At 38.9% G+C, this 129,461-nt stretch overlaps 1 protein-coding gene across 1 annotated transcript; it reads right to left on the bottom strand.

The window, feature by feature from the left end:
- Window positions 1-7,913: 7,913 nt before the first annotated feature.
- On the bottom strand, window positions 7,914-103,987 carry ABCB11 (ATP binding cassette subfamily B member 11). The gene is made up of 27 exons (XM_064287025.1): window positions 103,870-103,987; window positions 102,308-102,329; window positions 98,723-98,774; window positions 97,312-97,550; window positions 84,726-84,813; window positions 83,276-83,409; window positions 81,324-81,495; window positions 77,173-77,297; window positions 74,215-74,389; window positions 64,590-64,703; window positions 62,113-62,223; window positions 58,842-58,967; window positions 56,797-57,000; window positions 54,405-54,575; window positions 53,049-53,250; window positions 51,329-51,398; window positions 46,601-46,703; window positions 36,284-36,448; window positions 28,727-28,831; window positions 28,479-28,640; window positions 25,980-26,183; window positions 24,260-24,501; window positions 21,241-21,397; window positions 18,706-18,903; window positions 14,163-14,369; window positions 12,079-12,225; window positions 7,914-10,839 (listed from the first exon to the last, which is right to left on the bottom strand). The coding sequence occupies exons 1-27, from the start codon at window positions 103,943-103,945 to the stop codon at window positions 10,639-10,641; spliced, it is 3,972 nt and encodes a 1,323-aa protein (XP_064143095.1). The 5' UTR covers window positions 103,946-103,987; the 3' UTR covers window positions 7,914-10,638.
- Between the last annotated feature and the right edge of the window lie 25,474 nt (window positions 103,988-129,461).

The raw sequence follows: 129,461 nt of genomic DNA, 5'->3' as shown, positions 1-129,461 counted from the left end.
GGATTTTGGCCTCATTGACTCTCCTAGGCACCCTGGGAATTGCAAACATCTTTCCAGATGAATATCTGGGCTTCAATGTTGCCAAGAAACTGAAGCAACATTTCTCATTTTTCCCTCTCCCCATACCTTTAATGGTTTGAGATGGTGATTCCACACCAAAGGCAATGCCTTGTTAAATTTTTTTCTAAAGAACAGTCTTCATTTTGTTTTTCTTTGAAGAAAGTTAATAGTGGGAAAAATCTATAAGAAGCAATAGTTCAAGAAATTTCTCCCAATTAAGAGCAACTCATGAGAAAATTATAAAAATTAGAAGGGCTTCGTTTTCAGCTCTGCAAAGGACAAATGTAGTTTATGTCAAATTCTTAGCTGGTTTGGTGTTGAGTCTTAATTACTATCTTTGCCCTGCTTTGATGGAGATCACAATAATGACTTGGAAGAAATCACATCTCATTTCTTTTGGCAGCACAGAACTGATTCTCTAAAGGAAGGAGAAAATTCAAAGATTGAGGTTATAAAGGCAAGCCTAAAACCAATTAATTATCTTGTTTTGAAATTTCAAATTTCTTAGGATCTTTTCTTCTAACATTTTGCAGAAGGCATGGCTATGTGATTTCTGAAGAGAAATCTCAATTGAAGTATAAGACTCCAGTTCAAAAACCGTAATCTCCCTCCTCCAGCCCCCAACAAAGAACACCATGTTCTGAAGGAGCACAGAGACCACACCAGGGACTGCCAAGAGGAGCATTAGCTCTGGCAGCTCACTGGCCCATCCACAGTGTTGGCCCCAGAGAGAGATGCAAACACATCCCTAGGATGATCATGGTATGCTGCAGGAGGAGTAAGCCATCTGTGTGCCTGGAAAACAAGCCCAGCAACTAATTCAGGTGAAGAGCTTTCCCCCCCAATGCCCGCAATGACAGGAACCTCTAGCTCCCTTTGACCCTTGTGCATCAGTTGCACCAATCACACCAGCTTCTATTCAGAGAATTAACTTCTTGGACTCAGACTTTGTTTTATGAACAGTATTAGTCAAAATGTCATTCTTGTTCAGACATCTTGCCAGTATTGGAAGGTGTTTTTTATGGTAGGCATTGCATTTGCCCATCACTGCTTTTCATGGACACTTCCTTGGCCTCAAGCTCAGTAATTCTGCATTAGAAGCATCTGATTCTCAAAATCTGTTTCTACGTTATCACTCCAAATTTTTCCTTCTTACCATTTTTTAAAATGAAAGAAATTGTAGAGCCCATGCTATCTTTCTATGTGAAAATTACATTGGCTTAACATAAGAGAAATAAAATAAATGTTGCTATCTGAGTTTTTGAGATTTTATGGTGTGTCTTATTCTTCCAGCATTGGAATATTGATGCGCTGACCCTCTCGCCAATCAAGAGGCTGTGGACAGGTCTGCACATGGGTCCCAGAGAATGTCAGAATGCAAGGAGGCAGATGCCAAGATAGACATACAAATGACTTTGTGGAGTTTAGAGCAAGCACCTTGGGTGGGAGTCATCAGACCTATGTATCTAATCTGGCTCTGCATCTAGGCACTGTGACTCTTGGAGGCCACTTAATATTGGTGGCCTCAATTTACTAATTTTCCAGTGAGAGGTTTAGAATGGACTTAAAATAAAAGATCTATTACAGCTCCGAGATTGTGCAACTCTGAGGCTCTACTTCAATCAAATTTAATATGTTCTCCTTCCCCCACCCCTCAATTTCCTTCTTTCATTTGCTCTTTGTAGAGTTCTCTCTTTAGAGAACACTTCTAGGAATATTGTTTCTTTATTCCTTGTGAGGAGCAAGAAAGGTGTTAAGGAAGTCCCTGGTAAATATATGTAGGGCTTATGTACTTCCATAGAAGTTAATTTTAATTTTACTTGCCCACAATGAACAAGGCTGTAAACATTTCTAAAGAGTACTCCATTTTGAAAGTTGATGCTTTAATAAATAATTTTCTATTTATGTAATACATTTCTGTCTTTAAAACATTCTATTCCAATCAGAATCTGAGTTTTAAACCTATGAAAACAGATGCATGGGGAAGTAAAAACATTTAACTGATGTTATGGGGTAAATTATTATCATGAGAGTATTCATAGACTTCCTGCTTACCTATCTTACAAAAAAGATCCTATAATTAAGTTACAAGCTCCATTTCCCCCTCCTCAACATCGTTAAGAGGAAATTCTTGCTGAAAGAGAGACAAATCAAATATATAAAGAATAAAAGGCTGAGTGAAAGGGAGAAGGGAAGTTTGCTTTGTGGGAGGTAGGAATGAAGGTACTTAAGCAACTGTACTACGTAAGGAAAGTGACCAGAAGGACATACATTTTGGTACGTTTATTGTGGGCTCATTATGGAGCTCTTGAGGATGTAGACACACAACTTTTTAATCCTTTATGGCTGTTGAAATGTGCTTCTTGAACGCAGGAAAACTCAAACACCAAATCCTGTGACACCAAGATTTTCTAGGACTATCATGATAAATGAAAATTAGAGATCCAGTTCCAAATAGCATCTAATATCTTCTCAGGCCCCTGTTTTTCTTCCACCTCCCTCTCCACCTTGCAAACATTTATTAAGTACCTAAAAAAAAAAAAAAAAATTTTTTTTTTTTATAGGTGCTAGAGATGCAAAGATGAGTTCAAAATAGGCCCTTCCAAGCAGTAGATTCCTGTTGCTTCCAGGCTCACCTTCTGCAGCTGTGGGTGGGCTTAGAAGGATTGGACTGAGACTATATCCAGCTACTAATTAATTGGTGACGTTATTCCTCATCTTTTTGAGCCCATCCGCTTACAAATCCATCCTCTTCTTGAACCACTTTCTTTTCAACTCTGGCTCTATCCTGCCAATGGAATCCAGATCTCTTCCCATGTAATACCAGTTTGATCTTATGAGAGGATAAGGGGATGAGAAAGCAGAATCACAAAGCATCAAGTGCCTAAGTAAAAGTCTCCACCATTGAAAGCCTAATGAAGCAGGGTACATGTAACGCTCCTAGAAAACCACTAGAATGAACTGCAAGGACTTCTTCCATCCAATCATATCTCATTCTCATCATATAAGTATTTTTTAAAAAACTGTGCTTAATTCCTTTTTTCAATGAATGTTGTTTAAAATACCTCAGATATAAAGCTCGTATTTGAAAGTCATTTAAACACATATCAGCACATCAACATTACATTATTTTCTTTATACTTATGTTTCAGTATTTTTATTAATAAAAGGCAAAGTAACTGTGTCTATTGTGTTAAGCCATAATCAACAACAACTACAAAAACTTACTATAGTGGCTTAAACAAGTGAAAAGTGTATTTTTCTAGTGTAACAAGATGGCTTTAGGTAGGCAGCCCAGCCTGGAGCAGCTGCTCAAGGATATGCAGGAATCAGACTCAATATCTTTTCTCCTTCCGCCATCTGTGGTGTGTGGCTCTTGTCCAAACGATCACAGCACAGCTGCTGTGCATCCAGGCAAGAGAACAGGGAAAGTGAAGCAGGCTTTCTTCTGCCCAGGCTCTATTCAGGTAGTGAGTTTCCATAGAAAGTTGTGCCTATATTTCATTGGCCAGAATAGTGTCACATGGTCTCCCTTAGCTGCAAGGGAGTTTTAATTTTATTAAAACATTACTCATCTCTTACTTTCATTCTATACTTTACATAAGAAAAATCTGTACTCTCAGCCAATAAGATAGTAATAAGATTTTCTTTCTTTCCTATAACATTTCATAATAATTGTGGACACTTGCCTTTGTCACTTTGGGTGAACATTTCCCTTTCTATCTCTAGCTATTTTGGTGTTCTCACATTTATCTTTGTGTCTGAGAGTAGTAGCTGTACCTGAATTACAGGATGAAGGAAACTGCCAATGCTTCAGCTGGCTATGTATTCGCCTTCCTTTTCATAATGCACATTTTGTCTTAGCTCTCATTTATTGGGTTGAGTAGTTGCATCCAAAAAGCTATATGCCAATCACTTGTACCCTGATTACTCATTATGAGCCTTAGGATACTGTACAGCTCACTAATGAGCACATTATAATGCTGTCCAGTGCTAATTAGATGATAATAATGTGCAGTGCTTTCTTTACAGTCTAGCCATTTAAGTTAATTGGACATTTAATTGAACACAGTGTGAAAGAAATTGAAATTGCATTTAGAGGTTGGTTTAAGTTGCTTTCACCTCTCATCTCTTACATGCAGGTGAGATTATTCACTTGATAAGGAAATTTAGAAAAAATACAAATAGACATAATGCTTATTTTATGTAAATTTATCTCAAAATGTGTTTGGAAACAGCAACCAAATTTACAACTTTTTTTTTAAGTCCGGTAATGTCCTTACCTGACCTAATTGCAGAGATTCCGCACACATAAAAGATGCTTCTTAATGAATCAAATCCTTTGTTGGAAATATGAGGTAGGATCATAAATCAACCTGATGAGAATGTTTTGATAATTTCTTATAATGGGAAATTTATGTTTAATTTATGAATAAATATGTGGAAAACTGTACCTGTATGTTTTCCTATGTATTTTCCTTTTTCAGGACACACTGTTGAAATATTCCAAGATCTACTTTTCCATTGGTGTATGCTTGCCAAAATTTACATGCATGAGTGCAGCACTACATTTAAAGTGTCTTTTCACTGAAATAATTTCTAAGAGCACTGTACTTTGAGTAACTATATGAAAAAGACTTTTTAGGCAAAAGCATCCAGAGGACAACTTTTCTACTTTTTTTCTCAAATAGTAGCATTTCTGGTTTATGGGCATCTGCTTTCAGGCAATTTTGAGATGCACCAAATGACTGAGGGTCTCTTCCCAAAATAAGTTGGAAAATGTGTTGCTTTAATTATTAATAAAAATTGTTATAGAAAAAAGTAATGATTTTTATAAATTAATTGGAACAAAACTTGTTTTGGGAAAAGGTCATCAGTGAGCATAGATAACCTGGCAGTTTTTTCAAGTTATATTTTGTTACACTAAACAATCTGAGGTCCTTTGATGGTGTAAACGGTTTACACTCGACTGCTAACCTAACAGTTGGCAATTCAAAGCCACTCAGTGGTATCATGGAAGAAAACACTTGGCATTAAGATTGTGGTCAAGCAAACCCTATGGAGCAGTTCTACTCTGTAACACATGAGGTCACCCTGAGTTGGGGGCCCACTCGATGGCAAGTAACAACAACAAACAATCCTAGTTCTTTCTTTTTTAATTGTAAGCTCAAAAAAATGTCAATTAATTAAAATGAATGACATAAAGAATTTTAACCACTTCTGATCAGGGTCAATATAATGTTATTTGTGATTTCTGATGTCAAAATAACTTGTTTGATTCTAATAAGGTTTCTCTTTAGTGCAAACTGACACCATGATCTTTAACCAAAGAGGTTCTGCAAAGTTTCTGGTATAATATAAGGACACATTCCAAGGAAGAAGCTCAGCTCATGTCTTTTATAAGCCTTGAATCGTGGAGGGACAACTGAGGCTCAGACCAGGAAATCCATGAACCTGTCTCCTCGCACCATTCAAACACATGAGGTAGTTGCCCTAGTGGCAAAATTGTTAAGCAATCAGCTGCTAACGAAAGGTCGGAGGTTTGAGCCCACCAGTGGCTCCAGCTCCAGGGTAGAAAAGGCCTGGCAATCTGCTTTAGTAAAGATTACAGCCTAGGAAATGCCAAGGGGCAGTTCTACTCTGTCATATAGGGTTGTTATGAGTCAGAATCAACTTGACAGTACACTACAACAACAATCATCCTGTAGACCCCTTTCACCTCATTCTTGAGTTAGATCACTTGCTTCCTAGGTCTCATATCTTCTTTCTTGGTTTATGCCTCCTGAGCATGGAAAGTAAACATTTTGAGACTTTGCATAATTGAGAATTCCTTCAGGCTTTTCTCCTTCTTGAGAATAGTTTGCTGGGTATAGAATTCCAGGGTCGAAATATTTCCCTCAGAATTTGGAATGCAAATTTTTATTGTCTTCTGACTTTTAGTGTTACTATTGTTCAGAGGTCCTAGGACATTTAGATTCTTTATCATTACATATAACATGTCTCTACCTTCCCCCCGGGAAATTTTTAGCATCTTGGTCTTTTTCTCAGTTTTCTACTATTGCCTAATAATGTCCTCAGATAGGGTCTTTATTTGCTTATTTTATTGGGCATTGGTGAAAACTTTAAGCATGTGAACTCATGTCCTTCAACTCTAGGAAAATTTTTTTGACTATTTCTTCAATAATTTCTTCCCCTCAATTTCTCTGAATTCTCTTTGTGGAACTGCTATTTTTCAATTATTGTACCTCCTGGATTATTCTTTTAATGTTTTTCTTTTTCTTTTTTCTATTTTTCTTCACTATCTTTCTGTTAAACTCTCAGGAAAACTGCCTTAACTTTACCTTCTAGTCCTTCTCACTTTTTTTTCTTCTGTAAATTTCTGTTAACTGGGGTTATAGGGAGAGTTTGATCGGAGCATGAGAACATTCCAAGAACTTTAGGAAATGACAGACAGACTTAAGTGTCAGATAGGACAGTTGGAGAAAGTCCTTTGGCCATCTGAGAAATATTGATAATGTAAGCTGCAGAGAACAAAAGTTTGTTATTGATATAAATACAGGATAAAAATGGAGGCCTTGAGGCCCTCTGGTGTAAAAAAAAATCTTGCAAGTTTATTTATTATTTTTTTTCAAAGTCGTAACCCTCTCCCTTGTAACTGAGCCTCAAAAAGAAATTGTTTTCCCAAATCATTTCAAGCCCTCTGCAGTCAATCTATTCCTTATCACCAATAACTTTCAAGTATCCTATTCAAAGAATAACTCTTACTCATTCCTTTTTAATACTCCACACATTCCACTCCAGGAAATCAGCAACTTCCTGACACAGAGCCCATATTCTCCCTAGTTGAAATGATAACTCTGATGGTTAGGTTATGCGTCAACTTGGCGAGGCCATGATTCTCTGTGGTTTGGCAGATATTATGTAACCATCCTCCATTTTGTGATCTGATGTGAGCAGCCAATCAGTTGAAGGGGGAGTTTCCTTGGGGTGTGGGCTGCATCCAATATAAATGGATATTTTGGCAAAGATCACCCTCTCTCTATCCTGCATTCAACCCATCATCCTTTGACCTCCAGTTCTTGGAACCTGAACCAGCAGCCTGCTGCCTGACCTGCAGATTTGGGGATTCAGCAGCTCCCACAACCCTGTGAGCCAGCAACCTTCTCCCATACCTGCCAATTTTGGGTTCATCAGCCTCTGCAATCACTTGAGTCAGGAGAAGCCCCCAGCCTGATACCTGACCAGGGACAGATTACCCAATAAGCAAGGCATGCAAGGGCTTACTTATTAATCTGTTGTGCACAATTTCACCTGATATGTAGTGAGACCCATGTGAAATTGTGCACTACACATTAGTGAATGAACACAAGTAAGCCTGTGCAATCCACCCCTACACCTAACCCCTGGATTTGGGACTTGGCCAGCCTCCACAACTGTGTGAGCCATTTCTTTGAAATAAATCTCTCACCATATATTTATATATGTGCTTCGCTGGTTTTGCCCATCTAGAGAACCCAGCCTAAGACAAGGACTTAAACAAGTGAATGTTAGTCTCCTGTCTTCAAGTGTAGAGATGCTTTTATTTATCACAAAGCTTAATTATTTCTAGAAGATATCTTTATTGTGCAATTAGTTGTCACTGCCATTTTTCATCACTCAACTAGAATGCATTTCTCCTGTCCTCTTCCTCCCCCACCCCCCACTTGGCAACCATCAACAGTTCTGACCTAACTAGTTAATATGCTTATCCATCTTTACAGTTGTTTTTTCAGGAAACACTGGACCAGAGACATAAATAATACACTTCAATATACAATAAAAAAAAAAATTTTTTTTTTTTTATTTAGCTCAGGCTTAATTTGTAGGCAGAATTTCCTTTGACGGCCATGGGAAGAAAACATATACTGCATACATAGAGTGAGTTTGGGAAGGAGATGGAATAGGAAGAAGACATTTTGATGGCAGGAAAACTTGGTAGAAACTGTGCAATCATTTTATTGAATTTTTCATTACTGCTATTGAGAGCTGTTTTTTGCCTTGTTTTGTTTTATGTTTCTTTTTATGGACTCTTGTTTTTATTTCAATAGATGGCAATATCCTCTCTTATCTATTCGAGCAAATTCATTACCAATTTTTTAATGTTTTCCTGATCCTTGCATTTTCTGTTACCTCTAATCTCCTTTTTCTTGAGTGTTTTATTATTGCTGTTTCTGTTTTTTGTGTTAAAAATCTGTCCTCAGTGTCTGGTGATCCTTGACAATCTGTTCCTATGGAAGAGAGAGGCACTGAAAAGCCAGCAGATTGTGTAGTATGAGTTGTGTACCGGGGGGGTTTCACTGTAGGGTAATCTAGGTGGGCACTTTCTTTGGAGGATTCCCAGCATCAGGGTCACAGGTCTGTTCTCTTGGATTGACCAGTTTCCCCAAAGAACAATCTTTCAATCTCCTACCAGAGAAGGGAGTGGAGGCTGGGAATTTTCCTGTTCATATACAGCTTTACACTCAATCCCCCTGTCCCCAGTATGTTATCCGCCCCTTCCAGTGTGACTCGTGTACCTGTGGGCAAGCCTTTCTGTGAGGGAGCATCCAGTCTTCTGCTGGGATTGGGCAAGGGCAGCCATCTTGTTCCAAGAAAGGGGGTCTACACTTCTCTTTCTATATAGGTTTTCAGCTCCATCTGCACCCCTCCCTTCCAGAAGATCACAGTTTCTCTACATTCTGAGCCTTTCAGGGGGTCTGTGGTACAAATTGCATTGCTTATAGGCCTCCCCCTACTACCAGATTACATTTTTGTTTTTCTAGATCTATTATCAATTGTCCATTTGTTTTCTGGCTCCCAACATTTTGTTGCCATCATCTCTCTCATTTTATTATTCTTGTGGATTTATGCCTTCTTTAATATTTTTAGTAGTCCTTGAGTGACACAAAGAGTTAAGCCCTCAGATATTAACAGAAAGGTTGGCAGTTCAAAACCACACAGACTCACTTTGGAATAAAGTTCTGGTAATCTGCTTCCAAAAGGTCAAAACCATTGAAAACCCTATAAGAGCACAATTCTACTTTGAAACACATAGGTTCGCCCTGAGTTGGAATTGACTCTATGGCAACTGGTTTGATTTTTTCTTTTAATATTTCTAATGTTATTTATTGATGTCTTGGGGGAGCTGAGATAAATATGAGAGTTTTCCTACCATATTTAAACCACTTTTTGGTATAACACTTTTGCAAAGCTACAGCAAGATAAAATCTATTATTTTCATTTCATGAGTAGGATTAGATAGAAACAAAAAAAGGACCGGGCAAATTCAAGTCCATTAAATGGAGACTTGACCATTTACACACTGTGCCCCGAATCTACGGTGTAAACCAATTCCTCAAATGGTTATGGTTGTTATTAGGTGCCATCGCTTCAGTTCCAACTCATAGTGACCCCATGTGACAGAGTAGAACCCACAGGGTTTTCTAGGCTTTACTCTTTGCAGGAGTAGATCTCCAGGTTTTTCTCTTGTAGAGCAGCTGGATGGGTTCAAACTGCCAACCTTTCAATTAACAGCCAAACACTTAACTGTTGCACCACCAGGGCTCCTTCCCCTAATGATCCCCCATTGCCATCAAGAGGATTCCGACACATAGTGACCCTATAGGACAGGGTAGAACTGCCCCCTAGGGTTTCCAAGGCTGTAATCTTTACAGAAGTAGATTGCCACATCTTCCTCCCAAGGAGCAGCTGGTGGGCTCAAACCACTGACCTTTCGGTTAGCAGTTGAGCACATAACCACTGTGCCACCAGGTCCACTAATGGTAAACCCCTGCTAATACTTGCTCTTTTTTGTGTCCCTCGGCCTGAGATCATCTACGTGCCAACATTCTACCTTTCCCTAACCTTATCCCTAGAGATGAATGAATCTGCTTTCACATGCCAAGAAAACTCCAGTCAAGAAATACCATTAGTCTTTGGTCCTTTTTTTCACATACAGCTTTGGCCCAACTCAACAAACATTGATTACGTGCCTATTATATTCTGGCCTCTATGTACGCTAAGTATTCAAAAATGCAAAAGAAAGACCTCTCCCCATGAGGAGTTCAAAGCGTCATTTACTCCACGGCTCTCACAAATACCAATGTAGTAATTGGGGCTGGCTCCTGCAAGACAGGAGTCCCTGGATGGTGCAAACAGTTAATGCACTCAGCTGCTAAGGGAAAGCTTGGAGGTACTTCCAAAACATCAGCCACAGAAAACCCTAAGAAGCACAGCTCTACTCCGACATACACGGGGTCATCAAGAGTCAGAGTCAACTTGACAGCAACTGGTTTCGTGCATAGAGAAAGCACTGGGTAATGGTTGAACAACAGCTTTACACTGGATTTTCACTTGCGCTGACCTTATTTTCTTTCATTTTCTATATATGGACTTCTGAAGCTAAATCAGTATTGCAGGTCATTAAAAATTAGCCTGAATCCCAGTATATGACAATGGCTGTGAAAGTAAAATATCAGCATTTCTCCTTAAAGGAAAAACAAAAACCCACAGGAGTTCTGTAGTTGGCACATCATCTGTCCATGACCTTCTTGAGTCAGGTCAACTGATGGCGGCTCCTGTGGTGACTAGATTGTAGTAGGCTCCATTCTGGGCCATCAGTTCTTCATGGGTCCCCTTTTCAATCACTACCCCCTGCGACATGACAGCAATGATATCCGAGTTCTGGATGGTGGACAAGCGATGGGCAATGACAATGCAGGTCCGACCCTCTCTGGCTTTGTCCAGGGCAACTTGCACGGTCTGCAAAGAGAAGATAGACAGGTGTTGCAAAAGTGCATGGTTATCTCCCAGCCTTCCATCACGAGAGCTCAGTTTAATACCATTTGAGTCACAGTGCTAAAAAAAAACCATTGCCATCTAATGGATCCTGCCTCATGGCAACCGCACGTGTTACAGAGTAGAACTGTTCCATAAAGTTTTCTTGGCTGTAACCTTCACAGAAGCAGATTGTCAGGCCTTTCTTCCACGGTGCTGCTGGGTGAGCTCAAACCACCAAGTTAAGTTAGTAGCCAAGTACAGACTGTTTGCACTACCCAAGGACCTTCACAGTGCTGTACACCAAGGTAAACCCAAAGGCTATATACAAGAGAGAGGATTAAGCAAGCATTTGCTGAATACAATGGCATCAATGATTTAAACTGTAGTCCACAGGCTGAGAAATTTCAGTGAAGCAAGAATAAACAAAACTGCGGGGTAGGTCACTATGTAATTTGACTATACTTCATGGTCTAGTTTGCTAAAATGAAATCAAGGAGGCAGTGTAGAGCAGCAGTTAAGTGGTCATTCCTGGTCTGTTCTTCACTGAGGACATTTTGGTTCTCTATAAGATGGACTACTGATTTTTAAGCTGTTAATTATCAAATGATAAATTTCATAATTGTGTTTTGCTCAATTACATCTCTTTTCATGTGTGCTAAACATTAGATATTGCCTCTTTGTTATGTTCTCTGCTGCCCACCTGCTCTGCCACATAACTTTAGAACTATAAAATAGGGTGTGCCTAATAGATATCCCTGGTGGTATAGTAGTTCAGTGCTATGGCTGCTAAACAAAAGGTCGGCAGTTCAGATCCACCGGACACTCCTTGGAAACTCTATGGGGCAGTTCTACCCTGTCCTATATGGTCACTATGAGTCAGAATCAACTCTATGGCAATGGTTGTTTTTTTTGTTTTTTTTTAAACAGATAACCTAAAAATTATTTTACTTCAATTAAGAAAGCTAATTATTTTCCCTTGGAAGAGAGTCACCTAGCCCAAAGAACCTGAAAAGTAATTCTTGAAGTTTAAGAATTTTTTATTTGAAGCAATCATATTTTAAATCACCTTTTCTAGATTATTGTCTTTTGGTTCCACAAAGTATGACCAATTTCTACTGCTAGTGAATCAGAAAATTGAAAACAGAGCCATTTTTATAAGCACAAATCTTACACCCAAAGACTCATTTTATAATGATCTAAGACTTTAGAAAATCTACATACCTTTTCACTTTCTGTGTCCAAGGCAGAAGTGGCTTCATCTAGTAGCAAGATTTTAGGATCTCGTAGGATGGCCCGAGCAATAGCAATGCGTTGTTTCTCTCCTCGAGAAAGTTGAGATCCCTGAGCTCCAACATTAGTTTCATATTTCTGGAAAAAGTATGGTAAGTTTGAGAACCAGAGATAGCCATTTCTCCTGTGCCACATGGAGGCCACATCAATGAATCCTCTGTGAATTTAAACTATTTGTTGATTGAGAATAGTACATGAGTTCTTCTATAAAAGATGTCAAATCCACTTAGGAATATGAGAAAAACAGGCAGTTTGTGAACTTTGGCATTGGGAAACAATAGGACTATATTTCCCCTTCTCTCCATTTCTCTTAAGTTTGTATTTTCCATTTCTTTCTCCCTGTGACCAGTAAAGATTCCATATATGAGATTTTTCCTGATTTAAGAATTAACCAAGTCAGTGACTTTTACCTGGAAGATCTTTCCAAGATGGTGATAATCCCAGGTAAGGAAGAACCCTTTAAGGGATTTTCTAGATCATTCACTTTTGGGGAAGGCTTTATCCTAGAACACAAGCCTGGGGTTGAAGCTCTACTCTGTGGCTTACCAGTTCCGCAATCATGAACAAATTATTTCAATTTCTTCAAACTCATCTGAAAAATGCAGGTATTAATACCTAGTTCACAAATTTCTTATGAAGTTTAGATGAAATTATAAAAGAAAGTCTGTAGCTAGATGCTTGGCGTGGCTACTTAAAAAATAGTTAACGTTCATGGAGTATTCACTATGCACTGAGAATTATGCTAACTATTCTAGATGGGTTATCATTTAGTATTCACAAAAACCATAGTCTTTCTATTTTACAGATGATAAAACTTGGGCAGAGAGAGATAAGACAATTCTCAAGGACAAAAAAAACCCAAGTAATAAACAGTGAAGGTGAAATATAAATCCAGGTTTGTCTAGCTTCTGCACCCTTGTCCTTGACCATTGTCCTGCCCTGCCCTCTACAGAAGATGTTTCCTTCTCCCGCCTTCCTTACCTCCTGACAAATTCTCAATAAGCCACATGAGATTCATGACAACATACTTTGTCCTTATGGAAAAAAAGTGCTTAGTGAAGGGTGTTATGGGCAAGTCTACATGAGAAAGAGGAAATAAGCCAACTCTAAGCCAATGTCTAGCACAAAATGAGTTGGCGCTCGAGGAAGACTTGTGGAGTAATGAACCTCTCATGGGACACACAAGCTTTGTTTTCAGCTCAGGATGCAGCAAAAGGTAATTTTCATGAGTTTGAGGATTAGGTTACCCAGACTGGAACCAAGCCAAGAAGTTAAGATTTATGAGCCTTTGAGGGGTGGGGGCACAAATACCACAAAGTCCACCACAAACACGACATTTATAAACTAATCACTTGAAAGAGAAATAATTTCACAATGGTATTCAAGACAAAGGAGTGAAGAAAGTAAAAGGTGATACTCGACTCCTAAAATTTAGTTTCCATGTCTTAATTTTCCTTTTGATCAACCACCAAGACAGACCCTTGTTGGATGGAAAAACGTACAGTTGATGTGGCTATAAATTTGGACTTGGCTATGGAAAAGTAAATATGTCAAGATGCTGCCAAGTAGAGCAAAAATGATGATGACAATATCAATAGCAGCAGTTTTCATTGTGCGGCTATTATCTGTATTGTTTCATTTTAATTGTTTTGTTTTGTTTTTTCCGGATGAGATAGACTAAATCTCAGAAAGGATAACATATTGTCCCAAAGTTACACAGCTAGTAAGTGGCAGAGCTGAGATTCAAACCCCAGGCTTTTTCTACTATTCTAAGTCGAATTTCAGTGTAGTACTGTTTTACATGCAACAAATTCTGTAGCATCCATTGCATTAGAGAGTGCATACCTTCCAAAACTACAGAATGAGTTGACAAAGGACATTTATTTTGCATAAATGGATAAGACTAATCCCGGGACACTGCCCTTGACCTCTTGAGCCACAATCATGATGCTTTAGGTCATTCTACCTCTGCCCTTCCCCATCTGCACAGGGAATGACTCTGCCTTGGCACTCACCTCTGGGAGGGACATGACAAAGGCATGCAGCTGAGCCTGCTTTGCGGCTTCTATGACTCTTTCCATGGGAATTTCTTTGGTGTTGTCCCCATATCTGATATTGTCTGCTATGCTACAGGCAAACAGCACCGGTTCCTGGGAAACAATTCCAATGTTCGAGCGGAGGAACTGGATATTTACCTTTTTGGTGTCATGGCCATCTATCATCTGCCAGGATGAGAACAAAGGGCATTATGTCTTAGAATTCTAGCAGTGAAGAAAGTTCATATTCCAGAGTTAAGTGCTATGCAAGACGTTTGTTTTGCTTAAGCCGCAATAATCCCAGGGCTCTGGGAAGTACACGATGTAGCCTTTGCCTTTTGGAGGTGGAGTCTGTCAGGAGTAGTGTCAAATATAACACTGGCCAGGCTATGGTTTTATTCATATTTTCCCAAACCCTAGCTCTATGGGTAGTGCAAATGAAAAAGGCACTCAGGACAATACGTAATTTTTTAAAAAGTCCCCTCATACTTTGATGCAATGCACTCCCCCCACATATGCAGACTTGCTTCATTTTAAAACCCTGTGGGGATAACAGTGTATCGTGGACCAAGGCATGGAAGCGGGAAGCACTTTATCCTCTGGGTGGAGAGCAGCGGCTTCTGACCTCCAGCCTCACTTCTCTGATTGATTACTAAACTTTTCTATGGCTCTGTTTTTTCATGTGTTAAAAAAAAAAAAGAGTGGTAATAAGAGCAGCCACCCAACAGGGTGTTGTAAGGATTAGAGACTCTGGCGTCCTTGGGTGGTACAAAAGTTTAAGCGCTCGGCTGCTAACTGAAAGGTTGGAGGTTCAAGCTCACCCAGAGGTGCCTCAGAAGAAAAGCCAGATGACCTACTTCTGAAAAATCAGCCGTTGAAAACCCTATGGAGCACAGTTCTACTCTGACACACACGGAGTCACCATGAATTGGAGTTGACTCTGAAGCAACTGGTTTAGTAAAGCTCAGGGCACAGTGATTAATGCCCAATAGACACTCAGTAAACTTAAGGGTTTCTACTATCTTGTTATAATAACAGCAATATACTGCGGTTGAGTGGGGGTTTAGAAAGTTAGACCCACTAGGTGGCAGCTGGGGTCACAACCGCTCATAGCCCCATGTGGTCCATCTAGTGTTAGACAAGATCAGCTACACAGGCGAACGTTCCCGCTTCCTAGAGGACACGGGGAGAGAAAGTAGTGGTTCTCAGTGGTGCCAACAGATCCAAATTGTCTGTGGAGATTGAAAGAAAGAAAGAAGTCCAGGTGTGATTCTGATTTAATAAATATCTGAATTTAGTAAACATCAGATTTAATAAATATATGATGTCTGTGGTCAGGATTGAGAACCATTCGTCTAAGTGCTTTGTTCCAGATTCTATTTTTCTTAAGTTGGAGTCTCCTAGTATGTTTGCCTTGCTACTTTTCTTTTTCATATTATCATTTCTAACAAAACTGATATCTGATCCCTCATACTTGCTTTTAAAGGTACAGAGATAAAAGTGTCTTTTTTCCTGATGACTAAAATAGTTACCATATTATGATGTTTGTATAAAAATACAGCCATTTTCATTTTTATGGATTAAGGGATACTTGTAAAATTGATTAGTTAACAGGTTTCACCTGCATTTGAAAAATTTAACCACACATCCCCCAAAGGCAGCAAGAAAAAAAGTGTAAGAGTATGGGTTTTGGTTTTATCTTGTTTTTTTGTTACAATGTATATTTGCTATTGCTTGTTTGAAATTTCTCCTAACCTCTGAAACAGTAAGTTTAACAAAAACTGCAGCAAGACCCATCACACTGGCAGAGACAAGCACTGTCTTCTGGCATGGAATATAGCTAGCTCAAAGAAAACTGCCAAAACTTCCATTCCTAGCTTCTTGTCTTAGCTAGCCAGGGAAAATTCTGTCCTCTGTGTATATGTCTAATGCCACAACTTACCATTGTCTATTTTCATGTGGTTGTTAAGGGTTGCATTTGCTTACATAACACCCTCTTACACACATTTATAAGATAGTTGCTAAGAACTAATGCTATGAAAAGGAGTTATCTATGCAAAGTTGTGGGACGATATAAGGATCAACTTAATTTTATTAACATTATTCTTGGGACAACTGAGATAATAAAACCAAGTAAGAAAGGAATACATTTATTCACTCACTTAGTCGATCAACAAACATATATCGAATTACCTTCCACAACCATACCGTGCTAGGCACAGTCTGTGTGTCTACTATATAAAGAAAACATAATCTTTGTTTCCAAGAAACTCATGGTTTTACTTAGGCAATTAAATACAGGGGCTCAAATATCTACCACTTAAGCTGGTTCACTTAAGAGTCCTAGACTACACTATGTCTAACGTACTACTATAAAGTAGTTAACTCTAAAGACAGTTAATTTCAGAAAAATATTATGTTAAATGGGTTGAACATATTACATTTTAGATAATTCCCGGGCAATGGAAAAAGCAAACACTATTAGGAAAAATATACCTTATTACATTATTCAGAAGCCCTATCCTCATTGCAACAAAGCTTATACTACTCAGTGAAATCAGAAAGGCCACTTTCAAAATACTAAGCCCAAACCCACTGCCGTCAAGCTGATTTCAACTCATAGTGATCCCATAGGGTTTCCAATGCTGTAAATGGCTACAGAAGCAGACTGCCACAACTTTTTTCCCGTGGAGCTGCTGGTGGTTTTGAACCACTGACCTTTCGGTTAGCAGTCAACCACTTTAACCACAGTCAATCAAATGTGGAGCAAAATAAAAAACATTTTCAGACTTAAGCCTCTGAACTCTTTTGAGAAAACTACTTGAGGATGTAGAAACCCTGGTGGCGCAGTGGTAAACAGCTATGCCTGCTAACCAAAAAGTCCGCAGTTCTAATCCACCAGGCACTCCTTGGAAACCCTATGGGACAGTTCTACTCTATCCTATAGGGTCGTTATGAGTCAAAATCAACTCGGCAGCAATGGGTAACAGTCACAGATAACTTGAGGATGTGCTCCTAGAAAATAAGAATGAAAGCTAAAATGAGGGTGAAAACAAAGAAAGAGGAACCCACAAGGCATAGGAATTATGAAATAATGGATCTAATCCAAGTAAACACTGAAGGAAATTCACAGGATAATAAGTGTTCATCAGGCTCAGATTAGTCCAAATGGTGACAGAGATAAGGGAAAAAAGCAGATCCCTCAGAATAGTTGACAAGATAGAGATGTTGGAAGAATGCAAACATTTTACAAAGGCAGAGAATGCCAGAAAAGACAAATTCTATCAGAAAAACAGTAAGGAAAAAAATGTAATGATAATTTAGCTCACTACTTGACTCTGAGATGAACAATGTTCACATAGTCATAATAAATAAGCTGTTAATTGATTTTCAACATTTAGAACCAACCTAGAGTCAATGCATGAAAGACAAGTAATGTTATAAAAATAATGTAAGGGTTATTTTTTGTGATAGTATGAAAGTGTAGTTGTTAGAACTTGAGGGGTAAAAGGAGGGAGGAACAGGTGAAAATAAAGTTAGGATTGTAATATTCTTATCCTGGAAAGTTGGAATTTAAGAGATATTATCTATGATTGATGGAAAGAAAGAGTACATTTGTATTAGTTAAATTTACAAATAGAGGAAATAAAAATATTGATATAAGTATATGAGGTGGGTAAAGGTATGGGGGAGTGACGAAGGTAAGTTAGAATTTCATCACTTGGAAACAAGTCAATAAAGAGTCTAAATTTATTAAATCATGAAACAGCAGCATAAGCATATTATTTAGAGACATGGAGGCAATCACTGGGAGCTCTAAAAACAGAATTGCTTAAAAATAGTTGCCTTTCAGCAGAGAAATTGAGGGAGAAGGTAGATGGATGGAGCAGGTGGGTTGCATTTCATTACAAAACTTTGTTTACCGTTTGACTTTATCATCCTCTGCATATATTACTTTGAAAGAAAAGAAAAGGAAAACAGTAAAAAATAAGCAAGAAAAAAATCCACCAGTTTTTCAAATATCCCTGCCAAAGCTTTATGGCACACGACTATAAGTTTGAGTTCCTTATTTATTTAGACAAGCTTCTTGAATCAAGATTGTCTCAGATTTTCATGCCAAGTCCCCTTTCTTGCTCATTTATCATTGTGTTCCTTATCACCCCCCCCCCCTTTTCCATTCCTGGTCATTAGTTTCCTGATTAGTCTGCACTTTCTGCTCCATTTACGGGTAAGTGAATGCTTCTGTTAGATACACTCATTTCCAGCTTCACGGTGTGCCGGGTTGTCTTTGCCTAACTGCGGTCAGCTGGCCATCTGGAACTGGGAAGAATTTGATGTTAGAAACTGTGAGGCAGGATCAGGTCAACCGGCAAATCACTGGGATGGGAAAACATCTGAGGGGTAAGTGTCCAAGGCAAGCACTTCAGAGTGAGTCTGGAAAGGCACAATCTTGAAGACGACTTTCGGCAGTTGGAGATACTCAACAGAAAGCAAAATTCACAAAAATATTTGTATTGCTTACCACCTTCCCGTTGTCAGGATCATAGAAACGTTCCAACAGTTGAATACTTGTGCTTTTACCACATCCACTGCTCCCAACAAACGCCAGTGTCTGGCCTGGACTAACAGACACTGACAGACCGTTCAGAACTTGTACATCAGGCCGAGAAGGATACGTAAATGTGCAGTCAACAAAGTCAATCTTCCCCTGGAAGTTGTCCTGTGGAGAGAGGACTGAAATTATATATGCTCCGACTGGGGACTAGAATATGGACAATGCACCTAAATCTGGATTTTAAACTGATTAAGATAAACTTCAACACTTACGTGCTACAAATTGAATTGTATTCCCTCAAAATACACATTGACATCCTGGCCCCTGTACCTGTAGATGTGATTCTGCTTAAAAATAGTTTTTTTTTTTCTTATATTAATGAGGTCAGTAGAGTGGGCCCTAATTTTAATCACTTCTGAGTTACAAAAACAAAAGGAGCCCTGGTGGTACAGTGGTTAAAGCGTTTGGCTGCTAACCGAAAGGTTGGCAATTCAAATCTACCAGCTGCTCCATGGGAGAAAGATGTGGCAGTCTGCTTCTATATAGATTACAGTCTTGCAACCCTATGGGGCAGCTCTAACCTGTCCTGTTGCCTTGCTATGAGTTGGAATCCACCCGAAGGCAGTGGGCTTTGGAAATTATAAAAAGAGCGGAATAGACACAGAGGCTCACAGCGGGTAAGACGGTGTATGAAGACGGGCATATGAGGCAGATGCATCTACACGCTCAGGAACTTCAAGGATTGTCAGCTACTATAAGCTGAAGTAGACAAGGGACCTCCCCATGTCCTGAATTTAGAATTCTAGCCCCCTGAACTGTGAGAAAATTAATTTCTGTTCTTTAAAACTACCCACTTGTGGTATTTTTTGTTACGGCAGCACTGGGTAACTAAGACACCATGCTACCAAAGTACACTGTGTAGAGACAGCAATTTAATGAAATGGCATTCGATTCCCTATTCTAGCAGGTGTAAAGGGAAAAAGCAGTGAAATCAAAGAAATCAGATCTCTTATTCCCATTCTAATCTAAGGGAATTTCTTTGTCAGCCTGAATGGAGAGGAATACCTTGAGGGCATTATCACATCACAGAAACCAGCAACTGCCCCAACCCCTACAGTCTGATGCCCAAAGTACTTAAAATAAAGACACTGCACTTGAAATGACTTGGAGACAAAGTTACTTGAACTCCGTACTGCAAAGGTAAATACCTCTCAACTGCATGTGGGTATGCTTAAAAATAGTCTGAATTATAAACTCTAGAAATGGACAGACACTGAGTAGACCACGAAGAGACTTTACTTTTTTTAAGCTGAAGGACACACAGGTCATTTGGCTAAGACAAGAGCATGGAGAATAGCTCGACCTTTGGACTCAGGGTCCCTGAGCTGAGAAGCTCCTGGAATAGGGAAGATTGATGACAAGGACCTTTTTCCACAGCCAACAGAGAGAGAAAGCCTTCCCCCAGAGCTAGCACCCTGAATTTGGACTTCTAGCCTTCTAGACTGTGAGAGAATAAATTTCTCTTTGTTAAAGTCATTCACCTGAGGTATTTCTGTTATAATAGTACTAGATAACGAAGATAGGGAGTAAATACTGTCGTTGTTAGGTGCCATTGAGTCAGTTCGGAAACCCTGGTGGAGTAGTGGTTAAGTGCTATGGCTGCTAACCAAAGGGTCCGCAGTTCGAATCCGCCAGGCACTCCTTAGAAACTCTATGGGGCAGTTCTACTCTGTCCTGTAGAGTTGCTATGAGTCGGAATTGACTTGACAGCACTGGGTTTGGTTTTTTTGGTTTTATTAGGGTTCAGATTTTTTGTGTGTGTACACTTGAACATACTGTGATTTTAAAAAATGGTCAGGAAAGATGAAACAATACCTCTGAAGATTATCAACCAGAAGAAAAGATATTTCCTTGAGACCAGATTTATTTTGTGGGAGACCTCACTGAACCTAGATAAGCATGAACCAAATTGATATCATTAGACAGGAAAAACTGGTGTTTCTACATTCTATACAAGAACATCAATAGAAATGGTGGTTGGGTACGTCCAAAAGATATCTGGCTTCATTCACTGTGGAACTGTGTGTTTTGTATTATACAGAATTTAGCATTCATTGGCTATCACTGCCTTATTCAAATGCCAGCTTTATGAATAATTAAAACCCAGTGCTGTCGAGTCGATTCCGACTCATAGTGACCCTATAGGACAGAGTAGAACTGTCCCATAGAGTTTCCAAGGAGCGCCTGGTGGATTCAAACTGCCGATCCTTTGGTTGGCAGCCATAGCACTTAACCAGTACACCACTTCAATCCTTTACTGTCTGTCCATTCCAAGTGCAGATAAATGAACCTATATACTGCAGAAATTTCAAAGCTAAGTGTAATTGTATCACCAGTCCCAATGACTGTCCTGTTCTCTCTCTCTCTCTCACACATACACACACACACACACACACACACAAACCCCCTCATCCCTTCCCACTGCCTCCACCATATACTTACCCATTTTTCACCTGCATCACTGTATACACTGATTGGGGGTTTCCGGTCCAGCAGTTGAAAAAAACGTGCAGCTGATATTTTAGCTTTGGCATAGCTTGGTGTATAAGAGGAGGCTCTTCCGAGAGCCATCCCACTCAGGACAACTGCACTGATCACCCTGCAAATGGATGGACACCCAAATAGAGAGGGGTGAGGTGTGGTTGGTTTGATGGCCTAAGAGGCAGGAGTTTGAAGTCCTAGCCCTGGTTCTGCTAGGAGAGAAGTAAATTTGGCAGGTTGTTTCTGTTCTCTGAGCCTTATCTGGGAAAGTGGGGGTTGGAAAGATTAGTGGTTTTCAAATGGTATTCTATGCAAGAAGGGTGAGGGAAGGACTGGACAAGGGGGGCTTAGACCTCCAAACCCTACTTCAGCCACAATAGCCTCTTTTTAAGAAAATTAAAACACACACATACACACAAACAAGATGTCTGAAAACAAACGAGGGGCTTGAAAAATCACTAGATTGGGTGGTTTACTTACAATTCTAGCATTCTCTCAATCTATGATAAACGTGTAAAAGATAATAACTCGTGATGTAAGCATCAGTTCTGTGGCAAACATGGCATATACCTTATGCTTCAGATTGCATAAAAAAGACATGCTTATCTGTTCCTTTCTACTTGACCCAGCTTCCAGCTGTATTCAATATGCATTGAGTGAATGAACAAATGAATGACTGAATACATGAATGATAAACAAGATGCTAGATAGTGCTGCTGCTGTATAGACTGTGATATGAGGAGAGCCCCCTGGAGTCGTCCACCTACACAACGGTTCGTTCATAGAGTGCCTGCCTCTCATGGGGAGGGGAGGTCTTTGTGTGTCTTACTGCTCAGATTCTTAGCAGGAATTGTTTTAGGTCAGGGGTTGCAAATTCAAATCTCTCTGGGAGCCTGGTCAGGAGACTGAAGGATTGAAAACACTTGGAATAAAACAGGAAATGGTAGAGGAAGATCTTCCAGTTTATAAAAAAGAAACCAGAAATTGGGAGTTTTCTGCAAAGTCTCCCAATTTTTACGTGTTGGCAAATAATTTCTAAAATACCTTACACAAACTAAATAAAACCAAGTCAACAGTTTGTGATTTCTGATTTGAACTAATAGCTTTAAATATGCGAAGATTCAGAAAAGAGACTTTCCTGGTCAGGGTAGGTACAGTGGGATGGGAGAGAAGTATAGGTGAAAGACAGCACGTAAGAAGGCAAAATTCATAGTTTGGGAACAAAAACTGGAAGAAGAGATTCTTATTGGAACTGCTTTTCCTAACACCCTCAAGGCTTCTCAGACTGTCCTCTTCCCCCCACCCACACACTTGCATTCCCAGCTCTGGCACCCTTATTCTATTACCTCTGGAAATGTGAGAACCTGGATTCTAAGCTAATCTTGTAGAACAGGTTCTGGCTGTAGGAAAGGAACATAATTCCCTTGTACTGGCCTTTACTGCTCTACCTATGAGAACTCAACTGGAAATACGTCCTCTTGGCAAGAGAGGAGTAGAGTTCAAATAGGGTAATTCTATGAACCACCTGGAGTCCCTGGGTGATGCAAATAGTTAACGCACTTGACTGTTAACCAAAAGGTTGGAGGTTTGAGTCTTCCCAGAGGGGCCTCAAAAGAAAGACCTGCAATCTACTTCCAAAAAATCAGCCCTTGGAAACCCCTGGAGCACAGTTCTATTCTGACACACATAGGGTCACCACGAGTCAAAACAGGTTCAACAGCAACTGGTTGTTTTATGAGTCATCTAATTCAAAGCTTCAGCCCTCAGTATGGATTACACCTCAATATGAGGAAAATAAAATCCTCACAACTGGACAAATAAGCAGCATCTCGATAAATGGAGTGAAGTTGTCAAGGATTTCATTTTACATGGATCCACAATCAATGCCCATGGAAGCGGCAGTCAAGAAATCAAATGATGTATTGCATTGCGCAAATCTGCCGCAAAAGTCCTCTTTAAAGTGTTAAAAAGCAAAGATGTCACTTTGAGGACTAAGGTTTGCCTGACCCAAGCCACAGTGTTTTCAATTACCTTAGATGCATGTGAAAGCTGGACAATGAATAAGGAAGACCAAAGAAGAATTGATGCCTTTGAATTATGGTATTGGCAAAGAATATTGAATTTACTGTGGACTGTCAAAAGAAGTACAGCCAGAATGCTCCTTAGAACTGAGCTGAGGATGGTGAGACTTCGTCTCACGTACTTTGGACATGTTATCAGCAGGGATAAGTCCCTGGAGAGGGACATCATGCTTGGTAAAGTAGAGGATCAGCAAAAAGACAAAGACCCTCAGTGTGATGAATTGACACAATGACTGCAACAATGGGCTCAAACATAGCAACGATTGTGAAGATGGTCCAGGGCTGGGCAATGTTTTGTTCTGTTGTACATAGGGTAGTTATGAGTCAGAACCAACTTGACAGCACCTAACAACAACAACAACAACACTGTATATGCACTCCTTTGAAAATGACTTTTTCACTGCTGTCATCAGGAGGGGAAGAACATTTCTCTGTTCTTTAAGTCTAGGCTTTGGTCATAAGGCTTTCATTGGCCAATGGCTCAATAGGAAATGTGAAGCATGCAGAGACATGAAAAGTGCTTATACATCAGGGCTTTCCTTTGGAACCCTGAGACCATAATTGGAAGAAACCACATTCATTTGCTAGAGAGACCCCATTAAGACAGAAGTCCAGGCTTCTCAGCCATTTCTGCATCCCAGTTGAGGTCCAAACTATCCGCCTCAGCTCTGACTAAGTTGCCCAGACCAGAAGAACTACCCCATCAACCCACAGAATCATAAGAAATAATAAGCCCCAGTTGTTTTAGGACACCCAGATTGGAATAGTTTGTTAAGCAGCAAAATCTAACTGGTAGAACCCAATGATCAAGAAGATGGTGCAGAATGGAGAAACTAACAGTGACAACAACTCCTCCTTAGAGTGTTAATCTTTTATGACTTTGGCCACATAGTCCTCACCTGAACACATAGCTGAAGTGCAGTCCTTCATAATAGATTAAGTAACCTCCATATCGGTAGGAAGCAGAATTAGCAATAAATGCTATGCACTGGGAAAAGGCAAAGCAGAATCCATATATATTTGCCTTTCGAATGGCCGTCTTGAATGGCTTCTCCAGCGCAGCCTCATATGCTTCAATAAACCGCCTCTCATTTCCAATACCAGCAATAGTGCGGATGTTACTGAGGGCTTCGTTTGTAATCTAAAGAATGAAAAAGACTTTTAGGAATAAGAGGACAGAAATAACTCCTTTTATGATATTTCAACTGCTACATGGGTTGGAACAGGTACAAGTGGTAGAATATTGTACAAATCAGAGATGGGGGCACCAAGTGGAGACAAAAACAAGTAGCTAGAAATCAACCCAATTGTACCATGAGATTTTTTGTCAGTTAACCTCAAGTTCTATTTAATTCTAACATGTCTTTGTTTTCTCTACTTGTGGTGGAAGAGAGAAGGGGGGAAGAAAAGGCCCCAGTCCCTGGGTAGTATAAACAGTTAAGGCATTCGGCTGCTAACCAAAAAGGTGGAGGTTCAAGTCTACTCAGAGGTACCTCAGAAGACAGACTTGGCAATCCACTTCTAAAAAATTAGCCATTGAAAACCCTGGGACACTCATGGCGTAGCCATGAGTCAGAGTCATCCTGACGGCAACTAGAACCGAACGGTTATACTCGAAAGCTTTTTAGTTTCTTTGTTGATCCATTTGAAATGTCTAAAACGACATCTAATTTGTAAGATGACTTCTGAGAGAAAAGATGGTTTAACATCAGATTCTATGTTCTTAAAAAAACTTAATCTCAAAATATTATACAAGATAACTTAAAATTACATATAAAATTTATCTTTTAATCTATACTGTGAATTTGAGTTTCTTCGAATCCACACTCTATGGTAAATAAGCATTGTTTCTGAATTAGGGTCCTTCCCTAAAAAAGGACACAAAAGTGGGCATATCCAATCCTTTTGGTTTCTGCCAACTTTTGCAGAAATTAAGTATTCACGTTCCCTTTCCTGAAAGTGACAAGACCTGGACTGTAGTGAATTTGTTGGAAGACTGAGTGTGTGTATACGTGTGTGTGCGCACATGATTTCTTAAACATGATAAATTCTATGTCTCCACCCCCTCATTTACCCCAATAACCAGATATTAGTTAGAGCACACTTTAAAAATGCATAGCTGAAACCTAGCTGTATTCGAGATCCAACTGTAGCTCATGAGTCTATTTGGGAAAGATGTTTGTCACAAGCCTAGCAAACACTGAAGTCTAAAAATCAAGCGTGTGCCGTTAAAAAGCGAATAGCTAAGCTACTCTCTGTGAATGAACTGGACAGCATGATTCAGCTAAAATGTTAAGCTAGAAAAACCTAACAGACTGAAAACTGAACTATCCATTCGTGCAAATGAGAATATGCCAAAAAGGGAAGTGGCGGGGGGAAAGTTTTGAGAAAAAAAAAGTACATCTAATCCTCTGTATTTACTCCACTCCTTGCACGAGAGCTGGACTGTTCCAGCCTTTGGGCCTTGGCACAAACAAGAAGTGTTAGTTGGAGGTTTCTAATCAGTAGACGTTTGTAGGCTAACAGCTTCTTCGAGTCTCTTTGCTCTACCCAGTTTCAACAGTCTGTCTGACAGCCACTCAGCCTTGTTCAGTCTGGAAATTTGGTCTGTAAGATTACCTGTCCAGCAGTCTCTAGAGCTTGCTTGTCTTGTGTGGCGAATCCCATCAATATTTTGGTCTGTATAGCTCCTGATAAAGCCAAGAAGGGGAAGAAGCACGTAATGACCAAGCTTAGCTTCCAGCTGAATAAGAAGGCAATGATCATGGCCACAGTGATGTTAGTGAAGGAATTGACAATCATCCCAATCTGAGGGCCAGCAGCCTGCAAACCAAAAGTAAGCAGCTAATCTCACACACTCAGGTTCTGTTACCAATGAGTGCCTTTGCAGAGGTGCCTCAGCTCACGAGTACCATTATTGCAAAAAGTCTATTTTATGCCAAAAAGATTAGTTCTTTTAAATGATAAACTCCAACTAAACTGGAATAATTTAAAGTCTCTATTAATAAAAATTGATTTAACTCCCAACTTTCAGGAGCTCATCTAATGACTAATCTCACTTAATAGGTGTCAGAGCTAGGCTAGCGCATGTGAGATTAATGCAGCCCTAAGCATGGGCTATGAGTCCCTGGGTGCTGTAAGCAATTAAGCACTCAGTTACTAACCAAAAGGTATGCAGTTCAAATCCACCCAGAGGTGCCTTGGAAGAAAGGCCTGGTGAATTATTTCCAAAATATCAAAGCCACTGAAAACTCTATGGTACACAGTTCCACCCTGAAACACATGGGGTTGCCACAAATCGGAATTAACTTGACAACTATTTTTTCGTTTAAGCGTGGCCTGCGTGCGTGTCCAATGCCTATACATTTGGCTTACTTGAAAATGACCAGGCATCGAGTTTATGGCAATATTACTTATTATTAGGTGAAGATTAATGCTTGTATCAACTTCAAAAATTATAATTATAGCTACAAAGTATCATTCGATCATCATTGAAGTTAATATATTCATTGGAACAAAGTCACATGCTGACTTAGTATATAGCTGTTTATTTAGTCAATGTAGATGGATAAAATGGACTCAGTCCTAATACTGGTGGAGATCAGGCCTCTGTGGTAACTATTATCTAAACTAATCAAAAGCACTCAATGGTTGCCAAGCCTTGATTTTAGTTGCTGTTAGGCAGATGTGACCAGTGGTTGGTGCAATGTACGTAGAAAACATGGAGACAACTACTTCTTGTTAATATTTGCAGGGACCTCAACATTATTTAAGGCAAACAACATAAAACAACAAAAGATAAGCTCTTAGGTTCATAAATTTTGTGGGTATTTTTATGTAAATTAGTAGAAATTTTAGCCATTAGGTGTTGAATAGTAGTGCTATGCAAGAATAATCTGCATCTTTATACTGTATTCAAGGCTTGAATGGAATACAAACTGTGAGCTCCAAAGATTCCCATTGGTTGGCACTAACTCCCTTGGAGAGAGGAGTGAAAGGCTAAATGAAGAATTTCTTGTTGTCAAGGACTATCAGGAACTACAGGCTATTTGAAAAGCAGCTATGCAGTTTTTCTTTGGGATATTATTACTTTCCAAATATCGACCTCACTAATAGTTAAAAAAAAAAAAATAGGAGAATGCAAATTAAAACAACGAGATGCCATTTTCCACTCAACAACTCAACAAAAACTAACATGAATGAATACCTCCTATATTTATGGGAATGAGAAGTAATTGACACTCAACAAGAAAGACCATGTAAGGAACTGTCTACCAGCCAAAGAATGTGAAAGAACAATCGAGGCTACTGACAAGGAGGGACCCTCCCCTAAAGCAGATGCTTTGATTTCGACTTTTAGCCTCCCAAACTGTGAGACAATACATTTCTGTTCTTTAAAGCCACCCATGTATGGTATCTGTCATTATAGCAGCACAAGGAAACTAAGACACATAGATTTGGAAGGCAAATTTGACTTTTGTCCAAATACCTGGTTTTGTAAAAGTTGTAGCCTCATCTTATACATATGTGTAAGTCCCTTGAACAAGGCTGCAGTTTCTGGGTTTAGAAGGCACATCTTTTTCTCTCTTAGTCAGAAAGACAGCTCTCTGAAGGCTTTGGGATTCTAAATAACAACCATTTGTTTTTTCCCCTCGGTTTCTTCACTTGGCTCTTAGCAGAGGCCGCTCAGAACAGCTTCTGTTTTTCTAAGACTAACTATCCTGGGCACCAGCATGAGTGAGGAAGGCTTTCTCCCATGGGCCCTTTGCTTACACCCTCTGGGGAAACTTTTGAGCCTGGTTGAATCTGAGCCTGTGGGCCTCTAAATGATCTAAGAAATGAGTCTCAGGAAAGTTCTTCTCAGTTGCTAGGCTCAAATGAAATCCAATACCCTGACAGATTTTGAAGCATGCCGTAACACTGATTCTAGGCACTGCCTAAGAGACTGTGCTTCAGCTGCTGTTTGTCAGCATTGGAAATGGTAGAAAGTGTGGCTCTGGGGTATTGCAATCCCACTAGTTCCTATTCCGTAGGAAACACAGAGGTGATTATCAGAATGTTCAAGGGAAAGAATTTCTACTCCAGTTGATATACCCAGGCTCCTCCCCCATTGCTTACCCCTTGAACTTGGGAAGCATCTGTGGCAAGCCTTGTCGTCAGTGCTCCAGGGCTATTTCTGAGGTCATCAAACCAGCCAATGTCTTGCCCTAACATTGCCTTGAAACCAAATTTACGTAGCCTTTTTGTGAGGAGTTCACCAGATTTTGCAAACATATATCCCTAAAACGTAAAGAAGGACTCTTTAGTTATATTTTAACAGGAAAAGGGGGGAAATAGCTAAATTACTTAAAAATAAAATTCCTTACCTGCAGAAATTGCGTGAAAAAGGATACAATGCCCACTGCTACAAAGAGTAGGCACACACCATTGATCTGTGCCCTTTGCTTCTCTTTATCAGGAATTGAAAAAGTCTTTGAGAGATAAGTAAGACAGAAAATTCATTATTACAAACGCTAGCAAAATAAATAAGTTCAAATATGTTTAAAAGAAATGTCTCTTATGCAACCAGGTTAAAAATAACTTCACTTTAAATATAGTAGTAATTAATCCAAAGTTAGCTATGAACGATATGAGAAGATGATGATGACATAGCTGGCCCCTGTGGGTCCAAAAGCCTGGAGAATAAAAACTAATGGAGACAGAATTTGATTGTTGTCTGATTTAGGCAATTGTATTGATTTTTTTTTTTTTTGACACAGAATAAAAAGGTCAAGAAATTCCTTAAATTCTCTATGTAATGAGTCAGAGAAGGAAGGGAGGAAAGAGGGAAGAAAGGGAGGGAGGGAGAGAGGCAGAAAAATATCTGAGAATCTGATAGTGTTAATTGGGACAATACCTCTAAGTTTTACTACGGCCTCTGTATTTCTCAGCTAATAGGTGCAAGAGAGATGATTTTCACACTCAGGTACCTTGCCCGTTATTAGTTTTATAGATTTTACATATGACAAAAAATATCACCATTTCAAAAGCAACTAGCTATCAAGGCATAGACTGGAATTGGTTTAGGAGAGAACACAGTCACCATCCACCTTAGACTGATGTTGTTGCCTCTAAATTACCATCAGCTGAGAACACTTCCCCTAAAATGATGGAAATTGTGAGTGGAGTTTTTAGTCTATAATAAGCAGTAAATTGTACTCGGAAGTATATTCTGAACTCACAGACATCCGAGCAACTGAGTGAGGGTCAAGATATTGCAATATTAAGAAAGTAGAAAGAACCACCACATATTCCAATGACAGTGCCCTTCAATGAAATGGATTTTAGGTACAACAAAACCTTTCTAATTCAGGCTGAGTGAGAGTTCAGGAAAAGTATGTGTTACAGAAAGGAGCCCTGGTGGTTAAGCGCTCAGCTGTTAACCGAAAGGTTAGCAGTTTGAGCCTACCAGCCATTCCTTGGGAGAAGGATGTGGCCGTGTGCTTCCATGAAGATTTACAGCCTTGGAAACCCTGTGGGATGGTTCTACTCTGTCCTATAGAGTATGTTACAGAGCTGTACAATAAATCCTTATTTACTGCTCTGAATGAATTTTAGTAAATGGAGCAGTTGCTCAAAGGAAGCTCATTTATTCAATACATCTTATTGAGTGCCTGCTACTTGCTAAATACCTCTCCTGAAAACAATTCATACTAGTCCATTAACAAATCCTTTTTTGTAAAGCAAAAGCTGCCTGTTCAAATGATCACAATTCCATGGAAAACTTGGCAACAGACACTGGCGAAGGTTGCACACGTGATTAATATAACTGATGTCACTGAATTATACACGTAAAATATGTTGAAATGGCAAATGTTGTATAGTATATATTTTTACAACAATAAAAAAAAATTATCACGATTCCAAATTGAGGAAAGGGGCTCTGGATTAGTGAGATTTACCTGTTTCTAGGACAATGAGTTTCTAGGAGCTGGTATAGTGGTTAAGGGCTACAGCTGCTAACCAAAAGGTTGGCAGTTCGAATCCACCAGGCACTCCTTGGAAACCCTACGGGGCAGTTCTTCTCTGTCCTATAGGGTCACTATGAGTCAGAATTGACTTGACGGCAGTAGGTTTTTGGTTTTTATAGCTTCTAGGAGCACTAGTAGTACAGTGGTTAAGAACTATAGCTGCTAACCAAAAGGTCGGTAACTCAAATCCACCAGCTGCTCCTTAGAAATCCTATCGGTCAGTTCCACTCTGTCCTGCCAAATAAAAAAACCAAACCCGTTGCCACCAAGTCAATTTCAACTCATAGCGACCCTACTGGACAGAGTATAACTGTCTCATAGAGTTCCAAGGGGGACCTGGTAGATTCCATCTGCTGAGCCTTTGGTTAGCAGCTGAACTTTTCTCTGTCCTACAGGATCACTACAAGTTGGAATTGACTTGACAGCAATGGGTTTGGTTTTGGGTTTTGGTTTCATGGCTCCTAACACAGGTGAAAGTGGGTTCAAAAGACATCACAGTAATTCTCCCTGACATAGTATAATGCACAAGTTTACTTCCCAGAGCTTACAAACTCAGGGATTTAAAAATATATTTCATTTTGATTTTTAAAACCACTACACAAATGCCTTTAAACCTCAAACCCTTATGCTATGATTCCCATTCCTAAGCAAGGTCACTTTTATAAACATGGATTATTAGAACTATAGATTAGCCAATTTACTCTTACTTTACAAATAAGGAACTAAAGCCAAACCAGCAAGTCATTTGCCCAAGTTTATTTAGCTAGTTAGTGGTAATTATTGAAAAAAGTAATTCCTATTTTTTAGATTCCAGTGCAGTGGTTTTCTTCTGGGCATGCCCCCTTGACTCTTGTTATTACCCACCTTCTCAAAGTTAAAAAATATTTGGCTAATGTTAAAGCCTACACAACCGTCCAGTTCAAGATTGGACATGTATCCAAAAAAATTTTTTTTCACAGAATTCCACTTCACAGCTCTTTGTATATTCTGGTTGTCAAAATGCAACCCAAAGAATTCCATGAGAACTGGAATCTCACATCATCTCCCACATGGAAGTCAAGAATTCTACCATTGAGCCACCGCTGTCCCCTAAACAAGCGTACTGTTACAAAAATGGCAAAAATAAATGCTCAGACTACAGCTAGGTTGCTTTGTTCCTAGATTAGCTGTAGTCTGAGCATATATCTTTGCCATTTTTATAAGAATAAGTTTTTAGGGGACAATGTGTTTCAGTGGTAGAATTCTTGCCTTTTAGGAAGGAAACCCAGGTTCGATTGCCAGCCAAAGTACTTCAATTGCCCAGCCACCACCCATCTGAGCAACTGAGATGTCATTGGAGGGTTGCGTGCTGCTATGATGCTGAACAGGTTTCAGTGGAGCTTCCAGACTAAGACAGGCTTGAAAGAAAGGCCTGGCAATCTACTTCTGAAAATCAGCCAATGAAAACCCAATGGAACATGACGATCTGATCTGCAACTGATCATGGACCTGGCACAGGACCAGGCAGGGTATCGTTCCATTATGCATGGGGCCACCACGAATTGGGGGTCAACTAGATGGCAGCTAACAAGTTTAAGGATCATACCAATGTTTATAAACTCTTGGTATGTACCAGATACCAAATGAGTTGCTTAACCAATTTTATCTTAAATTAGGATTTCCTTAAATTAGGGTTCTAAAAACAACTCAGTGAGATCAATTTTATTACCCCATGTTACAGATGAGGAAATTAAGTCTCATCAAGGGTAAGTCACTTGCCTGATTGCTCGTAGCCAGTACGGAACAGAGATCTACTTTAAATCCAGAGCTGGCTGACTTTTAAGCTGGTGCTTTTTCTCAGCACGCTACATCCAAATTGTTGTGCTTGGAATATTTGACTCATTTTCCATACAAAATAGATTTAGGGAAAGTGAGTCAGATAAATTATGCCTCACGTGTATATTCAGACTTGGCTACATTAGCGACCAGGCTCCTGATAGCGTCCAATCATTTACTGAGTCCATGTTCCACACTGTGGTCTCAATAAAACAAACATGAACATTATGCCCTTTAGGTGTGTCAGAATGATAACAGTGCAATTAAAAACAGGCTACTTTGTGAATGATGATTACTCTACCAGATGAAAACATCATGAATCTACTGATGAATATGTGATAATTATGCTAAGAGACAAACAGAAACAATCTTCTTTATCAAAGAGGAAAAACTGCAAGTTTGTTTAGTATCATTCTCTTTGCAAATACAGCCTTGTGGGAACTTTAGTGATGAGCAGACTTTGAATTTTACTAACTGGTTTACTGCCACTCTTGTCCTGCAGCCCTGAGCATTGCTCAGAATAAGCCAAAAAAAAAAAAAAAAATTTTTTTTTTTTTAGAACTTCTGGTTGTCATCAAAAGAATCACAGAGAATATTCTCACCTCCTATAACCGAGGAGGTGCTGTAGGAGGGTTACAGGCTGAATCATCTCATCCTTTCTGCAGGCTTTCTGACTTGACCATTTCATAGACCTCTAGAGCTGGAAGGTATCTTAGGGGTCATCTTTGCCAATCATTTCATAGTTGTGGAAACTGAGGCCCAGAGAAGTGACATGACTTGACCTCAGGGCACACAAAGAATGGATCTCCTGACAGGGAATCCAAGACTCTTTCCACAGCAGCTCACATACAGGGTTTGGGTGAAGTTGGGTGATTATATTCTTTGCTCTGATTTTATAAAGTTGACATCCTGGATTTTTTTTTTTTTTTTAAAGTAAACATTCAAGACTCCCACGTAGAAGACAATCAACAAATAGTCTTAGGTCTTTACAGATTCAGCCTTATCGCCTATACCTTCTATATCAACCTCAACAACCAATGAGATGTATTTCCAGAGCATCTTTCCCCTAGAATGTCAGTTTGATAAGAGCAGGGAGGGGCCTTGATTTTCTTGTTGCTCACTCTCTCCCCAAATCAGCAACAGTGCCTGGCAAACACTAAGCAATCAATAAATATCTGCTGATGACGAGTGAATTTTTCTGTTTGATGTCTGTCTCTCTCATGGGCTGGGAACTGCATTAAGACAGGAAAAACCACTGGCATGGCATTCCAGAGTCCCTAGCATGGTGGCTGCCACATAGGAGACAATCAACAAGTATCTGTTGAGTGAATAAAAGAACACTTCTATTTTACTTAGATCTTGCTAGGACATTAATGAGGAGCCCTGGAGACACAGTGGTTAAGAGCTATGGCTGCTAACCAAAAGGTCAGCAGTTCGAATCCACCAGCCACTCCTTGGAAACAGTATGAGGCAGTTCTACTCTGTCCTATAGGGTAGCTATGAGTCAGAACTGACTCGATGCCAATGAGTAGGACATTAATGAACATAAAATAATTATTTAAAAGATGCTTAGCACAAAGGGTTTGTGGCACCACATAACCAGAAATTCAATTAACCAGAGTTGAAGGTCCCTGTGTTTCCAATAAGGAGCCCTGGTGATGCAGCAATTAAAGCACTCAGCTGCTAACTGAAAGGTCAGCAGTTTGAACCCATTAGCTATTCCACTGGAGAAAGAGGTGGCAGCCTCCTTCTGTAAACATTTACAGCCTTGGAACCCTATCAGGCACTTCTATTCTGTCCTATAGGTTGCTAAGAGTTGGAATAGATTCGATAGGACTGTGTTTCCAACTTCTATACCTCCTGAGCTAAGCATGGAAACCCTGCTGTCATAGCGGTTAAGAGCTACAGCTGCTAACCAAAGGTCGGCAGTTCAAATCCACCAGGCACTCCTTGGAAACCCTATGGGGCAGTTCTACCCTGTCCTATAGGGTTGCTGTGAGTCAGAATCGACTTAACAGCAAAAATGGGTTTGGTTTTTGGTTTTTAAAGCATGATTTCCTTACTTACCACAGGAGCGTAGTGTGAAATTAAAGCTCTGGCTGAGGCCCTCCCTACCTAATTGACTTGACTTAGTTTGAATTATCCAGCTCTTCCTGTACAACTCATGCATATGGAGATATTTTTCTGATCATGACCTCTACCAGAAAGACAGCAGGAGAGAGAGAAGTACAGGAAAAAACGCAAAACTAAGACTTAATCATTTACTAAGCTCTGACGATGTGGTGTGCTGGCAACTATTTTCAATTTGGCTTCAGGCGGTTTGTGATTGGCTACTAACTTAAAAAGTTGGTGGTTTGAACCTGCCCAGCAGCTCCATTGAAGAAAGGCCTGATGAATTGCTTCTGTAAAGATTACAGCCAAGAAAACCACATGGAGCAGTTCTACTCCATCACAGAGGAGGTCACCATGAGTCAGTATAGCCAGCAACAGGTTTGGTTTTTTTGGTTGGACAAATTAAATAAAGTTCTCTAGGTTCTAGGTTTCCTTCCTCGTTGACCTCAAAAGCTGTGCATGTGTGAATTTCAACTAAGAAAGCATGATAGCATTTTTATAACTAATATTGCTATTATAAAATTATGTTAGAACTTATGGAAACCCTGGTGCCATAGTGGTTAAGTGCTACGACTGCTAACCAAGAGGTCAGCAGTTTGAATCCCCCAGGCGCTCCTTGGAAACTCTATGGGGCAGTTCTACTCTGTCCTGTAGGGTCACTATGAGTAGGAATCGACTTGACAGCAGTGGGTTTAGTTTTGGTTTTTATTAGAACTTATAAAAAAAAAAAATTTTTTTTTTTTTTATAATAGGGTCAGATTGCCTGGATTTGAATCCCAGCTTCACCACTTGCTAGCTGTGTGATCTGGAGCAAATCTCTTAAGTTCTCAGGGTTTTGGTTCACTCCTTTGTATAATGAAAATAATAAGAATATCTAGCTCAGATAATTATTAGGAAATTTAAATGATCTATTATGGCAACAACAACACCATTATATGTAAAGTGCTTATATAAAACCAAACCAAACCCGTTGCTCTCAAATCGATCCCAACTCACAGCGACCCTATAGGACAGAGTAGAACTGCCCCACAGGGTTTCCAAGGAGCAGCTGGTGGATTTGAACTGCAGACCTTTTGGTTAGCAGCTGTAGCTTGCGTAGCTCTTAACCACTGCACCACCAGGGCTCCAAAGTGCTTATATAGTGAGTGCCTAATAACTGTTTGCTGTTATTATTATTATTACTGTTATTATCACATAGCAGTAAAATCAGACAAAGACTATCAAAAATTTTGTTGTTGTTGGGTGCCGTCGAATCGATTTCCAACTCATAGCTACCCCATAGACAGAATAGAGCTGCCTCATAGGGTTTTCTAGGCTGTAGCCTTCATGGGAGCAGATGGTTAAGTCTTTCTCCTGAAGAGCCACTGGGTGGGTTCAAACTGCCAATCTTTTGGTTAACAGCCACGCACTTAACCACTGCACCACCAGAGCTCCTATCAAAACTTCTAGGAAGTGTGTAATTGAAATAAGCTTACTCTTTATCATGCCTTATTTTACTTCTCTCTTCCTTTTCCCTCTTTTCCACCACCTCCTCATTTCAATCTTGCGAGCAGGGAGAGAGAGGGGAATTATACATCACATACTGATACCTGCTAGTAGAAGGCAAACTTTGTACTTTAGCTGCTCAGCAAGTTCAAAAGGGTCCTAAAATCATGTGTTACTCAACACAACTACTTTGCATTCTGATCTGGTTTGCAAATAGGTGAATTGCCCCTTCTGGCACTTAGTCTGCAATCACAGTATCATTTTCTTACAGGCAATGACAACTCTGTGAGTGTCCTGCCAGCCCAAATGAGAGTGCTCAGCTTTGCCTTCTTAACCATCTGTGTGACAGAGGCTGAAGGAACTTTTAATCCTTTAGAAATGAGAAAGACAGAACTAACAAAAAAGAGCTAACATTAAAACAAAAATTCGCCCTATCACAAATGGCAACATCCACTGATAGAAAAACAAAACGAATAAGGACAATAAAGAGAACTTGCTTACCCCAAGAATTTCGCTGAATAAAAAGGCATAGAAGGGTGTGACTGTCCCATTGACAGCTGCACCCACAGACCCTACCAGCATGTAGGGCCACTCTGGAGCATTGAATTTCAGAATCCTCCTGACTGGAGCAGGTTCAACTTCCTCTTCCACAAGAATGTCTGCACCCTTGAGGGGAAAGAGGGTTATATTAATCATCCAAGTGTGTACACAAATATTTCACACATACTCTTGTTAGACAGCAGACCCTCTGGCATTCACAGACTTAAGAGCCATGATTTGATTGCTCATGAGTGACATTGAAGATCTATGAGATGCAGTGATTTCTTATTTACAAAGATTGGTTTTGAATTGGATGTGGACTGAGCCAAAAGGACAACTTATCAGAAGGTGAGTTTGTAGTTCTCATTGAGCAATGACATGTGTATTAACTTTCAAGGAGTAATGAACATGATAGATCTTTGGGAAAAATAATCCCCCATTAAAAATAAATAAATAGAACTAAGGCCACTACTGAAGTTCACCCTATAAAACAAAAAATAACAGGTGTGGAGAACATCCTTCTTAGTTCAGTCAAGTATATGAGACCAAACGGGCAACACCTGCCCAAAAGCAAAGACGAGAAGGCAGGAAAGGACAGGAAAAACTGGACGAATGGATGTGGAGAACCCAGGGTGGAAAGGGGGAAAGTGCTGACACATTGCGGGGCTTGCAACCAATGTCACTAAACAATCTGTGTATAAATTTTTGAATGAGAAAATAATTTGCTCTATAAACTTTCACCTAAAGCACAATTTTAAAAAATTGATACAAATGGATAAATACCGAAAGCCCACCATCATCGCCTGTAAAATTTTCAAGTATCCTTCATAAATGTCAAGGCTCTATAATCTAGTAACTGGCTAAAGATCTAAGGCAGGCCCAGAATATCTGAAACAAGGCAAAATTCTTTAAAAATTTATAATGTGGTCTCAACAGTTATCATTTACACATTTTCAGTAAGACTTTCCTTAATTAGTGCCCAGAAGGAAATGATCATTCACTTGAATTTCTAAATTCACATTTTCTTGACAAGGACTAAAAATCAGTCAATATTTTCCTATTCTGACCTCTTTGTCATTAAAGTGTCAGAAGCTAGCAAATTTTTAACCTCTTAAAGGCAAATATTATATACTGAAGAAAAAAAATTTTTTAAAAATCCACCATTTTTTACCATCATTTTTCTCCTTGCTATAGATACTAATTGGTGTTTGGTCTTCAGATCCATTTACTCAATAATTTGTTAAATTTATTACCCATTTTGTTTGAGAAAGGATTTTAAGCAGCTTATATAGATTTGTATTGAAAGTTTTTTTGCTTGTTCTATTAAAATATACTAAAAATATCTATAGCAAATTAACTATAAAACTATTAGTGCTCTCAGAAATGATTTCCTAGAAACACACTACCTACCTAAACTAACACAAACAGAGGTAGAACAACTAAATAGACCCATAACAAAAGAAAAGATTGAAAAGGTAATCAAAAACCTGCCAACAAAAAAAAAGCCCTGGTCTGGACGGCTTCACTGCAGAGTTCTACCAAACCTTCAGAGGAGAGTTAACACCACCACTACTAAATGTATCTCAGACCATAGAAAAGGACTGAATACTCCCAGACTCATTCTATGAAGCCAGCATATCCCTGATACCAAAACCAGGTAAAGACACCACAAAAAAAGAAAATTACAGACCTATATCCCTCATGAACTTAGATGCAAAAATCTTCAACAAAATTCTAGCCAATAGAATTTAACAACATATCAAAAAAATAATTCACCATGACCAAGTGGGATTCATACCAGGTACGCAGGGATGGTTCAACATTAAAAAAACAATTAACGTAATCCATCACATAAATAAAACAAAAGACGAGAATCACATGAATTTATCAATTGATACAGAAAAGGCATTTGACAAAGTTCAACACCTATTCATAATAAAAACTCTCAGCAAAATAGGAATAGAAGGGAAATTCCTCAACATAATAAAAGGCATTTATACAAAGCCAACAGCCAACATCATCCTAAACAGAGAAAGCCTGAAAGCATTCCCTTTGAGAACGGGAACCAGACAAGGATGCCCTTTATCACCCCTCTTATTCAACATTGTGCTGGAGGTCCTAGCCAGAGCAATTAGGCTAGATAAGAAATAAAGGGCATCCAGATTGACAAGGAAGAAGTAAAATTATCTCTATTTGCAGATGACATGAGAGTATACACAGAAAACCCTAAGGGATCCTCAAGAAAACTACTGAAACTAATAGAAAAGTTCAGCAGAGTATCGGGATACAAGATAAACATAGAAAAATCAGCTGGATTCCTCTACACCAACAAAAAGAACATTGAAAAGGGAATCACCAAATCAATACCATTTACAGTAGCTCCCAAGAAGATAAAATACTTAGGAATAAACCTTACCAGAGATGTAAAAGACTTATACAAAGAAAACTACAATACACTTCTGCAAGAAAACAAAAGAGACTTACGTAAGTGGAAAAACATACCTTGCTCATGGATAGGAAGACTTAACATTACAAAAATTTCTATTCTACCGAAAGTGATCTATACATTTAATGCAATTCCGATCCAAATTCCAACAACATACTTTAATGAGATGGAGAGACAAATCACCAACTTCATATGGAAGGGAAAGAGGCCCCAGAAAATTAAAGCATCACTGAAAAAGAAGAACAAAGTGGGTGGCCTTACTCTACCTGATTTTAGAATATATTGTACTGCCACAGTAGTCAAAACAGCCTGGTACTGGTACAACAACAGATACACAGACCAATGGAACAGAATTGAGAATCCAGACATAAATCCATCCACATATGAGCAGTTGATATTTGACAAAAGCCCCAAAACAGTTAAACAGGGGAAAGACAGCCTTTTTAACAAATGGTGCTGGCATAACTGGATATCCATCTACAAAAAAATGAAACAAGATCCATACCTCACTCCATGCACAAACACGAGCTCAAAATGGATCAAAGACCTAAATATAAAATCTAAAATGATAAAGATCATGGAAGAAAAAATAGGGACAACGTTAGGAGCCCTAATACATGGCATAAATAGTACACAAAACATTACTAATAATGCAGAAGAAAAAATAGATAACTGGGAGCTTCTAAAAATCAAACACCTATGCTCATCCAAAGACTTCACCAAGACAGCAAAAAGATTACCTACAGGCTGGGAAAAAGTTTAGCTATGACATTTCCGATCAGCGCCTGATCTCTAAAATCTACATGATACTGCAAAAACTCAACTACAAAAAGACAAATAACCCAATTAAAAAATGGGCAAAAGATATGAACAGACACTTCACTAAAGGAGACATTCAGGTAGCTAACAGATACATGAGGAAATGCTCAGGATCATTAGCCATTAGAGAAATGCAAATCAAAACTACAATGAGACTCCATCTCACTCCAACAAGGCTGGCATTAATCCAAAAAACACAAAACAGTAAATGTTAGAGAGGCTGTGGAGAGCTTGGAACACGTATACGCTGTTGGTGGGAATGTAAAATGGTACAACCACTTTGGAAATCGATTTGGAGCTTCCTTAAAAAGCTAGGAATAGAACTACCATACGATTCAGCAATCCTACTCCTTGGAATATATCCTAGAGAAATAAGAGCCTTTTCATGAATAGCTATATGCACACCCATGTTCATCGAAGCACTGTTTACAATAGCAAAAAGATGGAAGCAACCAAGGTGCCCATCAACGGATGAATGGATAAATAAATTATGATATATTCACACAATGGAATACTATGCATCGATAAAGAACAGTGATGAATCTGTGAAACATTTCATAACACGGAGGAATCTGGAAGGCATTATGGTGAGTGAAATTAGTCAGTTGCAAAAGGACAAATATTGTATAAGACCACTATTATAAGAGCCCAAGAAATAGTTTAAACAGAGAAGAAAATATTCTTTGATGGTTACGAGAGTGGGGAGAGAGGGAGGGTGGGAGAGGGGTATTCACTAATTAGATAGCAGATAAAAACTACTTTAGGTGACGGAAAAGACAACACACAATACAGGTGAGTTCAGCACAACTGGACTAAACAAAAAGCAAAGAAGTTTCCTGAATAAACTGAATGCTTCGAAGGCCAGTGTAGCAGGGGTGGGGGTTTGGGGAGCATGGTTTCGGGGGACATCTAAGTCAATTGGCATAATAAAATCTATTAAGAAAACATTCTGCAACCCACCTTGGAGAGAGGCATCTGGGGTCTTAAATGCTAGCAAGCAGCCATCTAAGATGCATCAATTGTTCTCAACCTACCTGGATCAAAGGAGAATGAAGAACACCAAGGACAAAAGGTAATTATGAGCCCAAGAGACAGAAAGGGCCACATAAACCAGAGACTACATCAGCCTGAGACCAGAAGAGCTAGGTGGTGCCCAGCTACAACCTATGACTGCCCTGACAGGGAACACAACAGAGAACCCCTGAGGGAGCAGGGGAGCAGTGGGATGCAGACTCCAAATTCTCGTGAAAAGACCAGACTTAATGGCCTGACTGAGACTAGAAGGACCCCAGCGGTCATGGCCCCCAGACCTTCTGTTGGCCCAGGACAGGAACCATTCCCGAAGCCAACTCTTCAGACAGGGAATGGACTGGACAATGGGTTGGAGAGGAATGCTGGTGAGGAGTGAGCTTCTTGGATCAGGTAGACACTTGAGACTATGTTGGCATCTCCTGCCTGGAGGGGAGATGAAAGGGTAAAGGGGCTTAGAAGCTGATGAAATGGACACAAAAAGAGAGAGTGGAGGGAAGGTGCTGGCTCTCTCATCAGGGGGAGAACAATTGGGAGTATGCAGCAAGGTGTACATAAGTTTTTGAGTGAGAGACTGACTTGATTTGTAAACTTTCACTTAAAGCACAATAAAAATGAAAAAAACAAAAACTATTGGTGCTCTTTTTCATAATTTGCCCTTTAGGCAGCTGAGGCAACAGCAAGGAACATCAAATACTTTCCTTTGCTTACAAAGTTAAAGATCACATTACCGATTCAATTTAAATAAAAGCCTGGTGTCAAGTCCATTTTATCACAGTTGCAAGCCGAGTAGAATGGAGGAAGGCTGCTCAGACTGGTAATGCTTCATTATTGCCTCCATCTGAAGTTCTCTCTTGGCCTGCCCTCCACATTTGCACTTTGTCATTACTACTCACTCATGCAGCCAATCTTTCTGTTCAATTATTTCATCTTCGACAGGTTACTAACTCTAAACAATCAATGCTAGAGAGGAAGAAGTATGCCTAGGAAGACATAACTGGAACAGGCATAGAAAGAATGAGCTTCTAGTATGGGTCCCACACTGCTATCAATGGAACGTATAACAGAGCACTTTAGCTCTCTGGGCCTTAGTTACCTCATCCTCAAAATGAGGGAACTGAACTAGGTTGTTTTGGGGAGACATTTCTGCATGAGTCACTCACATTTCTGCATGTCTTGTGAGCAGAGGCGTTGACTGCCTTTGTTCTATTTTTTCAAGGATGTTTTTATAGCCAACAGTCTTAGAAGAAAGAGATAGTGTCTTCCTCTTAAGAAAAGGGCAGATGTGCTTACCGCCTATTATAAAAGATTCAGGGTCCTCAAACTCAGGATTCCTCTTGTGTAACACACCCCACTTCATTTGCTGGTATCATTTGACCCTCTTTGCATCACCTTGTAAGAATGGGAGGCTGGGTTAGGGCACTAGTGCAAATCTTATATTCTGACTACTGTTATTGCTGTGAGTGATAAAAGTCTTTTGTCTCTGACCCAGGGCTCTCGTGTATTCTGCCAACATCCATAAAATTGTGCCAAACTAACTTGTTAGCTTTCAAGTAGCACAAAATATCAGATCCTTCACAATTCTAGACAGTTGTTGATGTCCAGACCAGGCTGATCATCAGACTTATGAGGGATAATTAAAAATACATATTTTGGGTCTCATCACCAGAAATTATAATTTAGTAGGTATCAGCGTGGATCAGTTTTTTAAAAAACACTCCTTAAGTAATACTGGCAGACAAAGCCCAGTTTCTGAGACCCTTAGATCATGTCCAAGATATTTTCCAGCGCTAAATGTCCAATATGCTATAACTGTATGTTTTAAAAATGCCAACTGTGCTGTACCACTTAGGGGTACACTGAGAAAATTGTAAACCTGCGTTAGCACTCACTGAATTCTGCCTGCTACCTAGTGATATTAAACACCAGTTGCTGACAAGTCAATTCCAACTCAGCATGCTCATGTGTGTCAGAGTAAACAATTTTCTAGGGACTCTCTAGTCTCCTCATTTACTGGAAACACTGCCCCAGGTTGGTCCACCCACAGCCTGACATGATGAAAATTTCCCTGTTATTCTGACCTGATGGTATCCCTAACCCTAAACAATAACATTTAAGACATTTGAAAGCAATATGAAGTAGTTTTTGTCCAGCAATTCTCATTCCAAGATAAACTAATAAACAAAATCAATTAATCCGAATAGCTTTCTTTTGTCCGCCTACACTAAAAGTTTGACTTTAAAGGAAACTGTTCTCTAACCCCCCGAAAAAATATTCAGCAGTCAAACCTGAATGGTACAAACACCAGAAAATCTGTGCCTGAATACTTGAGATTATTTTTATAGCAACATATAAAAAAAATTTGGCATAATGGCACTTATGAAAATACTTCACGGGGGAGGGCATGGCTGGCAAACAAACGTAGTAGGCAGGTGTACATTATTTGCCTAAAAGTATGATACATCAATATGTAACTGCCACACCACTGAGAATCATGGCCCAGCCAAGCTGACACATAACCTTAACCACCATCACAGCCAGCATTACTCTCACCTTGCACCTCGGCGTTTGTTATTGCCAGAGGTATGTTGTTAATGTGCAAAATAGTTGGATAATAGATTTTTACTATTGTCATAAATGCAAAATGTTCGATAACAGGATAGTAAGTGAGGAGTAGGTGTGTACTGGCAGCATCTCCAGAGCAGGGAGAGGGACAGCAGCTCTCGTTTGTCTTTATATCTCTAACACAATACTAGCCACATAAGAGGTGTGCAGACAGCGTTGAGTGGATGAAGCAATGGATGAAGCTTTTATGCCCATGGTGCATACACACAAAAACATGCATTTGGAAAATACTGATTGTTCATCTACTATAATGGTTCTGTTTTGCCCAGTTTCTTTCCTTAGGCCTCCTTGTGTAGGTTAGATGAAAATTTAACTTCCTGCTTCAATGCTATGTCCTGCTTTCTACACTTTGTCGCACTGGCTCTGTGCCCCTGTTCATAGTGGTCTCCTGCCTTGATAATACCTTTTAAGATTTCTTTATTAGAAAGAGTAAATATGACAAAGGAGCAGAGAGTCTCCAATAAGCAAACGGCTGATAGTCATTTTCACAAATCCTATCTCTGAATCAGCGTCTAAACCCGAGATGATAAATTGGCTGTGATGAAATTACAAATTTCTAATATTTGACCCTGACTTAATCTGGTATGCATTCTGCCCTGTTTTCCAGTTTCAATGAAAGAGATGCTTAGATATCAGAGACTGGGAGAGCCTCTAGCCCACAGGCTTCCCCTTACCCTGAACTTAATTTTGCCAGCGCCAATTTTGACCCCGTTTATGGGAACCAAGAGCATGGTTTAGGGAGCAAGGAGGAATGGGCTACAGTCTTAGCTCTGTCACCAGATAACTATGAGACCTGGGGGGAGTCACCTCAGAGTTTGGAAACACGGGCTACTTGTGAAACCTTCTCTTCTCAATTTTCAGAAGCAATACTAAAAGAGACCACAAGGTGGCGATAACTGCTTTATGTACGCACACATTTTTACTTTGCAGCATAAGACAGTGCATTTCCCAATTTGCAGAAGGTAAGGTCAGGGCTTCCACAAAATGAGAAAAAGGAAGGATTTGTCGATGCTTGGGCTTGCAGAATTTATTAGGTATTAAGATAATATACCAAACTGAGCAGCATTTATTCGTACGATGTTACTTGGAATTAGAAATACCGTAAGTCAAATTTTATTAACCTTGATTCCATTATTTCTTTTTTAAAAATAATTATTTAAATCTAAAGGACTACATTATAATTATTGTACAAATTAGGAATATTAAGATAAGCATAAGATCTTTTCCTCTTGGGGTTTTAGCAAAATCACATTGGCTTCCCGGTCATTTTTTTTTTCCCCCTTTCTTCCTTTCCATTTTCTAGAGAGAATACATAGCGACAGAGTTTTTAAAATTACAGTGGTTTACATTTAATTGAGTTTAATTATTCCATTTTTAATTTGTAATGCTGATGAGTAGAATATTATGTGAAATAGTTTATCTCTCTAAAACTATTTCCTGTATTTGATTTGGGTTTCCTTTTATTTAAATAGGAGCCCTGGTGGTACAGTAGTTAAGCATTTGACTGCTAACCAAAAAAGTTGGCAGTTTGAGTCCACCAGCTGCTCCTTGGAAACTCTATGGGGCAGTTCTACTCTGTCCTCTAGGGTCGCTATGAGTTGAAATCAACTCTACAGCAACAAACAGCAACAGGTTTATTTAAATAAGGAACTCCAGTAGTACAGTGGTCAAAGCAATCAACTGCTACAGAAAGGTCAGTGGTCCAAAACTGCTAGTTCCTCCATGGGAGGAGAATGTTGCAGCCTGCTTCTATAGAGATTTATAGCCTTGGAAACCCTATGTGGTCACTATGAGTCAGAATCTACTCGACGGCAGTGGATTTGTTTGGTTTTGGTTTATTTAAATGGCTCCCTTCTGAGATTTTTTCCTGCATCATAAGAGCTCTTTGCCCATGCTACATTGCCAGAGAATCTGATTGCCCTCTGTGACTCTGCTAGGCCATCTACCAGCATCAATAACAATAAAAAGGTCAGGTCCTTCCTTCCTCCCTCCCTCCCTTCCTTCCTTCCTTCCTCCCCCCTCTTGCTTCCTTCCTTCCTTCCCTCCTTCCTGTCTCCCTCCCTCCCTTCCTCCTTTTCTTCCCACTATTGTCAAATGTCTACCCAGAAACTGAAAAAAAAAAATACAATTGATACTGTTGTGCTTGAAATTTCAATGTAGTGTTTTGTTCTTTCTCTCCTGAAGCTCTGTATAAAATACATCTTGTAGTTATTAGTGGCAGCACCATGGACATAAATGGAACACCTATTTCTAAAAGAGGAATTGAGTCTTCAATGGCAAGATGCAATAACAAACCATGCTTGCTAAATTTGCTTCCTCTCACTGTGATTCATCCCACTGTTCTAAAGTGTTCTATTAAATTTATTTAAACCAACACTATTAGATATTGAGACCTCTACTTAAAAAAAAAGAGAGCCATAATAATCCTTCGTCATAGTCATAAGTTCATATATAGTCCCATATTTTATTCTAAACTTGCCCATTGTGGACCAATGTGTAAACAAATGCCCAAAAAATCTAATTACCCACTGCTGTCAAGTCATTTCCAACTCAAAGCAACCCTATAGGACAGAATAGAAGTGCCCGATAGAGTTTCCAAGGAGCACCTGGCGGATTCCAACTGCTGACCTCTTGGTTAGCAGCCGTAGCACTTACCACTATGCCACCAGGGTTGCCAAAAAAATCTAATTAGGCTCTGTTAATTCAAAATTTGTGAAAACTTGTATAAGGGTTAGCTTTATCAAAGTATCTTTGGTGAATAAACACTTTTGCCAAAGTTATTATAACTTAACATAAGATTTTAAAATTTGAGAAAAAAATGGGTTTTCAGGTATTCTTAAAAATATATAAAAGGATACCACATATAAGCAAATAATCTGCTAAGTACAAATAATTTCACTGTGTTTATTAGAATGATTCCCCAAAGAACTATTAATTTATTCTTAAAAAAAAAAAATGCTTTGCATTCAAGCTGATTCCAACTCATAGTGACCCTGTAAGACAGAGTAGAACTGCCCCATAGAGTTTCCAAGGACCACCTAGTGGATTCGAACTGCCAGCCTTTTGGTTAGCAGCCATAGCTCTTAACCAATACACCACCAAGGTTTCCAATTTTCCCTTATTAGCCCAATTTTAGTCACCAGGTATTTTTAAAAGTAATAATTAATCTGTGTTTCTTTTAAAACGTTTTGTAAAGTTTAGAGTTTTCATCAGGTCCAAATTGGTGCCCCCATTTAGTCTGACTTGGTGAAACAATATTAGATATATGCCTAGAAAACTCATATTTTCCAGTTTAAAGGGCATACAATAGTCCCCAGAAGAGACAGCTTCCATGCCCCCACAAGCATTTGGTGCCTGACCTTTCTGTCTTCTTCATAAGTAGACTTATGATCTAGAACAGTTAATGGAGGTTCATGTACCAGCTGAGAAAGCTGAGACTTGGAGCGTTGCCGGATGGAAGCTCTGCAAATAAACAGAAAGATAAAAGAGTCTACATACTGTGGGCTGGTTGGAACAGAACTCAGTTGGTTTCCAAATTTACATCACATGTGTCAAATAAACAGAAACATTTGGTAGGTCACACGGCAACCAGTTGAGGGAGCTTCCTGGTTAAGCTTGACAGAGCTATTCTTAGGGCAGAGCTAATCGGATTGCTGGGTGACGGGGGAGGGGAGGGGTCAAGCTATTGTAATTGCGTGACCCTGGTTCAGGGTTGAGGGGGGAGGAAGAGAAGAGGAGGAAAGTCTACCAGGGAAAAAAAAAAAAGAACCAGCCATGACTCAAATACATTCCAAACCCAGATAGTTCTGCTAGTTTACATGGCAAAGGTCCATCACCTTTAGTATACACCTCGCTTTTGGTCGTAGGTTGTAGTTTTGATTCTCTCTTTTAAGGCTATGCCTGATGTTACTTCAGTGTGGGATCACCTGGATACAAATGAGCTGGTAGGAAGGAATAGGGCCCCTAATGACATTTGCTCCAGACTATGTACCACCTGCTAGGGATGCACTTGGTTAACACATATCTTATTGAGATATAATATAGATTAATGTGTGCATTTATTCATTCAACAGAGGCTTATTGGACACCTAAAACATGCAAACCAATGCCAGGTGCTATGTGTGTGTGTGCTAGTGGTGGTGGTGGGGTGAGCTACAAAGACTGGTCAATCATAGACTTTACCTCAAAAAAAAAAAAAGACCCCATTGTTGTCAAGTCGATTCCAACTCATAGGAACCCTATAAGACTATAGGGTAGAACTATCCCATAGAGTTTCTAAGGCTGTAGTCTTTATGGAAGCAGACTGCCACATCTTTCTCCCACAGAGCAGCTGATGGGTTCAAACAGCCCATCTTTTGGGTTAGCAGCTGAGTGTTTAATGACTGCACCACCAGGGCTCCTTACTTCTCCCTCAAAGAACTTAAAATCTTTTAAATGAACAATGTTTATGCCTAACCCTGCTCTAAGAAATAACATGGTAAGTGCTATAAGGCAGGTGTCAATAAATACCATGGAAGTTTAAAAGAAAAAGAAGAAAGTATACAGCAGCTGTTATCATGAAAGGCTTCATGAAAGAGGTTGATAAGTTAGGATTTGGGTATTTGTAGACTAGAAGGAAGGTGTTTCTGAATGAGAGAATGGTGTAAACAGAAGCATGGAGCCAGGAAAGAGCAGGGTAAGTACATGGCAAGTACAGAAAATGATTGGTATTTTTTTGTTTGTTTTTTGTTTTTCCCCTAAGATTTCTGGGAAGGAGTCTCCCATTCTCCTCTAGGTTAAACCTGAAAGAATGGAGCTCTAGGAGCTGCTGGCAGTTATGTTAAGACACCGAAGAAAGGTGATTCCTGAAAAATGAAGCCAGCACTGAAAACATAGAGCTGAGAAAGGAAGAGAAATGGTATCTATCTTGGACATACCATGGAGCCACAGCTTTACCTGAAGCCAAAGCATCTTTGAACCATTTAGTTATGGGAGCTGCTTCTTTCCTTTTAAGGGTTAAACCAGGTTAGGTTAAGTTTTCAGTCATTTGCGAATAGTCTTAAATAACAGAATCCACGATGAAGGGATCAAAACTGTGTTTTAGAAACCTTAATCTGGAGTAACGTGACGTAGAGAGAGAGATGTTAAAGATGCTAGAGGAGACCTGGATCAACTGTTTGAGTGCAGTCTACATGGAACTCTTCATGTGTATCTATCACTTGTATCCAGGTAAAATTAGACTAAAAGAAATGTCAGGGTGGTACCTGCCTATTATATGGTCATTTAGCCTTCTTGAGAAGACAGTGCATGCCAGCTTAATTACACTAATTTGTTGCTATCTTCTGTTAATGGCACTGCCGCCCTCTTAGTCATCCAGGTTCAACACTATACATTTATCTCCGGTCTTCCCTCTTCCTTGCTCTTGCACATTCAAGTTCTTGTCAAGTTTCATTATGACCAGGCATGAACCACTCCTCACCCTCACTCCCTGGCACCAAACTGGCCTCTTGGCTCTCCAGTTCCCTCCCACCTGAACTGAAACTCCACAGCAATAGAGTCATTTCTTTGGGTTAGGTAACTAAGGTCAGGATGTCTTCTCCAGAATTTGTGAAGATGGGCATTGCCATCTGGGGACAGGGTGAGACTTAAAGTCAGAGGTCATGGGCCTAGAAAGCAAGCCCAGGACAATGGAAGCCAAGGTAGGCGTTTGTGGCAAAGGAGAAAGTGTCAGGATATAGTCAATTACTCCCAGTTTTGAGCATGGGAAGACCTACATCCTTGGCTCCTCTGATTTCTTTAATCTTCTATTTCTTAAGTCTCTCTCCCCCATTCTCAAAACTGTTCTACTCATCTAATATAGGCTGTCACAATAAGCCCATGGACAGTAAACATGCCAGGGAGGTGCTCTTTCTGATGGCTAGTTCCCCCTCTAACCAGTTAACCACTTCCTGACAAGTCAATTCTGACTCAGGGTGACCCCATGTATCACAGAGTAGAACTGTGCTCCATAGAATTTTCATGACTATGACCTTTCAGAAGCTGATTGCCAGGCCTTTTTTCTAAGGCATCTCTGGGTAGGTCTGAACATCCAACTTTTTTGTTAGTAGCTTAGTGCTTAACTATTTTCACCACCCAGGGACTTCTTGTTTCCCCTGTAGTCCACCACCAATATTAGAGCAAGAATTCCATGACACCCTTTACAGAAACTTGCAATATCTGCCACTCCCCTGCTCAGAAGCTACAAACTCTTCTCACTGCAAATAAAAATAGCTAATTTAAAGGTTCAATGTGCTCTTTCTTTTAACATTATTATTTAGGAAATGAGTTGCTGTTACCCATTAAACTGTTCTTGAACTTAAAATATATTACTAAGAAGGGACCTAGCCATGAAGCCCAAGAAATAAAATATAAATGAGCATTTCATTTATTCATCTTTTGCCACCAAAATCTGTCACCATACACAGTGAAAGATTTTTAACAGAGCTTCTTGCTCAGATTTATAAATCTTTCTCTGCTTGAGGTTAATAGATCCTTTTTTGTGTGTACATTATATTTCTGAATCTTTTATTCTAGTAACCTAAAGGTAGGATTTATGAGTATTTATAGCCAAATAGGAAATATTTATATTAAAAATGATTATCTGGTTCCATTAATAAACTTTAAGTAAGCTGCTTCAAACAGGTAGAATTTTGTTCATCTGAAAAGCTAAGAAAATATTTATTTTTTGTTGACATGACCACAAGATACACCTCCACTTTTCAACCTTTAGCCTAGTGATCGAAAGAGATTCCTAGTGATTCTCTGTGTTTAAGAAGTTAGTTAGTATCTTTAGGTTGTTATTCTAATGACTCTTATGATTTTAATTTTTTTATTCCAACCGGAAAAGCATAATTATATGTAACGTCAATTATCTATAAAAAAAAAAAAAAAACTGCCTAATAATTTTGGCATAATATGTTTTTTTACAGCTTTCACTTTTGAGAGTAAATTGAAGTACTACTTGATTATTTACCAAATACAACAAGAGTAGCATTTCTTGAAATTTTTCTGAATAGACTTGTTTTCAGGAGGAAAAATAGAAGCCCTGAGCACAAACTCTGTGGAATATTTAAAAAAAAAAAAAAAATTTTTTTTTTAAATCCTGTGTTTGAACTACTTGGAGTTGTTACATGAATATTTTATTTTAAGCCTCTTGAACCACTTTTCAGTAAATAATTAACCATCTTGAACAAGCAACTAGTATAACTAAACCTTTGTTCAGAGTACAGCCTTGAATTAAATGTCCTAGAAAGGGTAAGGCAATAGGAGAGAGATAGGCTATCATGTCAGTACCTACTAATAGACTCCTAACTTAAGGAAAAAAAAAAGAAAACTTGAAAAAGATTTTCATGAATATAGACAAATGCTCCCAGGCAGAATTCTTAACACACAGTCTTTTAGCATGAGAGGAGCCCTGGTTAGCCTTCAGCTGCTAGCCAATATTAAAACTTCTAAACCAGGATGCTTAACGCTAAAATTTTTAGTCTTGTTAATAAAGAACATACTCCAAAAATATGTCTTGAAAGTGAATACCCATATATTGATGCAGAGAAAAATAAATAGCTTATGTTCAGGAAAATGCCCTTTAAAAGATATAAAATACATTTTTTTAATTTCATCTAGTTAAAGGATGACCGGACTTCAGATGGATGACTCTGTGAGCAGAAGTGTTTTTAATTCAGTTGTAGCTCAGTAAGTTAAAGAGTGGAGGTAAAGGCATGAGTTTGACCTTCATATAAGACCACAATTAGTTTTGGGAGAAGAAACTAAACACAGATTCTTTTTTAAATCCCCTTTCTAACATCAATAAACAGCATTTTGACTATTTAGAATCTTTCCACCATGACCCCCACACACAAAGAGGAGAAGCCAATGTTAAACAAACAAAGCCATGAATTACAGAAGACATGTCAATATAGAACTCATTTTCATGTTCATATTAAGTGAAACTTGGAAATATGTTTAGGGTTCCCTTGCTGTACCCTGGGATATTGCCCGAGGATCACAGCAGAAGGGAGCTCCGAAGAATATTTGAAAGCTTTAAATTCTGCCTCATAACTTGAACTTACCTTAAACTATCACGGTAACTCCCTCTGCTAAAGGTCTCTCTTCTCTCAAGTAAGGCATCTTCAGTTGCACCTTTTCCTATTCAATACAACATGAGTGATTCTTTAGTGTATACGACAAGTAGAACCATTCCTAAATAGAATTATTTACTGTTTGTCTAGAATATAATTACTGTGCCCAGCACTAAAACTTTTATTACTTTTATTGCAATAAATATAACTTAGCAATTGTCCAGCACATTCTGACAGGAAATTTCAGAATACTCAGCAAGACCGAGCCATTTGAACCATACGATGGTCTATATGTGTTACCTCCACAGAATCTGATACCCTATAGCATGAATCATACAAAACTTAAGGGAAACCCACAAGAAGTGACAAAAAGTAATAGATTTACCAAATGTTTTAAGCCCATTCAGAATAGGAGTCATATATGTTAAATACATGTAAGAGTTAGCCTCAAAGGAATTTACAAATTCAAACATGAAATGGTAAACAAAGTGTGGAGTAGTTGATTAATTTAGGTTTGGTAAACACCAAATGTGGTCACTAGGTGGCACAAACAGTTTGCTCTTGACTACCGACTGAAAGATTGGAAGTTCGAATCCACCCAGTGGCACCATGGAAGAAAGGCCTGGCAATCTATTTCTGTAAGGTTACAGCCATTGACTATCCTATGGAGTGCAGTTCTTCTCTGAAACACAGGGGCTGCCATGAGTCAGAACTGAATTGATGGCAACAGGTTTTTTTTTTAAGCACTAAATCTGAGAATTCACCTTGAAGAAGAGAAGGTACACTAAGACCTGAAGTATCTACATTAATAAAAATAATACTTTGTAGTTATTCATTAATTCACTCAACCTGTGGGCAGGACACTCTCAGAAGTCCCTCCTGTTAACAAAGCATTAAGAAAAGGGTGTAGGATTGAAAAAGACCTGGGTTTTAGCTCTATGAATTGATCAAGTAACTTGACCTCCCCGCCTTAGTTAGTTCCTTTATCATCTATACCAAAAATAAAAACAGTTGCCGAGGACTCAATTCCAACTCATAGCAACCTTACATGACAGAGTAGAACTGCACCAGAGTTTCCAAGGAACACCTGGTGGATTACAACTGCCAACCTTTTGGTTAGCAGCCGTAGCACTTAACCACATGCTACCAGGGTTTTCTTATCATAAGTACAGGAAAATAACAAGACCTTCCAGGGCTCTTGGGAGGACAAAATAAGACAATATACATCTACCCCTCACTCAGATAATGTCTCATTATCTGACATTTCACATTTATGACAATAGTAAAAAATCTACTATCTGACTATCTTGCGCGTTAACAATGTACATCTGGCAATACGTGAAGGCCAAGGTGCAAGGCGAGAGTAATGCTGGCTATGAAGTAAAGGTTATGTGTCAATTTCACTGGGTCATGATTCTCAGTGGTTTGGCCATTATGTAATGATATCATTTGGCAGTTGTGCCATGATATAATTTGGCAGTTATGTAATGATATAGTCATCCTCCAGTTTGTGATCTGATGTGGTCATCCTCCATTTTGCATAACATCAATTTTTGCATAATGACTTGGTCTATGGAACCTACCCATGTCGATAGGTGAGGAGTGGGTGTACATTAAAGTGCATAGAAAGCCATAAAGCACCGTATATGTTATACAATATATATGTTTGCTATTTTTAAGGTGCAAGTATACGTAAAGAAAAGGCACTTGCCCTGCATGACCCTTTCATGAAGGACTTGATTTCCTTGACTTTGCAAAGTCATTAGAGTGAAGTAAACTCCTTTCTTTTCCAGCAGTTCTTTGTGGGTGCCTCTTTCCACTGCCATGCCATGTTCAAACCCAACAATGACATCTGCAGCTCTGACCGTGGATAGGCGATGGGCAACTGAGATAATGGTATGTCCATGCTGAATCTGTAAGAATGCACAATGGATCACTAAATGAGATTGTAAGACAGAGCTTACAGTCTCCTTTGGATTATCTCAGATCCAAATATGTCAGAGCTTTGGTCCCTGGGAAAATCTTTAAATAGACCGTCAGACATTAGGAAAGGTTAGCACACTTTCTCATGGCCATAAATGCCATCACACATTGTTCTGGTTACTGCTATTAACTGACAGCTAAAATAAATAAATAAATAATTTTTTAAATCACATATTATAAGATAGGATGAACAAAATTTTGAATTTTCATGTGTAGTTTCTAGAAGCAAATCATAATTGTCTTCTGTTCAGCTGTGAGGCAAATTATAATCTGTCAGTGTTTTCTAAACAGCCACCCTGAATACATTGACCCATGTAGTATTCAGCTACAGTTGATTCTTGTTATTTGAGATAATGTTCCATAAAGTCTCCATGAACTCTGAATTAGAGAACCCTGAACCATTGCCTTAGGAGAAAAAGAGTGTTAGGTTCCTGAAAGCCTCTGGTCACAACATTTTCTTCAACTGATCAATACATAACCTTGTTTTAGGTGTTTTTCTCTTTAAAGACAACTTATTTAATATATAATGTTGATTCATTAACACTGAACTTACAGGCAACACCGCTACAACTCATGCTTGAACAAAGCTGTCTAACACATGTATCTTTTCGTAAGGCACATCACAGCGTTTTGTGCTTAGGAACACTAGACAATACTTAAGTACTACACTTGAGGGCCATTTTTAACAGCAAAGTCATCAACAAAAAGCAAAAAAAAAAAAAAAATTGCAAAAAAGTGGCACTAAATAGACTGCAAAAAAGACACTTGAAAGCAGAGTGTTGGCTTGTTCAAACTCAGTTGGGAATGTGTGCATCAAGCAACCCAAATTTTTAACCACTCTGCCGATGTCTGCGAATGATAGCAGAAGTGCCACAAGTATTGATTTGGGAGTTATAAATAAATTTTAGAAAGTAACTGAATTCACAAATATGGAATCTGCAAATAATGAGGATCGACTGTGTGTGGTTTCTTCTCTCTCTGTTTATTTCTCTCTCTCTTCCTCTTTCTCAATGAGAAAGAGGACGCACAGCAGCACAGGCTTTTCCGTGTGGGCATGTAAAATGAACTCAGACTGTCAACAAACCTTGCTCAGTGCTTCTTGTACCATGGCTTCACTCTCATTGTCCAATGCTGAGGTGGCCATGTCCAAAAGTAGGATCTTGGGGTTGCGGATAAGGGCTCTAGCAATGGCTATCCTTTGTTTCTGGCCACCACTCATCTGGCTTCCGCCTTCTCCAACAAGAGTGTCAAATTTCTAGGAAGAAAGTAACACCAGTGACTAAAGGAGAAGCATTCGGATGTCTCCTGACAGTGATCCAGTAGGGGATCCTTTCTAGCTTCCTCCTCAGGCATGAATTTCCACAGCTCCAACTTTCTCTGAAAGAAAGCTCCCTTCCTGAAACAGGTTCCTGTTCAATCAATATTTGTATGAGAGATAAAAAAAAAAAAAAATTGATTTTTGCTTCCATTCCCAAGTTCACAGGGCTGCATAAATATTCCTCTTTGGTTCAACCTCAAATAAAACTTTTCAGTCAAAGTAAAATCGGTTAGGGTCCTGAAAATTTATCTTAGAGTATTAACACAGGTGTCAAATCCCTGTCTGTTATCTCTTGATGAACACCACAGCAAAACACAATGCTAAAGCTGTCTTTATATTGGAATGAAAGATCAAGCCAGCTTTATAATTATTACCATTGACAGCAAACAGTTACTGAGCTCTCCTGTCTAGCCCTACATTGGAATCTAAGAATGAGGCATTGGTGGTTAGACTGTTATCTTGCTTATTATTAGCCAATATGCACTGAGCACCTACTATGTGTCAGATATGTGCTGAGCTCTTTACATACATTGTTTAATCCTCACAGCCATCCCATGAGATAGGTACTGCTATTCTCCTCAACTGATGGAAGGGCAAATGCTGGGATGTAAAAGGGCAAAGTAACTTGCCCAAGTTCATAAAGTTTTTAAGTAGAGAAACTGGGATTTACATAGAAGCAGTCTGATTCTAAAGCTTTATACTTTTTCACCACTAGACTATATCATACCCACAACTGCAATTCTATTCATAAAGGTAATTTAGAAGACTGAATACAAAGTGTTCAAGAGCACAGACTCTGGAGCTAGACTGCCTGGATGTGAACCTTCTCCCTTGCTTAATCAGCACCCTTGGGTGGTACAAACAGTTAACACCTTTGGCTGCTAACTAAAAGTTTGGTGGTTTGAGTGCACCCAGAATTGCCTCAGAAGAAATTCCTGACAATCTATTTCTGAAAAATCAGCCACTGAAAACCCTATGGAGCACAGTACTACTCTGATGCACATGGGGTCACCATGAGTCGGAATTGTCTTGACAGCAACTGTTTTTTTTTTTAATCTTGAGTGTGCAATTTGGCCTCTCAGGATTCCATATATAGGTGGGGGTAATAATAGTAGTTGCCTGACAGGGCATTTTTGAGGGTTAAATGAGTTAATAGATGTAAAGCGCTTAGAACAGTGCCTTGTACACAGTAAATACCATTACATGTTGTTATTGTTAGTTGTCATCCAGTTGATTCCTGGTCATGACAGTAATAACAACTCTTTGACTCAGCAGACTATTTCCTGAGCAATCCATATATGTATAATAGTTCTGAAGGGTTTTTGTTTTGTTTTTGATGTTATTGTTTAGAATGGAGATAAATGAGGAATTGTTTTCGAATATGTGAAATACTATGCTGAAGTCACAATATTAGCTGCCAAACCACAAGAAAAGCAAAGAACAGTGACAGTGGTAGACATCAAAAAGCATTATGCAAGTTATTGCCACATGGCAAATTTAGCATCTGGTACCGGCATGGTGCAAACAGTTAAGCACTTGGCTGCTTACCAAAAGGTTGATGGTTCAAACCCACCCAGAGGCATCCTGGAAGAAAGGCCTGGCAATCTGCTTCTGAAAGGTCACAGCCATGAAAACCCTATGGAGCACTGTTCTACTCTGCACACGTGGGGTTGCCATGAGTTAGAATCGACTCAATGGCAACTGGTAGATAGGTGTTTAATGGATAAAGCCAAAAAACCAAACCCACTGCTGTTGAGTCAAGTCCAACTCATAGTAACCCTATAGGATAAAGTAGAAGTGCCCCATAGGGTTTCCAAGGCTGTGATCTTTACGGAAGCAGACTGCCACATCTTTCTCCCACTGAGCAGTGGTGGGTATTTAATGGATGGGGATCAGAAAATTGTGTCTATGTCAAAGTGGACATTTTAAAAGAAGGTTTCCCAAGTTGGTAGATTTTTAATATATTAAACACTAAATTTTTGTTTGTTTTTTAGACAAAGGGGGAAACTTGTGGCATAATTTTAGGCATGAAACTAAAACATGACATTAAGCATTTAATTATTCAGGATGCAAGTTAAGAGAAACGCATATTATTGTGTAACCTGTTTTCCTTCTGTGACCTCTGGATTTCTGCCCTGGAAATGCAAGGCTGGGGTACCTGGGGCAGGGCCATAATGAAGTTGTAGGCATTGGCTTCCTTGGCAGCTCGGACTATATCCTCCATCGTCACATCTTCTTTGCCATAGCGAATATTTTCTGCAATTGTGGTGGAGAACAGAGCTGGCTCTTGCTCCACTATCCCAATCTGAGCTCTAAGCCACTTAATGTTAAGAGAGCGAATGTCATGGCCATCCAGGGTCACCTAGAAAGCATGAGTACAACATCACATCTCTTGGAACTCTTCAAGGTTCTAAATCATAATATCACATAGTACTTGACCAATGCAGAGGAAAAAAAAATGGAGACTGATGAAGTTGTAACTGAAAGAATTTCTCTTGTACTGTGGTAGCTTATTGAAAGATGGCAATATATAACTGAAATCAAGGATAGCTGCAGGACACTTTATTGCAGAAACACAAATGATATAAAGGTCACGTAATTCAACACAGTTGGCCCAGGAATGGTAAGTTTTTAGCTCTTTGTAAAGAGTAGTGTCAGTTATTTGCCATGCTTTAAATATTTATGTTATCTTTTAACTTATGACCACAAGTGGACTTCCAAAGATACAAAGAATGTAAGCAATTATCTTTATCTTGTATATACATGCTTTATAGTAAATCTTACTTTCTAGCCAGAATCATCAAATAACACTTTGAAGTACAAAAACAATTGAAGCTGTAAGAGGGATAAGCAAATAAAAATAACCATCGGCAAAAAATCTTACATCAAAAATTATGAGTCTATATATTCAGAGTGTAGTTATGATGGTATGCAGTTAAAGAATACCCTATCAGAGAATGAAATGCCTGAGAAAAAGGAAAATTCCATTATGCTTGCCATAGGTTATAGAGAATCCATTGCATTTAAGCCTTTTAACATACGGTCAAATGACTATTTCAAGGCATCAAAGAGATGCTGACAAGAATGATTTTGAGGCAGAGTGAAGAGTATAGGCTTTGGCACCCAACAGACCTGGGTTCAAATCCTGACTTTGTCACTTATTAGCTGAGTAACCTGGGGCAAATTCAATCTCTCTGAGTCTCTGCTTCCTCATTTATAGATATTTTACCTTTGGGGGTCATTGTGAGAATAAGCCATCATTTTTATAAGATAGTTTATGTATAATAGGAAACTCTGGTGGTGTAGCAATTAAGTGCTACGTCTGCTAACCAAAATGTCGGAAGTTCAAATCCACCAGGAGCTCCTTGGGAACTCTATGAGGCAGTTGTACTCTGTCCTATAGGGTCACTATAAGTCAGAATTAACTTGACAGCACAGAGTTTTTTTTTTTTTTAAACGGGATGTGTAATATGTTATAAATAAATGGCTGTTATTGGTATTATTAATTTTCACAGTTTCAGTCTATGTTTAAGTCAAATAAACTGAAAAAAACCAAGCCCATTGCTGTCAAGTCAATTCCAACTCTTAACGATCCTATCGGACTGAGTAGAGCTATTCTATAGGGCATCCAAGGCTGTAAATCTTTACAGAAGCAGACTGCCACATCTCTTTCCAGCAGTGGGCTGGTGGTTTCAAACTGCTGACATTTCTGGTTAGTAACAGAGTGCTTAAGCACTGTGCCACCAAGTTTCCTTTTACAGTCAAATAAATATAAAGGAAAGAGATTAAATGGTTTGTGAAATTAAATAGTTTTTTAAAATCTAACTTCTGAAAGCAGTAACCAAGAGCAGTTCTCTGCTAATTTCTAGTTGTATTTTCTACACTTTGCATTTGGGGAATTTAGGGAAACAATCATGGTTTTGTTACAATGAAAGAAATGGAAAATTAGTTCACTGAAGAGACCGGAATACATCTTCGAGTGTATCTTCACATTCAGTTACACCACTGAGTGAATTGACTCATTATTCATCTAACACTGCCCCCATGTGGGGGATCTGTCCAGTAATTTAGTCGGAAATCATTAAATCAGCTACGCATGCATCAGAACAGTATCAGTGTATGCTAGGCCTTCGCATTTGACCAATATATTCCATCTGCACTGTCCTCGTCCCAGTGGACTGAGAGGTTTCTGAAGACACACACCATGCCTTCGCTGGGGTCGTAGAATCGCTGAATGAGTTGCAGTGCTGTACTTTTCCCAGCTCCACTGGATCCTACCAGAGCCGTCATTTCCCCTGGTTTAATGACCATGCTGAGGTTACTTAAAATCTGGAGAGAAAAGAAAACAACCAAGTTCCAGGTATCAGCATGTAACAATCAAGCCATTAGGCTATGAGTTCTTATGCTTCGTGAGGACGTGTGTATATGTGTGTGTATGTGACTTACAATTCCAAAGAAATATCCATCAGTAGCCAGCAAATTAGAAAACAGAGCCTAGGTCGAAGTTTCAGCATTTAGCACGTTCCTTAATGTTCTGTTTTGTTTTTTTTTAACTTAAAACAACAGAAATTTGTTTACTTAAAATAATAGAATTGCATTGCCCAAATTCAGGTTGTCATTGATGCTATGCTCTCTGAAGGCTCTAGGGGAAGATACCTCCTTGTCCCTTTCAGGTTCTGGAAGGCCCAGACTTTCCTTAATTATTTCAATGATGTCTGCAGCTAATAAACTAAAATGATGTGTAAAAACACTGAGGTAAATAAACCATGATAACTTTTAAAATTAGGCTCCAAAATCTAATTGGAAACATTTCTGACACACTAAGATACCTCAAGGAGACTGCTTCAATTAAAGAAAAATACATTAAGTTGGAAATAAAATACTAATTTAATGATCATGGATTAATAATAAGTCAATTTGCAAACTTTCCACTGTCCTACACTTGTACGTGAACATGTTATCTTAAATAATTTGTCTAATAAAATATTTGTGGTGTTTTGCTAGGTACAAAGCACTGTTAAAGGCAAGAAGTAGGTGCTGGTAAAAATCTATAGAGGGAAGAACAAGAAACTAATTCATAACTACCTGCCGGACATTTTCACCAGTTAAGGACAAGCTTTTAGTTCGATTTTAGTACTTATGTAAAGGGGATTTGGAGTCCTATGTGAAACAAAATCTCACATGTCTTTCATTTGATGCTAGAGTGTCAGGCTTGCCAATACATTTCCACATACTGGGCTGTATTGGACTGTAAGCTCCACCAGGCAGGCAGGCACTGAGTGTGCTTTTAATCTTTATAATAGCCCCAGTACAAGTTGAGGTATAACAGGGCTAAACACATATTCATGGCATGAATGAAGAATATTTAGGCGCCTACGTAAGAAGACTTAATTTAAACAAACTATTCGTGTTGGGTCTAGAAGATAGAACAGAAACTGAATTAATGTGTTTCAGTTGAACCAGTATTTGTTGAGCAACTACTATGAGCTGGCTCTGAATATCTACTATAAAGAACTTTTAACCATCCTTTACTGAGTGAGGGGACCCTGTTGGGTCTAGAAGATAGAACAGAAACTGAATTAATGTGTTTCAGTTGAACCAGTATTTGTTGAGCAACTACTATGAGCTGGCTCTGAATATCTACTATAAAGAACTTTTAACCATCCTTTACTGAGTGAGGGGACCCTGGTGGCACAGTGGTTAAGATCTCAGTGCTAACCAAAAGATCAGCAGTTTGAATCCACCGGCCACTCCTTGGAAGCCCTATGGGGCAGTTCTACCCTGTCCTACAGGGTAGCTATGAGTCGGAATCGACTCAGTGGCAATGGGTTTGGTTTGGCTTGGTTTACTGGTTATTGAGTGAGTGAGTGAGTACTATCTCATGATTTATATTTTTCAGAGCACTGTTACATACAATATGACATTTGGTGTTTATATATATATGTGACATATAACATTCATCAAAATATACATATTTCAAATATATAATTGGAAGATATACTATGTAGTATCAGAATTAAGATATGCTAACAGCATGGGATTTAGTTCTGTGGGAATAACAGAAATATTATTAAGAAAGGTGGCTAAAGACACTGTGTTAAAAATGAAGACTACATCTCATTTAAAATCCAATTGATTCAGGGGGAGTAGATCCTAATTTTCCTATAGAGTAAATTGCTTTTAAAGGTACTTACTTGCTCATTAAAAAGGTCTAGGAAAACTAGAATTGTTTTTCACCACATGCCCTGAACAATCACCTCGTACAAGATATGTTAGCACAATATAAGGTTATCTTCCTACAAGGACTGGTCCAGTGACCCTTGTGAACTTACAGATGGGGAGTAAAAAACTACTAAGACAGCAGCTTTCCTTTGCCACTTCATACCCTGACCACTCAGCCTGCTCCACTTTCTGCAGTCTCTAAGGAAATGGTATGAAGCTGTACTTCTTGAATGTTCTGACTACCTTAAAGTTTAGCATGCACTTAGAATGACAGGGCCTGCCACTCATTTCAATAGAATATCTTGCAGGTGACTTAACCTGAAAGGGTTATCAGATTGTGTTCCAATCAGAGGGTTTGTACATATGACTATTATAAAGGAATGTGGTGTGTCACCTGAAAATGTCACAACACCCAAGAACACTTCCAGAAAAACATGACTCTGTTCCCTGTTCCTGGAAACTGAGTCAGGCTTCAAAACGAGTAATTTGTGGCTCTGGAAATGAATCATCAAAAATGAAAATGTCACAAGGCAAGCTCCATAGACACATCCAAACTCCCTGAGGGACTGAATTGCTGGGCTGAGGGCTGTGGGACCATGGTTTCAGGGAACATCTGGTTCAATTGGCATAATATAGTTTATAAAGAAAGTGTTCTACATCCTACTTTGGTGAGTAGCATCTGGGGTCTTAAAAGCATATAAACTACCACAGACTCCACCAGACTGAGTCCAGTACAACAAGATGGTGCCCAGCTACCACCACTGACTGCTCTGATAGGGATCACAACAGAGGATCCTGGACAGAACTGGAGAAAAATGCAGAACAAAACTCTAGCTCACAAAAAAAAAAAAAAAAAGACCAGACTTGCTGGCCTGACAGAGACTGGAGAAACCCCAAGAGTATGGCCCCTGGACACCCTTTTAGCTCAGTAATGAAATTACTCTTGAGGTTCACCCTTCAGCCAAAGGTTAGACAGGCCCATAAAACAAAACGAGACTAAAGGGGCACCTCAGCCTAGGGGCAAGGACTAGAAGGCAGGAGAGGACAGGAAAGCTGGTACTAGGGAACCTAGAGTCAAGAATGGAGAGCGTTGACATGTTCTGGGGTTGTTAACCAACGTTATAAAACAATATGTGTACTAACTGTTTAATTGAAGCTAGTTTGTTCCGTAAACCTTCATCTAAAGTACAATAAAAAAAATTTTTTTTTTAATGAAAATGCCCATTGTTTCTGGGGAAAGACTGGGACTTACCTTCACGTCTGGTCTGGAGGGATAGTGGAATGTCACATTATGAAATTCAATTTCACCCTTGATTCTATCTAACTTGTAACCATCTTCTGACATGCAGTCAATGACTGGTTGCTAGAGTGGAAAACAAAAGGGTAAATAGCAGCAAGATGTATTATACATATTAAATCTCAGTTTGAATTTACTCAAAATCCAGAAAAACAACCAGGTAAAACATTGCAGATATGCTAAAGATAGATCGCTATCAGATTAAATATTTGCTAATAATACTGTTTACTATTTTACTAATAATATTTACAATATCTACCAATAATATTGCTATTGCTGTTGTTGTTGCATGCTGTCAAGTCGATTCCAACTCAGAGAGATCCGATGCGACAGAGTAGAGCTGCTCCATAGGGTTTTCTTGGCTGTAATCTTTAGAGAAGCAGGTCTCCAGATCTTTCTCACAGAGCCACTGACTGGGTGGGCTTGAACTGCCAACTATTTGCTTAGCAGCCGAGTGCTTAACCACCTTTTATTGAGATCTTACTGTATATGAAAGACAATGTACAAGCTGTTTTAATGTGCTTTTTTAATTTGTGTAATTGTCAACATACCTAACTAGACAGGTGATACACCCATTTTTCAGTTCAGGAAGTGAAGTCTCAGAGAGGTTAAGTATCTGGCCTAGGGCCATGCAACTCAGTAACCAAGCTGGGATCCAATAGTACTCCACGATTCAGTATCCATTGTAAATAAGGAAAAGTTAGTTTCCTCAAGTGATGTCTTCAGATACTACCAACTTCCAATTCATATACTTAGTTTCAACTCTTTTGTTTTTATTAGTGAACCTATCTAGGACTTAACCATCCTAGTTAATCAGGCACAGGTGAGGATCACCTCTAGTTTCTAGAATACTCTAGGGTCAGCTTCCTTCCTTTCCCACACTGGTATTCAGAGAAACCCAACATCAGAGCTCTATTTGAGGCTACAGTGTAATCTACTTTCTTTTTTTTTGGTCTCTTGTAAAATATTAAAATAATTTTACATGCTTTATTTTATTTTATTTTTGGAATATTTCGTAGTTCCAGGCACTGTTAGTCATTATCTTATTCGAGCATATACTGACCCTAAGAATGAGGTAGAATCTGGATACCTCCATATTTTTATGTGGTTTTCAACAACCTCCCTTTTTTTAAAAAAAGATAAAATCATTCTTGAAACCCCAAAATCAAAACAGATAAAACTATGAAGTTTCTTCAGGCAGGTTACAGCCTCATTACTTGGCAGAAAATATCTATGGTTCAGGGGCCCTACAAAGTACCTCTCTGATTTTTCAGGATTTTTGATTCTTAGCCCAGGGCATTTTTTTTTTTCAGAGGAAGAACAACATATTGTCATCTTCCCCCTTCTGTTCTTGAATTTTGACTCCCTAGCTCAACCTCAAATGTGCTCCAATAGAAAATCCTAACCACATTAAAAAAAAAAAAAAAAACAGGGCCTTTATTAGCTCATAGATTCTTCTTGTCACACGTAGGAGATAATCCAAACTTATGAACTTGGCTTTGAAGTCTTGCATGGTCTGGCCCCTTCCCATCCCTCCAACCTCTACCCCTTGCTCACTCTGTTGAGTCTCAGTGGCCTTCTTTCAGCTCCTTGAAGTCACCAAGAGTTCTCTCTGCCACCAATAACCTCCCTGCACTAGCTTCCCATGCCTGCCGACCAGTTGCCTCGGGGTGGGCTTTGACTCATGGAGACCCCATGTGTATCAAGTAGAACTGTGCTCTGTAGGGTTTTCTTCTTTTTGTTTTCTTTTTAATTTTATTTGTTTTGTTGTTGTTGTTGAGAATATACACAGCAAAACATATACCAATTCAACAGTTTCTACATGTACAGGTCAGTGACACTGATCACATTCTTCAAGTAGTGCGACAATTCTCTTTCTCCTTTTCTGAGTATTTCCTTCCCCAGTGACATAAACTCACTGCCCTCTAAGGTATCTGTCTAATCCTTCAAGTTGCTGTTGTCAATTTGATTCCATATAAATAGTACTTAAAAGAGTCTAATGCTCAAGGCAGACCTTTTTTTTTACTAGTCAAGCAAAGCTATTATTTGGTTTTAAGATCTCAGGGGATATTTCTGGTTTAAGAGTTTTCAATGGTTAATTTTTGGGAAATAGTTCACCAGGACTTTCTGCCAAAGCACTTCTGGGTAGGCTCAAACCTCCAACTTTTGGGTTAGCGTTGAGGCGCATGAACTGTTTGCGCCACTCAGGGACTCCCTGAGTGTGAGAGCAGAGGCTTTATTTGTTCTGCTTCACTGTTGCTTTCCCGGCTCTTAGGATTAGGTCGAGCCCATGATTACATGTAATAAGTATTGCTGAATAAAGGGCTTTGTGCTAGCTGCTCACATTTTTTAACACTGAGGGTGAGTTCCTCAGGGATTCATTCCCCCACCCCTCAACCTACTGAAGGACTTCACTTTTGGCTTTTACATACCTGGTCTATTGTCTCAAAAATACTGGTGGCAGCTGCACGTCCAGTTGCAAAGGCTTCCAAACAAGTAGATGCATGGCCAAGATTTAAAGCTGCTATTAAGACGCTGAGGAAAATCTGAAATGAAAAGAGAGAGTTTTCATGTGTTTTTTTGTTTTGCTTTGTTTTGTTTGTAAATAGTGCTCTTTATCATTTGGGCCATCCATGTGAGCTTGGAGGTTTCTCAGAAATATTCCTTCACGGGCTCTGGAAAGCTAAATGGCTCTTTGGCTCTTTGGAATCTCCAGGAACAGTTTTTGTTCTGTAAAGCTTTTCTAACTTTTCCACTGTTATAATTTTGACTGTTAAGACATAAAGCAATTTATAATTATACATTATTTTTGACTGAATGTCACTGTTTTACAACAAAGAATATGTTTCATAATTACTATGAAACCTACACAAAGCAGTATATAGACACAAAGTAGGTTAGAATAGTGGCATGTAAATTTAGTTCATTACATAAACAGCCTTCTAATGGTTTTCTAGTTAATGGGTCAAGAAAATAATAAAGACACTAAGTCAGCTTGACTGTCCTAGATATTGGCACATGCAATAGGGTGGGTCCTGCTACTACTACTATTACTATACTAATAATAACAATAAGTTATGTTTCTAAGTGTTTTACCTAAATAACTTCATTAGATCCTTAAAGCAGAACAGGAAACAGATGTATATGGAGGTTACCTAAGTTGCCCTACATCACAACATGTAATAGACAGTACAGCAGTGTTGGAACCCAGGCTCTTGACTGCCGCTATATCTAGCCCCTAGGTGCACCTGCTGCTGGGAGCATGCAGGTGGAATGGTCAGGTTCCTGTGCAGAGATGGGAGAGCTGTCCTTTGAATTACCAATACAGCCTTCTTATTAAGTTAGGAAAAGCCTGCCAGATCATGGCCAGATGTTTCTAACAAACAGCAAACCATTTTTATTAGTGCTAGTTATAAAGATGAGAAAGAGGCAATGTGGCAATTCCTCAAGTCACCTCTAGGAGGAGCACAATTCTCCTCCTCCTCCGCACCTTGTCAACCAAAGGATGAGTCCTGGTCACTTGACTCACATGGAAGAGTTTCATTGACTATGGTGTTTTGGGGACTGGAGTTATATATTATATACTAAGCTCAAGTTTGGCTCCTGCACGGATGTAATCTTTTTCAGATTATCAGGTGATCCCAGTTTATAGTGCTTTCCCTAGGCCAGAGCCTTTCTGGTTATATCTGCATTGGGCAAGTTACCACGCAGTTTCCTCCCCATTCTCTTTTTTCCTTGTGGTTGGAGCGGCTGGAGCATGAGTCGTCTCAGAGCCTCGCAGCCATCTCCCTCCCACTCCAGTAACCCCCACGTCAGGGTGATTAACAAAACCAGTGCTACACCACACAGGCGGTGGGCCAGCCCCCTCATACCTTCTCCCTGAATTCTCCACCTTATGCATGGGGACAAATAACAAACATTCTCCTTTTTCATTTTCCTCAATTACAGCAGTTAGTTTCTCACAAGGCAAATTACACCCACTCCTCACTTTTTTTTTTTTTCTCACTTACTGACATGGTTAGATTCCAAATACCTAGTCATTACATGAAAATTAGCATTATGTGAAAATGGAGGATGACCACATCAGATCACAAAATGGAGGGTAACTACATCATTACATAACTGCCAAACCACCGAGAATCATGGCCCAACCAAGTTGACACATAACCTTAATCATCACAGCCAGTGTTACTCGCATCTCACATCTCAGCATTTGCTACTGCCAGACATACATCATTAATGTGCAAAATAGTAGGATGTGCAAAATTGATACTCCCTGCGTCGTTCAATATTGCAACTTGAGGCTTGAATTTTTTCTTTGGTTCGTTCAGCTTGAGAAATGCCGACTGTATTCTTCCCTTCTGGTTGTCTAACTCCAGGTCTTTGCACATTTTATTATAATACTTTGTCTTCTCGTGCTGCCCTTTGAAATATTCTGTTTGGCTCTTTTATTTCATCATTCTTCCCTTCACTTTAGCTACTCTGTGTTCAATAGCAAGTTTCAGAGTTTCTTCTGATATGCATTTTGGTAGATTTTTTACTACTGTCGTAAATGTGAAATATTGGATGACGAGATAGTTGATAAGTGAGGAGCTGTTGTTACGTGTCATTGAGCTGGTTTCAATTCATAATGACCCTATGTACAACAGAACGAAACATCGCCCGGTCCTGTGCCACCCTCACAATCATCGTTATGCTTGAGCTTATTGTTGCTGCCACTGTGTCAATCCATCTCACTAAGGGTCTTCCTCTTTTATGCTGACCCTCTACTTTACCATGCATGATGTCCTTCTCCAGGGACTGGTCCCTCCGGATCACATGTCCAATGTACTTAAGATGAAGTCTCACCATCCTCCCTTCTAAGGAGCATTCTGGATTTGTTCATTCTTCTGACAGTCCATGGTATATTCAATATTCTTTGCCAACACCATATTTGAAAGGCATCAATTATTCTTAGGTCTTCCTTATTCATTGTCAGGCTTTCACATACATATGAAGTGATTGAAAATATCGTAGCTTGTGTCATGTGCACCTTAGTCCTCAAAGTGACAATTTTGCTTTTTAACACTTGAAAGAGGTCTTTTGCAGCAGATTTGCCCAAAGCAGTATTTCTTGCCTGCTGCTTCCATGGGTGTTGATTGTGGATCCAAGTAAAATGAAATCCTTGACAACTTCAATCTTTTCTCCATTTAGCATGTGTCGCTTATTGGTCCAGTTGTGAGGATTTGTATTTGCTTTATGTTGAGGTGTAATCCATACTGAAGTCTGTAGCCTTTGACCTTCTTCAACAAGTGCTTCAAGGCCTCTTTGCTTTCAGCAAGCAAGGTTGTGTCATCTTTATGTCAAAGGTTGTTAATGAGTCTTCCTCCAATTCTGAGGCCACATTCTTCATATAGTCCAGTTTCTCGAGTTATTTTTTCATCATACAGACTGAATAAGTATGGTAAAAAAAGACACAATCATTATGCACACCTTTCCTGACTTTAAGCCATGCAGCATCACCTTGTTCTGTTTGAATAACTGCCTTTTGGTCTATACACAGATTCCCATGAGTATGATTAAGTGTTCTGGAATTTCCATTCTTGGCAATGTTATCCGTAATTTGTTATGATAAACACAGTTGAATGCCTTTGCATAGTCAATAAGACACTAGTAAACATCCTTCTGGTATTCTCCACTTTCAGCCAAGATCCATCTGACATCAGCAATGATATCCCTGGTTCTGCATCCTCGTCTGAATCTGGCTTGAATTTCTGGCAGTTCCTGTCGATGTACTGCTGCAGCCACTTTTGAATGATCTTCAGCAACATTTTACTTGCATGTGATATTAATGATATTGTTCAATAATTTCTGCATTCTGATGGATCACTTTTCTTTAGAATGTGCACAAATATGGACTTCTTCTATTCAGTTGGCCAGGTAGCTGTCTTTCAAATTTCTTGGCAAAGACAAGCGAGCACCTCCAGCACTGTCCATTTTGTCAAATCATCTCACTTGGTATTCTGTCAATTCCTGGAGCCTTGTTTTTCGCCAATGCTTTCAGTGCAGCTTGGACTTCTTCGTTCAATACTATCAGCTCTTAATCATATGCTACCTTCTGAAATGGTTGAACATTGACCAATTCTTTTTGGCACAGCGACTCTGTATTCCTTTCATCTTTGTTTGATACTCCCTGCGTCGTTTGATATTGCAACTTGAGGCTTGAATTTTTTCTTTGGTTCGTTCAGCTTGAGAAATGCTGATCGTATTCTTCCCTTTTGGTTTTCTAACTCCAGGTCTTTGCACATTTTATTATAATACTTTGTCTTCTTGTGCTGCCCTTTGAAATATTCTGTTTGGCTCTTTTATTTCATCATTCTTCCCTTCACTTTAGCTACTCTGTGTTCAAAAGCAAGTTTCAGAGTTTCTTCTGATATCCATTTTGGTCTTTTTTTTTCTTTCCTGTCTTTTTAATGACCTTTGGCTTCTTCAAGTATGATGTCCTTGATGTCATTCCACAACTGGTCTAGTCTTCCATCATTAGTGTTCGATGTGTCCAATCTATTCCTTAGACGGTCTCTAAATTCAGGTGAGATATACTCAACATTGTATTTTGGCTCTCGTAGACTTGTTCTAATTTGCTTCAGCTTCATTTTTTTTTTCAACCTTAACATGCATAGGAACAATCGATGGTCTGTTCTGTAGTTTGCCCCTGGTCTTGTTCTGACTGATGATATTGAGCTTCTCCATCTTCTCTTTCCCCAGATGTAGTCACTTTGATTCCTGTGTATTCCATCTGGTGAGGTCCATATGTACAGTCACTGTTCATGTTATTGAAAAAAGGTATTTGCAACAAAGAAGTCTTGCAAAATTGTATCATCGATCTTCAGTGCTGTTTCCATCGCCAAAGGCGCATTTTCCAATTACTGATCCTACTTCTTTGCATTTCAATCACCAGTAATTATCGATGAATCTTGATTGCATGTTTGATCAATTTCAGCCTGTTGTTGTTGTTGCTAGGCACCATCCAGTCAGTTCCAACTCATAGCGACCCTATGTACAACAGAACGAAACACTGCCTGGTCCTGTGCCATCCTCACAATTGTTATTATGCTTAAGTCCATTGTTGCAGCCACTGTGTCATTCCATCTCATTGAGGGTCTTCCTCTTTCTCACCGACCCTCTACCTTCCCAAGCCTGATTCCCTTCTCCAGGGACTGATCCCTCCTGACAACCTGTCCAAAGTATGTGAGACATAGTCTCACCATCCTTGCTTCTAAGGAGCATTCTGGTTGTACTTCTTCCAAGACAGATTTGTCTGTTCTTTTGGCAGTCTGTAGAAGGCAGTAAAAATCTTCAATTTCTTCATCTTTGTCCTCTGTGATTGGTGCATAAATTTGAATAATAGTTGTATTAGCTTGTCTTCCTCATAGGTATATGAATATTATCCTATCACTGACAGTGTTATACTTCAGGATAGATCATGAAATGTTCTTTTTGATAATGAATGCAACACCATTTCTCTTTAATTTGTCATTCCCAGCATAGTACACCGTATGTGTTAGTCATCTAGTGCTGCTGTAACAGAAACACCACAAGTGGATGGCTTTAAAAAGGGAAATTTATTTTCTCACAGTCTACTAGGCTACAAGTCCAAATTCAGGGCATAAGTTCCAGGGAAGGCATTCTCTCTCTGTTGGCTCTGGAGGAAGGTCTTTGTCCTCAATCTTCCCCTGGTTGAAGAGCTTCTCAAGCACAGGGACCCTGTGTCCTAAGGACACGCTGTGTTCCTGGTGCTGCTTTCTTGGTGGTATGAGGTCCAAATTCTCTGCTTGCTTCTCTTCCCTTTCATCTCTTAAGAGATAAGAGGTCGTGCAGGTCACACCCTGGGGAAAATCCCTAACATTGGATCAGTGAGGTGACCTGAGTAAGGGTGATGTTACAATCCCACCCAATTCCTCTCAACATAAAATTGCAGCCACAAAATGGAGAACAACCACAGAATACTGGGAATCATGGCTTAACCAAGTTAATACATACATATTTGGGGGGACATAATTCAATCCATGACACCATATGTTTGCCCAATTCAAAATGGCCAATACAAGTCTGTTTCAGCTCACTCATTCCTAGGATATCAATCTTTATGGGTTCCATTTCATTTTTGGCAATTTCCAATTTTCCTAGATTCATATTTCGTACATTCCATATTCCGATTATTAATGCATGCCTACAGCTGTTTCTTCCCATTTTGAGTTGTGCCACATCAGCAGGTGAAGGCCCCAAAAGCTTGACTCCATCCACATCTTTATGGTTGACACTACACTGAGGAGGCAGCTCTTTCTCAGTTGAATTTTGAGTGCCTTCCAACCTGAAGGCTCATTGTCTGGCACTATATCAGACAATGTTTCATTGCTATTCATAAGGTTTTCACTGGCTAATTTTTTCCAAATTAGATTGCCAGATCCTTCTTCCTAGTCTGTCTTAGTCTGAAAGCCCACTGAACCTGTACACCATGGGTGACCCTCCTGGTATTTAAATATCAGTGGCATAGCTTCCAGCATCACAGCAACACACAAGCCACTGCAGTATGACAAACTGACAGATGAGTGGTGGAAGTGAAGTGTAGGTGTACTTAATTTTTCTAAACCCCAATTTTTCTATCTGTTATAGAGGGATAATGATAGTATATACCTCATAAGGTTGTTATGAAATATAACGAGATAATGTATGTAAAGATGATTAATCCAGTACTAATTACATAAATAATTACTATGATGATGGTTGTGATAAAAGTAGCAAGAAACCATACTTAAGAAGTGGTGAGCGGAGTTCACAGAACACTTCTTATGGTTTAATTTGGTTTGAGACCACCTTCATGAGGGGCCTTACTACCTGAGCAAAGGACGCTTTCCACATGGTCTGGAGCAGGAGGCAGAAAATGTTTTCTGTGAATGGCCAGATAGTAAATACTTTAGACTTTGTAGGTCATATGATCTCCAAAGCAACTACTCAATTCTGCCACTATAGCACAAAAACATCCACAGAAAATTTGTAAACAAGTGATCATCGCTGTGCTCCAATCAGGACTTGTAACTGGTTCTGCCAGTTCAGTCATGACTGACAAAGCAAAACTGGAACAGGCCTAAAATCTCAAAATTTAGGTGAAGTGGAAGGATAACTGGAATGGGAAAAATTATGGGTCAAAGTCCTGCTAGAAACTTAATCTCCTTCTTAGAAAACAAAGGGCAGTGTACACGTTGCATAGCAACCAAATCTCTCTCCTGTTGGATTGTGACCAGAGTAGGAAACAACAGTGCCACCCTCAAAGATTGTGGCCATTGGCACTGCTTTGAATGTGTGTTGTTCTCCACAGTTCTGCCAATAATTCAATCTCCCACATCAAGCTCCTGCAAAAGCTCATCATGCCTCTTCCAAGTCTCCCGTTCCAAGGCTTTGACCCATAATTTTTCTCGTTCTGGTTATTCTAGTTCATTCGATTTCTGAAAATTCAGTCTGTTCCGGTTTCACTTCATCAGCTATGACTGAAACATCTTGAACCAGTTTGAAGTCCTGGTTCCAATAAAACTTTATTTACTAAAACAGATGGCAGACTGGATTTGGCCTGAAGGCCACAGGATGTCAACCTCTAGCCTAGAGTGTAGATTAACCAACAGGAGGCCTAAATTGAGTTTTGGTGTCAAATCGTGCTCCTCCTGGCTTTGTGAGCCATTACTTCGAGTGTATGTCTCTCTGGGGGTTCTCAGGGGAGGAGTGAGTGACACAGAATAGAGTCATACACCTAATGCTATCATAGTAGCTAGCATACAACCAAGTAGACCACTGTTTTTCACACCAAATGGACAATAGAGTGTGACAGTAGTATGAGAAGGGGAAGAAAAGCTGCTCAGAAACCATCTGTGGGTGTGTTCTGCCAGAGAGAGGGAGATCTGTATGCCCCTGGGAGACAAATCTAGAGGCAAGAAAACAGTGGTTAATGGGTCAGGCCCCAGAGCCACAAAGACACAAGTTCAAATCCCTACTCTATGGCACTTGATGCATGTTTCTTAACCCCATGGGACCTCCATTTCATTTTGTAAGTGGTAGAATTTTGACACCAACCACAAGTTGTGAGTATTACATATGGTAATTATGTTAAATACCTCACTTTGTGCACATTGCACAGGCTAAATGGATGTTACTTTATATTATAGTTGTTATTTTTTATTACTGAATTCTAAACCTTAAGAGGGGCATGAAAGACTGGCATTCTGTAACATTCAGGTCCCCTTTGACTTTTTTCCTAATAGATCACAGAAATATGTTTTCTGTCTGTGTACAAGTGTACTAATTACAGTCATTTATGTGAACTACTTACCATTTATGCCCAATTACCATGCAGGCAGTAATGACTTTGTGCATCACAAAATGTGCTAGATTAACCTAATTGTTAATTAGTTTAGTGGATTGAACACTAAACTCAGCTCATGTATACTCAGCCTTCATAGTTTGCTGCTCAGAAGCAGAGCCAAAAACTCACCATTATGAGGGAGAAAGAGAGAGAAAGAGGACAATAATTATACTGTTAAAGGATGTCTCTCATTTTCCCAAAGAAAAATTTCTTAAGACAAGCAGTTGCTTACAGGAAGAGGTTAGACATAAGAGATTAATAACTGATTCTTAAAGAGTTAGAAACACATAATGTACCATGTCTGTACATAGTAAGTATTCAAGAAATATCAGTAGAAGGGATGCATTGTTTACAGAGGGTACAGAGTAGTCCACAAGCCACCTGACAGAAACCTTAAAAGAAGAACCATCCAACTGGATTCTTACTAGAAAGAGTTGTTGTTAGTTGCCATCGACTCGATTCCAACTCATGGCAACCCCGTGTGTGCAGAGTAGAATTGCTCCATAGGGTTTTCAAGGTTGTGACTTTTAGGAAAGAGAACACTAGGCCTAACTTCTGAGGTGCCTCTGGGTGGGTTTGGACCCCCAACCTTTTGGCTAGTAATCAAGCACTTAACTATTTGTGCTACCCAGGGACCCCTAGAAAAGAGTTACTAAGGATTTTTTTTTTTTAATTCAATGTTTTTATCAGAACTGTGTATTATTTTCAATTTATAAATTCATTTTTTTCTCTGAAACAGCATGTCACAAAAGAGAATGAAAGGTTGGAAAAGCATGAAAGGCCTGTTTGGGAAGTGCCATTCAGCTGAGCATCTGAACAATGATAAGAGTCCAGCTGCATAACGAGAAGGGGTCATAACCCAAGGAGGAAAGGCGCTGGGAGGAGGAGCAGGGTGAAAAGCCTTCCCTCACTCCAGCCATATCCATTAACCTGGATATTCACTGTCAAGTTTCCCTGTACTCTATAACACATGCCAGCATTTGTCATTATGCATTTCCATGATTTTAATTATTGCTTCTCTTCCCCACCAAACTATAAATTCCATCAGGGCAGAGACCATGTTTCTTTTGCTTGCAATTGAATCCTCTGCATTTTCCATGGGTCAGGTGCATAGTAGATGCTCAGTAATTATTTATTGAATGAATATCAGAAAGGACACTGCAAATTAATGTAGCCATGGGACTATGCACACGGAGCTGCTACAGAACAACTGAGCAATAAGATATATTCACATTACCTGTTCAGTTGAGGATATTCAGTTGACTTGGTATTTTAGTAACTCATTTTGTTTCACAAATATGTTGATTGTATCTTGTCCTATTATTAAGCTCCACTATATGAGCTGTTAATTTTCAGCTGACAGATCACTGACTTTCCATTTTCATGGCATATTATCTTTTGGATTGCAGTCAAAAATTCATTGTTTTACAGCTAAAAAATCTTAAACAAATTGGAAATCATTAAATTGCTGGTCTCATCAATTCACATACTCGGCATCCCTTTACCATAAAACGCATAAGTATTGCTTGCTTCTGCAGATGGACACTATTAAATCATTGATGCTTTTCTCCCTCAGACACCAAGGGAGTAAACAAAATGTCTTATCAGTGGACTTCCCTGAGATGCCAGCAGAAAATGTTGTGTGTAGCTTATCAAGATCAAAGTACCTGGACTAGAGTTCCTGCTGTGTATTCTCCTTCATCCAGGACAAGTTGGGAGCCATACCAAAAGGCCAGTGCATAACACAGGAAGATAAGACACCAGAAGTATCCAGTAAATAATCCCATCACGATCCCTTTTCTAATTCCCCATTGCTGGGCAAACACAAGATTTTTCTCATACCTGTGAAGAGAAAAAGTTTGTGTCTATTTCAGAAGCAGCAGCTCAAGTTCTAATGTTTAAAACAGGCCACAACACAGTGGTTTTACTCAATGATTACAAAACCATCCCAAACACAGAGCAGCTTGAGGGAAAGAAAACTACTAGAACCTCTGTGTAATTATTTAAAGTTTGTTTCAACCGGGTGATGAAAGGTACTGAAGGGATGATACCTAACAAAGCCTCATATCTAACTGCTGCTTTGATGAGTAACATCAGGGTAAGCTTTGCCCAAAGAGAAACGAATTTCCAACAGAAATGTTTTTATTTTTATTTTTTGTCTTTCATTGAAACACTGATGGCGTAGTGGCTAAGTGCTATGGCTGCTAACCAAAGGGTCGGCAGTTCAAATCTCCCAGGCGCTCCTTGGAAACCCTATGGGGCAGTTCTACTCTGTCCTATAGGGTCTATAGGGTCACTATGAGGCGGAATTGACTCGATGGCACTGGGTTTGGTTTTTGGGTTTTTTTGGGTCTTTCATATTTTATGGTTTGGAGCACACCATGCATTAATAATAATAATAATAATAATAATAATAATAACCAAAGCTACTGTCGTTGAGTCAATTCTGACTTGTAGTGGCCCTGTAGAACATCAAAAATAATGAAACATGATCGCACGCTAACACAGTGTTTTTCCCACTCTGAAACATTTCCCTGAGAAGAATTCCGTAAGGGTAAAAATCCTTGACAATGAGAACTTGTACCACAGAGAAAAATCCTCCAAAATCTATATGGTGATTATCTCCTTTTCTACTAAAACCTAAGACATTTGCAAAGTTCATTTAAAGACTTTATATAGCACCTAACCTTTTGCACTTTTAAAACTGGAGATATAAACAAACAAAAATTCTCAAATCTCATCTAGTTTTCCCAGCAATTCCTCATCAACACAAATATTCTAACATAAAGGATCTAGTACTATTTGTGCTTGAATTGTTCTTCAAGTCACATGGCATGTTTTCTCTAGAAAATGATGCACCTGCCTCCAAATAAACAGGACAGGTGATTTGGGTGTTTTACCCCGAGGTTTGGAACTAGCATTTGTACCAGTTCATCTACATACACTCACCTATCTGCCCTGTGACCAAGATGCTACGTTACAGGATAACTGGTACAGGTTACAGTCAACAGCCATGGGACACAGCCAAAACTACATGAAAATTTAACTCAAGGACTGTTGTTGTTAGCTATTGTCCAGTCAGCCCCCTGTTCTGCCCAGTCCTGCACCATGCCCCTGTCCAGTTGGGGGTTGAGTTGTTGCGATCCATAGGGGTTTTACTGGCTGATTTTTGGAAGTAGATTGCCAAGTTTTTCTTCCTAGTCTGCCTTAGACTAGACGTTTTGCTGAAACCTGTTTAGCATGATAGCAACAAGCAAGCCTTCACCAACAGATGGATGGTGACTGTCCTTGAGTTGCATTAGCTGGGAATCAAACCTGGGTCTCCTGCACAGAAGGTGAACATTTTGCCACTGAACCACCAATGCCCTCCCAACTAAAGACTGGCCTTCAGTAATTCTATGATCTACTCATTAACCTTGGGCATTGTCTCACAGCTCAGGCATTCTGTAACTGCCTTCCTACAATGCAAAAAATAAATTCATGGGGAACTTTTAACATTTCACAGGGCACAAACTGAAGCTCTATGCTATGTTTGCTATAATTAAAAAAAAAAAAAAACTCACGTTGCCTCTTTCATTAACAATAAAGGATAATTAATATCTTTCAGGGTGGAGGAAATATACTACTAAAAATTTTTTATGAGAAATACGGTAACTTCGCTCCACAAAACAAACGAAATAAAAGAAGAAAATAAAAAGAGGGTAATTAGAGATTGTAAAACCTAGTATCCTTTTTATTTGGTAAATTTAATAGCAATTGAGAATGACATCATCATCATGGACCTATAACGCATAAAAATGGACTTTATATTAAGTTGGTGGTTATTTTATAAAATTAGTTCCTGGCACATGGTACCAAAAAAAACAAATCCATTGCTGTCAAGTCGGTTCCGACTCGTAATGACCCTATAGGACAGAGTAGAACTGCCCCATAGGGCTTCCAAGGAGTGGCTGGTGGATTCAAATCGCCAACCTTTTGGTTTGCAGCTGCAGCTCTTAACCACTGTGCCACCAGAGCTCCCAGGTAACATGGTAAACACACGGTAAGCACTCAAAAATGTTAGTTGAAATAAAGAAGAAACAAAATCACATGTTTTGACAACTATTGTTTTGGCCACTTTGTTCCCCCCCCCCCCAAGAATTAATCTCTGGAATGAGGATCTATAATATGCCAGTACTAAATTTTGTTTGATGAAATAGAAGTCTTACCAGACTTTGTAAAATCATGGAGTGCAGCAGCTGAATAAAATGTGTTCAGTAAAAGCACGTAGAACTGCCTTTTGTATCATATACAAATTACAATTTCTTTAACTGCAGCAAGCAATGTTATAGACTGCCATGAGGTGTAATAATGTATACAGAGCTTGAAACAAATACCAAACCTAAAACTGGCTTTCTAAAAAATGTCAATTCAAACTTCTTCAAAAACATGTAGCTAAAGGCTTGGAGCTCCAGGTATTTCTTTGACCAATCTAAATCACTCTGCTTAGCTACCTCTTGAACAAAAACTACTCGAGGCACCATGGATCAAGGCAGATCTGCCACTTTGTACAAAATGAGAAAGATTTAGGGTGCTATGCTGATCAACGAAATTCAGGAAAGTGGCAGACATTTCATTTAACCAACCTTTCAACCTCTCTTTTTTCACCACCAAAAGCAGCCACTGTTCGCATAGATGAAATCACTTCATCAGCCACACACCCTGCTTTGGCATAGGCCTTCAACTCAAAATCAGTAAACTTGGACACACTCTAAAATCCAAAAGAAGAAAAGAAAATGTGACGACCAGGTAATTAGGTAAGTCAGCCTGTTATTCTGTGATTCATTTAATGTAATAAGCTTGTAGGACAAGACTAGATTCTCACTCTAACATCATTCATCGGAGGAAAACAATCTGGTCCAAGTTTGGTCCATGTTAAGCCTCATCCATACGGTGCTTGGTTATTGACAAGTCGAAATGATTCCATTAAAAATAGTCTCAAAAGCCCTCCCACAGAACAAGTCATAAATAGGGCATTCTGTGAGACCCAAGTGTTTCAGTCTAATTACACTAACGAAGTTTTCAAGTCAAACCAGGTCATGTTTCATTGATATTGGCCAAAGGCTGTTGCATAATTTTTACACAAACACCAGAGGCAAAGACAGAAATAATAACCAAGGTCAGTTTCCAACCCCTGTAAAATCCCATCAGGAACCCACAGATGCATGTAGTCATGTACTTAATGAAAGGGGTTATTTGGTCAGCAAGGGCATCGTTGATTTTATTAATATCGCTAGAAGCAAGAGAGGCATTGGTCAACAAAACTGAATTTGGTCAATTCCAAAGTCTTGCTGAAATATCTCAACCTTTTTTCTTCTAAACACTCTCACCTCTGTACTCCATTGTCCTCAGGTAACACAAGTGCCTCTCAACTCTTGGAAAATGTGCTGCACCTTGGGAGCTCATCAAGCTTCTTCCCTCATGCAGACTTCATGGTTAAATTAGCATGTTAAAATGTGGCATATGATCCATTTGTGCATATATGTTAGAGTGTGAAATGAAGGAGAGGTTCTGAGCATGCAAAGTCATGATGCTCCAGAGGTAATTCCGTAAGAGAAAGCTTCAGAAAAATATTACACTGTTTGACTCACCTATAGGGGCTCAACTACCTATAGTTCCGATATTTACAGAAGAAAATGACTAGACATCTGCACTTAATACTTAACAAGTTACTTGTTCTAAAATTGGCCTTGAATGAATCCTAGTTAGAATGAACCCCTGGCACAGGTTAAGAAACAAGAAGAGGGGAAAGCAACTGTGGAAGATCAACTAACTCAGAAACTAACAAATACATATTGTACCTAGACTCAGGGAGTTTATTATATTCCAATTGTTTTTCAGATTTTTAGTGCAGGCTTATCAAACAAAACTTTAAATAGAATTCTAATTTATAATGTAAGTAAAAAACCCACTGTCATTGAGTCGATTCCGACTCATAGCGACCCTATAGGACAGAGTAGAACTGCACCATAGAGTTTCCAAGGAGCGCCTGTCGGATTTGAACTGCCAACCTCTTGGTTAGCAGCCATAGCACTTAACCACTACACCACCAGGGTTCCCATAACGTAAGTAAGAAGTGGTTATATTTATTTCACAAGTCCACATTTTATAAAATTTGTGAGTTGAAAAACCAACAATAAAGAAGGTGAGGCTATTTTTATCAATGTTAAATTTTGAATTTGGGTGTTATGGATGACACTAGTTTTTTTATCACAGTCCTCACCTAATTTATTTCTGAAATGTGTATTGGCTGCACAGTAACGAGAAAATTACATAGTTGCAAATGGTTATCAGTTTCAACTGTAAAGGCAAATTAAATAATCTCGGGGCACTTCAATTAAAGTGATACAGGGATTCAGAAGACTTCCATCAGGATTTCCTAATTAGGATTCCCAGAGTTAGATATTTATCTAACAATTGCTCCTGTTTTTCATTGTAAATACAGAAGTCAGACGAAAGCACACAAATCCATGGTGACTTGCTGTGTCATATATTGCCTTCCCTTCTCCCTTTTTTGTCCTGCCTTTGAATTGAGCATAGTGAAAGTTGCTGAAATCATTTTACACAAAGAAACGTGCACAGACCTGAATTCAAGGAGAGCTCGGTGCAGAGCTACAGCATTCCAAATCAGTGACACATTTATAAGGAGTTAAAATACGGGCACCGAGAAGCCAGGAGAAACAAAGCTCTGAGTCTGCTTAAAACCAAGTTAACCTGACAGGGCAAGTTAATGTGTTTCTGGTCTTCAGCATGTTAAAATGTGGCATCTGATTCATTTAAGTGTATATGTTAATTTAGCTTGGGTTTGAAAAGATAGATTAAATGTATTTAAGAAAAAAGTTGAATCAAATGTTTGCAGATCCCTGAAGCCACTTCATGGAAGCTGACGGTTTTCTGGAGGGCAGCTGGAAAGCATGTGATAGGAAAGACCATCATAAAGCTTGCATGATGTGCTGGACTGGAAAAAATAAATTGAGAATCCCCCTGGTGGCACAGTTAAGCAATGGACTACTAACTGGAAGGCTGCTGGTTCAAACCAGAGGTGCCTTGAAAGAAAGGCCTGGCGATCTGCTCCTGAAAAGCCACAACCATGAAAACTCTTTGGAGTTCAATTCTGCTCTGACACATATGACATTGCCGTGAGTAGAATTGACTCAGCAGCAATTGGTAACCAGCAATACCTACTTAGCCTTAACTCTGTGCCAGACACCATGCTAAGTGTTTTACATGGATTACGCCCTGAATCATCACAATGACTTTGGAAGGTTTTATTCCTATTTTAAAGGTGAGGAAAATGAGGTTTTGATGAGTTAAGCATCTTTCTAGAATCTCACAACTTGTAAGTGGTAAAGCCAGGTAGTTACTTAGGTGAATGGAGTGAGCTCTTTGCTAATATCGCTGTAAACCATTTCCTATATTACCTGTGAAGTGTTAAAGTAATATAGTCAGTGGACTGTAGAGCATATTTTGCTAGAAAATCTAGTCATGGAGATTGGTGCCTGTGGCTGAATGATTTCAGCGTGTGAGCAGCTTTTCACTTAAATTCTACTCTCATCTATAGCAAAGCCCTGCTGTGCCTAATCCCATGACCTGCCTGCCCTAATGGTAAGAAATAGTACTTTCTCCATCCTTTGGAGCTTTTCTTAAACTGGTGTGACCTAAAATTCTTATTCCTACATGTTCTTTTGGTCTGAATACCTGGGGAGCCAAGACTGTGACGGTGATGCTGCTTAGAATAGGTCAAGTAACCTTCTCTCTCTGAAGCTAATCAGATGGAATAGAGAACACAGTTGTGATGGCAGAAATATCTTTTATGTTTTTGTTACTGATCTGGATGTGTTTGTTGTGCCTTTTTGAGGGGAGCATCTGAGCTTGGGAGACCATGAGATGTAACAGGCATATTGGAGAGCTGGTGGGTGTTGTTGATTGAATTATGTCCCCCAAAACAAATATGCTGAAGCCCTAATACCTGGTACCTGTGAATCTGACCTTGTTTGAAATAGGGTCTTTTAAGATGCCATGAGTTAATTTAACATAAGGTCATATTAGAGTGGTGTCCTTACAAAAGAAGAGAAAAGGCAGAGTGAGAGAGAGGCAGAGGAAGGACAGCCCCCAAAAGATGTATCTAAAAGCCAAGAGAGACAAGAAAGGATCTTCTCCTAGGGACTCCAGAGGAAGCTTGGTCCACCCTACACTTTGGACTTCTAGCTTCCAGCACTATGAGACAATAAATTTCTGTTCTTGTAGCCACCCAGTTTTGTGATATTTTGTTACAGCAGCCCTAGGAAATTAATACAGTGTGGATTTGGAGTCAGGCTCACTTGAATCTTGTTTTTCACTCACTGGCACTGCAGTCCTGAGTCCCAAGTTTCTTCAACTCTCTGGCCTCAGTTTCTTATATGTAAAATGAAGTTAATATTTCCTTTATAAGATTGTTTTAAAGGATTAGAGATAATGAATATGAAGTTCATAATAATGTCTGGTGAAATAGTAGATGTAGTTGTTATAATAAATGCAGTTATGACTGTTCTTAAATAAAATTCAAGTTATTAAAACATCACAAATTCCTAATTTATGGAATGCTATTTGATACTGGGAAATAATCAAACGAAATAAATCAAAGTAGAGATAATGAATTTGACTAAAAATACTCAGAGAAAGGGACTCAAACATTACATTTGTGGCTGCTTATCAGTGCAAATGTCTTTGCAGGAGAGAAGCAAGAAGACATTCTTACCAGACCAATGAGGGCTGCTCCAATCCCAATGAGAGGGCTGACAGAAATAATAACCAAGGTCAGTTTCCAACCCCTGTAAAATCCCATCAGGAACCCACAGACGCATGTGGTCATGTACTTAATGAAAAGGGTTATTTGGTCACCAAGGGCATCGTTGATTTTATTAATATCTCTAGAAGCAAGAAAGGCATTGGTCACCAAAACTGAATTTGGTCAATCAAATGTTTTGCTGAAAAATCTCAACCGTTTTTCTTCTAAACGCTTTCACCTCTGTACTCCATTGCCTTCAAGTAACACAAGTGCCTCTCAACTCTTGGAAAATGTGCCGCACTTTGGGAGATTGTCAAGCATCTTCCCTCATAACCAAGTAAGTTCATCCCTAACTGAGCTTTCCCAACTGGTATCTACTCAGTGTTGATAAAAGCTTTTGGATACCATCTTGCTTGTCTCATTCTTTGTGATAGCTAATACTCTTGTTCTGTCCTGAAAAGCCCTTCTTCCCCTCTTCATATCTGCTAAATTTTTCCAGTCTCAAGGTTCTACTCATATAACACCTACTTCATAAAACCTTGTATAATCCCCCAGGAAGAAGAAATATCTTCTCTGTGTTTCCATAGAAATTTAATTACAGTGTGTGTGTGTGTGTAACTATTATATTCTGCTTAGAGGCAGTATACAGCAGTGGTTAAAAGCACAGACTCTGAAGCCACATTCTCTGAATTTGAAAACCAACTCTTTATGGGAAAGTTACTTAACCACTCTGTGCCTCAGTTTCCATATCCATAAAATGGACTCTTTCTCAATGTGTAGTAACAAGGATTAAATTAGTTGATCTATGTAAAGCATATAGAACAGTGCCTAGCATATACATGTTACCTCTGATTATTTATTTACTTCCTCCTCTTATCCCTCCTAGGCTGTAATTCCCTGGAGAGCAGGAACTATGTGATTAATCTTTACATCTTGCACAAGGTAAGCACTGCAGATTATTGGTTGAATATAATTACATTAAATTTGTATTCCTGGGAACATTCCCTAAATCTCTGTCTAGATGGATCAAACAGAGACTTGAGAGCAAGAAAGGACCTAAGCAATTACCCAGGGATTAAGCAACTGTAGTCTAAAAGGCAAACCAAACCCACTGCCATCGAGTCGATTTCGACACATAGCAACCCTACAGGACAGAGTAGAACTGCCTCATAGTGTTTCCAAGGAGCAGCTGGTGGATTTGAACTGCCGACAGTTTGGTTAACAGCCTAATGCTTGACCACTGCCCCACCAGGGCTCTAGCAAGGTTAATTATTTGTTCAAGATCATAGTAAGGGGCAGAGTGAGTGCTGGAATCCAAGGGCCCCAACTTTCAATCTATTTTTATGTTCACTATTCACTGTCTGTCTCTCACGGGACCTCAAAGTTTGACTCAACTGGTTCTAATTACCCGGGGCTCATTTAGAACCTCTGAGGGACTGTTAATGACCCAAACTAGTATTTAGGTATAAACAGAATTTAAATCCAGTTTTTTAGTTTGACTCTTTCTATGGCTATTTTGGATTTTTGTTTTTGTTTTTTGTGTGCTCAAATTGCCTCCACAGACAGCAAGATAATTAGTTGCAAATGTTCTGTTTTTCCTCATAGACACATAGATTGTAACAGCTCTCGACTTCTCTTTTTAAGGCCAAATAACCCCCATTTCTTTAACTCTTTCCCATAATACTTCATCTCCAGTATTTCAATCAAGAGCCTACAAACTAAATTGCAGGACCCTGGCTTTCAAATTCTAGTGATCATATATAAGACATTATTTATGCTACTTATAAAAGTCCAATTTAAGATGCAAAATAAATTTTTTAAAAAACTGGAAATATATTTAAAATTGTTATTTAATTTAGAAACAAGGGTTTTATTACGGAAAAATCCCATATACATTACAACATTGTTCCATCAGTACTTACTCAGAGAATCTTGTATTGAGCTCTCCCACTGAATTGCAGTCAAACCACCCTATTTCCATTCTCATTACTCTCCTAAAGTAATATTTCCTCATTTTCTGTACCTGACGAGCTGCAGCAATAACCCAAAAGCATATCTGGAAATGGAGTGAGAAATTTTTAGCATTTCAATTTTTAAAATATTTATTAATTCCTTCTTTGCTTTTCAGACGAAAATAATTTCAAAATAACGGTTGAGAAAAGGAGAGAAAGAATTCACAAAATGCCTCTTCTTGGGAGCAAAGGCTCTCTAGCTGTAGGCTAGCTCTCAGATCAGCGGTGGACACGGAAGGAGGAAGACTTGGATTCGAATCCAGCTATGACACTCAAGCTACCCCACGACTTTTTGACTTAAGCTTTCCTTTCTTCACATGTAATGTAAGGCTCAGAGTGCTAAAATTATTACTGCTTTTAAATCATAATTTTGCTAGGTGAATTTTTCCCCTGAGAGGCCTCCCTGCAAGTATTCAGATATAGTTTTCAGGTTGTTGTTCAATGATTTTTAAGGAAAATAAGGCAAACATTATAACATAAGTAGGGACTCTGCTGGCAGGTAGCCCCCAACCAAAGCAAAGCGAGCCAGTCATAACTTCCTATGAAAGGATGGGAAAATTCATTTCTCTTTACAACTAACACTAACTTCCCGGAATTCTTGAATGAATGGGACAGAATTCATTATTTTTTTTTTTTCTACAGAAGAAGGCAAAAGATGAAATATTTTTCTCCCTTTAAAAAGGGTTAAGTGATTCCCAGACACTTCCATGGCATAAATCTAGAATATGCTCTAGATTCAGATTTACAGAACTTAGATTGGAATGCTGGTTGGTGAGACATTCAACAATGAAAGAGAAAAAGAAAGTATATTTTGCTTTCCTCTACCTCACCAGCCCCACCTTGCTCTAGACTACTCAGCTTCCTTGCACACTCACACCTCAACTGTCCATTACTGAGGTTAGAAGGGAGGATGGAGCAGGGAAGGACAAGGGAGGACACAAAATTAAAACTAAAAGTCTGTTTTCGATTTCACTGGACAACTGCTTGTATCCTCTTTCCTGCCTGAAGAGGAAGAATTCTATTCATTAAATCAAATCCACTGTCCCCCCCACCAACCCCAAAAAACGGTTGCTATTGAGTCGATTCTGATTCATGGCGACTGCATGTGCGTCAGAGTAAAACTATGCTCTGTAGGGTTTTCAATTGCTGATGTTTTGGAAGTAGATTGTCAGGCCTTTCTTCTGAGGCACCTCTGAGTGGACTCAAACTGCCAGCCTTTTGGTTAGCAACCAAAACCACGTTAACCTTTTGTGCCCCTGAAATAGAACTATAGTTCTTAGGACTTCTCAGAAGCTTGATTTCATTGTAATGTTTTTGAGCACGGACATCGATCTGCAAATAAAGTGGAGAAGATACTAACTTGAATATATCCTGCGACGAATGCTGCAATACCAATTCCAGCATAGTAAATGGCAAATGTGGTCATCTCACTTTCAATGTCCAGCAACCTTCAAAAGAAGGAAAAAAGGTTAAGGCTCACAAGTAGGGTCAAGCCAGCAAGGACAACATTTGTGGGTACAGAATGGTTTAAAAATTTAAAATGTAAAATATCTATTAAATATGTGTAAGGCATTTTATCTATCCAGAATTATAATGACGTCAATGAAATTCCTAAATAAGCTTCATAGTATCAATCACAGCAAAAATGGTCACTCCCTCCCTTTTTTTTTTTAACATGCAGAAATGCTATATAGGTCTGTGAAATAACGAATCAGCAATCTTTGGGAGCCAGGGGACCCTAGATGGCAGCCAAGTTCTCTCTCCACTTTGACCCCTTCCACTCGGGCTCAATACATTGTGACAGAGAAAGGTTTTAATGAACCTGATGAGCTTGAAAAGACATGGGTCGTAAGATGTGTGCTGTGAATCAGGAGGTTTACTGTCACCTCCTCCAGGATTCTAAGCCAGCTTTTGAACTCCTCCATCTCGGAGTGACACTGTGAAAAATGTGGGTGTCACCATCCCGTAGGGGAGAAAAAAGTACTTTTTTAGCCCTGTCTTTCTGCTTGCTACAGTCCATGAAGTTTCACGCTCCAGGACTATTTCTAAGATTGAAGCCAATATGAAGAAAACTCTTCAGCATTTTCCCAGCATGACTGCTATGCTGCAGGGCAGGGATGAGGCTTGGCAGGGGCAGGGAGAGGAGGAATACAATATTCTCAAATTGCTTCTATGAAATAAGGAATTTTACAATTAGAAAAATCAACATACTGGATGGATAACAATTCTGACCTTCGGGGACATGATGAAATGACATAGAGTCTATTTCTTTTAAAAATCAGAAGTCAGCATCTTTAGCATAGATGTTTTCATTTTATATCATTTCTGTTCATCATTGAATATATTTATATACAGTATATCTATGTGTTGTCTTGTCAACTACCTTGCAAGCTACTCTAGGGCAAGGGCTGTGCTTAAGCTGCTTGGCCACAAAGCCTGACGCCTGGCACAATACCTTACACATAGTCGGCACTCAGTAAATGTTTCTTGATTTTGCTTTGACTTTCAAACTACTAATTAGGAAGAGAAATGGCTGCCTTGCTTAATTCCTCTGACAATATCTAAACCAGATAAAATGTCTAGTGTTCAGTACCTTCCCTGTCTCTCATGATGATCTAGAGGAAGCCAGAGAATAAATAAGACCTAAAAAATTGTAAACTTACATGTATCCACAATCAGAGGCTGTTACAAAACCCTGTCTCTGTATAATACAAATAATGTCGTTTATAAGTGTAACTTTCTAGTGTATAAAAGAGGCAATGTTCTTGGTTTTCTATTTGTGAAGTGAAATGCAGGTGATCAAAAACAAAAAAGAACCAACATTTATCACAACATTTTACTTAGATTTACTGTGGTGCATACATTCTAGAGACACTCTAAGCAGACAGGAGGAAGTGCCTTCAGCACGAATAATGCAGTTTCCAGTTATGAACAAACATACGTGGCTTAATAGTGCTGGGCACCAATCCAGCTCACGGATTTACTAGAGCAAAGTTCAGGGTAGTTATATGGCTGCAGAATGTTACACAGAGGACGTGCATGGTTTATGATTCTTTTCACTCCTGAAGTTACCGTCAGACAAGTGGTTAACTCATTCTGGGAAGAAGTCATTAGGGTTTTTGAGGCTACTTGAGAATATTTCTGTGTCTGAGCACCAGGAAAAAACTAAGAGAAAACAAACGGAAGGGAAAACAGCAGACCTGGCTTGGTTCCCTTGAGTATCAAACGCTCCATCATCTGCACCTTTTGTGATTATAAAACCCAGGAAAGAATTCTATAAAGTGTGAAGGTTATTTGGGCCACAGAACTGACACCTTTTTTTCTGAACAACAAAATCTACATATATCTACTGGAATAAATTAAGATTTTCCTGACTTGTTGAACAGAGAAGAGGGGAGAGAGATAATAATTAGAGAGAATAGGTAAGAGACATTTTACAAAGATATCAGGATTCTTACTTTGCTTTTTATGAAAACAAAAGCATCATAAAATTCTATCACTCAACTTACACATCAAGGTTTTCCTATTTGTTGTTGTTGTTGTTGTTAGGTGCCGTCGAGTCAGTTCCGACTCACAGAGACCCTATGCACAACAGAAAAAACACTGCCTGGTCCTGAGCCATCCTCACAATCGTTAAGCTTGAGCTCATTGTTGCAGCCACTGTATCAATCCACCTCACTGAGGGTCTTCCTCTTTTCCACTGACCCAGTACTCTGCCAAGCATGATGTCCTTTTCCAGGGACTCATCCCTCCTGACAACATGTCCAAAGTATGTAAGATGCAGTCTCGCCATCCTTGCTTCTAAGGAACATTCTGGTTGTACTTCTTCCAAGACAGATTTGTTCATTCTTTTGGCAGTCCATGGTATATTCAATATTCTTCACCAACACCACAATTCAAAGGTGTCAACACTTCTTTGGTCTTCCTTATTCATTTTCCAGCTTTCACATGCATATGATGCAATTGACAATACCATGGCTTGGGTCAGGCGCACCTTAGTCTCCAGGGTGACATCTTTGCTCTTCAACACTTTGAAGAGGTCCTTTGCAGCAGATTTGCCCAATGCAATGCGTCTTTTGATTTCTTGACTGCTGCTTCCACGGCTGTTGATTGTGGATCCAAGTAAAGTGAAATCCTTGACAACTTCAATCTTTTCTCCGTTTATCATGATGTTGCTCATTGGTCCAGTTGTGAGGATTTTTGTTTTCTTTATGTTGAGGTGCAATCTGTACTGAAGGCTGTGGTCTTTGATCTTCATTAACAAGTGCTTCAGGTCCTCTTCACTTTCAGCAAGCAAGGTTGTGTCATCTGCATAATGCAGGTTGTTAATGAGTCTCCCTCCAAGCCCGATGCCCCATTCTTCTTCATAAGAGTCCAGCTTCTCGGATTATTCGCTCAGCATACAGATTGAATAGGTATGGTGAAAGAGTACACATTTCCTGACTTAAACCAATCAGTATCCCCTTGTTCTGTCTGAACAACTGCCTCTTGATCTATGTAAAGATTCCTCATGAGCACAATTAAATGTTCTGGAATTCCCATTCTTTGCAACGTTATCCATAATTTGTTATGATCCACACAGTCAAATGTTTTTGCATTGTCAATGAAACACAGGTAAACATCTTTCTGGTATTCTCTGCTTTCAGCCAGGATTCATCTGACATCAGCAATGATATCCCTGGTTCCACGTCCTCTTCTGAAAACAGCCTGAATTTCTGGCAGTTCCCTGTCGATATACTGCTGCAGCCGTTTTTGTATGATCTTCAGCAAAATTTTGCTTGCGTGTGATATTAATGATATTGTTCTATAATTTCCACATTTGGTTGGATCACCTTTCTTGGGAATAGGCATAAATATGAATCTCTTCCAGTCAGTTGGCCAGGAAGCTGTCTTCCATATTTCTTGGCATAGACGAGTGAGCACCTCCAGCACTTCATCTGTTTGTTGAAACATCTCAATTGATATTCCGTCAATTCCTGGAGCCTTGTTTTTCACCAGTGCCTTCAGAGCAGCTTGGACTTCTTCCTTCAGTACCATCAGTTCCTGATCATATGCCACCTCTTGAAATGGTTGAACATTGACTAATTCTTTTTGGTATAATGACTCAGTGTATTCCTTCCATCTTCTTTTGATGCTCCCTACATCATTTAATATTTTCCCCCATAGAATCCTTCACTATTGCAACTTGAGGCTTGAATTTTTTTCTTCAGTTCTTTCAGCTTGAGAAACGCCAAGCGTGTTCTTCCCTTTTGGTTTTCCATCTCCAGCTCTTTGCACATGTCGTTATAATACTTTACTTTGTTGTCTCGAGCCACCCTTTGAAATCTTCTGTTCAGTTCTTTTACTTCATCAATTCTTCCTTTTACTTTAGCTGCTTGACGTTCGAGAGCAAGTTTCAGAGTCTCTTCTGACATCCATCGTCATCTTTTACTAAAGCCAAAAGTGTTTAATTAAAAATACCTTGGAGGTCTTTATGACAAGATGCATTGCTTAACAAGAAGTTTTTCTTTCAACAGTTGTTATGAATTGTAGACCCTGTAACACTGATAGATGGTAGTGAACATCAGTGTCAGCTCTACACTGAGTGTCACATATCCATGTCATAGTTTCAGAACATTGGAGGCTCTGTATTCCTTAATGCACAGGACATTTACCTATGGACAAATGACTGATTATGGGTACAGTTGCTTTATAGAACATCTACACAGTATGGCAGCATACTGTAAGATTGATTCATTTTTCATTTCAGAGAATCCACAATTTTTCTTCCTCTGAGGAAGCTGTTTTTGTTTGTTCATAATTAAATTTTTTATTTTAAGATAATTGTACATTCATGAGCAGTTGTAAGAAATAATACAGAGAGATCGTGTATACCCTTTATCCAGTTTCCCCCAGTGGTAACATCTTGCGAAACTATAGGACAATATCTCTACGAGGTTACTGATAGTGATTTGGTCAAGATACAAAACATTTTCATCACCACATGATCCCGCATGTTGCCCTTTTATACCCACACCAGTTCCATCCTGCTCCCACCCCCTCCTTAACTCCCAGATACCACTACTCTGTTCTCAATTTCTATGATTTTGTTATTTTAAGAATATTTTAAAAATGAAATCATAAAATATGCCACCTTTTGTGATTGGCTTTTTGCACTCAACAGAATTCTCTTGAAATTTGTCAATAATTTGTTCATTTTTCATTGCTGAGTAGTATTCCATGGTATGGATATAAATCTCACTCAATGAAGGACATCTGGTTTGTTTCCAGTTTTTGTGTATTTCAAATACAGCTGCTATTTGTGTACGGATTTTTGTGTATGTCTTTTATTACCTTTCTTTAACTTATTGTCAAGGATAGAACTTCCAGTATTATGTTGAATAAGAGTAGAGAGAGTGAACATTCTTGCCTTGTTTCCAAATGTTTGGGTTTTTCTTGTTATCCTTCTGTTATTGATTTCTAGTTTGATTCCATTGTGGTTGAAAAACATTCTCTGCATGGTTTCAATGTTTTTAAAGTTGTTGAGGTTTGTTTTATGGCCCAGGATATGTTCAATCTTGGTATACTCTCCATAGGAACTGAAAAAATATGTATTCTGTAGTTTTGGGTGGAGTATTCAGTAAATCTTGATTAAATCCTGTCAGTTGATGGTGTTGTTGAGTTATTCTATGTCTTTGCTGATTCTCTGTCTAGTTTTCTATCAAATGTTGAGAGTTAGGTATTGAAGTCTTTCACTATAATTGTGAATTTGTCTTTCTCCTTTTAGTTCTATCAGTTTTTGCTGTACATATTTTTAAGCTCTGTTATTTCAAGTTTCTTGCAGACAGTATATAGTTATGTTTTTTAATTCATTCTGCCAATCTTTATCTTTTATTTGATGTATTTAGACCATTTACATTTAATGTAATTATTAATATGTTAGGGCTGAAGAATGTAACTTTATTTTTTGTTTTGTTTGTTCTCTCTGTTTTTCATTTCTCTGTTTTCTTTCTCCTGATTTCTTACAGGCTACTTGAGCATTTGCAGAATTTAATTTTGATTTATCTATAGTGATTTTGAGTGTATCTCTTTGTATAGTTTTTTTGTGGCTGCTCTAGGAATTTCATGATATATACATCACTTATCACAGTATACTGGTATTGCCATTTTACCAGCTTTAGCAAATTATAGAATGTTATCTCCCTTTACATTCTTTTTTTCTTTCCCATTGACAATATAATTGTCTTAAATATTTTCACATCAGACAGTGTTTTATAATAGAACTATGCCACTGCAATAATTTTTGCTTCCATCACCAAACATAATTTAGAAAACTCAAGGGGAGAAGGAAGGTCTATTGTATTTGCCCATATATGTGCTTGCCATGTTCTTCCTTCCTGATGCTCCAAGATTCCTTCTTTTATTCTTTCCTTTCTGTTTATAGATCTCCCTTTAGCCATTCTTTAATGGCAAGTCAGCTGATGGCAAATTGTCTTTATTTCCTTCACCTAGGAATATCTTGATTTCCCCTTCCATGAGGGCAATGGTGAATGTCCTGACTCTCCAGGAAATCTCTTGTGATCCCACCCCAGCAGTGAGGGCGAGGGACAATTTACTACATAAGGGGGTAGAAATTCAGGCCCCACACATGTTCTCCAGTGACATCACCCGGTGAGTGAAGAGGGAGGGAGGATTCATTACTCAACCTTACCCAAACTTTGCTGGCATGGGTGAGAGTGGGTTCACAATTTTTTCCGTGATGTTTAGCTGAAGTAGAACAATTATTATCTAAGAGTTTTCTTTCTTGCTAGGCTGTCCCTTTCCTGATCTTTTATTTAGACAGAACAAAATTTTGTTGGGACTTTTTTGGTCTGCACCTATTGGTATTTCTGGGTTGCCAGATTTTCCAGCATCCAGTCCAGGACATACATGTCATAAAGAAAACCCAGAGAACTCAAACATGTCATTTCTTGCATCTTGAGATCCCTAACCAGTCTGTCTTCTTTTCTCTACTTTTTAGAGGCTATGTTTGTTTTATATATAGTTTCCAGAAGTTTTAGTTGTACTTAGTGGAAGGAATAGGGAAAAAATATGTCTACTACATCTTCCCAGAGGTGGAAGTCTCTGTTTTAATTTTTTTTTAATTATCATACAATAAAATTAACTTATTTTTCTTTTGGTCTACAGTTACAAATTTAACATATGCATAACCCCTGGCAACCACTAGTCTGTTCTTCATCACTATAGTTTCCTCCTTTTGACAACATCATGTAAATGGAATCATGAAGAATGTAATTTTTCAAGACTAGTTCCATAGGTCATTTCAATTAATTTTTTTTTTTTACATTTACTAAATTTACTGGGGTAATCTATAGTTTCTTTAATTGTGACTTCAGGTCTACCATTAGTTCATGCTTCCCTTTTCTTATAGCAAAATTGTTAGTCTACCTGAAAACTTCCAAACACAATTGTTACCACTCTCATTGAATACAATGAGTGGCTTGGAAAATGCATAGCATGGGGTTTTGCCCACAATCGAAATTACTTGTTACATTGATGTATTCCCTGGGTGGAACCAGGTAATTTTATTCCCGGGAACAATGAAATTGAAACTGTCCTTTGCTGTGGTTTTGCACAAGATCTAGATATGTGTGGTCTACGGTAGGGCAGAACCGCAGCTGTTCCGAGTTGATGTAGGCGCTTTGTGCCTCAAAGCTCCAAGCTGCATTGATTAGGAGACATTGATTAAACTACTGCAGATCCCACTGAGAGGATGAATTTCTTGATTGTTTTTTGAACTCATGGTAACCTTTTGTACGACAATAGAAAGAAACGTTGCATGGTCTCGTGCTATCTTCATGATTGTCAGCATGTTTGAGTCCGTTGTTGTGGTTATAGTGTCAATCCATCTAACTGAGGTTTTTCCTCATTTTCCATGACCCTCTACTTTAACAAACATAATGTCATTTGCTAGGTATTGGTCTTTCCTGTTGTTGTGTCCAAAGTAAGTGAACCTAAGTTTCTCCATCCTTGCTTCTAACAAGCATTCTGTTTAATTTTTCTTAACACAGACTTATTCATTCTTCTGAAAATCCATGATATATTCAATATTCTCTCTCTACATCTCTCTTATTAACTGTCCCTCTTAAGAAAACTTGTGATTGCATTTAGGGTCCACCAGGATAATCCAGAATAACCTTCCTCATTTGAAGATTCTTATCGTAATCACATCCGCAAAAACTTTTTCCGTATAAGGTAACACTGACAGATTACAGGGACTAGGACCTGCATATTCTTTTTGGGGGGGAGGGCATTATTTAGCCTACCAAACCTATAATCAAAAAAGACAGACAAAAATAAGCATTGGAAAGGATGTGGAAAAATTGGAACCTTCATATACTGCTGGTGGGAATGTATTATGGTGCAGCCATTTTGGAAAACAGTCTGGTAGTTTCTCAAATGGTTAAACATAGAGTTACTATAAGATCTAGCAATTCTATTTCTATATATATATACCCAAGAAAAGGGAAAATATATGTACGCCCAAAAACTTGTACAAGAATGTTGATAGCAGCATTATTTATAATAGCCAAAAAGTGAAAACAATCCAGATGTCCATCAACCGACGAATGGATAAACTAAGATGTGGCTTATCCATACAATGTAATACTATTGTTCTATAAAAAGAAATGAAGTACTGATTCCTGACACAACATGGATGAACCTTGAAAACAAGCTAAGTGAAAGAAGCTGGTCACCAAGGACCATATATTGTGATTCCATTTATATGAAATTTTCAGAATAGGCAAATCTATATGGCCAGAATTTAGATTTATTACTGCCTAGACTTTGGGGGATGTGGGTAGGATGGAAAACTAGGTCATGATGGCTAAGGAGTATGGGGTTTCTTTTTTATTGTTGTTATTGATATACACTGCAAAACATACACCAATTCAACAGTTTCTACATGTAAAATTCAGTGACATTGATTACATTCTTCAAGTTGTACAACCATTCTCACCCTCCTTATCTGAGTAGTTCTCCATTAACATAAACTCACTTCCCCCTAAGTTTCCTATCTAATCCTTCAAGTTGCTGTTATCAATTTGATTCTATATTGATAGGTCTTGAAAGAGCACAGTGCTAAAAGCAGACATTTTTTAATAGTTAAGCTAAACTGTTGTTTGGTTTTAAGAAGACTTCAGAAGATATTATTGGTTTAAGGTTAAAGATTATCTCAAGGTAATCATTTCAGGGGTTCTTGAAGTTTGTTTTTGTGGTAATGAAAATACTGTAAAATTAATTGTGGTGAGGGATATACAACTCTGAATATACTAAGATCCATTGAATCATATACTTTAAATGGGTGAATTGTATGCTATGTGACTTGTATTTCAAAAAAAAAGTTGTTTAAAAAAGTGTATGGGTTGAAAGGAGCCTGGGTGATGCAATGGTTAGGTGCTCAGCTGCTAACTGAAAAGTTTGCAGTTAGAACTCACCCAGTGACTGTGTGGGAGAAAAGACCTGGCAGTCTACTCCTGTAAAGATTAAAAAAACAGCCTAGGAAACCCTGTAGGGTAGTTCTACTCTGTCACATTGCGTGGTTATGTGTCAAAAATTGATTCAAAGGCAGCAAACAACAACAACACAGGTTTAAAAACTCTAACTTCAAAATATTGTCTGAATAGATGAATGCATAAACTAAACATACGTTGTTAAGAAAATAGACTAGATCCAAGAGAAAGTATAGGCTCAGATTTTCACACTGATGCATCCGTATGTGGGCCAAGTAAGGACACAAGCTTCCAAATGGCTGTGATAGCTACTCTCCAAGATGGCCCCCAATGATCCTTGTCTCCTGCCACTCATATTCTTGTGTAGCCTTTCCCAAATTGTGCCAGGATTGGTCTGTGTGCCCAACAGAATATGACAGAAATTATAGTATGTCACTGCCACAATTAAGTTGTAAAAGATTTTGTGGCTCCCGTTTGAGTTTTTTACTTTCAATGGATAAAAGAAAACTTTAAAAAAGTAAATTGCATTGTAATTTTGGACTTCCCATTCTTTTACCTTATTGTTTGTTTGAGCAGAAATTCCGATAAAGTAATCAGGTGGCCTGGTGTTATGTAATGCCTATCAGTGTTATTTACTGATAGCCATTTGGAAAGCTATGCCTAGAAATTCCATTCAGTGGATTATAATTGATACATGGGAGATAATACCAAAAAAAAAAAAAAACAGTAAAACCAGCTTCTGTCATTACCATGCATGCTTAAGCTGCTAAAATTATTGGGTTACCCTGTGTATTCCAAGACTAATACACCTATTATAATAGCAATACTGTATCTTTCATGACATACTTTTCCCAAGGAAGAAATTTGTGAAAGAGCTGGGTAACTTTGAAGGTATATTAACTACTTACATGTCCTCTCCCTTCTCCTCTGTCCCACCCAAGTCTACTTTCACAGCAATCTTACTAATATGTTTTTCAGAAATATAACAAATAGTATTCATGTGAGTGACCATAATAACTCAAAACTGAAGTATTTAACTTGTCAAAGGAATTCCTGGTAAAGGAATGGCATAAAAAAGGTAGAGTTTGCACAATTTCAGATATCTATTTAAAATCAGAAAAATATGGACAAATTCCCATGCTACATGTCCGGTATTATCTGAATTTAGCCAAAGTCCATGGACTCTTAGAAGCCCCTAGTTTGCACAGTTTGCTCACCTTCCGGTAAATGACCCAGGAAGAATGAATAGAGTGTACGTTGTTGTTGTTGGCTGCCTTAGAGTCAGTCCCGACTCATGGTGACCCTATGCACAATGGGATTGTCTCACCTTAGCCTGGAAGCTCCGCTTAAACTTGTTCAGCGTCATAGAACACACAAGCCTCCACTGACAGACAGGTGGTGGCTGCCCACGAGGTGCATTGGCAAGACTGATACCTGGGTCTCCCACACGGAAGGTGAGAATTCTACCACTGAACCACCACCGCCCGCGAGCAATGAGTAACCACAGCGAATTTCCTTCTTTTTGGATGGTGTGACTCACGCATTAAAAGTAGATTCATTCTTTAACTTATCTAAAAAATATTTAAGAGTACCTGGAAGCTCTGGTCACATGATGGTTAAGGGCTCAGGCTGTTAACCAAAATGTTGGCAGTTTGAATCCACCAGCCACTCCTTGGAAATCCTATGGGTTTGTTCCACTTTGTCCTATACGGTTGCTATGAGTCGGAATTGAGTCGATGGCAATGGGGTTTTTACAGGTATCATGGGTGTATAGACCATGAATTTTGGCCCCTCTAACTTTTTTTTTTAACATTTATTTCCAAATTTTTAGGCATAACAACATATACTTACAGGATTCCTCCCTTGAAAAATTTATCGCCATGACTGTTAATGGCTTGGGTCAAATTACATCATACGAAAGCCTGATGGCATTTTTCCCAACGTAGGGAGTGATTTTCTTTATATTTTAGGTCATACCGGCCTGTAAAAAGCAGTTCATTTCTGTTGTCCAACATAAATAAGGGATTTAAGGACTGTTCTATGATTCTTTCAAATGAAAAGATACCTCCAAATTTAGAAAAGAAACAGATGTATTTAGACATTAGGAAATTTATTTCTAATAAGTAGTGTTGTTAATTTCTAAAAGATACCTCTGTACTTTGTATGTTATCCTGCACTTTTCCTTCAAGCATTTACCAGTTTGTAACTACATATTTATTTGAATGATCATTGATTTATTGATGATCTCACCAACTAGATTTAAGCTCCTCAAGGATAAGGACCACTGGATCCTTGATGCTTACACAAGTGCCTGGTACATAGTTGGCCTTCAAAAGATTTTAGTTGAGTGAGTGAATGACCCTAAGAGTAGATATTATGGAAGAGTGTCAGTGATTTGGAAAGACTTATTCATGGTCTGGAATCAAGCCTCTAGTAAATTTCAAAAATGAAGGTAGAAATATGAATTCATTTGGGAGAGCCATTCCAAGTGTCTTCCTAGTCAAGATGTGCCCTCGGTTTTTTAGCCTGAGTAAGTGAGTTAATACGTGCAAATGAGCCTGTTCTGCCCTTAAGGCAGGTTACAAAACCCATGTTATGATAGCGAGTCAGCCCTTTGTACACTAACGACTCACTGATTACAAGATGGCCTGTCAGACTTATCCCAAAGAGAACAGTAGCACAGAGAGTGTGTCCGAGTCTGACTATTTCTGCATGGCTGTGCTACTCTTCCATGGGAACTCAACTACTGACTGAGACTACTCCAAGTCATGCTGTTGTTGTGCATCACTGAGTTGATTCTGACTCATAGGAACCCTATAGGACAGAACAGAACTGCCCCAAAGGGTTTCCTAGGCTATAATCTTTACAGAAGCAGATTTCTAGGCCCTTCCTCCCACTGAGCAGCTGGTGGGTTCCCAGAGCTGACCTTCCTGTTACTAGCTGAGCATTTAACCACTGCACCACTAGGGCTCCTTCCCAAGTCGTGTAGCATGCTTATGAAATTCCCATCATAGAGAGAAGGCTCTGAATCAAGTGGGTCATCAGCCACAGCCACAGAAGCTAAAGGGCAAAAGAAGTTAGCAAAAAAGGAAAAGAAGAAGAAAGAAATTCATGGGTATCATGGGACATGGCAAGGACTAAAGTAAAATTCATGGGCCTCTTCCCTAGTGGGGTAAATCACTGGGTCAAGCGTAAGTCTCTATTCAACGAAGTGATTTAATTCAAATGATGTATTTAATGGGTAATTTGCGATCGTGTTGTTAAGACTGGAAAACTCAGTAGGAGGGAAAGAACCTCAGGGAAGAGTAATTTGTAGAAATATAGGTAAATTTAAGTTTCTGTTTGTTCTGTGTTAAATACCACTCCAGCTTAACCAATAAATTCCCCTTTACACATTTTCAAAAACATTTTAAGATATGTGCAAAAAGTACAAAACAAAAAATAGCAGCCTACCCACAACTTGTTCCATTTGTCACATTCTGGTTCAGGGAGCTGTTGATCCATACTATGGTGTTATTTACACATTCTTTCCCAGGGGTCTGGAGTTCTTGTATTTCAGTGTCATAGTCAATAAAAACATCTGTCATTGTGCCAAAAACGAGTAGCAGGACTGGCTGGGCCACTCCATGGAGTAATGCACATAAACTTCCCACAAACATCAGCCAAATGTCAGTCGATGAAGAAAACCGAAACTTGAAAAACAAAGGGTTCAAAGATCATCTATAGGTGAAAAGCTGAAGACATAGGACTATTAGTTACTAGAATCCGATAAATAGTATGTAACATCAAATTTTATGAGAATCATCTTGATTGGACAGTAGTGTTCACACTAACTAGATGAAAATTAACTGTACGCCAATTATCTAAAACATTAAAAAAAAAAAAAAAAACCCATTGCCGTCGAGTCGATTCGGACTCATAGCGACTCTATAGGACAGAGTAAAACTGCCCCATTGGGCTTCCAAGGAGCTGCTGGTGGATTTGAACTGCCGACCTTTTGATTAGCAGCTATAGCACTTAACCACTACGCCACCAGGGTTTCCAATCTAAAACATTAGGTTCCTACATTATTAAAATCATGGTGACCCCGTGTGTATCAGTGTAGAACTGTGTTCCATATGCTTTTCAGTGGTTGAGTTTTTGGAAGTAGGATTGCCAGGCCTTTCTTCTGAGGTCCCTATTAGTTGACTTGAACCTCCAGCCTTTCAGTTAGCACCCAAGCACATTAGCCATTTGCACCACCCAGGGACTCCCTTACATTATTATTTTATGCTATTTCGTTTCTAGTCCCTGAATTTATTCTCTTTCCTTCATGAGCTAAATTTAGTTCTTAGCTATTCTTTCACTATTTAAGGGGGAAATAATTCCTGTCACAACACTCCTGCCAAGTGGATATGCTCTGCAGGGAATTCAACAATAGCATATATCGGGCTCATGGAACTGATACTGGCCATGAAGAATGCCTATTTGTGCCTAAATGCCTCCACCCTCTGCAAACTTGGGGGAAATACCTATACTATGGAATTTCTAAAAGCTTGTCATAAGAATAAATATACATGACATGATTACTGTTATGATTTTTCTCGTTGAAATGATAATTTGGGCTTAGTGATTGTTTTCCAGGACTCGTTTCTGAATCTACCATGTAGGATTTGTGTGATTAATCAGCAACATAGTTCTATCATTATGTAGCATGTTATCACATAGGCAAAGATTATGACTGAAAAAAAGTAATCACACAGGCCAATATGACTAAAGATTAATACTTCCTTCCCGATCTGAACAAGTCACAGCTGCAAAATCCATGTCATAAATCAACACCTTCGTGGCCTACAGTGCAGCATGCCCAGGGCAGTTTTATTACCAATTGAAAGAAGCCAACTCGAACGTTGCCACTCTTCTTCTCATCTTGTAACCTGAGGAGAAAAACGGGTATAAGAACAGTCCTTTCCAAAACAGTGAGTTCTTTCTAGGTGATGATTATATGAGTCAATCTTTAGTAAGGAAGAAAGCTCTCACTGGTTGAAAAATTCTTGCCAAGCCAAAACAAACCAAACTCAATGCCATGGAGTCCGTTCCGACTCATAGTGACCCTATAGGACAGGGTAGAACTGCCCCATAGGATTTCCAAGGCTATAATCTTTACAGAAGCAGACTGCCACACCTTTCTCTCACAGAGAAGCTGGTTGGTTCGAACGACTGACCTTTTGGTTAGCAGCTGAACTCTTTAGCCACTGCATTACCAGGGCTTCTCTTGCCAAGCCAAAAAAAAAAAAACAAAAACCAAACCCATTGCCGTTGAGTCAATTCCAACTCATAGCGAACCTATAGCCAGGTATTTTAAAAACAAGCTTTTGCTCTTCTAGAATAACCTCTTCTAGAGATTACAGTAGCTCAGTGGTTAAGAGCTCAGACTGCTAACCAAAAGGTTGGCAGTTCAGATCCACCATCACTCCTTGGAAACCCTATGGGGCCAGTTTTATTCTGTCCTATAGGGCCGCTATGAGTCGGAATCAACTCGACGGCATCTGGTTGGGTTTTTTTTTTATAATTTTTATTGAGCTTTAAGTGAATATTTACAAATCAAGTCAGTCACATACAAGCTTATATACACCTTACTCCATACTCTCACTTACTCTCCCCCTAATGAGTCAGCCCTTCCAGTCTCTCCTTTAGTGACAATTTTGCCAGTTTCTAACCCTCTCTACCCTCCCATCTCCCCTCCAGACAGGGGATGCCAACACAGTCTCAAGTGTCCACCTGATACAAGTAGCTCACTCTTCATCACCATCTCTCTGCAACCCATTGTCCAGTCCCTTCCACGTCCGATGAGTAGTCTTCGGGAATGGTTCCTGTCCTGGGCCAACAGAAGGTTTGGGGACCATGACCGCCGGGATTCCTCTAGTCTCAGTCAGACCATTAAGTATGGTCTTTTTATGAGAATTTGGGGTCTGCATCCCACTGATCTCCTGCTCCCTCCGGGGTTCTCTGTGGTTTGGGTTTTTTTGAAACTTCCTTCTAACTCTTAAAAATTTTACATCTACACTAAATAGTCTTGATATGGTGAAAACTTGAAGAAAACTCCCATACTTCCCATAAAATCATATTTCTTTAGTATTTCTTATTCATTCCACTTCTCAGAAGGTCCTATTTAACCCTTCCTTGATCTGCTCAAGAGCCCTGGTGGTGCAGTGGTTAAGAGCTACAACTGCTAAACAAAAGGTCAGCAGTTTGAATCCACCAGCCACTCTTGGAAACCCTATGGGGCAGTTCTACTCTGTCCTGTAAAGTGGCTGTGAGTCGGAATTGACTTGACAGAAACAGGTTAGGTTTGTTTTTTTTGTTTTGTTTTGTTTAACCTACTCAACTCCAGGGAGCTCACTTCACCTAGCCACCCACTCTGTGGACCTACCATCACCAGAGACTTAGTTGACACTCTGTGGCTGTCCATGCATCTCGTTTTCTCACTTCCTTCCCCCTTCCTCACCTATTTGTCTGCCTCTGTTGAGACCTGCAGCCCCCTGAGCCCTTCCTTCCTCATTCATCCCATGTCCCACTGCCCAGCATTCAGACTACATTCTCACCATTATCCTCAATCCCTTTCCCTTTCCCATGGAAACCCTATCTCTGCACCCATCCAACTGCTTCCCCCTCTAGCTGGGCTGCTGAGCCTGCTAAAGAAAACCTCACCACCATGTGAAGTGATGCCACAACATGCCCTGTCACTCAATGCTCTAAATTCCCATTTGAACTTGGACTAGAATCCTTACTAAAATAACCCAGGCCCTTATTGGTCTGGCCCCGTTAGCTCTCTGATCTCAACCTCAACTACTCTTCTCCTTGTTCTCACCATTCCACTGACCTGGCCTCTTTGCTGATCAAATTTGTTGCCACCTCAGGGTTTTTGTACTTGCTAGTCCCTCCTCCCAGAATAATCTGTCTTCAGATACCCAAGGTCCAGCTCCTTCCCTTCCTTTAGATCTTCACACAAAAGTCACCTTCTCAATGGAGTCTTCAAAGCCAAAGACTAAAATTTCAACACCCCCACCACCATTTCATATCTGTTTTCATGTTTACATTTTCTTCTTTGAAGAAGCCCCTGGAGATCTTCTTCTGTAAGGTTACAGTCATTGAAAACCCTATGGAATGCGGTCCTCCTTTGAAACATGCGGGATCGCCATGAGTCGTAATCAACTCAATGAGCAATGGGTTTACCCTAATCCATTGCCATCAAGTCAATTCAGACTCATAGCAACCCTATAGGACAGACTAGAACTGCCCCGTAGGACTTCCAAGGCTGTAACTCTTTACCGAATTAGATTGCCACATCTATCTCCCTTAGAGGAGCTGATGGGTTCAAACCATTGACTTTTCAGTAAGCAGCTGAGTGCTTAACTACTGTGCCACCAGGGCTCCTGGGTTTACCATAGTATATATTTTATTCACTTATGGTGCTTATTATGCCTCCCTTACTAAAATGTAAGCTCCTCAAGGGCAAAAATGTTTGCCTATTTTGTTCTATATCCTCAGCACCTATAATAGTGTCTGGCGCCTAGTCAGCACTCAATTAACATTTATGAACTGAATGAATGGATGTCTGAATGTATGGTCTCCAGCCTTAGCTCGACCCTCTACATGGTACTTCATTACTCTACAGATCCCCCCGCCGCCCATCTCCCTCAGCAGCTTTGTCAAACTTGAAGAGCCATCTTCTCATTCTATGTTATTGCATCTACCAGGAAACAGATTCGTCTCCCCTAAAAACAGCAGGACTCACTCAACTTCCTGCTCATCCTCTCATTGCCATTCATCTGCACCCACACCCATTTTCATCTACTCACCCAGGCCCAGGCTGACCCTACCACGCCTAGTCCAAAGCTAACCTCTCCCCACCTACCTCTTCCCCTTTCATGAATTATTACAATTTCTTAAATTACTTTCAACCCCTCCCTTCCACCACCTCCATTTCCAGAATTCACTCAGTGCCTCCCTTCTGTCTTCTATGTTAAAAAAAAAATAGATCCTATTTAATCCTGCCTTCATGCCAAAGTATAATAAACTGACATTTGTTTGTTTTATATCAGAATTTAAACTCTTAAAAGAGAAATGTCTAATAATTGAATTTTAAGTTTCTACTATTTCCCTGTGGGGTTCTGAGGCCTCCTGTGTTTCCATGAAATCATGCTTGTAGTCCACTCTCCTTCTGTCCTCATGTTCCTAGATGCCCAGGGGAAATTTGGAGCTAATGCAGAAGGGATACTCCAAAAGCTTTTGAAATCAAACTGTAGTCTTTTATTAAAGAGGAAAAGAATGGATTATATGGGTTTTTATTTACTGTTATAGGATGTGCAATGTGCATGAAAATATTGCCGTTGCTCTGTGTCTTTTGCTTAGAATATTACGCAGTTATTTCTAGAAAAGATGCTGCATTGTTGAAATAATCACTTACCTTGATTTCTTATCATTGTTACCTGTCAGAATAGAAACAAGGCATAAGGCAGTTAGCAATAATTACAAAATGCAACACAGTAATTAATATTATTGCTCTAGAAAAACGGTCCTATAAAATACTTTTATTCATGGAACATTGAGAAATGATTATTTGCTTTTTCTCTTCTCTTGGTGTTTCTCTCTCTCTCTTTCTCTCTCCCTCCATATTATAGAAGAAGGTATGCTTTAAGGTTCAGGACTGCTGCCTCAACTACACTTCTGGACTTTGCCCCAGGACATGAAATACTTGTACCTTCTGAATATCAAATGGAGACCAATATTCCCAATTTAGCTAAAGAAATTTGATATTTTGAACCATAAAATAATACAAATATTTATTGTTTTGTTCTTCAGAAACATCAGTACCTATCTACTTATAATATAGACCACAATTAATTAACTAGGCAAAAAGATCTTATTGACACTCCCACACCAATAGAAGCCATAAAATTCAGCCACATATTATTATCCCCAGTGTAGGTCAGAGCAGATGTAGAGGTAGGAGATAGAAGTGTGGGTTCTGGGCCATGGGTATAAGGAAGCCACAGGGAAAAGACCCCTACAGTGCTTACATCATCCATCACCATGGTCAATTCTTCCTGGTTCCACTGGCATTTTAATTTACCAGGTGGGATAAGAGTAAAGAGGCATTGTAGTGCAGGTGGAGTCCCTGGTTGGTGCGGGTTATATACTTGGTTGCTAAAAAGAAGGGTGGGGGGTTCAAGTCCACCCAGAGGTGCCTTGGAAGAAAGGCCTGATGATCTACTTCCAAAAAATCAGCCATTGAAAACCCTATGAAGCACAGGTAAACTCTGATACACATGGGGTCACCAGGAGTCAGAATCAACTCACAACAGCTGATTTTTTATAGTGCAGATAGAGGTTAATATCTTGGGCTTGAGAATCAGACAAACTGGATTAGAATTATGGCTTCATTATTAGTCATATGACTGTGGCCAAGGTGTTTAACGAATCTAAGTCTTGGTTTCTTTTTCTTCATCTGTAAAATATAAAATCTTTAGAATTAAAAAATAATAAGGGTTTAGAATCATCTATGCTCACTATAAGTGAAATACTAGTGCCATGGGCCCCCTTCCATGTTATCTCATTCCAGCCAGCAGAGCCTGGATGCAGTTCTTCTAGGGGAGCTATGGCTCCTAAATGATTGCACTGTCACTACTGTGATCAATAACCACAATCTGTGGGTTGTTATCCATTGGAATCGACTCAATAGCACACAACAACAGCAACATGACTAAAGTTAATGCCACTAGCCTGTACAGGAACAACCCTACTCCACATAGGAAAGAAATGTACATAGGCCTCAACTCAGTATTCACTTATCCACCTTTGTACATTCTTTCCAAGTACTTTCAAGCATTGCTTTACATGGATTCTAGGGATGGCAACACAGGTTGTGTGTAAGAATCACGCACATATCGTTACTTGAAACTTTACTACCTCATCCTGCTTTTGTTCTCACTTCTCTTTGTATGAGAGATGGAGAAAAAGACCACTTACATGATCCATCTGACTCAAAACCATGATTCTCCTCTCCAAATTTCTTCACACTGTGGAGGATTACTGAGTCAGACATAGTAATTGTGTTCTATAGCCAACCACCCTAAAAGATAAAATTAAAAAATCACTGCAATTATTAACCTTTTCTCTTCTTTAATCAAGGTCTCAAAATGTAAGAACAATTTGGTTCAAGAAATGGTCTTCACTAATCAAGCTCAGACAAAAGTGAATTTTTAATTGGTTAATTGGTCCACGAAGGAACCTAACAGTATTCTCTGGTTGTTGGATGGATGGTTTCTTTTCATTTATTTTTTCTTTCTGCTTATCTGTGCTTTAATATTTGTTTGTTTGTTTACTGAACAAAGAGAAGCACATATAACAACTGGTAACCTTCTTGGGTCAGTGTATCTGAGAATTGGGATCTAACAACACCCAAACACTGGTGGGCAGCCTACAGTCCTCCACTATAAATGCAAACCCATGATGAGTCCAGCTGGAACCAAGGGAGCTAAGGAGAGACATTTTCTGAATAAAATATAAATGCCTGCCACAGAGTTATGTTTAGTCTTATTCCCAGTGGAAAAAAATCAGTCTGAAAAGGGTGCAAGATTAGAATTCCAGGAGACTTTATGCTTCATTAACATCCTCTGCTCCAAACACAGCTACAATAGATAACATGCCTGAAAAAAAAAAAAAAAAAGAGGCAGGAAAGAGAAACACAAAGATACAGCCAGGCTCAAATAAATAAAAGTAAACATCTCCATTAACAGAAATGGAAGAATACCCTGAGTTAAAAAGAGCACAGAAGCTGCTGGTGTTTGGACCCAGGGGTCTGGAGCCAGCTTCAGAAAGGACAAAAAGTACCCTGTGTGAAACAGGGGGTTAGAGACCACCTTTCTGCTTGAAGCCAGGGGCTAAGTTGGGCCTCCTGCACTGAGAGAACTCTGAAAAAAACTAATGCTCATTATTGTCTGAGATTATTTCTTATGGTGAGCGGCAGACCCTGGGAGGTTATAGGGAGAGAGAGGAGATACAGAGAGTGACTATATAGACTGAATACAGAGAAAGTGAATGTATATAATGAATATATATATGTATAGTACAGTATTGTATTAGTATTTGTATAGTATAATATTCGTATTGTATCGTATAAAAGATCCACTGCTGTCGAGTCAATTCCAACTCATAGCAACCCTATGAGCTTCCAAGGAGGGCGTGGTGGATTCAAACTGCTGACCTCTTGGTTAGCAGCCATAGCACTTAACCACTACACCACCAGGGTTTCCATAGCACAGCACAGCACAGCACAGCACAGCACAGCACAGCACAGCACAGCACAGCACAGCACAGCACAGCACAGCACAGCACAGCACAGCATACATAATAAAAAAAAAAAAAAGCATAATAGGAGCCTGGATAGTGCAAGCGGTTTGCGATTAACTGCTAACCTAAAGGTTGGTGGTTTGCATCCACTCACCACTCCACAGAAAAAGGCCTGGCAAACTGTTTTCGTAAAGAATGCAGCCAAGAAAACCCTATGGAGCAGTTAGTTCTACTCTGTAACGCATGGGGCTGCCATGAGTTGGAATCGGCTTGATTTCAACAGGCTTTTATAGTATAATATAATATAAAATGAAGGTAGAGTGAAAGGTTTCTAAACTCATTCAATTGGAATCCCAGAAAAATAGAATGGAAAACGACAGAGCTCTAATAATTAAAGAGATAAGTGCTGAGAATTTTCCAGAAGCAAAGACCTGATTTCTCCAATTAGCAGTAGACTCCAAGAACAGATCAAGATGAACAAAAATAAATCAAAATTTAAATATGTCATACTGAAATAACGAAACATAATGAATAAACATTTTTTTTTTTAAACTCATTGCCATCGATTCTGATTCGTAATGACCCTATAGGACAGACAGAGTAAAACTGCTCTATAGAGGGATTCCAAGGGGTGCCTCATGGATTAGAACTGCCGACCTCTTGGTAAGTGGACAAACTATTAACCACCACACTACCAAGGTTTCTGAATAAATAAATAAATATATATCTTAAAAGCTATGAAAGGGGAAAATATCTGCATGGAAATAACAGACTAACAGTAGTTTTCTCATCAGCAATAAAAGATAGAAAGCAGTAAAATAATATCTTTAAAGTGCTAAGGAAAAATAACCTTTAACCTAGAATTTTATACCAAGCCAAAGAATCATTCAGTACAACTTCAGACATCCAAAGCTGAGAGCTGACACCCACAGACCTGTACAAAGCAAGTATTAGAGGACAAACCTTAGCAAGAAGGAAAGAGTGACAAGGAAGGAGTCATGGAAGACAGAAACAAGGGTAAATACAAAAATTAACAAAATATATCAGTGCAGTTAATAAAGTATGATATGAAAAATAACTTTTTAGGCTTAAATAAGTCAAAACTAAACTCTGCAATAACAACAGGACATGTGTTCAATTGTATATATAAAGTATGTTAAGTTCATTGTCATGAGCTGAAGGAAGATAAAAGTACAGCAAATCTAAGAACACTATTTAAAAGATAACAATTAAATATATTTTAGATTAAATTGCCAATATTTGATTGTTTTTTACTTACAAAAGTAACTTTGCATATAGTTCAACTTAATATTTTAAAAATTTAAGGAAAACCATTTAAAAAGTACCAATAAAAGCTATAGCTTACAAATAAGCAAAGGATAAAAACTGAGAATATAGACAGCTTCATCAACCCAACAGAAGGCAAGAAAAAGGAAGAGAGAAAAGAAGGCAAGAAAAAGAATAACAAACAGAAAACATGAGAAAGTAGAATTAAGTCCAAATAATTCAGTAATTGCAGTAAATGTACATGGATTGAAGTACTGATGCATGCTACAGTATGAATGAGCCTCAAAAACATGCTATGTGAAAGCAGACAGTCACAAAAGACCACACATTGTATAATTCCATTTATATGAAATGTCCAAGAAGGCAAATGTAGAGACAAAGTAGATTAGTGGTTGCCTAGGACAGGGGTAAAAAAAAAAAAAATTTTTTTTTTTTTTTTTAGGACAGGGGTAGAGGGGGGTAATGAGGAATGACTGCTAAAGGGCACAAGATTTCTCTTGGGGATGATTAAATTATTCTAAAATTAGATTATGGTAATGGCTGTACAATTCTATAAATATACTAAAAAACTGAATGGTACACTTTAAACAGATGAAGTTTGTGTATGTAAATTATACCTCGACAAAGCTATTTAAAAAAGACACAGATCATTTTGTTGAATTTTTAAAAGTCCACACACATATATGATTACAAAAGACACATATGAAATCATAAAGAACAATTGAAATTGAATATTTTTTTTAAAGAAATATCCTACAGATGCTGATTTTTCAAAGCTGTTACAAGCAATATTAGTGCCAGAAAATATAATCTATACCCAAAGCAATAACAGAGATAAAGAGGGACACTGTCTAATAATGAGAGGTAAAATCCACCAAGAAGACATGATTGAATATACCTAATAACCTAACACAACAGTATAACCCACATTCATAATGGAAGGCCTAAACATATCTCCATTAGAAACTGATATACCAAGAAGACAAATTATTAAGATATACTTCAGGAAATCTAAATAAAAGAAAAACAGGTCAGGGTGAGATTAGATCTCTCAGGAGCCAGGATCCTCCCAGGCTTACGATGCTACTACAATAGGGGCATTCGGCCACTGCCTCTTTTTGCAAATAAAGTTTTATTGGAAAACAGCCATTCACATTTGTTTATGTATAGTTAATGACTGCTTTCACACTACAATAGCAGAGTTAAGTGGTTGTGACAGAGACCTATGGCCCCCAAGGCCTAAAATATTTACTCTCTGGCCCTTTATTGAAAAACTATGCCGAACATTGTACTATAAGGTCAGCTCAGGACAACTGAAAGTCCAGGGATAAATCTTTGAAGACCTGATTTACCCAACCTAATTTACCTGATTTACACTCCTGGAGCTTATACTGTGACATGGAAGACAAGGACCAGTGATACACAAGTCACAAACCTGGTGACTGTGACTAAAGGGGAAGCATGGGGATCTCCTCGACCTTCAAAAAGAGGATCTGCCCTTATCTCAAGAGAAGTGGAAGCACATTTAGCATGAGACCTTGAAGATGAGGGCAAGTTAGCCAAGGGAAGAGTATTCCAAGTAGAAAGTACATGCACAAACTCAGACCTGAGAGACAAAACAGCAGGTGCAAGGACCAAAGAATGTCCAATGAGTGTGGGGCAAAGTGGATGAGGTGACTCTGGGCATGTGGCTGGTTGATTCCTCAGGGAATCTTAGCATGGAGGTAATCAGGTAATTCTCAGTGCTGAAGACTTGGGACTTTATTCTAAGGGCAATGGGACACTAATAAAGGCTTTTAGGTAAGACAAGTGTATGGTCAAATTTTAAAAAACCTCACTCTGATAAGGCTTGAGGCTTGGGAGTCCACACCCAGAGACACTGGGAAATGGGTTGGGTAAGGACAGAATCTCCCTGACCAAGAAGTAGAGCTCCCTACATTTAACAACACCAGGGGTATATGCAACTCATCTCACCCCAGCAGATAGGCTGAGGTAATCAAAGGAAACAGGGCTGTGTGAGGTGATCTTGTCACTGTAGGCGATGGATCTGGATTTTTTCAGGGTCCTCAGTTTTGGATTTTCTCTGGGGAGATTTGTTCTGCTTTCAATTTGATTTCCTCACAAGTACTATTTTTAAAACATCTTGATCTTATCTAGGCTGAATTCAGAAAGAGGCTTTTACACATCCAGGCCAAGGACATAAATGCCCTAGCAGCCACCAGGGACTGAGGGGAGGGAGGACAAGCATAAGCACGCAGGTGTGGAGGTCAGAGCAGTGGCTGAGCCATTTCCCAGGCTTCCCTGTATCACAACAGTGAATACCCTGATCATGAGAGGGCACCTCCCTGGCTTTTCTCTTGTGATGTCTTCCCCTCTGTAAAACCTTTCAAGGCCATCAGCACCACAAACTCCCCCTCGCTGAGCTACTCAAAGAGAAATGTAGAATTACTTCTGCTCCTCTTGAATTTAGAAGTCACTTTCTAAGCCCCAAACTCTGATTTTTTTTTTTTTTTTAAAGCCCTTAAATTGTCTTTCACTTCTGACATTTAAGGATATAGGTAGGGCTTTTTTGTTATAATCAAATCCAGCAAATGATTTCTTTCGCTCAAGGATCATTAGAGGAGGAAAGAAATATTAATTTATGCTAAGAAGCAAGAAAAAATAGAAAAATATTACCTTGCAGATAAGTAGATTGTGGGTTGATGGCATATGGGAGACAAAAGGTAGGAGACACTATGGAAGGGCAGAATAAAATGGCGTCCCTTTAGTTAGGCTGCTGTCCTAAAAGTTGGCAGTTCAAACCCACTGGAAATCTTGGTGACCTGCTTCTGTAAGATATTACAGCCAAGAAAACCCTATGGAGCAGTTCTACTCTGTAACACATGGGATTGTCATGAGTTGGAATCAGCTCGAAGGCAATGGTTTTTCTTTTTTTTGTTTTTGTTTTCTTAGCCCTGAGGGCTATGGCTAACACAGAGCAGGAGGAGACACAGTGATCCTCTACGGGCACACGAATATCCTTTCGTCACAGAGTCACAACTGAGAGGGAGGACTAAAGAATTGCTTCCAAAGAGAATAGAATTTAATGACAAAATTATTTGGAGCTATTCTTTGTCTCTAAAGGTATACTTCTTTCATCTTCACAAAGCAAAACGTAACTCCAGTACTTGATGCCCACAACGAAACTGGGGTGCTTTCCAGTAAATGCCTCTTAAAAAACCCATTGCTATTGAGTCAAACCTGACTCATAGCAATTCTATTGGACAAAGTAGAACTACCCCATAGGGTTTCCAAGCCTATAATCTTTACAGAAGTAGAGTGCCATATCTTTCTTCCAAAAAGCAGCTGGTAGATTCCAACAGCCAACCTTCTGTTTAGCAGCCAAGGGCTTAACCACTGTGAAACTAGGGCTTCTTTCTAGCAAATACAGTGTCTTTTAAAACTACAAAGTGAGAGTGAACTGTATGGTATGTATTATGGATTGAATTGTACCCACAGATATGTTGAAGTCCTAACCCCTTACCTGTGAATGTGATCTTGTTTGGGGAAATAGGGCCTTTCTTTGAAGATATTATCAGTGAAGTCATATCAGAGTAGAGTGGGTTCTAATTCTAATCCCTTTTGAATGGTGGTTTCTAAAGGAGGAGAACAGACAGGGAGACAAGAGGAGACAAACAGGCGGAAGACATCATGTGAGGATCTGTCTACAAGTCAAAGAAGGCCAAGAAACACCTGAGGCTACTAGAAGCTGAAAGAAACAAGAAAGGATCTTCCTCTAGAGCCCACAGAGAGAGAGCATGGCCCTACAGATGCCCTGAATATGGACTTCTAACCTCCAGAACTATAGGACAATAAATTTCTGTTCTTTAAAGCCACCCACTTTATGATATTCTGTATGGCAGTCCTAGGAAATTAAGAAAACATGTGAATTACTGTATTATCTCAATAATGCTGTTTTTTAAAAGTGGAGAATTGTGACTTCTGGCCAACATGGCACTATAGACAAAAGCACCATGTCAAATGTAGAGATAAAGAACTCAGCCAAGGACCGAATGGAATAAGAAACTGACAAAGGACAGAGAACGAGGATACATGGAGAGGTCCCCTATCAGCTAATGCAGCAAGGATTTGCCATCTTGGACTCCTGTCAGAAATTGGCAGACAGGGAGTATGGGAAAGCAGCTATGTGGAGCTCCCAGCAGGAGACAGAACACTCAGTAACCAGCAATATACGCTTTCCCACCATTCATCCTTCTCCCCTTCATCCTCTTCTCATTCCTGCTGGCGGAAGTCTCTTGGCCAGGAGGCACTGGCTTCAGCCCCTTGCTGCTTGGATTCACCCTGCCCACACTGGCCAGCTCCCAGAGTGCCATTTATTTGTTGCTTTTTTACACTCCTTCTGGTTTCTTCAATCCCTCTCACCACCTCCCCCTCCTTTCTCTTGAACGCCTGGCTCCATGTGCCAATTTTGCTTCTTCTTGAAAGGCTGTGAAGTGGCACTCAACTGGGGAAGTACCTCCCCAGCCAGCGCCGCCATGCTGTTGGGATCCCCGGAGCTTTTTTTGTTTGTTTTTGGTTTGTTGTTGTTGTTGTTTTGCTTTGTTTTGTTCTATTTTGTTTGTTTGCTTTTCTTTTCACAGCTTGGGAGCCCCTTCTAGCCAGGCTGTACTGCACGACTTGAAAGCCACTCCCCCCGGTCTATGCAGCCGTGCTGGTAGGGCTCTGGGAGCATTTCCTTTTTCTTTTTTCCTTTTTGTCTTTCTTCATTTCTCAGTTTCTTGTCTCTCTATACTTATCTTCTTTTCCTGTCTGCTGAATTCCTGGCACTGTGTGACATCTCTACCCCTTCTAGGCAGGCTGTACTGCGTGGCCTGGGAGCCACTTCCCTGGTCCTGCAGCTACATTGGTGGGATCCCCGGGAGCTTTTCTAATTTCTTTTCTTTTATTTTCTAATTTTTCTTTTCTATTTTTTTTCTTTTTCCCTTTTTCTTCTTTTTTCTCTTTTTGGCTCCTGTTTCTCTCTCTCCACTTTCCCTTACCCGTCTTAGCTCCACACACCACAACCTTCCTGCATTCTACCTGCTTACATGCACCATGTGCTGAACATCACATCCCCTAGCAGCACAGGTACAACCTACCTGAACCTGCCCTACACTGATTCCCAGCCCCAGTACGTGCCACAAACAAACCATCCCAGCCCCTCCCCTTCAGCTGGACCTGCCCTGCTGCACCACAGCTGTGCAACTGGCCCTGTCCATTGGACAAGGAGATAAAAAGTATCATGCTCACAGACAAGCAAACAACAAAGAACACTCAGCCTGCCTGATCAGACATAACCAAATAAAACAATAAAGTAGGAAGAAACAAACAAATCTACAATGAATAAATGAAGAAAATAAGTACCGAATGTCCCGGGCACAGCAGATAATGTCAAAACATATTTTAAAAAACAGGACAGGATGGCTCCAGTAGGTTTTCAAAATAAAACACCAGATGACTTTCCAGTAGAAGAAAATACACTAGAACTACCTGATAAGGAATCCAAAGTTCTAATATTCAAAGAACTACTCAAGAGTTGAAGCAAAAAGGAGACAAAAATGAAGAAAGGATAGACAAACTCGTGGAAAAAGCAGACAAATTCATGGAGAATACAGGCAAAAAAATGCCAAAATAAATTCACAACTAGAAATCATACAAAAACAACAATTAGAAAACCAAAAGATAAACAAGATTTCAGAAATGGACAGTGTCATAGAAGGTCTGAGGAGCAAATTTGAAACAATGGGAGACAAGATCAGCAAAGTCAAAGGCAAACACTTGGACACAACTCTGAGGAAAAATCAGAAAAAAGAACAAAGATAAATGAAGAAACCCTGAGAATTATGTGAGATACAATCAAAAGCAAAAATTTGCAAGCAATCAAAGAGGAAAATACAGAGAGGATCATTGAAGAACTGCTGACAAGAAACTTTCCTAATATCATGAAATATGGAAAGCTGACCACCCAAGAAGCTCAATGAACCCCAAACAGGCTAGATCTCAAAAGAAAATCACCAAGGCATATCGTAATCACTCTCACTAAAATCAAAGACAAAGAAAGAATCTTGAGAGCAGCTCAAGAAAAATGAAAAGTCACATACAGAGGAGAAACAATACAACTAAGCTCTGGTTATTCAGCAGAAGCCATGCAGGCAAGAAGGCAATGGGATGACATATATAAAACCTTGAAAGAAAAAAACTTGCCAATCAAGAATAATATATCTTGCAAAACTCTTGCTGAAACATGATGGTGAAATTAGGGTATTTCCAGATAAACAGAAATTAAGGGAATACGTAAAAACCGAACAAAACAACATCAGATGACAGCCTGAATCTAAGATGCAAGATTGTATAAGCCAGATACCAACATAGGAAATGAACTCTGAAGGACTATTCAAAACCAAAAGAGTTACAACATGGAACCAGAGAGGTTAATCTGTAAATGACAACATCAGAACAACAAAACAGGGAATAAACAGTGCAGGTATAGAACTTTCTAATGGAGAGGAAGGCAAGGCGATACCAAGTAATAACAGAGACTGGTTCAAACCTAGGAAGATAAGGTTAAATTTCAAGGCAACCACAAAGAAAGTTAACAAACCTACTCATCAAAATAAAGAAGAAAAACATAAAGTCTCAGTAAAAACAAAATCTGCAAAATCAAAGGAAATGAAAAAAATCTACAAACAAAAGGAATTCAGCACAGGAGAGCAAGAGGAACAAGGAAAACATCAGCACCATAAAAAAAAAGGGGGGGGACTACAAAATGACAGCAATAAACTCACACCTATCAATAATTATGCTGAATGTAAATAGCCTAACTGCACCCGTAAAGAGACAGAAAGTGACTGAACAGATTAAAAAACAGGATCCATCAATATACCATCTAAAAGAGACACACCTTAGCAACAAAGATGTAAATTTATTAAAACACCAAAGGATGGAAAAAAATTTATCAAGCAAACAGCTACCAAAAAACAGCAGGAGTGGCAATACTAATCTCAGATAAAATAGACTTTAAAATAAAATCCACCATAAAAGATAAAGAAGGGTACAATATAGTGATTAAAGGGATGATCCGTCATGATGACATAACAATAATAAACACCTACGCACCCAATGACAGGGCTCCAAAATACATAAAACAAACTCTAATAGCTCTGAAAAGAGAAAACGACAGTTCCACAATAATAGTAGGAGACTTCAACACACCACTCTCAGTAAAGGACAGAACATCTAGAAAGAAACTCAACAAAGATACGTAAGAGCTAAAGAGCACAATCAGCCAACTTGAACTCATGGACATACATAGAATACTCCACTCAACACCTGCAAAGTACACATTCTTTTCCAATGCACATGGAACGTTCTCCAGAATAGACCATATCTTAGGCCACAGAACAACTCTCAACAAAATCCAAAAGACTGAGATAATACAAAGTATCTTCTCTGACCACAATGCCATCAAGGTAGAAATTAACAACAAGCAGAGCAAGGGAAAAAAGATCAATTACATGGAAACTGAATAACATCTGCTTAAAAACCACTGGGTAAGAGAAGAAATCAGACAGAGAATTAAAAAATTCCTAGAATCAAATAAGAATGAAAGTACGTCATACCAAAAATTTTGAGACACAGCAAAGGCAGTCCTCAGAGGTCAATTTATAGCAATAGATGCACACATCAAGAAAGAAGTGGACAAAATCAAAACAACAGCTACACAACTTGAACAAATAGAAAGAGAACAGCAAAAAAAGCCCACAGCTACCAGAAGAAAGAAAACAATAAAGATCAGAGCAGAAATGAATGAAATAGAGATTAGAAAAATAGAAAGGATCAACAAAACCAAAAGTTGGTTTTTTGAAAGGATCAACAAAATTGACAAACCACTGGCCAAACTGACAAAAGAAAAACAGGAGAAGACTCAAATAACCCAAATAAGAAATGAAATAGGGGATATTACAACAGACCCAAATGAAATAAAAAGGATCATAACAGAATATTATGAAAAATTATTTACTCCAACAAATTTGAAGACCTAGAGGAAATGGACAAATTTGTAGAAACACAAACTAACAAAAAATGATGTTGAAACTCTGAACATACCCATAACAAGAAAAGGGATTGAAAAGGTAAAAAAAAAAAAAAAAACTCCCAAGAAAATAAAGCCCTGGCCCAGATGACTTCACTGGAGAATTCTACCAAACATTCAGAGACAAGCTTACACCAGTACTACTCAAACTATTTCAGAACGTAGAAAACGAAGCTACACTTCTGAATTCATTCTATGAAGCCAGCATAACCCTAATAACAAATCCAGGCAAAGACACAAAAAAAGAAAATCACAGACCAAGATCTCTCATGAATATAGATGCAAAAATTCTCAACAGAATTCAGCATCATATAAAAAAAAATACACCACGACCAAGTAGGATTCATACTGGGTATGCAATGATGGTTCAATATTAGAAAATCAATCAATGTTATCCACCACATAAATAAAAGGAAAGAAAAGAACCACATGATCATCTTAATTGATGCAAAAAAAGCATTCAACAAAGTCCAACACCCATCCCTGAAAAAAACTCTCAATAAAACAGGTATAGAAGGGAAATTTCTCAACATAATAAAAGGCATCTATGCAAAATCAGTGGCGACCATCATTCTTAATGGATAGAGGCTGAAAACATTTCCCTTGAGAACAGGACAAGACAAGAATTCCCTTTATCACCACTTCTATTTAACATTCTGCTGGAAGTCCTAGCTAGAGCAATAAGACAAGAAAAGAAATAAAGGGCATCAAAATTGGTAATGAAGAAGTTAAACAGTTCCTATTTGTGGATGAGATGATACTATACATAGAAAATTCAAAAGATTTCAGAAGACAACTACTGGAACTAATAGAAAGATCCAGCAGGGCAGCAGGACAAAAGATAAACATACAAAAATCAGTTGGATTCCTATATACCAATAAAGAGAACGATAAAAAGGAAATCGGGAAAACAATACTATTTATAATAGCCTCTAAAAAATAAAATACTTAGGAATAAATCTAAACAAGATGTAAAAGACCTATACAAAGAAAACTACAAAATACTACTACAAGAAACCAAAACAGATCTACATAAATGGAAAAACATGCCGTGCTCATGGATAGGAGACTCAACATTGTGAAAATGACAATTCTACCCAAAGCAATTTCCAAATACAATGCAGTTCCAATCCAAATACCAACAACATTCTTTAAAGAGATGGAAAAAGTAATCATTAACTTTATTTGGAAAAGGAAGAAGCCCTAAATAAGTAAACCACTATAGAAGAAGAAGAAGAATAAAGTAGGACTAGCACTACCTGACCTCAGAACCTACTATACAGCTATGGTAGTCAAAAGAGCCTGGTACTGGTATGACGGCAGATACGCTGACCAATGGAACAGAATTGAGAACCCAGATGTAAATCCATCCACCTATGGTCACCTGATCTTCAACAAGGGCCCAAAGTTCATCAAATAGGGAAAAGACAGTCTTTTTAATAAGTGGTACTGGCAAAACTGGATTTCCACCTGCAAAAAAATGAAATAGGGCCCATACCTCACACTATATACAAAAACTAATTCAAAATGGGTCAAAGACCTAAGTATAAAGCCAAAAACTATAAAGTCCATAGAAGAAAAAAATAGAATCAATGCAAGAGGCCCTAATACATGGCATTAAAAGGATACAAACCATAACCAGCAACACACAAACTCAGAAGATAAGCAAGATAGCTGGGATCTTCTAAAAATTAAGCACTTCTTCTCGTCAAAAGAATTCACCAAAAGAATAAAAAGAGAACCTACAGAGTGAGAAAAAAATTTTTGGCTATTACAAATCAGGCAAAGGTCTAATCTCTAAAATCTACAAGAAAAGCCAACTCCTCTACAACAAAAAGTCAAATAATCCAGTTAAAAAATGGGCAAAGGAAATGAACAGACACTTCACCAAAGAAGACATTCAAGCAGCCAATAGACACGTGAGGAAATGCTCATGATCACTAGCCATTAGAGAAATGCAAATCAAAACCACAATGAGATACCATCTCACCCCGGCATTACTGGCACAAATCAGAAAAACACGAAATAACGAATGTTGGAGAGGTTGTGGGGAGATGGGAACTCTTATGCACTGCTGGTGGGAATACAAAATAATACAACCGTTTTTGGAAAATGATATGGCGCTTCCTTAGAAAGCTAGAAATAGAAATACCATAACAACAACAACAAAAAAAACCCAGTGCCGTTGAGTCGATTCCAACTCATAGCGACCCTGTAGGACAGAGTAGAACTGCCCCATAGAGTTTCCAAGGAGCACCTGGCGGATTCAAACTGCCAACCCTTGGGTTAGCAGCTGTAGCACTTGACCACTACTCCACTAGGGTTTCCAGAAATACCATAGGATCCAGCAATCCCACTCCTAGGAATATATCCTAGAGAAATAAGAGTCATCACAGGAATAGACATATGCACACCCATGTTCACTGCAGCATTGTTCACAATATCAAAAACATGGAAGCAACCTAGATGCCTATCAACAAATGAATGGATAAACAAACTATAGTACATACACACAATGGAGCACTATACAACAATAAAGAACAATGTTGAAACTTGAAGCATCTCATAACATGGATGAATCCGGAGGGCATTATGCAGAGTGAAATAAGTCAATCACAAAAGAACAAATATTGTCTGAGACCACTACTATAAAAACTCATGAAAATGTTTACACACAAAAAGAAATGATCTTTGAGGGTTATGAGGGAGGGGAGGGGTGGGGATGGAAAAACACTAAATAAACAATAGATAAATGGTAACTTTGGTGAAGGGTAAGACAGTACACACTACTGGGGATGCCAGTACAGCTTGTACAAGGCAAGGTCATGAAAGATCCATAGACACATCCAAACTCCCTGAAGCACCAAACTGCTGGGCTGAGGGCTGTGGGAACCATGGTCTCGGGGAACATCTACCTCAATTGGCATAACATAGTTTATAAAGAAAATGTTTTATGTTCTAGTTTGGTGAGTAGTGTCTGGAGTCTTAAAAGCCTGTGAGCAGCCATCTAAGATATTCCACTTGCCTCACCCATTTGGGAGCAAGGGAGAATGGAGAAAACTAAAGACACAAGGGAAAGGTTAGTCCAAAGAACTAATGGACCACATCTATCACGACCTCCAGCAGACTCCACTACAACTAGATGGTACCTGGCTACTACCACTGATTGCTCTGACAGGGATCACAACAGAAGGTCCTGGACAGAGCTGGAAAAAGATGTAGAACAAAATTCTAACTCACAAAAATAAACCAGACTGACTGACCTGAGACTGGAGAAACCCCAAGAGTATGGCTCTTAACACACTTTTAGCTCAGTAATTAAGTCACTCTTGAGGTTCATCCTTCAGCCAAAGATTAGACAGGGCCATAAAACAAAACGGGACTAAAGAGGCACACCAGCCCAGGGGCGAGGACTAGAAGGCAGGAGGGAACAGGAGAGCTGGTAATACGGAACCCAAGATCGAGCAAGGAGAGTGTTGACATGTCATGGGTTTCTTAACCAATGTCTAACTGCTTAATGAGAAACTAGTTTGTTCTGTAAACCTTCATCTAAAGTACAATTAAAAAAAAAAGTGGGGAATTGTTTTCCTAAATGACTTCCTAATTCACTTCTAGCATTCATCAGCAAATATTTCTTGCCATTACTTTTGGTACTGGGAAATCATGAATTATTCAAGGGGCTTACAATCTAATGGAGAAGGGGTATGCAACAATAATTCTCAGGCAGTGAAATGGGTGCTTCAAACAGAGAAAATTAGAGTTTTAAAGAGCACAGTAGAAGGGGCAACTAAAGTGGTCGTGAGCTATGTGTGCGTGGGGGGGAGGGGTGGTATACATTTTTTATTGTAATTGCATATTCCAACCACATACATGAAGAAAATAACCTCCATTTAGTAGCCTTTAAATAGGGTCACCAAAAATGAGGGAAACTCTCAATGAGATGGATTGACAAAATAGCCTAAACAATGGCATCAAACATACCAACAGTCATGACGAGGCGACAAACATACCAACAGTCATGACCAGGCGACAAACATACCAACAGTCATGACCAGGCGACAAACATACCAACAGTCATGACCAGGCGACAAACATACCAACAGTCATGACCAGGCGACGCTTCATTCTCTTATACATAAGGTCACCATGAACCAGAGCCAACTCAACAGCAGCTAACACCAACAGCAAGAAATAAATTAATACCTTAAAAGTTTAGTAATAACCTCTATTAGATCCTAATATTAAAGAGTTTTAGGTGTAATGATTATGATTTGTCTCTAACATGTTCAGAAAGCTCTTTTCCTCCCTCAAAACATTTAGAAATACCAAAATTTATTCCCAGTCTTAAATATGAATAATATTTGATCTAAGTGCTCATCCTCAGTAATGTGATTTCTAAACCAAAAAACCCAAACCCTTTGCCATCAAGTCGATCCCAACAGAGTAGAACTGCCCCCACAGTGTTCCCAAAGAGTACCTGGTGGATTTGAACTGCTGACCTTTTGGTTAGCAGCTGTAGCTCTTAACCACTACACCACCAGGGCTTCCAATATGATTTCTATTGGCTAGGAAAGCCTAAAAACTGGCATTTTTTTTTTTTTTAGGAAAGCCTAAAAACTGGCATTAGATTTTAGAAGCCAACTTGTTCCCCCAACCATGCATTCAGAGCTCATATTTTTTAGAATCTATATTATGGAAAACTGAGAGAATGAGGACACAAGTATAGTGTTGAAGAAAAGATATTCAGCATAGTTCTCTATTAAACCAATATCAGTCTGGGTAGGGATTTGTGATTATCAGCACAAATAGAATTGTGCTTTCATAAAATCACTAAAAAGAAGTTAACTCACATTTTTATTTTAGGTAGATTATTCAATCCATTCACCAATTTGCATAACACACCTATATATGACATGTGCGCACACACACACACACACACACACACACACACACATTCTCAAGAGAATTAATGAATAAAACAGCATGACCATAAATGAGATGGTAGCCAAAAGGCACCCATATTGTGTATCATATTATGAGATTATTAATTCCTTCTGGAAATTTACATACAAGCACTGTAGTATTGTTTATCACATGACAAGTGAGCAGTCTTTAATAAATCAGAAGCACAACGCCCAGCAAAGTGAAAATTAAAGGGAATGGCCTTGAAGAAAATAGTCCTCAAATGCTGTAAACAAACATAAGCCACTTACCGGAGAATATAAACTTGAGGAAGCCGGAAGAAACAATGGATATCACCGTGGAGAGTCAGAGGGTTTTACAACCTTTCCAACCTCAGTTTTCATCATTATAAAACTTTGAACAGAATTCAAGCTTTTTCAAAAACATTATCTATTTGCTTAAGGGTCAATGCCCAGAAGGCCAGCACAAGCACAGTTCAGTGACATCTGAGGAAAGGTCAAACATGCCTCAAAGCAATAACCCCAAACACAGAGTACTTAGAAAACCCTCTGAGGGGTCAACAGACTTTCAAAAGTGCTGATTCACCTTGGAAGGACAGGGGAGGCTCGAGCAAAGGGTGCCCAGCAAGAGCACTGTCATGGTAGCTATGCCCAGAACTGCTTTCTACAAGACCCTCTTCTGAGATGTTACTTAAAAACATAACAGAACAAGAAAATGCCTTAAGTTCTCCCCATGGTTTAAAAGATTACTCTCGAAAAGTCTTTGGGTTGCAGGCCCCTGGTGTTCCTGGCCCAGCCCAGAGGTTCGTGGAGACAGATAATCTGAAAGAACACCTGAAGCAGCCTTTTGCTCAAAACTTGGAGTACATGGATGACCCTTGCACCCTGGTCTGAACAGTCAATACCTTTGGCTCTACCTGCCAGGTGAAGTTCTGTGTAAGTATAGGTTAATGATTTTTAAAAAGGCTCAAATTAACAGAAAGTTAAGTCAAATAAACACACACAGATATTAGATATCTCCAATGTGATAAACACATGCATCTATTCCTTTCCCTTCTTATTTTTAATCCTTCCTTTTTTCTCAAAATGCTCTTATCTAATCTCTCTCTCTGCACGAGCCTTCCCTTTTCTGAGTGCACCTCCCCATGGCCTTCAGTGATGAATAATGTCAGTGTTGGTCAAGCCCTGTTGGGTGCCTGGCCTAGTTGTAGAGTTTTACTTGTATCACCTCATTTGGTTTTCTCAACAACTCTAGGAGTTAGCCCTTCTCTATCTTCACCTACCTAAGCAACTTTACCTGCCACTGTTGGCCAACAACCAGCCTGCTATGTGCCAGACGCTGTTCTAACTAGAGATAGAATGAGTAAAACAGAAAGATCTCTGCCCTCAAGAATCTTCTGTTTTGTTGGTGGGAGGGGGATAGACAGTAAACAAATAAGTAAGCATACAGTGTGTCAGAGGGTAATAAGTGCTATGGAGAATAAAACTGCAGGAAATGGGTATGATACGGAGGGTGTATAGTGGGAGTGTGTATATGTCTGTGTGTGAGTGTGTGTATGAGTAGAAGTTGCTGCCAATTTAAATGAGGTGGTTGGAGAAGGGCTTGCTGAGAAGGTGACATATAACGAATGGCCTGAAGGACATGAGGAAGGGCTTTAAATGCCATTATGATAAGTAGCAGACAGTGTAAGACTTGAACTTCAGTCTAGGAGCTGGGCAGAGCTGGTGTTTACAAAAAGAGGTACAGTAGGAGATGGCTTATCAGTAAGTCTTACACACTTACACCAATCACAGACCTTTTTCTTGGTCATTACCACCGTGAAAATCAATATAAACTGTGAAAATCCAGCCTGAGTTAGTTAACGTAATATAACTGGCTTTATTTTTGTAGGGTAGAGAGTAGCACAAAGAATCGTTTCTAAATTAGAGCTCCCTTGGATAGGCTTGATTTTTTTTTTAAGTAAAGCTGTGTGGAAGGATACAATTTCTATAATTTAGTTCATTACAGGGGAGGCAGAATGGTACCATCAAAAAAGCACAGGCTTAAGGAGTCAAAAGGAACTGGGTTCATATGCTGGTCCTACCACTTGCTTGCAATGTTATTTAGTAAAAGCAACAATAAACCAAAAACAAAACAAAAAAAAACCCCAAACCAGTTGTCAATGAGTTGATTCTGACTCATGATGACTCATGTGTATCAGAGTGGAATTGTGTGTGCTCCATACAGTTTTCAGTGGTGGTAGTCACTGATGCTGCCCTACTTAATTACATTCTGCAGGATGAGTCTAGCTGGCTTCACCCTGAAAAAGATTTTAAGATAACTGCCTCAATCTCATTCTGTCTGGTCAAGGATTTCCCATTATGCTAGGTAAGGTATCAACAGTCCTGAAGCTAAATAGAGGAGCCAATTTCCTCACCCCCAAAAGATGTACCAACATTGGCCATCAGACAGAGCCACCCAATCTCAGAAGCAGAGGCCAAAACGCAGATAACACCAAGGACTGCATGACCAAAAGACAAAAATCCAGAAATGCAAAAGGCCATGTGTACATGGAAAACAAAATCCAACCTCACAGAAAATCAAAAAATGGCAAAATAAAGTCATACCGAGGTACTATTTTTTTGCCTATGAAATTTAAAAGATAATCAATTTATTATTTTTTTCTTTTTTCTTTTTGTTTTTCTTCATTTCTCAGTTTCTCATCTCTCTCTCCTTCTTTTCCTCTCTCCCAAATACCTGTCACTGTGTTTCATCTTTGCCCCTTCTAGATAGGCTATTCCCCAGGCCTGGGAGCCACTCCCCCAGTTGCCAGTGGGATCCCTGGAGGCATTTCTTTCTCTCTTTTTTTTTTTTTTTAATTTTTCTTTATGTTTTTCTTTTTTCCTGTTTGTTTTTCTTCATTTTTTGGTTTTTCATCTCTCCACTCCAATGGCAGGCTACCTCAGTACTTTTTCTTTGACTCCTGTTTCTCTCTCCTCTCTCTCTTCTTTCCCATACCCAACTTAGCACCACACATCACAATTTCCATTCTCCCTCCTGCCTCTCTGCACCTTGCACTGAACATCACACCCACAAGCAGCACAGGCACGGCCTACCAGAACCTTTTCTGCATTGAACTCTGACCTGCCTTGTCAGCCCCAGTATGTGCCACAAACAACCCATCCCAGTCTCTCTCCTTCAGCTGGACCTGCTCTGCTGAACCATAACTGAGCGACTGGCCTTGCCCATTGGACTAAGAGATGAAAAGTATCATGCCCACAGATGAGCAAACAAAAAAGAATGTCCAGCTAGCCTGATTAGATATAAACAAATAAAACAAAAAAGCAGGATGAAACAAATCTACAATCAATAATAGAAGAAAATAACTATTGAATGTCCCAAAGACAGCAGATAACATCAAAATATACATTAAAAAAAAGAGGACAGAATGGTTCCAGTAGGCATCTGAAATAGAACACCAGATGACTTTACAGTAGAAGAAAAGGCACTGGAACTACCTGATAGGGAATTCAAATCTCTAAAATTCAAAGATATTCAAGAGTTGAAGCAAAAAGCAGACAAAAATGAGGAAAAAATAGACAAATTCTTGGAAAAGGCAGACAAATTCATGAAAGATACAGACAAAAAAAAGGAAAATAATACAGGAACAAAATGTCAAAATAAATTCACAACTATAAATCACACAAAAATAACAATTAGAAATCCAAAAGATAAAAAACAAGATTTCAGAAATGGACAGTGTCATAGGATGTCTGAAGAGCAGATTTGAAACAATGGAAGACAGGATCAGTGAAATTGAAGACAAATGCTTGGATACCAGTTTGAGGAAAAATCAGAAAAAAGAACGAAGAAATCCTGAGACTTACGTGGGATAAAATCAAAAGCAAAAATTTGCAAGTGATCAGAGTTCCAGAACAGGAGGAGAAAACAGAAAACACAGAGAGGATCATTGAAGAATTGCTGACAGAAAACTTCCCTAATGTCATTAAAGATAAAAAGCTGACCATCCAAGAAGCTCAACAAACCCCATATTGGATATGCCCCAAAAGAAAATCTCCAAGGCATATCATAATCACTCTCACTAAAATCAAAGACAGAGAAAGAATCCTGAGAGCAGCTCAAAAAAACAATAAATCACATACAGAGGAGAAACAATAAGACTAAACTCTGATTACTCAGCAGAAACCATACAACAAAGAGGGTAATAGGACGACATATATAAACCCTTGAAAGGAAAAACTTGCCAACCAAGAATAATATATCCTGCAAATCTCTCACTCAAATATTATGGTGAAATTAGGACAGTTCCAGATAAACAGAAATTAAGGGAAATGTAAAAACCAAACCAAACTTACAAGAATTATTAAATGGAGACCTTCAGTTTCAGAACAAACAACATTAGATGACAGCCTGAATCTAGGATGCAAGATTGTACCACCCAGATATCAACCTAGGAAATGAACTCTCAATGACTATTCAAAACCAAAAGATTTACAACGGGGAGCCAGAGAGGTTAATCTATAAATGAGAGCAACTTCAGAACAACAAAAGAGGGAGTAAATAGTGTAGGTATAGAACTTTCTAGTGGACAGGAAGGCAAGGTGATGCCAAGTAATAATAGACTGGTTCAAACCCAGGAAGATAAGAGTAAATTTCAAGGTAACCACAAAGAAAGTTAACAAATCTTCTCATCAAAATAAAGAATAAAAACATAAAGTCTTAGTAAAAACAAAAGAAATGGAAAAAAAAATCCACAAACAATAAGGAATTCAGCACCGGAGAGTAAGAAGAACAAAGATAACATCAGCACCACACACAGACAAAAAAAAAAGCTACAAAATGGCAGCAATAAACTCACATCCATCAATAATTACACTGAATGTAAAGGTCTAAATGCACCCATAAAGAGACAGATAGTGACAGAATGGATTAAAAAAGGACCCATCAATATGCCATCTACAAGAGACTCATCTTAGAAACAAAAATGTAAATTTATTAAAAACCAAAGGAGGGAAAAAATATATATCAAACAAACAGATACCAAAAAAAGAGCAGGAGTGGCAATACTAATCTCAGATAAAATAGGCTTTAAAACAAAACCCACCATAAAAGACAAAAAGGGCACTACATAATGATTAAAGGGACAATCCATCATGAAGAAATAACCATAATAAATATATACACACTCAATGACAGGGCTCCAAAATACATAAAACAAACTCTAACAGCACTGAAAAGACAAACCAATAGTTCCACAATAGTAGTAGGAGATTTCAACACACCACTCTCAGTGAAGGATGGAATATCTAGAAAGAAACTCAACAAAGACACAGAAGACCTAAAGGACACATTCAGCCAACTCGAACTCATAGACATATACAGAACACTCCACACAACAACTCAGAGGTCACTTTATAGCAATGGATGCACACATTAAAAAAGAATAAAAGGACAAAATCAACCATTAGCTACACAACTCGAACAAATAGAAAGAGAACAGCAAAAAAAAGCCCACAGCCACCAGAAAAAAGGAAATAATAAAGATCAGAGCAGAAATAAATGAAATAGAGAATAGAAAAACAACAGAAAGAATCAACAAAACCACAAGTTGGTTCTTTGAAAGGATCAACAAAATTGACAAACAACTGGCCAAAATGACAAAAGAAAAAAAGGAGAGGACTCAAATAACCCAAATAAGAAATGAAATGGGGGACATTACAACAGACCCAAGTGAAATAAAAAGAATTATAACAGAGTATTATGAAAAACTACACCCCCATAAATTTTAAAACCTAGAGGAAATGGACAAATTTCTAGAAACACACTACCTACGCAAACTAACACAAAATGATGTTGAAAATCTGAACAGACCCATAATAAGAGATTGAAAAGGTAATAATAATAAATTTTTTAAAAACCCCTACACAAAAAAGCCATGGCCCAGATGGCTTCACTGGAGAATTCTACCAAACATTCAAAGAAGAGCTTACACTAGTACTATTCAAACTATTTCAGAACATAGGAAAGAAAGAGAGACTTCAAAATTCATTTTATGAAGCCAGCATAACCCTGATATCAAAACCAGGCAAAGACACCACAAAAAAAGTCTCATGAATATAGAAGTAAAAATTCTCAACAAAATTCTAGCTAACAGAATTCAGCAACATATCAAAAAAAATAATACACCAAGACCAAGTAGGATTCATACCAGGTATGTAATGATGGTTCAACATTAGAAAGTCAAACAACGTAATTCACTGCATACATAAAAGGAAAGAAAAGAATCACATGATCAACTCAATCAATGCAAAAAGGCATTCGACAAAGTCCAACACTCATTCCTGATAAAAACTGTCAATAAAATAGGTATAGAAGGGAAATTCCTCAACATAATAAAGGGCATCTATACAAAACCAACTGCCAACATCATTCTTAATGGAGAGAGACTGAAAATATTCCCCTGCAGAACAGGAACAAGATAAGGATGCCCTTTACCACCATTCCTGTTAACATTGTACTGGGAGCCCTAGCTAGAGCAATTAGACAAGAAAAAGAAATAAACAGCATTCAAACTGGGAATGAAGAAGTACAACTGTCCCTATTTGGGGATGATATTATACTACACATAGAAAACCCAAAAGACTTCATGAAACAACTACTGAAACTAATAGGAAGATTCAGCAACATAGCACGATACAAGATAAACATACAGAAATCAGCTGGATTCCTATACACCAATAAAGAGAAAGATGAAAAGGAAATCAGGAAAATGATACTATTTTATAATAGCCCCTAAAACAATAAAATACTTCAGAATAAATCAACCTGGGGCTGTATAAGACCTATACAAAGAAAACTACAAAATACTACTACAAGAAACCAAAACAGATCTACATAAATGGAAAAACATGCCATGCTCATGGATAGGTAGACTCAACATTGTGAAAATGACAATTCTGCCCAAAGTGATTTACAAATACAATGCAGTCCTGATCCAAATACCAACAACATTCGTTAAAGAGGTGGAAAAACTAATCATTAACTTTATATGGAAAAGGAAGAAGCCCCAAATAAGTAAAGCACTATAGAAGAAGAATTATACAGTAGAAAGACTCACACCACCTGACCTCAGAACCTACTATACAGCTATGGTAGTCAAAAGAGCCTGGTACTGGTATGACGGCAGATACATTGACCAATGGAACAGAATTGAGAACCCAGATGTAAATCCATCCACCTATGGTCACCTGATCTTCAACAAGGGCCCAAAGTCCATTAAATGGAGAAAAGACAGTGTTTTTAATAAATGGTACTGGCAAAACTGGATGTCCACCTGCAAAACGATGAAACAGGACCCATACCTCACACGATATAAAAAAACTAATTCAAAATGGGTCAAAGACCTAAGTATAAAGCCAAAAACTATAAAGTTCATAGAAGAAAAAATAGAATCAATGCAAGAGGCCCTAATACACGGCATTAACAGGATACTAACCATAATCAACAACACACAAAGTCCAGAAGATAAGCTAGATAACTAGAATCTTCTAAAAACTAAATACGTATGCTCATCAAAAGACTTCACCAAAAGAGTAAAAAGAGAACCTACAGAGTGAGAAAAAAATTTTTGGCTATTGCAAACCAGACAAAGTTCTAATCTCTAAAATCTACAAGAAAAGCCAACTCCTCTACAATAAAAAGACAAATAATCCAGTTAAAAAATAGGCAAAGGAAATGAACAGACACTTCACCAAAGAAGACATTCAAGCAGCCAATAGACACGTGAGGAAATGCTCATGATCACTAGCCATTAGAGAAATGCAAATCAAAACCACAATGAGATACCATCTCACCTCGGCATTACTGGCACAAATCAGAAACACACGAAATAACAAATGTTGGAGAGGCTGTGGGGAGATGGGAACTCTTATGCACTGCTGGTGGGAATGCAAAATAATACAACCGTTTTGGAAAATGATGTGGCGCTTCCTTAGAAAGCTAGAAATAGAAATACCATAGGATCCAGCGATCCCACTCCTAGGAATATATCCTAGAAATAAAAGTCCTCACATGAATGGACATATGCACACCCATGGTCATTGCAGCATTGTTCACAATAGCAAAAAGGTGGAAGCAACCTAGATGCCCATCAACAGATGAATGGGTAAACAAACTATGGTACATACACACAGTGGAGTATTATACAACGATGAAGAACAATGTTGCAACTGTGAAGTAACTCATAACATGGAAGAATCTGGAGGGCATTATGCAGAGTGAAATAAGTCAATCACAAAAGAACAAATATTGTATGAGACCACTACTATAAAAACTCATGAAAATGTTTACACACAAAAAGAGACAATATTTGATGGTTATGAGGGAGGGGAGAGGTGGGGATGGGAAAACGCTAAATAGACAATAGATAAATGGTAACTATGGTGAAGGTAAGACAGGACACACTACTGGGGAAGCCAGGACAACTTGTACAAGGCAAGGTCATGAAAGCTCCATAGACACATCTAAACTCCCTGAGGGACTGAATTGCTGGGCTGTGGGGACCATGGTCTCCAGGAACATCTACCTTAAATGGCATAACATAGTTTATAAAGAAAATGTTCTACATTCTATTTTGATGAGTAGAGTCTGAAAAGCCTGTGAGCGGCCATCTAAGATACTCAACTAGTTTCACCCCTTTTGGGGCAAGGGAGAATGAAGAAAACTAAAGATATAAAAGATACAAGGGAAAAATTAGTAAAAGGACCAAAGGACCACAACTACCATGGCTTCCACTAGACTGAGTCCAGTAAAACGAGATGGTGCCTGGCTACCACCACTGACTGTGACAAGGATCACAATAGAGGGTCCTGGACAGAGCTGGAGAAAAATGTAAAACAAAATTCTAACTCACAAAAGTAGACCAGGCTTCTTGGCCTGGCAGAGACGGTAGAAACCCCAAGAGTATGGTCCCCGGACACCATTTTAACTCAGTAATGAAGTAAACTCTGCGGTTCACCCTTCAGCCAAAGGTTAGACAGGCCCATAAATCAAAACGAGACTAAAGGGGCACACCAGCCCAGGGACAAGGACTAGAAGGTAAGAGGCGACAGGAAAGCTGGTAATAGGGAACCCAAGGTTGAGAAGGGATAGTATTGACATGTCATGGGGTTGTTAACTAATGTCACAAAACAATGTGTATACTAACCATTTAATGAGAAGCTAGTTTGTTCTGTAAACCTTCATCTAAAATACAATAAATAAAAATCATCTATATGATACCACAGGGTCAACAATTACTTTAAAACAAAGATGAGAATGTAAGGGAGCAGGGAAACTAGATTAATGGAAATGAAACAACCAGAACGGAAATAATGATTTCCGTTGCATGGTGAAGAATGTAATGAATGTCACTGAACAACTTTTGTAATATAAATTGTTAGGAACCTAAACAACTGTGTAAACCTTCACTGAAAACACAATAAAATATTATTTAAAAAAAAAATAAGAAGAAGAAACCCTGTTGCCACTGAAGCCAATGCTGGAAATCAATGTTTATTGTCTTAGAAAAAAAAAAAAAAACTTGTTACCATCAAGTCAATTCAGACACATGGTGACCCCATGTGTATCAGGGTACAACTGCGTTCCACAGGGTTTTCAATGACTGTGATTTTTTGGATGTAGGTTGCCAGGCCTTTCTTTCAAGGCATCTCTGGGTAAATGCAAACTCATCGACCTGTTGGTAGTTGCACCACACAAGGACTCCTAGAAAAATGACTATAGTAAAAAAAAAAAAAAGAATAGGGAAAAAAAAAAAAGCACATTAGAACACACAGTGATGCTATAACCAAAAGGCTGTTATTTGTTGTCTTTCTAGGTGGCAGGATTCCCAATAATGAATTTCACTTTTATCTTTGTATCTTTTATATTC

Source organism: Loxodonta africana, chromosome 6 (genome assembly GCF_030014295.1).
Source record: "Loxodonta africana isolate mLoxAfr1 chromosome 6, mLoxAfr1.hap2, whole genome shotgun sequence".
Classification (NCBI taxonomy): Eukaryota; Metazoa; Chordata; class Mammalia; order Proboscidea; family Elephantidae; genus Loxodonta; species Loxodonta africana.
Note: the sequence above shows the minus strand (reverse complement) of the source record. Positions and strands in the feature narration are given on the sequence as shown.

Bases quoted from the DNA above. Each gene is read 5' to 3' on its own strand.
- ABCB11 (XM_064287025.1), bottom strand. From the start codon at position 103,945: ATGTCTGACTCAGTAATCCTCCACAGTGTGAAGAAATTTGGAGAGGAG. The intron at 53,251-54,404 runs GTTTGTTGACAG...GCATTCTTACAG, and splicing joins TACAAGAAGCACTGAGCAAG to ATTCAGCATGGACATACCAT. The intron at 12,226-14,162 runs GTGAGTGCCAAG...TACTTTTTCCAG, and splicing joins TTGTCATGTCCCTCCCAGAG to AAATATGAAACTAATGTTGG.